Below are 144179 nucleotides of genomic sequence, written 5' to 3'. Positions count from 1 at the left end.
AGCCTGCACCGACACATATCCCACCCTATCCCCGTAACCCCACGTATTTAATCCCCCTAACACTAAGGGTCAATTTATCATAGCCAATCAACCTAAGCCAATCAATCGAAGAGTATATAGAGGGCGGTATATCGAAGATTATATAGAGAGCGTTATATCAGAGTATAAAGAGGGCGGTATTTCGAAGAGGATATAGAGAGCGGTATATCGAAGAGTATATAAAGAGCGGTATATCGAGGAGTATATAGAGAGCGGTGTATCGGAGTATATAGAGAGCGGTGTATCAGAGTAAAAAAGAGAGGTGTATCAGAGTATATAGAGAGCGGTTTATCAGAGTATATAGAGAGTGGTATATCAGAGTATATAGAGAGAGGTATATCGAAGAGTATATAGAGGGCGGTATATCGAAGAGTATATAGAGAGCGGTATATCAGAGTATATAGAGAGTGGTGTAGCGAAGAGTATATAAAGAGCGGTATATCGAAGAGTATATATAGAGCGGTATATCGAAGAGTATATAGAGAGCCATGTATCAGGGTATATAGAGAGCGGTATTTCAGAGTATATAGAGAGCAGTGTATCAGAGTATATAGAGAGCGGTATATCGAAGAGTATATATAGAGCGGTATATCGAAGAGTATATAGAGAGCGGTGTATCAGACTATATAGAGAGCGGTATATCAAAGAGTATATAGAGGGCGGTATATCAGAGTATATAGAGAGCGGTATATCGAAGAGTATATAGAGAGCGGTGTATCAGAGTATATAGAGGGCGGTATATCGAAGAGTATATAGAAGGCGGTATATCGAAGAGTATATAGAGGGCGGTATATCGAAGAGTATACAGAGAGCGGTGTATCGAAGAGTATATAGAGAGCGGTATATCCGATTATATAGAGGGTAGTATATCGAAGAGTATATAGAGGGCGGTATATCGAAGAGTATATAGAGAGCGGTATATCAGAATATATAGAGAGCGGTAAATCAGAGTATATAGAGGGCGGTATATCGAAGAGTATATAGAGAGCGGTGTAACAGGGTATATAGAGCGCGGTATTTCAGATTATATGGAGAACGGTGTATCAGAGTATATAGAGAGCGGTGTATCAGAGTATATAGAGAGCGGTATATCGAAGAGTATACAGAGAGCGGTATATCGAAGAGTATATAGAGAGCGGTATATCAGAGTATATAGAGAGCGGTATATCGAAGAGTATATAGAGAGCAGTATATCGAAGAGTATATAGAGAGCGGTATATCGAAGAGTATACAGAGAGCGGTATATCGAAGAGTATATAGAGAGCGATATATCAGAGTATATAGAGAGCGGTATATCAGAGTATATAGAGAGCGGTATATCAGAGTATATAGAGAGCGATATATCAGAGTATATAGAGAGCGGCATTTCAGTGTATATAGAGAGCGGTGTATCAGAGTATATAGAGAGCGGTATATCGAAGAGTATATAGAGAGCGGTATATCTAAGAGTATATAGAGAGCGGTGTATCAGACGATATAGAGAGCGGTATATCAAAGAGTATATAGAGGGCGGTATATCAGAGTATACAGAGAGCGGTATATCGAAGAGTATATAGAGAGCGGTATATCGAAGAGTATATAGAGAGCGGTATATCGACGAGTATATAGAGAGCAGTATATCGAAGAGTATATAGAGTGCGGTATATCAGAGTATATAGAGAGCGGTGTATCGAAGACTACATAGAGAGCGGTATATCAGAGTATATAGAGAGCGGTATATCGAAGAGTGTATAGAGAGCGGTATATCGAAGAGTATATAGAGAGCGGTATATCGAAGAGTATATAGAGAGCGGTATGTCAGAGTATATAGAGAGCGGTATATCAGAGTATATAGAGAGCGGTATATCGAAGAGTATATAGAGAGCGGTTAATCGAAGAGTATACAGAGAGCGGTATATCGAAGTGTATATAGAGAGCGGTATATCGAAGAGTGTATAGAGGGCGGTGTATCGAAGAGTATGTAGAGCGCGGTATATCAGAGTATAAAGAGGGCGGTATATCGAAGAGTATGTAGAGAGCGGTATATCGAAGAGAATATAGAGAGCGGTATATCGAAGAGTATATAGAGGGCGGTATATCGAAGATTATATAGAGAGCGTTTTATCAGAGTGTAAAGAGGGCGGTGTATCAGAGTAAAAAAGAGAGGTGTATCAGAGTATATAGAGAGCGGTATATCGAAGAGTATACAGAGAGCGGTATATCGAAGAGTATATAGAGAGCGGTACATCAGAGTATATAGAGAGCGGTTTATCAGAGTATATAGAGAGCGGTTTATCAGAGTATATAGAGAGCCGTGTATCAGGGTATATAGAGAGCGGTATTTCAGAGTATATAGAGAGCAGTGTATCAGAGTATATAGAGAGCGGTATATCAGAGTATATAGAGAGCGGTGTGTCGAAGAGTATATAGAGAGCGGTATATCGAAGAGTATATATAGAGCGGTATATCGAAGAGTATATAGAGAGCGGTATATCAGGGTATATAGAGAGCGGCATTTCAGAGTATATAGAGAGAGGTATATCGAAGAGTATATAGAGAGCGGTGTATCAGAGTATATAGAGGGCGGTATATCGAAGAGTATATAGAGGGCGGTATATCGAAGATTATATAGAGAGCGGTATATCGAAGATTATATAGAGAGCGGTATATCAGAGTATATAGAGAGCGGTGTATCGAAGAGTATGTAGAGAGCGGTGTATCGAAGAGTATATAGAGAGCGGTATATCCGATTATATAGAGGGTAGTATATCGAAGAGTATATAGAGGGCGTTATATCGAAGAGTATATAGAGAGCGGTATATCGAAGAGAATATAGAGAGCGGTATATCGAAGAGTATATAGAGGGCGGTATATCGAAGAGTATATAGACAGCGGTATATCGAAGAGTTTATAGAGAGCGGTATATCGAAGAGTATATAGAGAGCGGTATATCGAAGAGTATATAGAGAGCAGTATATCGAAGAGTATAGAGAGAGCGGTATATCGAAGAGTATATAGAGAGCGGTATATCAGGGTATATAGAGAGCAGTATATCATAGTATATAGAGAGCCGTATATTGAAGAGTATATAGAGAGCGGTGTATTAGAGTATATAGAGAGCGGTAAATCAGAGTATATAGAGAGCGGTATATCAAAGAGTATATAGAGGGCGGTATATCAGAGTATATAGAGAGCGGTATATCGAAGAGTATATAGAGAGTGGTATATCAAAGAGTATATAGAGAGCGGTGTATCAGAGTATATAGAGGGCGGTATATCGAAGAGTATATAGAAGGCGGTATATCGAAGAGTATATAGAGGGCGGTATATCGAAGATTATATAGAGAGCGGTATATCGAAGAGTATACAGAAAGCGGTATATCGAAGAGTCTATAGAGAGCGGTGTATCAGAGTATATAGAGAGCGGAATATCAAAGAGTATATAGAGGGCGGTATATCAGAGTATATAGAGAGCGGTATATCGAAGAGTATATAGAGAGCGGTATATCAAAGAGTATATAGAGAGCGGTGTATCAGAGTATATAGAGGGCGGTATATCGAAGAGTATATAGAAGGCGGTATATCGAAGAGTATATGGAGGGCGGTATATCGAAGATTATATAGAGAGCGGTATATCGAAGAGTATATAGAGAGCGGTATATCGAAGAGTATATAGAGAGCGGTGTATCGAAGAGTATATAGAGAGCGGTATATCCGATTATATAGAGGGTAGTATATCGAAGAGTATATAGAGGGCGGTATATCGAAGAGTATATAGAGAGCGGTATATCAGAGTATATAGAGAGCAGTATATCATAGTATATAGAGAGCGGTGCATCAGAGTATATAGAGAGCCGTATATTGAAGAGTATATAGAGAGCGGTGTATTAGAGTATATAGAGAGCGGTAAATCAGAGTATATAGAGAGCGGTATATCGAAGAGAATATAGAGAGCGGTATATCGAAGAGTATATAGACAGCGGTATATCGAAGAGTATATAGAGAGCGTTATATCGAAGAGTATATAGAGAGCGTTATATCAGAGTATAAAGAGGGCGGTATATCGAAGAGTATATAGAGAACGGTATATCGAAGAGAATAGAGAGAGCGGTATATCGAAGAGTATATAGAGAGCGGTATATCCAAGAGTATATAGAGAGCGGTACATCAGAGTATATAGAGAGCGGTATATTAGAGTATATAGAGAGCGGTATATCAGAGTATATAGAGAGCGGTATATCGAAGAGTATATAGAGGGCGGTATATCGAAGAGTATATAGAGAGCGGTATATCGAAGAGTATATACAGAGCGGTATATCCGAGTATATAGAGAGCGGTATATCAGAGTATATAGAGAGCGGTGTATCAGAGTATATAGAGAGCGGTATTTCAGAGTATATAGAGAGCGGTGTATCAGAGTATATAGAGAGCGGTATATCAGAGAATATAGAGAGCGGTATATCGAAGAGTATATAGAGAGCGTTATATCGAAGAGTATACAGAGGGCGGTATATCGAAGTGTATACAGAGGGCGGTATGTCGAAGAGTATATAGAGAGCGGTGTATCAGGGTATATAGAGAGCGGTATTTCAGAGTATATAGAGAGCGGTGTATCAGGGTATATAGAGAGCGGTATATCGAAGAGTATAGAGAGCGCGGTATATCAAAGAGTATATAGAGGGCGGTATATCGAAGAGTATAGAGAGCGCGGAAAATCAAAGAGTATAGAGAGCGCGGAATATCGAAGAGTATATAGGGTGCGGTATATCGAAGAGTATATAGAGAGCGGCGTATCAGAGTATATAGAGGGCGGTATATTGAAGAGTGTATAGAGAGCGGTATATCGAAGAGTATATAGAGAGCGGTATATCGAAGTGTATATAGAGAGCGGTATATCGAAGAGTATATAGAGAGCGGTATATCGAAGAGTATATAGAGAGCCGTGTATCAGGGTATATAGAGAGCGGTATTCAGAGTATATAGAGAGCAGTGTATCAGAGTATATAGAGAGCGGTGTATCAGACTATATAGAGAGCGGTATATCAAAGAGTATATAGAGTGCGGTATATCAGAGTATATAGAGAGCGGTATATCGAAGAGTATATAGAGAGCGGTGTATCAGAGTATAGAGGGCGGTATATCGAAGAGTGTATAGAAGGCGGTATATCGAAGAGTATATAGAGGGCGGTATATCGAAGATTATCTAGAGAGCGGTTTATCGAAGAGTATATAGAGAGCGGTATATCAGAGTATATAGAGAGCGGTGTATCGAAGAGTATATAGAGAGCGGTGTATCGAAGAGTATATAGAGAGCGGTATATCCTATTATATAGAGGGTAGTATATCGAAGAGTATATAGAGGGCGGTATATCAGAGTATATAGAGAGCCGTATATTGAAGAGTATATAGAGAGCGGTGTATTAGAGTATATAGAGAGCGGTAAATCAGAGTATATAGAGAGCGGTATATCGAAGAGTATATAGAGGGCGGTATATCGAAGAGTATATAGAGAGCGGTATATCCAAGAGTATATAGAGAGCGGTACGTCAGAGTATATAGAGAGCAGTATATCAGAGTATATAGAGAGCGGTATATCAGAGTATATAGAGAGCGGTGTATCGAAGAGTATATAAAGAGGGGTATATCGAAGAGTATATAGGGAGCGGTATTCGAAGAGTATATAGAGAGCGGTGTATCAGGGTATATAGAGCGTGGTATTTCAGAGTATATGGAGAGCGGTGTATCAGAGTATATAGAGAGCGATGTATCAGAGTATACAGAGAGCGGTATATCGAAGAGTATATAGAGAGCGGTATATCAGAGTATATAGAGAGCGGTATATCGAAGAGTATATAGAGAGCGGTATGTCAGAGTATATTGAGCGCGGTATATCGAAGAGTATATAGGGTGCGGAATATCGAAGAGTATATAGAGAGCGGCGTATCAGAGTATATAGAGGGCGGTATATTGAAGAGTATATAGAGGGCGGTATATCGAAGAGTATATAGAGGGCGGTATATCAAAGATTATATAGAGAGCGGTATATCTAAGAGTATATAGAGGGCGGAATATCAGAGTATATAGAGAGCGGTATATCGAAGAGTATATAGAGAGCGGTGTATCAGAGTATAGAGGGCGGTATATCGAAGAGTGTATAGAAGGCGGTATATCGAAGAGTATATAGAGGGCGGTATATCGAAGATTATCTAGAGAGCGGTTTATCGAAGAGTATATAGAGAGCGGTATATCAGAGTATATAGAGAGCGGTGTATCGAAGAGTATATAGAGAGCGGTGTATCGAAGAGTATATAGAGAGCGGTATATCCTATTATATAGAGGGTAGTATATCGAAGAGTATATAGAGGGCGGTATATCAGAGTATATAGAGAGCCGTATATTGAAGAGTATATAGAGAGCGGTGTATTAGAGTATATAGAGAGCGGTAAATCAGAGTATATAGAGAGCGGTATATCGAAGAGTATATAGAGGGCGGTATATCGAAGAGTATATAGAGAGCGGTATATCCAAGAGTATATAGAGAGCGGTACATCAGAGTATATAGAGAGCAGTATATCAGAGTATATAGAGAGCGGTATATCAGAGTATATAGAGAGCGGTGTATCGAAGAGTATATAAAGAGGGGTATATCGAAGAGTATATAGGGAGCGGTATTCGAAGAGTATATAGAGAGCGGTGTATCAGGGTATATAGAGCGTGGTATTTCAGAGTATATGGAGAGCGGTGTATCAGAGTATATAGAGAGCGATGTATCAGAGTATACAGAGAGCGGTATATCGAAGAGTATATAGAGAGCGGTATATCAGAGTATATAGAGAGCGGTATATCGAAGAGTATATAGAGAGCGGTATGTCAGAGTATATTGAGCGCGGTATATCGAAGAGTATATAGGGTGCGGTATATCGAAGAGTATATAGAGAGCGGCGTATCAGAGTATATAGAGGGCGGTATATTGAAGAGTATATAGAGGGCGGTATATCGAAGAGTATATAGAGGGCGGTATATCAAAGATTATATAGAGAGCGGTATATCTAAGAGTATATAGAGGGCGGTTTATCGGAGAATATAGAGAGGGCGGTATATCGAAGAGTGAAAAGAGAGCGGTATATCGAAGAGTATATAGAGAGCGGTATATCGAAGTGTATATAGAGAGCGGTATATCGAAGAGTATATAGAGAGCGGTATATCGAAGAGTATATTGAGAGCGGTATGTCAGAGTATATTGAGAGCGGTATATCAGAGTATATAGAGAGCGGTATATCGAAAAGTATACAGAGAGCGGTATATCGAAGTGTATATAGAGAGCGGTATATCGAAGAGTATATAGAGGGCGGTTTATCTAAGAATATAGAGAGGGCGGTATATCGAAGAGTATATAGAGGGCGGTATATCGAAGAGTATATAGAGCGCGGTATATCAAAGAGTATATAGCGAGCGGTATATCGAAGAGAATATAGAGAGCGGTATATCCGAGTATATAGAGAGCGGTATATCAGAGTATATAGAGAGCGGTGTATCAGAGTATATAGAGAGCGGTATTTCAGAGTATATAGAGAGCGGTGTATCAGAGTATATAGAGAGCGGTATATCAGAGAATATAGAGAGCGTTATATCGAAGAGTATATAGAGGGCGGTATATCGAAGTGTATATAGAGGGCGGTATGTCGAAGAGTATATAGAGAGCGGTATATCGGTGTATATAGAGAGCGGTGCAGCAGCGTATATAGAGAGCGGTGTATCAGAGTAAAAAAGAGAGGTGTATCAGAGTATATAGAGAGCAGTATATCGAAGAGTATATAGAGAGCGGTGTATCAGGGTATATAGAGAGCGGTATTTCAGAGTATATAGAGAGCGGTGTATCAGAGTATATAGAGAGCGGTGTATCAGGGTATATAGAGAGCGGTATATCGAAGATTATATAGAGAGCGTTATATCAGAGTATAAAGAGGGCGGTATATCGAAGAGTATGTAGAGAGCGGTATATCGAAGAGTATATAGAGAGCGGTATATCGAAGATTATACAAAGAGCGGTATATCAAGGAGTATATAGAGAGCGGTGTATCGGAGTATATAGAGAGCGGTGTATCAGAGTAAAAAACAGAGGTGTATCAGAGTATATAGAGAGCGGTATATCGAAGAGTATATAGAGGGCGATATATCGAAGAGTATATAGAGAGCGGCATATCAGAGTATATAGAGAGTGGTGTAGCGAAGAGTATATAAAGAGCGGTATATCGAAGAGTATATAGAGAGCGGTATATCGAAGAGTATATAGAGAGCCGTGTATCAGGGTATATAGAGAGCGGTATTCAGAGTATATAGAGAGCAGTGTATCAGAGTATATAGAGAGCGGTGTATCAGACTATATAGAGAGCGGTATATCAAAGAGTATATAGAGTGCGGAATATCAGAGTATATAGAGAGCGGTATATCGAAGAGTATATAGAGAGCGGTGTATCAGAGTATTTAGAGGGCGGTATATCGAAGAGTGTATAGAAGGCGGTATATCGAAGAGTATATAGAGGGCGGTATATCGAAGACTATCTAGAGAGCGGTGTATCGAAGAGTATATAGAGAGCGGTATATCCTATTATATAGAGGGTAGTATATCGAAGAGTATATAGAGGGCGGTATATCAGAGTATATAGAGAGCAGTATATCAGAGTATATAGAGAGCCGTATATTGAAGAGTATATAGAGAGCGGTGTATTAGAGTATATAGAGAGCGGTAAATCAGAGTATATAGAGAGCGGTATATCGAAGAGTATATAGAGGGCGGTATATCGAAGAGTATATAGAGAGCGGTATATCCAAGAGTATATAGAGAGCGGTACATCAGAGTATATAGAGAGCAGTATATCAGAGTATATAGAGAGCGGTATATCAGAGTATATAGAGAGCGGTGTATCGAAGAGTATATAAAGAGGGGTATATCGAAGAGTATATAGGGAGCGGTATTCGAAGAGGATATAGAGAGCGGTGTATCAGGGAATATAGAGCGTGGTATTTCAGAGTATATGGAGAGCGGTGTATCAGAGTATATAGAGAGCGATGTATCAGAGTATACAGAGAGCGGTATATCGAAGAGTATATAGAGAGTGGTATATCAGAGTATATAGAGAGCGGTATATCGAAGAGTATATAGAGAGCGGTATGTCAGAGTATATTGAGCGCGGTATATCGAAGAGTATATAGGGTGCGGTATATCGAAGAGTATATAGAGAGCGGCGTATCAGAGTATATAGAGGGCGGTATATTGAAGAGTATATAGAGGGCGGTATATCGAAGAGTATATAGAGGGCGGTATATCAAAGATTATATAGAGAGCGGTATATCTAAGAGTATATAGAGGGCGGTTTATCGGAGAATATAGAGAGGGCGGTATATCGAAGAGTGTATAGAGAGCGGTATATCGAAGAGTATATAGAGAGCGGTATATCGAAGTGTATATAGAGAGCGGTATATCGAAGAGTATATAGAGAGCGGTATATCGAAGAGTATATAGAGAGCGGTATATCGAAGTGTATATAGAGAGCGGTATATCGAAGAGTATACAGAGAGCGGTATATCGAAGTGTATATAGAGAGCGGTATATCAAAGAATATATAGCGAGCGGTATATCGAAGAGAATATAGAGAGCGGTATATCCGAGTATATAGAGAGCGGTATATCAGAGTATATAGAGAGCGGTGTATCAGAGTATATAGAGAGCGGTATTTCAGAGTATATAGAGAGCGGTGTATCAGAGTATATAGAGAGCGGTATATCAGAGAATATAGAGAGCGGTATATCGAAGAGTATATAGAGAGCGTTATATCGAAGAGTATATAGAGGGCGGTATATCGAAGTGTATATAGAGGGCGGTATGTCGAAGAGTATATAGAGAGCGGTATATCGGTGTATATAGAGAGCGGTGCAGCAGCGTATATAGAGAGCGGTGTATCAGAGTAAAAAAGAGAGGTGTATCAGAGTATATAGAGAGCAGTATATCGAAGAATATATAGAGAGCGGTGTATCAGGGTATATAGAGAGCGGTATTTCAGAGTATATAGAGAGCGGTGTATCAGGGTATATAGAGGGCGGTATATCGAAGAGTATAGAGAGCGCGGCATATCAAAGAGTATATAGCGAGCGGTATATCGAAGAGAATATAGAGAGCGGTATATCCGAGTATATAGAGAGCGGTATATCAGAGTATATAGAGAGCGGTGTATCAGAGTATATAGAGAGCGGTATTTCAGAGTATATAGAGAGCGGTGTATCAGAGTATATAGAGAGCGGTATATCAGAGAATATAGAGAGCGGTATATCGAAGAGTATATAGAGAGTGTTATATCGAAGAGTATGTAGAGGGCGGTATATCGAAGTGTATATAGAGGGCGGTATGTCGAAGAGTATATAGAGAGCGGTATATCGGTGTATATAGAGAGCGGTGCAGCAGCGTATATAGAGAGCGGTGTATCAGAGTAAAAAAGAGAGGTGTATCAGAGTATATAGAGAGCAGTATATCGAAGAGTATATAGAGAGCGGTGTATCAGGGTATATAGAGAGCGGTATTTCAGAGTATATAGAGAGCGGTGTATCAGGGTATATAGAGAGCGGTATATCGAAGATTATACAGAGAGCGATATATCGAAGAGTATATAGAGAGCGGTATATCGAAGATTATACAAAGAGCGGTATATCAAGGAGTATATAGAGAGCGGTGTATCGGAGTATATAGAGAGCGGTGTATCAGAGTAAAAAAGAGAGGTGTATCAGAGTATATAGAGAGCGGTATATCGAAGAGTATATAGAGGGCGATATATCGAAGAGTATATAGAGAGCGGCATATCAGAGTATATAGAGAGTGGTGTAGCGAAGAGTATATAAAGAGCGGTATATCGAAGAGTATATAGAGAGCGGTATATCGAAGAGTATATAGAGAGCCGTGTATCAGGGTATATAGAGAGTGGTATTCAGAGTATATAGAGAGCAGTGTATCAGAGTATATAGAGAGCGGTGTATCAGACTATATAGAGAGCGGTATATCAAAGAGTATATAGAGTGCACTATATCAGAGTATATAGAGAGCGGTATATCGAAGAGTATATAGAGAGCGGTGTATCAGAGTATATAGAGGGCGGTATATCGAAGAGTGTATAGAAGGCGGTATATCGAAGAGTATATAGAGGGCGGTATATCGAAGATTATCTAGAGAGCGGTTTATCGAAGAGTATATAGAGAGCGGTATATCAGAGTATATAGAGAGCGGTGTATCGAAGAGTTTATAGAGAGCGGTGTATCGAAGAGTATATAGAGAGCGGTATATCCTATTATATAGAGGGTAGTATATCGAAGAGTATATAGAGGGCGGTATATCAGAGTATATAGAGAGCAGTATATCAGAGTATATAGAGAGCCGTATATTGAAGAGTATATAGAGAGCGGTGTATTAGAGTATATAGAGAGCGGTAAATCAGAGTATATAGAGAGCGGTATATCGAAGAGTATATAGAGGGCGGTATATCGAAGAGTATATAGAGAGCGGTATATCCAAGAGTATATAGAGAGCGGTACATCAGAGTATATAGAGAGCAGTATATCAGAGTATATAGAGAGCGGTATATCAGAGTATATAGAGAGCGGTGTATCGAAGAGTATATAAAGAGGGGTATATCGAAGAGTATATAGGGAGCGGTATTCGAAGAGTATATAGAGAGCGGTGTATCAGGGTATATAGAGCGTGGTATTTCAGAGTATATGGAGAGCGGTGTATCAGAGTATATAGAGAGCGATGTATCAGAGTATACAGAGAGCGGTATATCGAAGAGTATATAGAGAGCGGTATATCAGAGTATATAGAGAGCGGTATATCGAAGAGTATATAGAGAGCGGTATGTCAGAGTATATTGAGCGCGGTATATCGAAGAGTATATAGGGTGCGGAATATCGAAGAGTATATAGAGAGCGGCGTATCAGAGTATATAGAGGGCGGTATATTGAAGAGTATATAGAGGGCGGTATATCGAAGAGTATATAGAGGGCGGTATATCAAAGATTATATAGAGAGCGGTATATCTAAGAGTATATAGAGGGCGGTTTATCGGAGAATATAGAGAGGGCGGTATATCGAAGAGTGAAAAGAGAGCGGTATATCGAAGTGTATATAGAGAGCGGTATATCGAAGAGTATATAGAGAGCGGTATATCGAAGAGTATATTGAGAGCGGTATGTCAGAGTATATTGAGAGCGGTATATCAGAGTATATAGAGAGCGGTATATCGAAGAGTATACAGAGAGCGGTATATCGAAGTGTATATAGAGAGCGGTATATCGAAGAGTATATAGAGGGCGGTTTATCTAAGAATATAGAGAGGGCGGTATATCGAAGAGTATATAGAGGGCGGTATATCGAAGAGTATATAGAGAGCGGTGTATCGAAGAGTATATAGAGAGCGGTATATCCGATTATATAGAGGGTAGTATATCGAAGAGTATATAGAGGGCGGTATATCGAAGAGTATATAGAGAGCGGTATATCAGAGTATATAGAGAGCAGTATATCATAGTATATAGAGAGCGGTGTATCAGAGTATATAGAGAGCGGTGTATTAGAGTATATAGAGAGCGGTAAATCAGAGTATATAGAGAGCGGTATATCGAAGAGAATATAGAGAGCGGTATATCGAAGAGTATATAGACAGCGGTATATCGAAGAGTATATAGAGAGCGTTATATCGAAGAGTATATAGAGAGCGTTATATCAGAGTATAAAGAGGGCGGTATATCGAAGAGTATATAGAGAACGGTATATCGAAGAGAATAGAGAGAGCGGTATATCGAAGAGTATATAGAGAGCGGTATATAGAGAGCGGTACATCAGAGTATATAGAGAGCGGTATATTAGAGTATATAGAGAGCGGTATATCAGAGTATATAGAGAGCGGTATATCGAAGAGTATATAGAGGGCGGTATATCGAAGAGTATATAGAGAGCGGTATATCGAAGAGTATATACAGAGCGGTATATCCGAGTATATAGAGAGCGGTATATCAGAGTATATAGAGAGCGGTGTATCAGAGTATATAGAGAGCGGTATTTCAGAGTATATAGAGAGCGGTGTATCAGAGTATATAGAGAGCGGTATATCAGAGAATATAGAGAGCGGTATATCGAAGAGTATATAGAGAGCGTTATATCGAAGAGTATACAGAGGGCGGTATATCGAAGTGTATATAGAGGGCGGTATGTCGAAGAGTATATAGAGAGCGGTGTATCAGGGTATATAGAGAGCGGTATTTCAGAGTATATAGAGAGCGGTGTATCAGGGTATATAGAGAGCGGTATATCGAAGAGTATAGAGAGCGCGGTATATCAAAGAGTATATAGAGGGCGGTATATCGAAGAGTATAGAGAGCGCGGAAAATCAAAGAGTATAGAGAGCGCGGTATATCGAAGAGTATATAGGGTGCGGTATATCGAAGAGTATATAGAGAGCGGCGTATCAGAGTATATAGAGTGCGGTATATTGAAGAGTGTATAGAGAGCGGTATATCGAAGAGTATATAGAGAGCGGTATATCGAAGTGTATATAGAGAGCGGTATATCGAAGAGTATATAGAGAGCGGTATATCGAAGAGTATATAGAGAGCCGTGTATCAGGGTATATAGAGAGCGGTATTCAGAGTATATAGAGAGCAGTGTATCAGAGTATATAGAGAGCGGTGTATCAGACTATATAGAGAGCGGTATATCAAAGAGTATATAGAGTGCGGTATATCAGAGTATATAGAGAGCGGTATATCGAAGAGTATATAGAGAGCGGTGTATCAGAGTATAGAGGGCGGTATATCGAAGAGTGTATAGAAGGCGGTATATCGAAGAGTATATAGAGGGCGGTATATCGAAGATTATCTAGAGAGCGGTTTATCGAAGAGTATATAGAGAGCGGTATATCAGAGTATATAGAGAGCGGTGTATCGAAGAGTATATAGAGAGCGGTATATCCTATTATATAGAGGGTAGTATATCGAAGATTATATAGAGGGCGGTATATCAGAGTATATAGAGAGCCGTATATTGAAGAGTATATAGAGAGCGGTGTATTAGAGTATATAGAGAGCGGTAAATCAGAGTATATAGAGAGCGGTATATCGAAGAGTATATAGAGGGCGGTATATCGAAGAGTATATAGAGAGCGGTATATCCAAGAGTATATAGAGAGCGGTACATCAGAGTATATAGAGAGCAGTATATCAGAGTATATAGAGAGCGGTATATCAGAGTATATAGAGAGCGGTGTATCGAAGAGTATATAAAGAGGGGTATATCGAAGAGTATATAGGGAGCGGTATTCGAAGAGTATATAGAGAGCGGTGTATCAGGGTATATAGAGCGTGGTATTTCAGAGTATATGGAGAGCGGTGTATCAGAGTATATAGAGAGCGATGTATCAGAGTATACAGAGAGCGGTATATCGAAGAGTATATAGAGAGCGGTATATCAGAGTATATAGAGAGCGGTATATCGAAGAGTATATAGAGAGCGGTATGTCAGAGTATATTGAGCGCGGTATATCGAAGAGTATATAGGGTGCGGAATATCGAAGAGTATATAGAGAGCGGCGTATCAGAGTATATAGAGGGCGGTATATTGAAGAGTATATAGAGGGCGGTATATCGAAGAGTATATTGAGAGCGGTATATCGAAGTGTATATAGAGAGCGGTATATCGAAGAGTATATAGAGAGCGGTATATCGAAGAGTATATTGAGAGCGGTATGTCAGAGTATATTGAGAGCGGTATATCAGAGTATATAGAGAGCGGTATATCGAAGAGTATACAGAGAGCGGTATATCGAAGTGTATATAGAGAGCGGTATATCGAAGAGTATATAGAGGGCGGTTTATCTAAGAATATAGAGAGGGCGGTATATCGAAGAGTATATAGAGGGCGGTATATCGAAGAGTATATAGAGCGCGGTATATCAAAGAGTATATAGCGAGCGGTATATCGAAGAGAATATAGAGAGCGGTATATCCGAGTATATAGAGAGCGGTATATCAGAGTATATAGAGAGCGGTGTATCAGAGTATATAGAGAGCGGTATATCAGAGAATATAGAGAGCGGTATATCGAAGAGTATATAGAGAGCGTTATATCGAAGAGTATATAGAGGGCGGTATATCGAAGTGTATATAGAGGGCGGTATGTCGAAGAGTATATAGAGAGCGGTATATCGGTGTATATAGAGAGCGGTGCAGCAGCGTATATAGAGAGCGGTGTATCAGAGTAAAAAAGAGAGGTGTATCAGAGTATATAGAGAGCAGTATATCGAAGAGTATATAGAGAGCGGTGTATCAGGGTATATAGAGAGCGGTATTTCAGAGTATATAGAGAGCGGTGTATCAGGGTATATAGAGAGCGGTATATCGAAGATTATATAGAGAGCGTTATATCAGAGTATAAAGAGGGCGGTATATCGAAGAGTATGTAGAGAGCGGTATATCGAAGAGTATATAGAGAGCGGTATATCGAAGATTATACAAAGAGCGGTATATCAAGGAGTATATAGAGAGCGGTGTATCGGAGTATATAGAGAGCGGTGTATCAGAGTAAAAAACAGAGGTGTATCAGAGTATATAGAGAGCGGTATATCGAAGAGTATATAGAGGGCGATATATCGAAGAGTATATAGAGAGCGGCATATCAGAGTATATAGAGAGTGGTGTAGCGAAGAGTATATAAAGAGCGGTATATCGAAGAGTATATAGAGAGCGGTATATCGAAGAGTATATAGAGAGTCGTGTATCAGGGTATATAGAGAGCGGTATTCAGAGTATATAGAGAGCAGTGTATCAGAGTATATAGAGAGCGGTGTATCAGACTATATAGAGAGCGGTATATCAAAGAGTATATAGAGTGCGGAATATCAGAGTATATAGAGAGCGGTATATCGAAGAGTATATAGAGAGCGGTGTATCAGAGTATTTAGAGGGCGGTATATCGAAGAGTGTATAGAAGGCGGTATATCGAAGAGTATATAGAGGGCGGTATATCGAAGACTATCTAGAGAGCGGTGTATCGAAGAGTATATAGAGAGCGGTATATCCTATTATATAGAGGGTAGTATATCGAAGAGTATATAGAGGGCGGTATATCAGAGTATATAGAGAGCAGTATATCAGAGTATATAGAGAGCCGTATATTGAAGAGTATATAGAGAGCGGTGTATTAGAGTATATAGAGAGCGGTAAATCAGAGTATATAGAGAGCGGTATATCGAAGAGTATATAGAGGGCGGTATATCGAAGAGTATATAGAGAGCGGTATATCCAAGAGTATATAGAGAGCGGTACATCAGAGTATATAGAGAGCAGTATATCAGAGTATATAGAGAGCGGTATATCAGAGTATATAGAGAGCGGTGTATCGAAGAGTGTATAAAGAGGGGTATATCGAAGAGTATATAGGGAGCGGTATTCGAAGAGGATATAGAGAGCGGTGTATCAGGGAATATAGAGCGTGGTATTTCAGAGTATATGGAGAGCGGTGTATCAGAGTATATAGAGAGCGATGTATCAGAGTATACAGAGAGCGGTATATCGAAGAGTATATAGAGAGCGGTATATCAGAGTATATAGAGAGCGGTATATCGAAGAGTATATAGAGAGCGGTATGTCAGAGTATATTGAGCGCGGTATATCGAAGAGTATATAGGGTGCGGTATATCGAAGAGTATATAGAGAGCGGCGTATCAGAGTATATAGAGGGCGGTATATTGAAGAGTATATAGAGGGCGGTATATCGAAGAGTATATAGAGGGCGGTATATCAAAGATTATATAGAGAGCGGTATATCTAAGAGTATATAGAGGGCGGTTTATCGGAGAATATAGAGAGGGCGGTATATCGAAGAGTGTATAGAGAGCGGTATATCGAAGAGTATATAGAGAGCGGTATATCGAAGTGTATATAGAGAGCGGTATATCGAAGAGTATATAGAGAGCGGTATATCGAAGAGTATATAGAGAGCGGTATATCGAAGTGTATATAGAGAGCGGTATATCGAAGAGTATACAGAGAGCGGTATATCGAAGTGTATATAGAGAGCGGTATATCGAAGAGTATATAGAGGGCGGTTTATCTAAGAATATACAGAGGGCGGTATATCGAAGAGTATATAGAGGGCGGTATATCGAAGAGTATATAGAGCGCGGTATATCAAAGAGTATATAGCGAGCGGTATATCGAAGAGAATATAGAGAGCGGTATATCCGAGTATATAGAGAGCGGTATATCAGAGTATATAGAGAGCGGTGTATCAGAGTATATAGAGAGCGGTATTTCAGAGTATATAGAGAGCGGTGTATCAGAGTATATAGAGAGCGGTATATCAGAGAATATAGAGAGCGGTATATCGAAGCGTATATCGAGAGCGTTATATCGAAGAGTATATAGAGGGCGGTATATCGAAGTGTATATAGAGGGCGGTATGTCGAAGAGTATATAGAGAGCGGTATATCGGTGTATATAGAGAGCGGTGCAGCAGCGTATATAGAGAGCGGTGTATCAGAGTAAAAAAGAGAGGTGTATCAGAGTATATAGAGAGCAGTATATCGAAGAGTATATAGAGAGCGGTGTATCAGGGTATATAGAAAGCGGTATTTCAGAGTATATAGAGAGCGGTGTATCAGGGTATATAGAGAGCGGTATATCGAAGATTATATAGAGAGCGTTATATCAGAGTATAAAGAGGGCGGTATATCGAGGAGTATGTAGAGAGCGGTATATCGAAGAGTATATAGCGAGCGGTATACCGAAGATTATACAAAGAGCGGTATATCAAGGAGTATATAGAGAGCGGTGTATCGGAGTATATAAAGAGCGGTGTATCAGAGTAAAAAAGAGAGGTGTATCAGAGTATATAGAGAGCGGTATATCGAAGAGTATATAGAGGGCGATATATCGAAGAGTATATAGAGAGCGGCATATCAGAGTATATAGAGAGTGGTGTAGCGAAGAGTATATAAAGAGCGGTATATCGAAGAGTATATAGAGAGCGGTATATCGAAGAGTATATAGAGAGCCGTGTATCAGGGTATATAGAGAGCGGTATTCAGAGTATATAGAGAGCAGTGTATCAGAGTATATAGAGAGCGGTATATCAAAGAGTATATAGAGTGCGGTATATCAGAGTATATAGGGAGCGGTATATCGAAGAGTATATAGAGAGCGGTGTATCAGAGTATATAGAGGGCGGTATATCGAAGAGTGTATAGAAGGCGGTATATCGAAGAGTATATAGAGGGCGGTATATCGAAGATTATCTAGAGAGCGGTTTATCGAAGAGTATATAGAGAGCGGTATTTCAGAGTATATAGAGAGCGGTGTATCGAAGAGTATATAGAGAGCGGTGTATCGAAGAGTATATAGAGAGCGGTATATCCTATTATATAGAGGGTAGTATATCGAAGAGTATATAGAGGGCGGTATATCAGAGTATATAGAGAGCCGTATATTGAAGAGTATATAGAGAGCGGTGTATTAGAGGATATAGAGAGCGGTAAATCAGAGTATATAGAGAGCGGTATATCGAAGAGTATATAGAGGGCGGTATATCGAAGAGTATATAGAGAGCGGTATATCCAAGAGTATATAGAGAGCGGTACATCAGAGTATATAGAGAGCAGTATATCAGAGTATATAGAGAGCGGTATATCAGAGTATATAGAGAGCGGTGTATCGAAGAGTATATAAAGAGGGGTATATCGAAGAGTATATAGGGAGCGGTGTATCAGGGTATATAGAGCGTGGTATTTCAGAGTATATGGAGAGCGGTGTATCAGAGTATATAGAGAGCGATGTATCAGAGTATACAGAGAGCGGTATATCGAAGAGTATATAGAGAGCGGTATATCAGAGTATATAGAGAGCGGTATATCGAAGAGTATATAGAGAGCGGTATATCGAAGAGTATATAGAGAGCGGTATATCGAAGAGTACATAGAGAGCGATATATCAGAGTATATAGAGAGCGGTATATCAGAGTATATAGAGAGCGGTGTATCAGAGTATATAGAGAGCGGTGTATCGATGAGTATATAGAGAGCAGTATATCAAAGAGTATATAGAGGGCGGTATATAGAGAGCGGTATATCGAAGAGTATATAGAGAGCGGTATTTCGAAGAGTATACAGAGAGCGGTATATCGAAGAGTATATTGAGAGCGGTACATCGAAGAGTATATAGAGAGCGGTATATCGAAGAGTATATAGAGAGCGGTATATCGAAGAGTACATAGAGAGCGGTATATCAGAGTATATAGAGAGCGGTATATCAGAGTATATAGAGAGCGATATATCAGAGTATATAGAGAGCGGCATTTCAGAGTATATAGAGAGCGGTGTATCAGAGTATATAGAGAGCGGTATATCGAAGAGTATATAGAGAGCGGTGTATCAGACTATATAGAGAGCGGTATATCAAAGAGTATATAGAGGGCGGTATATCAGAGTATATAGAGAGCGGTATATCGAAGAGTATATAGAGAGCGGTATATCAAAGAGTATACAGAGAGCGGTATATCGAAGAGTATATAGAGAGCGGTATATCGAAGAGTATATAGAGAGCGGTATATCGACGAGTATATAGAGAGCAGTATATCAGAGTATATAGAGAGCGGTATATCGAAGCGTATATAGAGAGCGGTATATCGAAGAGTATATAGAGTGCGGTATATCAGAGTATATAGAGAGCGGTATATCGAAGAGTATACAGAGAGCGGTGTATCGAAGAGTATATAGAGAGCGGTATATCGAAGAGTGTATAGAGAGCGGTATATCGAAGAGTATATAGAGAGCGGTATGTCGAAGAGTATATAGAGAGCGGTATGTCAGAGTATATAGAGAGCGGTATATCGAAGAGTATATAGAGAGCGGTTAATCGAAGAGTATACAGAGCGCGGTATATCAAAGAGTATCTAGCGAGCGGTATATCGAAGAGAATATAGAGAGCGGTATATCGAAGAGTATATCGAGAGCGGTATATCGAAGAGTATATAGAGAGCGGTATATCAGAGTATAAAGAGGGCGGTATATCGAAGAGTATGTAGAGAGCGGTATATCGAAGAGTATATAGAGAGCGGTATATCGAAGAGTATATAAAGAGCGGTATATCGAGGAGTATATAGAGAGCGGTGTATCGGAGTATATAGAGAGCGGTGTATCAGAGTAAAAAAGAGAGGTGTATCAGAGTATATAGAGAGCGGTATATCGAAGAGTATATAGAGAGCGGTATATCGAAGAGTATAGAGAGAGCGGTATATCAGAGTATATAGAGAGCGATATATCAGAGTATATAGAGAGCGGTGTATCAGAGTATATAGAGAGCGGTACATCAGAGTATATAGAGAGCGGTTTATCAGAGTATATAGAGAGTGGTATATCAGAGTATATAGAGAGCGGTATATCGAAGAGTATATAGAGGGCGGTATATCGAAGAGTATATAGAGAGCGGTATATCAGAGTACATAGAGAGTGGTGTAGCGAAGAGTATATAAAGAGCGGTATATCGAAGAGTATATAAAGAGCGGTATATCAAAGTGTATATAGAGAGCCGTGTACCAGGGTATATAGAGAGCGGTATTTCAGAGTATATAGAGAGCAGTGTATCAGAGTATATAGAGAGCGGTATATCAGAGTATATAGAGAGCGGTGTGTCGAAGAGTATATAGAGAGCGGTATATCGAAGAGTATATATAGAGCGGTATATCGAAGAGTATATAGAGAACGGTGTATCAGACTATATAGAGAGCGGTATATCAAAGAGTGTATAGAGGGCGGTATATCAGAGTATATAGAGAGCGGTATATCGAAGAGTATATAGAGAGCGGTGTATCAGAGTATATAGAGGGCGGTATATCGAAGAGTATATAGAAGGCGGTATATCGAAGAGTATATAGAGGGCGGTATATCGAAGATTATATAGAGAGCGGTATATCGAAGATTATATAGAGAGCGGTATATCGAAGAGTATATAGAGAGCGGTATGTCAGAGTATATAGAGAGCGGTGTATCGAAGAGTATGTAGAGAGCGGTGTATCGAAGAGTATATAGAGAGCGGTATATCCGATTATATAGAGGGTAGTATATCGAAGAGTATATAGAGAGCAGTGTATCAGAGTATATAGAGAGCCGTATATTGAAGAGTATATAGAGAGCGGTGTATTAGAGTATATAGAGAGCGGTATATCGAAGAGTATATAGAGGGCGGTATATCGAAGAGTATATAGAGAGCGTTATATCGAAGAGAATATAGAGAGCGGTATATCGAAGAGTATATAGAGAGCGTTATATCAGAGTATAAAGAGGGCGGTATATCGAAGAGTATATAGAGAGCGGTATATCGAAGAGTATATATAGAGCGGTATATCGAAGAGTATATAGAGAGCGGTATATCAGGGTATATAGAGAGCGGCATTTCAGAGTATATAGAGAGCGGTGTATCAGAGTATATAGAGAGCGGTATATCAGAGTATATAGAGAGTGGTATATCGAAGAGTATATAGAGAGCGGTATATCGAAGAGTATATAGAGAGCGGTGTATCAGAGTATATAGAGAGCGGTATATCAAAGAGTATATAGAGGGCGGTATATCAGAGTATATAGAGAGCGGTATATCGAAGAGTATATAGAGAGCGGTGTATCAGAGTATATAGAGGGCGGTATATCGAAGAGTATATAGAGAGCGGTATATCGAAGAGTATATAGAGAGCGGTGTATCGAAGAGTATATAGAGAGCGGTATATCCGATTATATAGAGGGTAGTATATAGAGGGCGGTATATCGAAGAGTATATAGAGAGCGGTATATCAGAGTATAGAGAGAGCAGTGTATCAGAGTATATAGAGAGCGGTGTATCAGAGTATATAGAGAGCCGTATATTGAAGAGTATATAGAGAGCGGTGTATTAGAGTATATAGAGAGCGGTAAATCAGAGTATATAGAGAGCGGTATATCGAAGACTATATAGAGGGCGGTATATCGAAGAGTATATAGAGAGCGGTATATCGAAGAGAATATAGAGAGCGGTATATCGAAGAGTATATAGAGAGCGGTATATCGAAGAGTATATTGAGGGCGGTATATCGAAGAGTATATAGACAGCGGTATATCGAAGAGTATATAGAGAGCGTTATATCAGAGTTTTAAGAGGGCGGTATATCGAAGAGTATATAGAGAGCGGTATATCGAAGAGTATAGAGAGAGCGGTATATCGAAGAGTATATAGAGAGCAGTATATCCAAGAGTATATAGAGAGCGGTACATCAGAGTATATAGAGAGCGGTATATCAGAGTATATAGAGAGCGGTATATCAGAGTATATAGAGAGCGGTATATCGAAGAGTATATAGAGGGCGGTATATCGAAGAGTATATAGAGAGCGGTATATCGAAGAGTATATACAGAGCAGTATATCCGAGTATATAGAGAGCGGTATATCAGAGTATATAGAGAGCGGTGTATCAGAGTATATAGAGAGCGGTATTTCAGAGTATATAGAGAGCGGTGTATCGAAGAGTATATAGAGAGCGTTATATCGAAGAGTATATAGAGGGCGGTATATCTAAGTGTATATAGAGGGCGGTATATCGAAGAGTATATAGAGAGCGGTATGTCGAAGAGTATATAGAGAGCGGTATATCGGTGTATATAGAGAGCGGTGCAGCAGAGTATATAGAGAGCGGTGTATCAGAGTAAAAAAGAGAGGTGTATCAGAGTATATAGAGAGCAGTATATCGAAGAGTATATAGAGAGCGGTGTATCAGGGTATATAGAGAGCGGTATTTCAGAGTATATAGAGAGCGGTGTATCAGGGTATATAGAGAGCGATATATCAAAGAGTATATAGAGAGCGGTATATCGACGAGTATATAGATAGCAGTATATCAGAGTATAGAGAGCGCGGTATATCGAAGAGTATATAGGGTGCGGTATATCGAAGAGTATATAGAGAGCGGTGTATCAGAGTATATAGAGGGCGGTATATTGAAGAGTATATAGAGGGCGGTATATCGAAGAATATATAGAGGGCGGTATATCAAAGATTATATAGAGAGCGGTATATCTAAGAGTATATAGAGGGCGGTTTATCGGAGAATATAGAGAGGGCGGTATATCGAAGATTGTATAGAGAGCGGTATATCGAAGAGTATATAGAGAGCGGTATATCGAAGAGTATATAGAGAGTGGTATATCGAAGAGTATATAGAGAGCCGTGTATCAGGGTATATAGAGAGTGGTATTTCAGAGTATATAGAGAGCAGTGTATCAGAGTATATAGAGAGCGGTATATCAGAGTATATAGAGAGCGGTGTATCGAAGAGTATATAGAGGGCGGTATATCGAAGAGTATATAAAGAGCGGTATATCGAAGAGTATATAGAGAGCGGTGTATCAGGGCATACAGAGAGCGGTATTTCATAGTATATTGAGAGCGGTGTATCAGAGTATATAGAGAGCGGTATATCGAAGAGTATACAGAGAGCGGTGTATCGAAGTGTATCTAGAGAGCGGTATATCGAAGAGTATATAGAGGGCGGTTTGTCTAAGAATATAGAGAGGGCGGTATATCGAAGAGTATATAGAGGGCGGTATATCGAAGAGTATGTAGAGAGCGGTATATCGAAGAGTATATAGAGAGCGGTATATCGAAGAGTATAGAGAGAGCGGTATATCGAAGAGTATATAGAGAGCAGTATATCGAAGAGTATATAGAGAGCGGTACATCAGAGTATATAGAGAGCGGTTTATCAGAGTATATAGAGAGTGGTATATCGAAGAGTATATAGAGAGCCGTGTATCAGGGTATATAGAGAGCGGTATTTCAGAGTATATAGAGAGCAGTGTATCAGAGTATATAGAGAGCGGTATATCAGAGTATATAGAGAGCGGTGTATCGAAGAGTATATAGAGAGCGGTATATCGAAGAGTATATATATAGAGCGGTATATCGAAGAGTATATAGAGAGCGGTATATCAGGGTATATAGAGAGCGGCATTTCAGAGTATATAGAGAGCGGTGTATCAGAGTATATAGAGAGCGGTATATCAGAGTATATAGAAAGCGGTGTATCGAAGAGTATATAGAGGACGGTATATCGAAGAGTATATAGAGAGCGGTGTATCAGAGTATATAGAGAGCCGTATATTGAAGAGTATATAGAGAGCGGTGTATTAGAGTATATAGAGAGCGTTAAATCAGAGTATATAGAGAGCGGTATCTCGAAGAGTATATAGAGAGCGGTGTATCAGACTATATAGAGAGCGGTATATCAAAGAGTATATAGAGGGCGGTATATCAGAGTATATAGAGAGCGGTATATCGAAGAGTATATAGAGAGCGGTGTATCAGAGTATATAGAGGGCGGTATATCGAAGAGTATATAGAAGGCGGTATATCGAAGAGTATATAGAGGGCGGTATATCGAAGATTATCTAGAAAGCGGTTTATCGAAGAGTATATAGAGAGCGGTGTATCGAAGAGTATATAGAGAGCGGTATATCCGATTATATAGAGGGTAGTATATCGAAGAGTATATAGAGGGCGGTATATCGAAGAGTATATAGAGAGCGGTATATCAGAGTATATAGAGAGCAGTATATCAGAGTATATAGAGAGCGGTGTATCAGAGTAAAAAAGAGAGGTGTATCAGAGTATATAGAGAGCAGTATATCGAAGAGTATATAGAGAGCGGTGTATCAGGGTATATAGAGAGCGGTATTTCAGAGTATATAGAGAGCGGTGTATCAGGGTATATAGAGAGCGATATATCAAAGAGTATATAGAGAGCGGTATATCGACGAGTATATAGATAGCAGTATATCAGAGTATAGAGAGCGCGGTATATCGAAGAGTATATAGGGTGCGGTATATCGAAGAGTATATAGAGAGCGGTGTATCAGAGTATATAGAGGGCGGTATATTGAAGAGTATATAGAGGGCGGTATATCGAAGAATATATAGAGGGCGGTATATCAAAGATTATATAGAGAGCGGTATATCTAAGAGTATATAGAGGGCGGTTTATCGGAGAATATAGAGAGGGCGGTATATCGAAGATTGTATAGAGAGCGGTATATCGAAGAGTATATAGAGAGCGGTATATCGAAGAGTATATAGAGAGTGGTATATCGAAGAGTATATAGAGAGCCGTGTATCAGGGTATATAGAGAGCGGTATTTCAGAGTATATAGAGAGCAGTGTATCAGAGTATATAGAGAGCGGTATATCAGAGTATATAGAGAGCGGTGTATCGAAGAGTATATAGAGGGCGGTATATCGAAGAGTATATAAAGAGCGGTATATCGAAGAGTATATAGAGAGCGGTGTATCAGGGTATACAGAGAGCGGTATTTCATAGTATATTGAGAGCGGTGTATCAGAGTATATAGAGAGCGGTATATCGAAGAGTATACAGAGAGCGGTGTATCGAAGTGTATCTAGAGAGCGGTATATCGAAGAGTATATAGAGGGCGGTTTGTCTAAGAATATAGAGAGGGCGGTATATCGAAGAGTATATAGAGGGCGGTATATCGAAGAGTATGTAGAGAGCGGTATATCGAAGAGTATATAGAGAGCGGTATATCGAAGAGTATAGAGAGAGCGGTATATCGAAGAGTATATAGAGAGCAGTATATCGAAGAGTATATAGAGAGCGGTACATCAGAGTATATAGAGAGCGGTTTATCAGAGTATATAGAGAGTGGTATATCGAAGAGTATATAGAGAGCCGTGTATCAGGGTATATAGAGAGCGGTATTTCAGAGTATATAGAGAGCAGTGTATCAGAGTATATAGAGAGCGGTATATCAGAGTATATAGAGAGCGGTGTATCGAAGAGTATATAGAGAGCGGTATATCGAAGAGTATATATATAGAGCGGTATATCGAAGAGTATATAGAGAGCGGTATATCAGGGTATATAGAGAGCGGCATTTCAGAGTATATAGAGAGCGGTGTATCAGAGTATATAGAGAGCGGTATATCAGAGTATATAGAAAGCGGTGTATCGAAGAGTATATAGAGGACGGTATATCGAAGAGTATATAGAGAGCGGTGTATCAGAGTATATAGAGAGCCGTATATTGAAGAGTATATAGAGAGCGGTGTATTAGAGTATATAGAGAGCGTTAAATCAGAGTATATAGAGAGCGGTATCTCGAAGAGTATATAGAGAGCGGTGTATCAGACTATATAGAGAGCGGTATATCAAAGAGTATATAGAGGGCGGTATATCAGAGTATATAGAGAGCGGTATATCGAAGAGTATATAGAGAGCGGTGTATCAGAGTATATAGAGAGCGGTGTATCAGAGTATATAGAGAGCCGTATATTGAAGAGTACATAGAGAGCGGTAAATCAGAGTATATAGAGAGCGGTATATCGAAGAGTATATAGAGGGCGGAATATCGAAGAGTATACAGAGAGCGGTATATCCAAGAGTATATAGAGAGCGGTACATCAGAGTATATAGAGAGCGGTATATCAGAGTATATAGAGAGCGGTAAATCAGAGTATATAGAGAGCGGTATATCGAAGAGTATATAGAGAGCGGTGTATCAGACTATATAGAGAGCGGTATATCAAAGAGTATATAGAGGGCGGTATATCAGAGTATATAGAGAGCGGTATATCGAAGAGTATATAGAGAGCGGTGTATCAGAGTATATAGAGGGCGGTATATCGAAGAGTATATAGAAGGCGGTATATCGAAGAGTATATAGAGGGCGGTATATCGAAGATTATCTAGAGAGCGGTTTATCGAAGAGTATATAGAGAGCGGTGTATCGAAGAGTATATAGAGAGCGGTATATCCGATTATATAGAGGGTAGTATATCGAAGAGTATATAGAGGGCGGTATATCGAAGAGTATACAGAGAGCGGTATATCCAAGAGTATATAGAGAGCGGTACATCAGAGTATATAGAGAGCAGTATATCAGAGTATATAGAGAGCGGTGTATCAGAGTATATAGAGAGCCGTATATTGAAGAGTACATAGAGAGCGGTAAATCAGAGTATATAGAGAGCGGTATATCGAAGAGTATATAGAGGGCGGTATATCGAAGAGTATACAGAGAGCGGTATATCCAAGAGTATATAGAGAGCGGTACATCATATTATAATGAGAGCGGTATATCGAAGAGTATATAGAGAGCGGTATATCGAAGAGTATATAGAGAGCGGTATATCGAAGAGTATATAGAGAGCGGTATATCAGAGTATATAGAGAGCAGTATATCAGAGTATATAGAGAGCGGCATTTCAGAGTATATAGAGAGCGGTGTATCAGAGTATATAGAGAGCGGTATATCGAAGAGTATATAGAGAGCGGTGTATCGAAGAGTATATAGACAGCGGTATATCAGAGTATATAGAGAGCGGTATATCGAAGAGTGTATAGAGAGCGGTATATCGAAGAGTATATAGAGAGCGGTATATCGAAGAGTATATAGAGAGCGGTATATCGAAGAGTATATAGAGAGCGGTATATCAGAGTATATAGAGAGCGGTATATCGAAGAGTATATAGAGAGCGGTTAATCGAAGAGTATACAGAGAGCGGTATATCGAAGTGTATATAGAGAGCGGTATATCGAAGAGTATATAGAGGGCGGTTTATCTAAGAATATAGAGAGGGCGGTATATCGAAGATTATATAGAGAGCGTTATATCAGAGTATAAAGAGGGCGGTATATTGAAGAGTATGTAGAGAGCGGTATATCGAAGAGTATATAGAGAGCGGTATTTCGAAGAGTATATAAAGAGCGGTATATCGAGGAGTATATAGAGAGCAGTGTATCGGAGTATATAGAGAGCGGTGTATCAGAGTAAAAAAGAGAGGTGTATCAGAGTATATAGAGAGCGGTATATCGAAGAGTATATAGAGAGCAGTATATCGAAGAGTATAGAGAGAGCGGTATATCAGAGTATATAGAGAGCGGTTTATCAGAGTATATAGAGAGTGGTATATCAGAGTATAGAGAGAGCGGTATATCGAAGAGTATATAGAGGGCGGTATATCGAAGAGTATATAGAGAGCGGTATATCAGAGTATATAGAGAGTGGTGTAGCGAAGAGTATATAAAGAGCGGTATATCGAAGAGAATATAGAAAGCGGTATATCGAAGAGTATATAGAGAGCCGTGTATCAGGGTATATAGAGAGCGGTATTTCAGAGTATATAGAGAGCAGTGTATCAGAGTATATAGAGCGCGGTATATCAGAGTACATAGAGGGCGGTATATCAGAGTATATAGAGAGCGGTATATCGAAGAGTATATAGAGAGCGGTGTGTCAGAGTATATAGAGGGCGGTATATCGAAGAGTATATAGAAGGCGGTATATCGAAGAGTAAATAGAGGGCGGTATATCGAAGATTATATAGAGAGCGGTATATCGAAGATTATATAGAGAGCGGTATATCGAAGAGTATATAGAGAGCGGTATATCAGAGTATATAGAGAGCGGTATATCCGATTATATAGAGGGTAGTATATCGAAGAGTATATAGAGGGCGGTATATCGAAGAGTATATAGAGAGCGGTATATCAGAGTATATAGAGAGCAGTATATCAGAGTATATAGAGAGCGGTATATCGAAGAGTATATAGAGAGCGGTATATCAGAGTATATAGAGAGCGGTATATCCGATTATATAGAGGGCGGTATATCGAAGATTATATAGAGAGCGGTATATCGAAGATTATATAGAGAGCGGTATATCGAAGAGTATATAGAGGGCGGTATATCGAAGAGTATATAGACAGCGGTATATCGAAGAGTATAAAGAGGGCGGTATATCGAAGAGTATATAGAGAGCGGTATATCGAAGAGTATATAGAGGGCGGTTTATCGAAGAGTATATAGAAGGCGGTATATCGAAGAGTATATAGAGGGCGGTATATCGAAGATTATATAGAGAGCGGTATATCGAAGAGTATATAGAGAGCGGTGTATCGAAGAGTATATAGAGAGCGGTATATCCGATTATATAGAGTGTAGTATATCGAAGAGTATATAGAGGGCGGTATATCGAAGAGTATATAGAGAGCGGTAAATCAGAGTATATAGAGAGCGGTATATCGAAGAGAATATAGAGAGCGGTATATCGAAGAGTATATAGAGAGCGGTATATCGAAGAGTATATAGAGGGCAGTATATCGAAGAGTATATAGACAGCGGTATATCGAAGAGTATATAGAGAGCGGTATATCGAAGAGTATATAGAGAGCGTTATATCGAAGAGTATATAGAGAGCGTTATATCAGAGTATAAAGAGGGCGGTATATCGAAGAGTATATAGAGAGCGGTATATCGAAGAGTATAGAGAGAGCGGTACATCGAAGAGTATATAGAGAGCGGTATATCCAAGAGTATATAGAGAGCGGTACATCAGAGTATATAGAGAGCGGTATATCAGAGTATATAGAGAGCGGTGTATTAGAGTAAAAAAGAGAGGTATCAGAGTTTATAGAGAGCGGTATATCAGAGTATATAGAGAGCGGTATATCGAAGAGTATATAGAGAGCGCTATATCGAAGAATATATAGAGAGAGGTATATCAGAGTATATAGAGAGCGGTATATCAAAGAGTATATAGAGAGCGGTGTATCAGAGTATATAGAGGGCCGTATATTGAAGAGTATATAGAGAGCGGTCTGTCGAAGAGTATATAGAGAGCGGTATATCGGTGTATATAGAGAGCGGTGCAGCAGAGTATATAGAGAGCGGTGTATCAGAGTAAAAAAGAGAGGTGTATCAGAGTATATAGAGAGCAGTATATCAGAGTATATAGAGAGCGGTGTATCAGAGTATATAGAGAGCCGTATATTGAAGAGTATACAGAGAGCGGTAAATCAGAGTATATAGAGAGCGGTATATCGAAGAGTATATAGAGAGCGGTAGATCGAAGAGAATATAGAGAGCGGTATATCGAAGAGTATATAGAGGGCGGTATATCGAAGAGTATATAGACAGCGGTATATCGAAGAGTATAAAGAGGGCGGTATATCGAAGAGTATATAGAGAGCGGTATATCGAAGAGTATAGAGAGAGCGGTATATCGAAGAGTATATAGAGAGCGGTATATCAGGGTATATAGAGAGCGGCATTTCAGAGTATATAGAGAGCGGTATATCAGAGTATATAGAGAGCGGTGTATCAGGGTATATAGAGAGCGGTATTTCAGAGTATATAGAGAGCGGTGTATCAGGGTATATAGAGGGCGGTATATCGAAGAGTATATAGAGGCCGGTATATCGAAGAGTATATAGAGAGCGGTATATCGACGAGTATAGAGAGAGCGGTATATCGAAGAGTATTTCGAGAGCAGTATATCGAAGAGTATTTCGAGAGCGGCATTTCAGAGTATATAGAGAGCGGTGTATCAGAGTATATAGAGAGCGGTATATCGAAGAGTATATAGAGAGCGGTATATCGAAGAGTATATAGAGTGCGGTATATCAGAGGATATAGAGAGCGGTATATCGAAGAGTATATAGAGAGCGGTGTATCGAAGAGTATATAGAGAGCGGTATATCAGAGTATATAGAGAGCGGTATATCGAAGAGTATATAGAGAGCGGTTAATCGAAGAGTATACAGAGAGCGGTATATCGAAGTGTATATAGAGAGCGGTATATCTAAGAATATAGAGAGGGCGGTATATCGAAGAGTATATAGAGGGCGGTATATCAAAGAGTATGTAGAGCGCGGTATATCAAAGAGTATATAGCGAGCGGTATATCGAAGAGAATATAGAGAGCGGTATATCGAAGAGTATATAAAGAGCGGTATATCGAGGAGTATATAGAGAGCGGTGTATCGGAGTATATAGAGAGCTGTGTATCAAAGTAAAAAAGAGAGGTGTATCAGAGTAGAAAGAGAGCGGTATATCGAAGTGTATATAGAGAGCGGTATATCTAAGAGTATAGAGAGAGCGGTATATCGAAGAGTATATAGAGAGCAGTATATCGAAGAGTATATAGAGAGCGGTACATCAGAGTATATAGAGAGCGGTATATCGAAGAGTATATAGAGGGCGGTATATCGAAGAGTACAGAGAGAGCGGTATATCGAAGAGAAAATAGAGAGCAGTATATCGAAGAGTATATAGAGAGTGGTATATCAGAGTATAGAGAGAGCGGTATATCGAAGAGTATATATAGGGCGGTATATCGAAGAGTATATAGAGAGCGGTATATCAGAGTATATAGAGAGTGGTGTAGCGAAGAGTATATAAAGAGCGGTATATCGAAGAGTATATAGAGAGCGGTATATCGAAGAGTATATAGAGAGCCGTGTATCAGGGTATATAGAGAGCGGTATTTCAGAGTATATAGAGAGCAGTGTATCAGAGTATATAGAGAGCGGTATATCAGAGAATATAGAGGGCGGTATATCAGAGTATATAGAGAGCGGTATATCGAAGAGTATATAGAGAGCGGTGTATCAGAGTATATAGAGGGCGGTATATCAGAGTATATAGAGGGCGGTATATCAGAGTATATAGAGGGCGGTATATCGAAGAGTATATAGAAGGCGGTATATCGAAGAGTATATAGAGGGCGGTATATCGAAGATTATATAGAGAGCGGTATATCGAAGATTATATAGAGAGCGGTATATCGAAGAGTATATAGAGAGCGGTATATCAGAGTATATAGAGAGCGGTATATCCGATTATATAGAGGGTAGTATATCGAAGAGTATATAGAGGGCGGTATATAGAAGAGTATATAGAGAGCGGTATATCAGAGTATATAGAGAGCAGTATATCAGAGTATATAGAGAGCGGTGTATCAGAGTATATAGAGAGCCGTATATTGAAGAGTATACAGAGAGCGGTAAATCAGAGTATATAGAGAGCGGTATATCGAAGAGTATATAGAGAGCGGTAGATCGAAGAGAATATAGAGAGCGGTATATCGAAGAGTATATAGAGGGCGGTATATCGAAGAGTATATAGACAGCGGTATATCGAAGAGTATAAAGAGGGCGGTATATCGAAGAGTATATAGAGAGCGGTATATCGAAGAGTATAGAGAGAGCGGTATATCGAAGAGTATATAGAGAGCGGTATATCAGGGTATATAGAGAGCGGCATTTCAGAGTATATAGAGAGCGGTATATCAGAGTATATAGAGAGCGGTATATCGAAGAGTATATAGAGAGCGGTATATCGAAGAGTATATAGAGAGCGGTGTATCAGAGTATATAGAGAGCGGTATATCAAAGAGTATATAGAGGGCGGTATATCAGAGTATATAGAGAGCGGTATATCAGAGTATATAGAGAGCGGTATATCGAAGAGTATATAGAGAGCGGTGTATCAGAGTATATGGAGGGCGGTATATCGAAGAGTATATAGAAGGCGGTATATCGAAGAGTATATAGAGGGCGGTATATCGAAGATTATCTAGAGAGCGGTTTATCGAAGAGTATATAGAGAGCGGTGTATCGAAGAGTATATAGAGAGTGGTATATCCGATTATATAGAGGGTAGTATATCGAAGAGTATATAGAGGGCGGTATATCGAAGAGTATTTCGAGAGCGGTATATCAGAGTATATAGAGAGCAGTATATCAGAGTATATAGAGAGCGGTGTATCAGAGTATATAGAGAGCGGTATATCGAAGAGTATATAGAGGGCGGTATATCGAAGAGTATACAGAGAGCGGTATATCAGGGTATATAGAGCGCGGTATTTCAGAGTATATAGAGAGCGGTGTATCAGAGTATATAGAGAGCGGTTTATCGAAGAGTATACAGAGAGCGGTATATCGAAGAGTATATAGAGAGCGGTATATCAGAGTATATAGAGAGCGGTATATCGAAGAGTATATAGAGAGCGGTATATCGAAGAGTATATAGAGAGCGGTATATCGAAGAGTATATAGAGAGCGGTATATCGAAGAGTATATAGAGAGCGATATATCAGAGTATATAGAGAGCGGTATATCAGAGTATATAGAGAGCGGTGTATCAGAGTATATAGAGAGCGGTGTATCGATGAGTATATAGAGAGCAGTATATCAAAGAGTATATAGAGGGCGGTATATCAGAGTATATAGAGAGCGGTATATCGAAGAGTATACAGAGAGCGGTATATCGAAGAGTATATAGAGAGCGGTATATCGAAGAGTATATAGAGAGCGGTATATCGAAGAGTATATAGAGAGCGGTATATCGAAGAGTATATAGAGAGCGGTATATCAGAGTATATAGAGAGCGGCATTTCAGAGTATATAGAGAGCGGTGTATCAGAGTATATAGAGAGCAGTATATCGAAGAGTATATAGAGAGCGGTATATCGAAGAGTATATAGAGTGCGGTATATCAGAGTATATAGAGAGCGGTATATCGAAGAGTATATAGAGAGCGGTGTATCGAAGAGTATATAGAGAGCGGTATATCAGAGTATATAGAGAGCGGTATATCGAAGAGTGTATAGAGAGCGGTATATCAGAGTATATAGAGAGCGGTATATCGAAGAGTATATAGAGAGCGGTTAATCGAAGAGTATACAGAGAGCGGTATATCGAAGTGTATATAGAGAGCGGTATATCGAAGAGTATATAGAGGGCGGTTTATCTCAGAATATAGAGAGGGCGGTATATCGAAGAGTATATAGAGGGCGGTATATCGAAGAATATGTAGAGCGCGGTATATCAAAGAGTATATAGCGAGCGCGATATCGAAGAGAATATAGAGAGCGGTATATCGAAGAGTATATAGAGGGCGGTATATCGAAGATTATATAGAGAGCGTTATATCAGAGTATAAAGAGGGCGGTATATCGAAGAGTATATAGAGAGCGGTATATCGAAGAGTATATAAAGAGCGGTATATCGAGGAGTATATAGAGAGCGGTGTATCGGAATATATAGAGAGCGGTGTATCAGAGTATATAGAGAGTGGTATATCAGAGTATATAGAGGGCGGTATATCAGAGTATATAGAGAGTCGTGTATCAGAGTATATAGAGAGTGGTATATCAGAGTATATAGAGGGCGGTATATCAGAGTATATAGAGAGTGGTGTAGCGAAGAGTATATAAAGAGCGGTATATCGAAGAGTATATAGAGAGCGGTATATCGAAGAGTATATAGAGAGCCGTGTATCAGGGTATATAGAGAGCGGTATTTCAGAGTATATAGAGAGCAGTGTATCAGAGTATATAGAGAGCGGTATATCAGAGTATATAGAGGGCGGTATATCAGAGTATATAGAGAGCGGTATATCGAAGAGTATAGAGAGAGCGGTGTATCAGAGTATATAGAGGGCGGTATATCGAAGAGTATATAGAAGGCGGTATATCGAAGAGTATATAGAGGGCGGTATATCGAAGAGTATATAGAGGGCGGTATATCGAAGATTATATAGAGAGCGGTATATCGAAGATTATATAGAGAGCGGTATATCGAAAGTATATAGAGGGCGGTATATAGAAGAGTATATAGAGAGCGGTATATCAGAGTATATAGAGAGCAGTATATCAGAGTATATAGAGAGCGGTGTATCAGAGTATATAGAGAGCCGTATATTGAAGAGTATATAGAGAGCGTTATATCAGAGTATAAAGAGGGCGGTATATCGAAGAGTATATAGAGAGCGGTATATCGAAGAGTATAGAGAGAGCGGTATATCGAAGAGTATATAGAGAGCGGTATATCGAAGAGTATATATAGAGCGGTATATCGAAGAGTATATAGAGAGCGGTGTATCAGAGTATATAGAGAGCGGTATATCAGAGTATATAGAGAGCGGTATATCGAAGAGTATATAGAGAGCGGTATATCGAAGAGTATATAGAGAGCGGTGTATCAGAGTATATAGAGAGCAGTATATCAAAGAGTATATAGAGGGCGGTATATCAGAGTATATAGAGAGCGGTATATCGAAGAGTATATAGAAGGCGGTATATCGAAGAGTATATAGAGGGCGGTATATCGAAGATTATATAGAGAGCGGTATATCGAAGAGTATATAGAGGGCGGTATATCGAAGAGCATATAGAGAGCGGTGTATCGAAGAGTATATAGAGAGCGGTATATCCGATTATATAGAGGGTAGTATATCGAAGAGTATATAGAGGGCGGTATATCGAAGAGTATATAGAGAGCGGTATATCAGAGTAGAAAGAGAGCAGTATATCAGAGTATATAGAGAGCGGTGTATCAGAGTATATAGAGAGCCGTATATTTAAGAGTATATAGAGAGCGGTGTATTAGAGTATATAGAGAGCGGTAAATCAGAGTATATAGAGAGCGGTATATCGAAGAGTATATAGAGAGCGGTATATCGAAGAGTATATAGAGAGCGGTATATCGAAGAGTATATAGAGGGCGGTATATCGAAGAGTATATAGACAGCGGTATATCGAAGAGTATATAGAGAGCGGTATATCGAAGAGTATATAGAGAGCGGTATATCAGAGTATATAGAGAGCGGTATATCAGAGTATATAGAGAGCGGTATATCGAAGAGTATATAGAGAGCGCTATATCGAAGAGTATATAGAGAGCGGTGTATCAGAGTATATAGAGGGCCGTATATTGAAGAGTATATAGAGAGCGGTGTATCAGAGTATATAGAGAGCGGTATGTCGAAGAGTATATAGAGAGCGGTATATCGGTGTATATAGAGAGCGGTGCAGCAGAGTATATAGAGAGCGGTGTATCAGAGTAAAAAAGAGAGGTGTATCAGAGTATATAGAGAGCAGTATATCGAAGAGTATATAGAGAGCGGTGTATCAGGGTATATAGAGAGCGGTATTTCAGAGTAGAAAGAGAGCGGTGTATCAGGGTATATAGAGGGCGGTATATCGAAGAGTATACAAAGGGCGGTATATCGAAGAGTATATAGAGAGCGGTATATCGACGAATATATAGAAAGCAGTATATCAGAGTATATAGAGAGCGGTATATCGAAGAGTATAGAGAGCGCGGTATATCGAAGAGTATATAGGGTGCGGTATATCAGAGTATATAGAGAGCGGTATATCGAAGAGTATATAGAGAGCGGTATATCGAAGAGTACATAGAGAGCGGTATATCGAAGAGAATATAGAGAGCGGTATATCGAAGAGTATATCGAGAGCGGTGCATCAGAGTATATAGAGAGCGGTGTATCAGAGTAAAAAAGAGAGGTGTCAGAGTATATAGAGAGCGGTATATCAGAGGATATAGAGAGTGGTATATCAGAGTATATAGAGAGCGGTATATCGAAGAGTATATGGAGAGCGGTATATCGAAGAGTATATAGAGAGCGGTATATCAGAGTATATAGAGAGCGGTGTATCAGAGTATATAGAGGGCGGTATATCGAAGAGTATACAGAGGGCGGTATATCGAAGAGTATATAGAGGGCGGTATATCGAAGATTATATAGAGAGCGGTATATCGAAGAGTATATAGCGAGCGGTATATCGAAGAGTATATAGAGAGCGGTATATCAGAGTATATAGAGAGCGGTGTATCGAAGCGTATATAGAGAGCAGTATATCAGAGTATATAGAGGGCAGTATATCGAAGAGTATATAGAGAGCGGTGCATCAGAGTATATAGAGAGCGGTATATCAGAGTATATAGAGAGCAGTGTATCGAAGAGTATATAGAGAGCGGTGTATCGAAGCGTATATAGAGAGCAGTATATCAGAGTATATAGAGGGCAGTATATCGAAGAGTATATAGAGAGCGGTGTATCGAAGCGTATATAGAGGGCAGTATATCGAAGAGTATATAGAGAGCGGTATATCAGAGTATATAGAGGGCGGTATATCGAAGAGTATATAGAGAGCGGTATATCGAAGAGTATATAGAGAGCGGTATATCGAAGAGTATATAGAGCGCGATATATCAGAGTATATAGAGAGCGGTATATCAGAGTATATAGAGAGCGGTGTATCAGAGTATATAGAGAGCGGTGTATCGATGAGTATATAGAGAGCAGTATATCAAAGAGTATATAGAGGGCGGTATATCAGAGTATATAGAGAGCGGTATATCGAAGAGTATACAGAGAGCGGTATATCGAAGAGTATATAGAGAGCGGTATATCAAAGAGTATATAGAGAGCGGTATATCGAAGAGTATATAGAGAGCGGTATATCGAAGAGTATATAGAGAGCGGTATATCAGAGTATATAGAGAGCGGCATTTCAGAGTATATAGAGAGCGATATATCAGAGTATATAGAGAGCGGTATATCAGAGTATATAGAGAGCGGTGTATCAGAGTATATAGAGAGCGGTGTATCGATGAGTATATAGAGAGCAGTATATCAAAGAGTATATAGAGGGCGGTATATCAGAATATATAGAGAGCGGTATATCGAAGAGTATACAGAGAGCGGTATATCGAAGAGTATATAGAGAGCGGTATATCGAAGAGTATATAGAGAGCGGTATATCGAAGAGTATATAGAGAGCGGTATATCGAAGAGTATATAGAGAGCGGTATATCATAGTATATAGAGAGCGGCATTTCAGAGTATATAGAGAGCGGTGTATCAGAGTATATAGAGAGCAGTATATCGAAGAGTATATAGAGAGCGGTATATCGAAGAGTATATAGAGTGCGGTATATCAGAGTATATAGAGAGCGGTATATCGAAGAGTATATAGAGAGCGGTGTATCGAAGAGTATATAGAGAGCGGTTTATCAGAGTATATAGAGAGCGGTATATCGAAGAGTGTATAGAGAGCGGTATATCAGAGTATATAGAGAGCGGTATATCGAAGAGTATATAGAGAGCGGTTAATCGAAGAGTATACAGAGAGCGGTATATCGAAGTGTATATAGAGAGCGGTATATCGAAGAGTATATAGAGGGCGGTTTATCTCAGAATATAGAGAGGGCGGTATATCGAAGAGTATATAGAGGGCGGTATATCGAAGAATATGTAGAGCGCGGTATATCAAAGAGTATATAGCGAGCGGGATATCGAAGAGAATATAGAGAGCGGTATATCGAAGAGTATATAGAGGGCGGTATATCGAAGATTATATAGAGAGCGTTATATCAGAGTATAAAGAGGGCGGTATATCGAAGAGTATATAGAGAGCGGTATATCGAAGAGTATATAAAGAGCGGTATATCGAGGAGTATATAGAGAGCGGTGTATCGGAATATATAGAGAGCGGTGTATCAGAGTATATAGAGAGTGGTATATCAGAGTATATAGAGGGCGGTATATCAGAGTATATAGAGAGTGGTGTATCAGAGTATATAGAGAGTGGTATATCAGAGTATATAGAGGGCGGTATATCAGAGTATATAGAGAGTGGTGTAGCGAAGAGTATATAAAGAGCGGTATATCGAAGAGTATATAGAGAGCGGTATATCGAAGAGTATATAGAGAGCCGTGTATCAGGGTATATAGAGAGCGGTATTTCAGAGTATATAGAGAGCAGTGTATCAGAGTATATAGAGAGCGGTATATCAGAGTATATAGAGGGCGGTATATCAGAGTATATAGAGAGCGGTATATCGAAGAGTATAGAGAGAGCGGTGTATCAGAGTATATAGAGGGCGGTATATCGAAGAGTATATAGAAGGCGGTATATCGAAGAGTATATAGAGGGCGGTATATCGAAGAGTATATAGAGGGCGGTATATCGAAGATTATATAGAGAGCGGTATATCGAAGATTATATAGAGAGCGGTATATCGAAGAGTATATAGAGGGCGGTATATAGAAGAGTATATAGAGAGCGGTATATCAGAGTATATAGAGAGCAGTATATCAGAGTATATAGAGAGCGGTGTATCAGAGTATATAGAGAGCCGTATATTGAAGAGTATATAGAGAGCGTTATATCAGAGTATAAAGAGGGCGGTATATCGAAGAGTATATAGAGAGCGGTATATCGAAGAGTATAGAGAGAGCGGTATATCGAAGAGTATATAGAGAGCGGTATATCGAAGAGTATATATAGAGCGGTATATCGAAGAGTATATAGAGAGCGGTGTATCAGAGTATATAGAGAGCGGTATATCAGAGTATATAGAGAGCGGTATATCGAAGAGTATATAGAGAGCGGTATATCGAAGAGTATATAGAGAGCGGTGTATCAGAGTATATAGAGAGCAGTATATCAAAGAGTATATAGAGGGCGGTATATCAGAGTATATAGAGAGCGGTATATCGAAGAGTATATAGAAGGCGGTATATCGAAGAGTATATAGAGGGCGGTATATCGAAGATTATATAGAGAGCGGTATATCGAAGAGTATATAGAGGGCGGTATATCGAAGAGCATATAGAGAGCGGTGTATCAGAGTATATAGAGGGCGGTATATCGAAGAGTATATAGAAGGCGGTATATCGAAGTGTATATAGAGAGCGGTGTATCGAAGAGTATATAGAGAGCGGTATATCCGATTATATAGAGGGTAGTATATCGAAGAGTATATAGAGGGCGGTATATCGAAGAGTATATAGAGAGCGGTATATCAGAGTAGAAAGAGAGCAGTATATCAGAGTATATAGAGAGCGGTGTATCAGAGTATATAGAGAGCCGTATATTTAAGAGTATATAGAGAGCGGTGTATTAGAGTATATAGAGAGCGGTAAATCAGAGTATATAGAGAGCGGTATATCGAAGAGTATATAGAGAGCGGTATATCGAAGAGTATATAGAGAGCGGTATATCGAAGAGTATATAGAGGGCGGTATATCGAAGAGTATATAGACAGCGGTATATCGAAGAGTATATAGAGAGCGGTATATCGAAGAGTATATAGAGAGCGGTATATCAGAGTATATAGACAGCGGTATATCAGAGTATATAGAGAGCGGTATATCGAAGAGTATATAGAGAGCGCTATATCGAAGAGTATATAGAGAGCGGTGTATCAGAGTATATAGAGGGCCGTATATTGAAGAGTATATAGAGAGCGGTGTATCAGAGTATATAGAGAGCGGTATGTCGAAGAGTATATAGAGAGCGGTATATCGGTGTATATAGAGAGCGGTGCAGCAGAGTATATAGAGAGCGGTGTATCAGAGTAAAAAAGAGAGGTGTATCAGAGTATATAGAGAGCAGTATATCGAAGAGTATATAGAGAGCGGTGTATCAGGGTATATAGAGAGCGGTATTTCAGAGTAGAAAGAGAGCGGTGTATCAGGGTATATAGAGGGCGGTATATCGAAGAGTATCCAAAGGGCGGTATATCGAAGAGTATATAGAGAGCGGTATATCGACGAATATATAGAAAGCAGTATATCAGAGTATATAGAGAGCGGTATATCGAAGAGTATAGAGAGCGCGGTATATCGAAGAGTATATAGGGTGCGGTATATCAGAGTATATAGAGAGCGGTATATCGAAGAGTATATAGAGAGCGGTATATCGAAGAGTACATAGAGAGCGGTATATCGAAGAGAATATAGAGAGCGGTATATCGAAGAGTATATCGAGAGCGGTGCATCAGAGTATATAGAGAGCGGTGTATCAGAGTAAAAAAGAGAGGTGTCAGAGTATATAGAGAGCGGTATATCAGAGGATATAGAGAGTGGTATATCAGAGTATATAGAGAGCGGTATATCGAAGAGTATATGGAGAGCGGTATATCGAAGAGTATATAGAGAGCGGTATATCAGAGTATATAGAGAGCGGTGTATCAGAGTATATAGAGGGCGGTATATCGAAGAGTATACAGAGGGCGGTATATCGAAGAGTATATAGAGGGCGGTATATCGAAGATTATATAGAGAGCGGTATATCGAAGAGTATATAGCGAGCGGTATATCGAAGAGTATATAGAGAGCGGTATATCAGAGTATATAGAGAGCGGTGTATCGAAGCGTATATAGAGAGCAGTATATCAGAGTATATAGAGGGCAGTATATCGAAGAGTATATAGAGAGCGGTGCATCAGAGTATATAGAGAGCGGTATATCAGAGTATATAGAGAGCAGTGTATCGAAGAGTATATAGAGAGCGGTGTATCGAAGCGTATATAGAGAGCAGTATATCAGAGTATATAGAGGGCAGTATATCGAAGAGTATATAGAGAGCGGTGTATCGAAGCGTATATAGAGGGCAGTATATCGAAGAGTATATAGAGAGCGGTATATCAGAGTATATAGAGGGCGGTATATCGAAGAGTATATAGAGAGCGGTATATCGAAGAGTATATAGAGAGCGGTATATCGAAGAGTATATAGAGCGCGATATATCAGAGTATATAGAGAGCGGTATATCAGAGTATATAGAGAGCGGTGTATCAGAGTATATAGAGAGCGGTGTATCGATGAGTATATAGAGAGCAGTATATCAAAGAGTATATAGAGGGCGGTATATCAGAGTATATAGAGAGCGGTATATCGAAGAGTATACAGAGAGCGGTATATCGAAGAGTATATAGAGAGCGGTATATCGAAGAGTATATAGAGAGCGGTATATCGAAGAGTATATAGAGAGCGGTATATCGAAGAGTATATAGAGAGCGGTATATCAGAGTATATAGAGAGCGGCATTTCAGAGTATATAGAGAGCGGTGTATCAGAGTATATCGAAGAGTATATAGAGAGCGGTATATCGAAGAGTATATAGAGAGCGGTATATCGAAGAGTATATAGAGAGCGGTGTATCGAAGAGTATATAGAGAGCGGTATATCAGAGTATATAGAGAGCGGTATATCGAAGAGTGTATAGAGAGCGGTATATCGAAGAGTATATAGAGAGCGGTATATCGAAGAGTATATAGAGAGCGGTATATCAGAGTATATAGAGAGCGGTATATCGAAGAGTATATAGAGGGCGGTTTATCTCAGAATATAGAGAGGGCGGTATATCGAAGAGTATATAGAGGGCGGTATATCGAAGAATATGTAGAGCGCGGTATATCAAAGAGTATATAGCGAGCGGGATATCGAAGAGAATATAGAGAGCGGTATATCGAAGAGTATATAGAGGGCGGTATATCGAAGATTATATAGAGAGCGTTATATCAGAGTATAAAGAGGGCGGTATATAGAGAGCGGTATATCGAAGAGTATATAAAGAGCGGTATATCGAAGAGTATATATAGAGCGGTGTATCGGAATATATAGAGAGCGGTGTATCAGAGTAAAAAAGAGAGGTGTATCAGAGTATACAGAGAGCAGTATATCGAAGAGTATATAGAGAGCGGTACATCAGAGTATATAGAGAGCGGTTTATCAGAGTATATAGAGAGTGGTATATCAGAGTATATAGAGGGCGGTATATCAGAGTATATAGAGAGTGGTGTAGCGAAGAGTATATAAAGAGCGGTATATCGAAGAGTATATAGAGAGCGGTATATAGAGAGCCGTGTATCAGGGTATATAGAGAGCGGTATTTCAGAGTATATAGAGAGCAGTGTATCAGAGTATATAGAGAGCGGTATATCAGAGTATATAGAGGGCGGTATATCAGAGTATATAGAGAGCGGTATATCGAAGAGTATAGAGAGAGCGGTGTATCAGAGTATATAGAGGGCGGTATATCGAAGAGTATATAGAAGGCGGTATATCGAAGAGTATATAGAGGGCGGTATATCGAAGAGTATATAGAGGGCGGTATATCGAAGATTATATAGAGAGCGGTATATCGAAGATTATATAGAGAGCGGTATATCGAAGAGTATATAGAGGGCGGTATATAGAAGAGTATATAGAGAGCGGTATATCAGAGTATATAGAGAGCAGTATATCAGAGTATATAGAGAGCGGTGTATCAGAGTATATAGAGAGCCGTATATTGAAGAGTATATAGAGAGCGTTATATCAGAGTATAAAGAGGGCGGTATATCGAAGAGTATATAGAGAGCGGTATATCGAAGAGTATAGAGAGAGCGGTATATCGAAGAGTATATAGAGAGCGGTATATCGAAGAGTATATATAGAGCGGTATATCGAAGAGTATATAGAGAGCGGTGTATCAGAGTATATAGAGAGCGGTATATCAGAGTATATAGAGAGCGGTATATCGAAGAGTATATAGAGAGCGGTATATCGAAGAGTATATAGAGAGCGGTGTATCAGAGTATATAGAGAGCGGTATATCAAAGAGTATATAGAGGGCGGTATATCAGAGTATATAGAGAGCGGTATATCGAAGAGTATATAGAAGGCGGTATATCGAAGAGTATATAGAGGGCGGTATATCGAAGATTATATAGAGAGCGGTATATCGAAGAGTATATAGAGGGCGGTATATCGAAGAGCATATAGAGAGCGGTGTATCAGAGTATATAGAGGGCGGTATATCGAAGAGTATATAGAAGGCGGTATATCGAAGTGTATATAGAGAGCGGTGTATCGAAGAGTATATAGAGAGCGGTATATCCGATTATATAGAGGGTAGTATATCGAAGAGTATATAGAGGGCGGTATATCGAAGAGTATATAGAGAGCGGTATATCAGAGTAGAAAGAGAGCAGTATATCAGAGTATATAGAGAGCGGTGTATTAGAGTATATAGAGAGCGGTAAATCAGAGTCTATAGAGAGCGGTATATCGAAGAGTATATAGAGGGCGGTATATCGAAGAGTATTTCGAGAGCGGTATATCGAAGAGAATATAGAGAGCGGTATATCGAAGAGTATATAGAGAGCGGTATATCGAAGAGTATATAGAGGGCGGTATATCGAAGAGTATATAGACAGCGGTATATCGAAGAGTATATAGAGAGCGGTATATCGAAGAGTATATAGAGAGCGGTATATCAGAGTATATAGAGAGCGGTGTATCAGAGTACATAGAGAGCGGTATATCAGAGTATATAGAGAGCGGTATATCGAAGAGTATATAGAGAGCGCTATATCGAAGAGTATATAGAGAGCGGTGTATCAGAGTATATAGAGGGCCGTATATTGAAGAGTATATAGAGAGCGGTGTATCAGAGTATATAGAGAGCGGTATGTCGAAGAGTATATAGAGAGCGGTATATCGGTGTATATAGAGAGCGGTGCAGCAGAGTATATAGAGAGCGGTGTATCAGAGTAAAAAAGAGAGGTGTATCAGAGTATATAGAGAGCAGTATATCGAAGAGTATATAGAGAGCGGTTTATCAGGGTATATAGAGAGCGGTATTTCAGAGTAGAAAGAGAGCGGTGTATCAGGGTATATAGAGGGCGGTATATCGAAGAGTATACAGAGGGCGGTATATCGAAGAGTATATAGAGAGCGGTATATCGACGAATATATAGAAAGCAGTATATCAGAGTATATAGAGAGCGGTATATCGAAGAGTATAGAGAGCGCGGTATATCGAAGAGTATATAGGGTGCGGTATATCAGAGTATATAGAGAGCGGTATATCGAAGAGTATATAGAGAGCGGTATATCGAAGAGTACATAGAGAGCGGTATATCGAAGAGAATATAGAGAGCGGTATATCGAAGAGTATATCGAGAGCGGTGCATCAGAGTATATAGAGAGCGGTGTATCAGAGTAAAAAAGAGAGGTGTCAGAGTATATAGAGAGCGGTATATCAGAGGATATAGAGAGTGGTATATCAGAGTATATAGAGAGCGGTATATCGAAGAGTATATGGAGAGCGGTATATCGAAGAGTATATAGAGAGCGGTATATCAGAGTATATAGAGAGCGGTGTATCAGAGTATATAGAGGGCGGTATATCGAAGAGTATACAGAGGGCGGTATATCGAAGAGTATATAGAGGGCGGTATATCGAAGATTATATAGAGAGCGGTATATCGAAGAGTATATAGCGAGCGGTATATCGAAGAGTATATAGAGAGCGGTATATCAGAGTATATAGAGAGCAGTGTATCGAAGAGTATATAGAGAGCGGTGTATCGAAGCGTATATAGAGAGCAGTATATCAGAGTATATAGAGGGCAGTATATCGAAGAGTATATAGAGAGCGGTGCATCAGAGTATATAGAGAGCGGTATATCAGAGTATATAGAGAGCAGTGTATCGAAGAGTATATAGAGAGCGGTGTATCGAAGCGTATATAGAGAGCAGTATATCAGAGTATATAGAGGGCAGTATATCGAAGAGTATATAGAGAGCGGTGTATCGAAGCGTATATAGAGGGCAGTATATCGAAGAGTATATAGAGAGCGGTATATCAGAGTATATAGAGAGCGGTATATCGAAGAGTATATAGAGGGCGGTATATCGAAGAGTATATAGAGAGCGGTATATCGAAGAGAATATAGAGAGCGGTATATCGAAGAGTATATAGAGGGCGGTATATCAGAGTATATAGAGAGCGGTAAATCGAAGAGTATATAGCGAGCGGTATATCGAAGAGTATATAGAGAGCGGTATATCAGAGTATATAGAGAGCGGTGTATCGAAGAGTATATAGAGAGCGGTATATCGAAGAGTATATAGAGAGCGGTATATCAGAGTATATAGAGGGCGGTATATCGAAGAGTATATAGAGAGCGGTATATCAGAGTATATAGAGGGCGGTATATCGAAGAGTATATAGAGAGCGGTATATCAAAGAGCATATAGAGAACGGTATGTCGAAGAGCATATAGAGAGCGGTATATCCAAGAGTATATAGAGAGCGGTATATCAGAGTATATAGAGAGCGGTATATCTAAGAGTATATAGAGAGCGGTATATCTAAGAGTATATAGAGAGCAGTATATCGAAGAGTATATAGAGAGCGGTATATCAGAGTATATAGAGAGCGGTATATCTAAGAGTATATAGAGAGCGGTATATCTAAGAGTATATAGAGAGCAGTATATCGAAGAGTATATAGAGAGCGGTATATCAGAGTATATAGAGGGCGGTATATCGAAGAGTATATAGAGAGCGGTATATCGAAGAGCATATAGAGAACGGTATATCGAAGAGTATATAGAGAGCGGTATATCAGAGTATATAGAGAGCGGTATATCTAAGAGTATATAGAGAGCAGTATATCGAAGAGTATATAGAGAGCGGTATATCAGAGTATATAGAGAGCGGTGTATCAGAGTATATAGAGAGCGGTATATCGAAGAGTATATTGAGAGCGCTGTATCGAAGTTTGCTGCTAATGCTACGTTGGGTGGCACAGTAAGCAGTGTAGATGGCAGCAGGAAGACTCACCTGTTGAGCTGCCCCAGGGGTCCACAGCTCGGCCAGAAGATCCAAGAGAGGGTGTGGGACTGATCTGACTGTAGTCCTGATGCCCACTGCACCTGGATCATGCCCGAGTTCAGGAAGGAAGGATCGAAACTCTCAGCCTTGTTCTTTGGTCAGTGGTTCATTACATAGAATTTACAGTACAGCAACAGGCCATTCAGCCCAACGGGTCTGGGCCGGTGTTTCTGCTCCACACCAGCCTCCTCCCAACTTACTTCATCTCACGCTATCAACAAATCCTTCTATTCCTTTCTCCCTCACCTACATATCCAGCTTCCCCTTTAATGCACCTCCACCATTCACCTCAACCACTCCCTGTGGTAGCGAGTTTCACAATTCTGAGTAAGGAAGTTGCTTCTGAATTCATTATTTGATTTATTTGTGACTATCTTATATTTATGGCCGCTAGTTTTGAACTACCCCACAAGTGGAAACATCCTCTCCCTGCTTGTTCAGTCTTTCCTGATAGGATCAAATACGCAAATCTTACACGACTCTGATTTGTTTGACCCAAGAACTTAACTTTTTTAAAATAACATTTATTCTTGGGATGTAGACGTCGCTGTCAAGGCCGGCATTTATTGCCCGTCCCCTAGTGCCCTTGAGAAGATGGTGGTGAGCATTCCAACAAATCCTCTCGAGTCATTGTACAGCTTATACCCCAGGGTTCTGGACAGTCACGGAGCGAACCTGAGGGGCAGCGGGATCAACGTGTCGTTCCCCCTTAAACAGGGTTTACAACAACACACAAGGCATCTGTCACCTGCATTTATTTACAATCATTCAGATGTGAACAAGTAAAAAAGTACTCAATATAAAAGAACATACCTACACACACACCCACACCCCTACAAGAGAGTATCTCCACACTGAGAGCCAACGTACTGGTTACCAATGAACAGAGAGGGAGAGCGCAACAGCTCACTGGCTCCATGGGGTTTCATCCTCTGATGCTCCCACTTCACAGGGGAGGTTGCAACAGGACCAGTGCTGTGTGCAGTGCATGAGGAACAGGCAGAGGCTGCACTGTCTGGGACCTGAGGGTGACGTGTCTCTCAAGTCACCAGCACAGAGATTCCTTCCGTTTGAGGCAGGGTCCAGGGCTTACTCCCCCAGTCCCAGCGAGAGCGACTCCCCCAGTCCCAGCGAGAGCGACTCCCCCAGTCCCAGCGAGAGCGGCTCCCCCAGTCCCAGTCAGTGAGAGCGACTCCCCCAGTCCCAGTCAGTGAGAGCGACTCCCCCAGTCCCAGTCAGTGAGAGCGACTCCCCCAGTCCCAGTCAGTGAGAGCGACTCCCCCAGTCCCAGTCAGTGAGAGCGACTCCCCCAGTCCCAGTCAGTGAGAGCGACTCCCCCAGTCCCAGTCAGTGAGAGCGACTCCCCCAGTCCCAGTCAGTGAGAGCGACTCCCCCAGTCCCAGTCAGTGAGAGCGACTCCCCCAGTCCCAGTCAGTGAGAGCGACTCCCCCAGTCCCAGTCAGTGAGAGCGACTCCCCCAGTCCCAGTCAGTGAGAGCGACTCCCCCAGTCCCAGTCAGTGAGAGCGACTCCCCCAGTCCCAGTCAGTGAGAGCGACTCCCCCAGTCCCAGTCAGTGAGAGCGACTCCCCCAGTCCCAGTCAGTGAGAGCGACTCCCCCAGTCCCAGTCAGTGAGAGCGACTCCCCCAGTCCCAGTCAGTGAGAGCGACTCCCCCAGTCCCAGTCAGTGAGAGCGACTCCCCCAGTCCCAGTGAGAGCGACTCCCCGAGTCCCACTGAGCGCGACTCCCCCAGTCCCAGTGAGAGCGACTCCCCCAGTCAGTGAGAGCGACTCCCCCAGTCAGTGAGAGCGACTCCCCCAGTCAGTGAGAGCGACTCCCCCAGTCCCAGTGAGAGCGACTCCCCCAGTCCCAGTGAGAGCGACTCCCCCAGTCCCAGTGAGAGCGACTCCCCCAGTCCCAGCGAGAGCGACTCCCCCAGTCCCAGCGAGAGCGACCCCCCGTCAGCGAGAGCGACTCCCCCAGTCAGCGAGAGCGACTCCCCCAGTCAGCGAGAGCGACCCCCCAAGTCCCAGTGAGAGCGACTCCCCCAGTCAGCGAGAGCGACTCCCCCAGTCAGCGAGAGCGACTCCCCCAGTCAGCGAGAGCGACCCCCCAAGTCCCAGTGAGAGCGACTCCCCCAGTCCCAGTGAGAGCGACTCCCCCAGTCCCAGTGAGAGCGACTCCCCCAGTCGGTGAGAGCGACTCCCCCACTATAGGACAATCTTCACGTTAATATCTTTCTTCATCAGTCTTGAAGATGGGCTCACTATCACAAATCTGAGAGTTTGGACTCAACACGGACCAAGTAAGCCCATCACAATGACACTGCAGACACTGCCCAGTATCGATCCCACAGGCATGCCCACTCCACTGGTGGAGACCTTGAAGGGGTAGAAGAAATCCAAGGGCAGCTTGCAGTCAGCGGTGGGCTGGGCTCTGGGCGGCGGGGGGTATATGGTGGTCTCGATGAAGGTGACAGAGGTTCTCAGAGACACGACGCCAGTTGAACACTGTGGGGCAACGACCAATGATTAGCCTCTCGGAGACAACAATTACAACAACAAGAACATAGTAAAACGTCCCAAGGCGCTTCACAGAAGTATTAAAAGACAAAAAATTTGACACCGAGCCACATAAGGATAAATTAGGGCAGGAGACCAAAAGCTTGGTCAGAGGTAGACTTAAAGAAGCATCTTAAAGGAGGAGAGAGAGGTAGCGAGGCGGAGAGGTTTAGGCAGGGAATTCCAGAGCTTAGGGCCCAGGCAAGAGAAGGCACGGCCACCAATGGTGGAGCGATTATAATCAGGGATGCTCAAGAGGGCAGAATTAGAGGAGCGCAGATATCTCGGTGGGGGGGGGGCGGGGGGTTGTGGGGCTGGAGGAGATTACAGAGATAGGGAGGGGCGAGGCCATGGAGGGCAGAGTAAAGCTCCCTCTACACTGCCCCATCAGACACTCCCAGGGCAGGTACAGCACGGGTTAGATACAGAGTAAAGCTCCCTCTACACTGTCCCATCAAACACTCCCAGGGCAGGTACAGCATGGGTTAGATACAGAGTAAAGCTCCCTCTACACTGTCCCATCAAACACTCCCAGGGCAGGTACAGCACGGGTTAGATACAGAGTAAAGCTCCCTCTACACTGTCCCATCAAACACTCCCAGGGCAGGTACAGCACGGGTTAGATACAGAGTAAAGCTCCCTCTACACTGCCCCATCAAACACTCCCAGGGCAGGTACAGCCTTTTTGTGTAATGCTACTCGTTAGTGCTTGTTACAAACATTAGGTCTGCCTTCAGGATTCAGGTCTGAGACCAATTCTGTTCACTGTGTATATCATAGGGACTGGTGTGGAAATTTGCAGATGATATCAAAATGGTAAGTGTAGTGAATTCGATAGAAGACCAAAGGAAACGGCAAAGGGATATTGATTGGAGGGGGAATGTGGCAGATGGAATTCAATGTCACCTGGCGTGCTCACAGTTCATTCCCCCCCACACCCCTTACCCCTACGCGCCCAGACCTGCCACTAACAGGTTCAGGGGCTGCTAACCATGGCTTTATAAAGTTTACAAGATAGAGAGGGAAAGCTTGCATTTCCAGACTTTGTACCAAGAATCATAAAACCATACGGCACAAATGGAGGCTGCTCAGCCCATGGTGCCAGTGCCGGCTCTTTGGGAGAGCTCGCCAATTAGTCCCACTCTCCTGCTCTTTCCCCACAGCTCTGGAAAATTTTCCCCTTCCAGTATTTATCCAATTCCCTTCTGAAAGTTACGATTGAATCTGCTTCCACCGCCCTTTCACAACAACTCGCTGCATATAAACATTCTCCTCATCTCCCCATTGGTTCTTTTGCCAATTACCTTAAATCTGTGTCCTCTGGTTACCGACCCTCCGGCCAGTGGAAACAGTTTCTCCTTATTTACTCTCTCAAAATCCTTCATGATTTTGAACACCTCTATTAAATCTCCCCTTAACCTTCTCTGCTCTAAGGAGAACAATCCCGGCTTCTCTAGTCTCTCCACATAACTGAAGTCCCTCATTCGTGGTACTATTCTGGTCAATCTTTTCTGCACCCTCACCAAGGCTTTGACATCCTTCGTAAAGTGCGGTGCCCACAATTTAACACAATACTCCAGCTGGGGCCTAACCATTGATTTATAAAGGTTTAACGTCACTTCCTTTGTTACTTCCGTACTTACCTGCACGTCCTGCCTCTGGTACTGGAAGCGGGCACCGAGTACTGCCGCCTGAGGGTTGGCGAGAGGGCCAGTGTTCGCCCACAGGATCTGAATCTCCAGCGCAAGGGTCAGGATGCAACTGGTCTCGCACAGCACGCTCTGCAAAGGGGAAACGGTGCATTTAGTACCTCACCGTTACAGTACTGCAAATGAGAGTGATTTCATGGGGACCTCGCGCTTGAGACCCCGAGTGGAGGGCAGCCTCGCCCTCAGCAGCCCCTTTAAATAGGGGGCCACCCTGCTAGGCCCCTTGACCCTCAGATCCCCCTGTTAAAGGGGCAGGCTGAAAATCAGGAGCACCTTAAAGGGACAGCCTCGCTGTCAGGTGCCTTTCAAAGGAGACATCCCACTATCAAGGACTTTGTTTTAAACTCCACCGCACCCACCCCCAATCACTCGCTCCCTTATTTCCCCGCGCCCCCCTCCCCCACAACAAGGAATGGCCCGACCCTTCTGCCCCATCCTTCCCCAGAGAATGGTGTTACCATTCTCCCCACTCCTCCCAGAATGGTCCAACCCTTCCCCCACCACGGGAATGGCACGACCCTTCTCCCACCCCCTCCCCCGGTAATGGTCCAACCCTTCTCCCACCCCCTCCCCCGGTAATGGTCCAACCCTTCTCCCACCCCCTCCCCCGGTAATGGTCCAAACCTTCTCCCACCCCCTCCCCCGGTAATGGTCCAACCCTTCTCCCACCCCCCTCCCCCGGGAATGGTCCAACCCTTCTCCCTCCCCCTCCCCCGGTAATGGTACAACCCTTCTCCCACCCCCTCCCCCGGTAATGGTCCAACCCTTCTCCCACCCCCTCCCCCGGTAATGGTCCAACCCTTCTCCCACCCCCTCCCCCGGTAATGGTCCAACCCTTCTCCCACCCCCTCCCCCGGTAATGGTCCAAACCTTCTCCCACCCCCTCCCCCGGTAATGGTCCAACCCTTCTCCCACCTCCCTCCCCCGGGAATGGTCCAACCCTTCTCCCTGCCCCACCCCGGGAATGGTACCACCCTTCCCCCCACCCCCCCCAGCGGCCTGGCCAACAGAGGAGCACCAGTGGGGGAGGGGGTGGTGCAAGAGTTTACCAGAGCCTCAGGCACGGGGTTGACGATCCGGGTCAGACCCTCTGTCTCGCTGCCGCTGGCGTTGCCCAGGATGCCGAGGGAGTCGGGGGGTCTGTCCCCCAGGAGGAGCAGGTTGATGTGCGTCTGGAGCTCGCTGCAGGTCTGTCCGGGGGCGAACCTCAAAATTGAGACAGAGACGGTTTGGCAACAGTTAATGATTCTTATTAATTCATTCTGGGGATGTCGGTGTTGTTGCCGGCAAGGCCACCATTTTTTGCCCATCCCTAGTTGCCCATTGAGAAGGTGGTGGTGAGCCTCCCTCTGGAGAGGGTGCTGGTGAGCCTCCCTCTGGAGAGGGTGGTGGTGAGCCTCCCTCTGGAGAGGGTGCTGGTGAGCCTGTCTGTGGAGAAGGTGGTGGTGAGCCTGTCTCTGGAGAGGGTGGTGGTGAGCCTGTCTCTGGAGAAGGTGCTGGTGAGCCTGTCTCTGGAGAAGGTGCTGGTGAGCCTGTCTCTGGAGAAGGTGCTGGTGAGCCTGTCTCTGGAGAAGGTGGTGGTGAGCCTGTCTCTGGATGAGGTGGTGGTGAGCCTGTCTCTGGAGAAGGTGCTGGTGAGCCTGTCTCTGGAGAGGGTGGTGGTGAGCCTGTCTCTGGAGGAGGTGGTGGTGAGCCTGTCTCTGGAGAAGGTGCTGGTGAGCCTGTCTCTGGAGGAGGTGGTGGTGAGCCTGTCTCTGGAGAGGGTGGTGGTGAGCCTGTCTCTGGAGAGGGTGGTGGTGAGCCTGTCTCTGGAGAAGGTGCTGGTGAGCCTGTCTCTGGAGGAGGTGGTGGTGAGCCTGTCTCTGGAGAGGGTGGTGGTGAGCCTGTCTCTGGAGAGGGTGGTGGTGAGCCTGTCTCTGGAGAGGGTGGTGGTGAGCCTGTCTCTGGAGAGGGTGGTGGTGAGCCTGTCTCTGGAGGAGGTGCTGGTGAGCCTGTCTCTGGAGAAGGTGGTGGTGAGCCTGTCTCTGGAGAAGGTGGTGGTGAGCCTGTCTCTGGAGGAGGTGGTGGTGAGCCTGTCTCTGGAGAAGGTGGTGGTGAGCCTGTCTCTGGAGAAGGTGCTGGTGAGCCTGTCTCTGGAGGAGGTGGTGGTGAGCCTGTCTCTGGAGAGGGTGGTGGTGAGCCTGTCTCTGGAGGAGGTGCTGGTGAGCCTGTCTCTGGAGAAGGTGGTGGTGAGCCTGTCTCTGGAGAAGGTGCTGGTGAGCCTGTCTCTGGAGAGGGTGGTGGTGAGCCTGTCTCTGGAGAGGGTGGTGGTGAGCCTGTCTCTGGAGAGGGTGGTGGTGAGCCTGTCTCTGGAGAGGGTGGTGGTGAGCCTGTCTCTGGAGAAGGTGCTGGTGAGCCTGTCTCTGGAGAGGGTGGTGGTGAGCCTGTCTCTGGAGAAGGTGCTGGTGAGCCTGTCTCTGGAGAAGGTGGTGGTGAGCCTGTCTCTGGAGAAGGTGGTGGTGAGCCTGTCTCTGGAGAAGGTGGTGGTGAGCCTGTCTCTGGAGAAGGTGGTGGTGAGCCTGTCTCTGGAGAGGGTGCTGGTGAGCCTGTCTCTGGAGAAGGTGGTGGTGAGCCTGTCTCTGGAGAAGGTGGTGGTGAGCCTGTCTCTGGAGAAGGTGCTGGTGAGCCTGTCTCTGGAGAAGGTGCTGGTGAGCCTGTCTCTGGAGAAGGTGCTGGTGAGCCTGTCTCTGGAGAGGGTGCTGGTGAGCCTGTCTCTGGAGAAGGTGCTGGTGAGCCTGTCTCTGGAGAAGGTGGTGGTGAGCCTGTCTCTGGAGAAGGTGGTGGTGAGCCTGTCTCTGGAGGGGGTGGTGGTGAGCCTGTCTCTGGAGAGGGTGGTGGTGAGCCTGTCTCTGGAGAGGGTGGTGGTGAGCCTGTCTCTGGAGGAGGTGGTGGTGAGCCTGTCTCTGGAGGAGGTGGTGGTGAGCCTGTCTCTGGAGAAGGTGGTGGTGAGCCTGTCTCTGGAGAAGGTGCTGGTGAGCCTGTCTCTGGAGAGGGTGCTGGTGAGCCTGTCTCTGGAGAAGGTGGTGGTGAGCCTGTCTCTGGAGAAGGTGCTGGTGAGCCTGTCTCTGGAGGGGGTGGTGGTGAGCCTGTCTCTGGAGAGGGTGGTGGTGAGCCTGTCTCTGGAGGAGGTGCTGGTGAGCCTGTCTCTGGAGAAGGTGGTGGTGAGCCTGTCTCTGGAGAAGGTGCTGGTGAGCCTGTCTCTGGAGAGGGTGGTGGTGAGCCTGTCTCTGGAGGAGGTGCTGGTGTGCCTGTCTCTGGAGAAGGTGGTGGTGAGCCTGTCTCTGGAGAGGGTGGTGGTGAGCCTGTCTCTGGAGGAGGTGCTGGTGAGCCTGTCTCTGGAGGAGGTGGTGGTGAGCCTGTCTCTGGAGAGGGTGGTGGTGAGCCTGTCTCTGGAGAGGGTGGTGGTGAGCCTGTCTCTGGAGAGGGTGGTGGTGAGCCTGTCTCTGGAGAGGGTGGTGGTGAGCCTGTCTCTGGAGAGGGTGGTGGTGAGCCTGTCTCTGGAGAAGGTGCTGGTGAGCCTGTCTCTGGAGAGGGTGGTGGTGAGTCTGTCTCTGGAGAAGGTGGTGGTGAGCCTGTCTCTGGAGAAGGTGCTGGTGAGCCTGTCTCTGGAGAAGGTGGTGGTGAGCCTGTCTCTGGAGAAGGTGCTGGTGAGCCTGTCTCTGGAGAGGGTGGTGGTGAGCCTCCCTCTTGGTTTGATACAATGGAGTGTGTCGCTGGGCCAGAGAGGCAGTCAAGGGTCAATCACGCGGGTGTGGGACTGGAGTTACATATAACATCAATGTAATATAAAGCTCAGGTCAGACCCCGTCTGGTGTAACTACATTCAGTTCTGGGCCGCGCACCTCAGGAACGATATATTCGCCTTGGAAGAGGGGCAGCACAGATTCACCAGAATGATACCGGGGCTGAAAGGGTGACATTATGAGAACAGATTGCACAGACTAGACTTGTATTCCCTCGAGTATTATGGGATGATCTAATTGAGGTGTTAAAACGATTAAAGGAGTTGATAGGGGAGATAGAAAGAAACTATTTCCTTTGGTGGGGGGTCCAGAACAAAGGGGCAGAACCTTAAAATCTAAACCGTTCAGGGTTGATGTCAGGAAGCACTTCTTTACACAAAGGGTAGTGGTAATCTGGAACACTCTCTCCCAAAAAGCTGTTGAGGCTGGGGGTCAATTGAACATTTCAAATCTAAGATTGATAGAAATTTGTTAGACAAGGGTATTGAGGGTTATGAAACCATGGCGGATCGATGGAGTTAAGATACAGATCAGCCACGATCTTATTGAAAGAGGGAACAGGCTCAAGGGGCTGAATGGACTACTACTGTTCCTATGTTCTTAACAACAAAAACCTGCATTTATATAGCACTTTTAATGCAGTAAAAAGTCCCAAGGCACTTCACAGAGGGTTATCAGACAAAAATTCACACCGAGCCACATAAGCAGATTTTAGGACAGGTGACCAAAAGCTTGGTCGAAGAGTTAGGTTTTAAGGAGCGTCTTAAAGGAGAGAGGCGGAGAGGCGAAGGGTGGCAATTCTAGAGCTCTCGGTCCAAACTGGGTAAGGACGGCAGGTTCCCTTCCCTAAAGGGCACTAGTGAAACATAAAAGATAGGAGCAGGAGTAGGCCATTCGGCCCCTCGAGTCTGCTCCGCCATTCAATGCAATCATGGCTGATCATCCAAATTTAGTACCTGTCCCTGCTTTCTCCCATTACCCCTTGATCCCTTTAGCCTTAAGAAATATATCCAACTCCTTCTTGAATATATTTAATGAATTGGCCTCTACTGCCTTCTGTGGCAGAGAATTCCACAGGTTCACCACTCTCTGGGTGAAGAAATTCCTCCTCATTTCTGTCCTAAATGGCTTACCCCTTATCTTTAGACTGTGACCCCTGGTTCTGGACTCCCCGACCATCGGGAACATCCTTCCTGCATCTACTCTGTCCAGTCCTGTCAGAATTTTATAAGTTTCAATGAGATCCCCTCTCATTCTTCTAAACTCCAGCGAGTATAAGCCTAATCGACACAATCTCTCCTCATATGTCATTCCTGCCATCCCAGGTATCAGCCTGGTGAATCTTCGCTGAACTCCTTCCATGGCAAGAACATCCTTCCTCAGGTAAGGCGACCAAAACTGCACACAATACTCAAGATGTGGTCTCACCAAGGCCCTGTACAACTGGAGCAAGACATCCTTGTTCCTGTACTCAAACCCTCTCGCTCCGAAGGCCAACATACCATTTGCCTTCTTAACCGCCTGCTGCACCTGCATGCTTACCTTCAGCGACTGGTGCACAAGGACGCTCAGGTCTCGTTGCACTTCCCCTTCTCCCAATCTATTGCCATTCAGATAATAATCTGCCTTCCTGTTTTTGCCACCAAAGTGGATAACCTCACATTTATCCACGTTATAGTGCATCTGCCGTGCTTCTGCCCAATCACCCAGCCTGTCCAAATCATTCTGGAGTTTCTCGGCATCCTCCTCACAGCACACACGACCACCCAGCTTTGTGTCGTCTGCAAATTTGGAGATAATGGCCCAGAAATTCGGGTCGGGGGCTTCCCGCGGGTGCAAGCCCCCGACCTACACTTACCTAGCGCGCCGGCAGTTCAGCTCTTGGCCTGCGTGGAATTCCTCTCCGAAGCCTGTCCCAGAGGCCGGCGCGCTGTGCTGGCGTGTCCCAGGGGTGTAGTTAATGCGATGCGTCCTCTGGGATCACGTGAGCAACAGGCAGCCAATCGGAGCAGGGAATGCTCCATTCATAAGTCTTGACAGAAAAGACCTGTCAAAACGTATAAATGCTGAGGCCCTAAAAAAGTACTTAACCTTCAAATAATTTTTTTTTTTTTTTTTTTAAATCACACTTTTTAAATAAACTATAAATTACATTAAATAACTATTTTAAACAATAATTTAAATTTTTGAAAAAAATAATTTTATAAAAAAACAGGGCTAAAAATAAACTTACCTTGCTTTAAAGTATTTAAAAGTAAAAAACCTGTGGAAATTTTTTTTTAATTAATTGACCACTTACCTTTTAAAATGAAGTCCTTACGCCTGGTTTTTACATTTCTAAAATGTAGAGACTTACCCGCACGTTAAAACCTGTAAAAAAAAAAGGAAGTTCAACGTGCACGCGCAGACTCCCGCGCGCACACGTTCGATCTCTGAACCCCTTCGTTCAGAGGATCGGAAGTGCCGGTTTCCCGTGCATGCAAGAAACCGGCACTTCCATCGGGTCCACGTGTGAGTACCCCGTGCGTACTCACGCATTGGGACCTGAATTTCTGGGCCATTACATCTAGTTCCCTTCTCTAGATCATTAATATATATTGTGAATAGCTGGGGTCCAAGGACCGATACCTGCGGTACCCCACTAGTCACTGCCTACCACTCGGAAAAAGACCTATTTATTCCAACTCTTTGCTTTCTGTCTGCCAACCAGTTCTCTATCCAAGTCAATACCTTGCCCCCAATCCCATGTGCCTTAACTTTACACGCTAATCTCTTATGCGGGACCTTATCGAAAGCCTTCTGAAAGTCCAAATACACATCCGCTGGTTCTCCCTTATCTATTTTACCAGTTAGATCCTCAAAAAATTCCAGTAGATTAGTCGAGCACGATTTACCTTTTGTAAATCTATTTTGACTTTGTCCGATCCTGTCACTGTTTTCCAATGGACTCTAGCATTTTCCCCACAACCGGTGTCAGGCTTACCGGTCTGTAATGCCCCGTTTTCTCTCTACCACCTTTCTTGAATAGTGGGGTAACATTAGCTACCCTCCAATCTATGGGTACTGTTCCAGATTCCATCGAATGTTGGAAGATGATCAGCAATGCATCTAGTATTTCTAGGGCCACTTCCTTAAGTACCCTAGGATGTAGATTATCAGGCCCTGGGGATTTATCGGCCTTCAATCCCATCAATTTCCCTAACACCATTTCCGTACAAATGCTGATTTCTTTCAGTTCCTCCCTTTCATCAGACCCCATGTTCCCTGACATCTCTGGGAGGTTATTTGTGTCCTCCTTTGTGAAGACAGAACCACAATATGTATTTAATTGGCCTGCCATTTCTTTGTTCCCCATTATAAATTCCCCTGATTCTGACTGCAAGGGACCTACGCTTGACTTCACCAATCTTTTTCTCTTCACATATCTATAAAAGCTTTTATAGTCAGTTTTTATGTTCCCTGCAAGCTTACTCTCATATTCTATTTTCCCCTTCTTAATTAATCACTTTGTCCTCCTTTGTTGAATCCTAAACTGCTCCCAATCCTCAGGTTTACTGCTTTTTCTGGCCAATTTATATGTCCTCTCCTTGGATCTTATGCTATCCCTAATTTCCCTTGTTAGCCACGGTTGAGTCACCTTTTTCGTTTTATTTTTATGCCAAACTGGGATGAACAAATTCTGTAGTTCATCCATGCGGTCTTTGAATGTTTGCCATTGCCTATCCATCATCAACCCTTTGAGTGCCATTCCCCAATCAATCCTACCCAACTCACGCCTCAGACCATCGTAGTTTCCTTTATTTAAATTCAGGACCCTAGTCTCTGAGCCAACTACTTCATTCTCCATCTTAATGAAGAATTCTATTATATTATGATCGCTCTGACCCAAGGGGCCTCGTACAACAAGATTGCTAATTAATCCTTTCTTGTTACATAATACCCAGTCCAAGATGGCCTGATCTCTGGTTGGTGGCTCAACATATTGGTCCAGGAAACCATCCCGTAAACACTCCAGGAATTCCTCCTCCACAGTATTGTTACTAATTTGATTAGCCCAATCTATATGTAGATTAAAGTCACCCATGATGACTGCTGTGCCCTTATTGCATGCTTCTCTAATTTCCCTTTTAATGCCATCCCCAACCTCCGCATTACTGTTTGGAGGTCTATATACCACTCCCACTAACGTTTTCTGCCTATTGGTATTTCTCAGTTGTACCCATACAGATTCCACATCATCAGAGCAAATATCCTTCCTTACAATTGTGTTAATCCCTTCTTTAACCAGCAATGCTACCCCACCTCCCTTTCCTTTTTGCCCATCTTTCCTGAATATTGAATACCCCTGGATGTTGAGTTCGCAGCCTTGGCCACCCTGGAGCCATGTTTCCATAATCCCAATCAAATCATATTCGTTTACCTCTATTTGTGCAGCTAATTCATCCACCTCATTACGAATGCTCCTCGCATTAAGACACAAAGCCTTCAGGCTTGTTTTTTTAATGCTCTTAGACCTATTCGAATTATTATTTACTGTGGCCATGTTTGATTTAAACCGTTGATTTCTCTGACTGCCACTTCTGTTTTTCTCCTTCCTATAAAGAAAATAAACCTGATGCATCAAACTCCACCTCAACTACCTTGCGCGGTGTCGCTCACAGTAAGTCACAAGACATGATCTTTGTCTTTTTGGAAGATCTGGTGAGGGGCATAGAAAGGGATTCGGGCGATCTCCTTCAGGTAGTTACCCACCAGGTTCTGAGGAACCACCATTATATTTAGCACACTAACAGGGCCAGTTACAGTTCGGAGTGGTGCAAACTAACCTGCAATGCGTTGTAACCGTTATCACATTGCTTGTTTCATCGATTTACATTTGGCCTCGTCTCCCTAAAGTGTTCATCAGTCCGCCTTTTGGAAGATCGGAGAAAGGCTCACGTGAAAGGATTACGGTATCCATATCATGTAACAAGGAGAACGCATTGCTATGGCCTCCTAGTAACGCCATTGTAGGGCGAGGTATCGGACACAGAATGCAAGTTCCTGATCGTAAGGGATGAGATCCGCTTTGAGGGAAACGTTAAACGTAGTGGGCAGAGTCGGAATTAGAGACCCGATAACATGATACCATCAGCAGCGCAACAGGAGCTCAGCCAGTATGAGCGGAGGCCCCCTTCAAACTCCCGACTGGAACTTGATCCCTCACCTGAATGAGCAGCCGGCCCTCATGTTGTGCCCGAACAGCACGCTGCTTCTACCCGACCGGGAACAGGATCCATCACCGGCGCTCTTCAGGACCGTCAGACTGGTGGGACAAGCGGTCAAGGAGCTCAACAAGCGTTCGAACCTACCATACGTCAAGACCCTCTGAGACCAGAGTCTGCCCCACCCCCCCACCCGTATAGAAGGACCTAGGTCACGTGACCGAACAGCTCTCTGATTCGCACCAGTCCGGCCTCCGCTATTTGAAACCAGCTCAGTGTCCATCTCCCCAGGGGATACAGGTGAATTCTTCAAGTGAGAACCAGACCAAATACAATAAGTTGAGGGGAAGTGAAGATGAAAATAAGATTGGCAAAGAGAGAATATGAGAGTAGAATGGCAGTTAACATAAAAGGGAACCCAAAAATCTTCTATCAGCATGTAAACAGGCGGGGTGGAGCCTATTAGGGACAAAGAAGGTGATATATGCTTAGAGGCGCAGGGCAAGGCTAGAATACTCAATGAGTACTTTGTATCGGTGTTTACTAAGGAGGTGGATGCTGACAAAATATCGGTAGAAGTGGGAAAGGTAGAAGCAATGGAAGGGGTGAAAATTGATAGACAGGATGTACTAGAAAGGCTGGGTATGCTTAGAGTGGATAAGTCGCCTGGGTTCAGATGGCTTGCATCCCAGGTTGCTAAGGGAATTGGGGGAGGAGATAGCGGAAGGGCTCGCCATAATTTTCCAATCTTCCCTAGATGCGGGAGAGGTGCCTGAGTATTGGAAAGTGGCAAATGTGATACCATTGTTCAAGAAAGGGTGTAAGGACAATCCTAGTAACTTCAGGCCGGTCAGTTTAACATCAGTGGTGGGTAAAGTTTTAGAAACAATAATCAAGGAAAAAATTAACAGGCACTTGGAGAGGTTAAAGCTAATTAAGGAGAACCAACACGGATTTGTAAAAGGCAGATCGTGTTTGACTAATCTAATTTAATTTTTTGATGAAGTAACAGGGAGGATTGATGAAGGGAATGCAATGGATGTTGTCTACATGGATTTTAGGAAGGTGTTTAACAAAGTACCACATAGAAGACTGGTTAATAAAATTGAGGTTCATGGAATAGGTGAGTCAGTGGCAGCTTGGATAAGGAATTGGCTTAAGGACAGAAAACAGCGAGTTGTGGTAAATGGCTGTTTTTCAGACTGGAGGATGGTAGACAGTGGTGTTCCCCAAGGGTCAGTGCTGGGGTCACTGCTTTTCTTGATATGACCTGGATATTGGAATAGAGTAGAATTTCTAAATTTGCCGATGACACCAAACTTGGGGGTGTGGCAAACAGTGAGGATGATACCAATCGACTGCAACAGGACATAGAAAGGCTAGCAGAATGGGCAGACAAGTGGCAGATGGAATTTAATACAGAGAATTGTGAAGTGATGCATTTTGGCAGAAGGAACAGGGAGAGGCAATATACACTTAATGGCACAGTTTTAAAGAGTGTGCAGGGACAGAGGGACCTGGGAGATAATGTGCATAGGTCCCTGAAGGTGGCAGGACATATTGAGAGAGTGGTTAGCAAAGCATATGGGATCTTGGGCTTCATAAATAGAGGTATTGAGTACAAAAGTAGAGAAGTTATGCTGAACCTTTCTAAAGCACTGGTTAGGCCACAACTGGAGTATTGCATCGAGTTCTGATCACCACACTTTAGGAAGGATGTGAAGGCCCTCGAGAGGGTGCAGAGGAGATTTACCAGAATGGTTCCGGGGATGGGGGATCTTAGCTACAAGGACAGGCTGGAGAAGCTGGATTTGTTTTCATTAGAGCAAAGGAGGTTGCGGGGTGATAGAGGTGTACAAGATTATGACGGGTTTGGATAGGCTAGATGGGGAAAGGCTGTTCCCACTAGTTGATGGTACAAGGACTAGGGGACACAGATTTAAGGTTTTGGGCAAGAGATACAGGGGGGATGCGAGGAAAAACTTTTTTTACACAGCGAGTGGTGATGACCTGGAACTCGCTGCCGACAGAAGTGGTGGAAGCGGAGATACTCAATGTTTTCAAGGAGAGTCTGGATAGGCACTTGAGGGAAATAAACTTGCAGGGCTACGGGAATAGAGCGGGGGAATGGGACTGACTGGATTGCTCTACAGAGAGCCGGCACGGACTCGATGGGCCGAATGGCCTCCTTCTGTGCCGTTATGACTCTATGAGATCCTCACCACTCGCTGCGTAAAAATGTTTCTCCTCCTGTCGCCTTTGGTTCTTCTGCCAATCACCTTAAATCCGTGTCCTCTGGTTCTCGACCCTTCCGCCAATGGGAACAGTTTCTCTCTATCTACTCTGTCCAGACCCCTCATGATTTTGAACACCTGAAATCTCCTCTGCTCTAAGGACAACCCCAGCTTCTCCAGTCTATCCACGTAAATGAAATCCCTCATCCATGGAATCATTCTTGTAAATCTTTTCTGCACCCTCTCGGAGGCCTTCACATCGTTCGGTGCCCAGAATTGGACCCAATACTCCAGTTGAGGCCGAACCGGTGTTTTATAAAGGTTCATCATAACTTCAACGCTTTTGTACTCTACTCCACTCCACTTTTCATGAAGCCCAGGATCCCGTAAGCTTTTTAAACTGTGTTCTCAACCTGCCCTGCCACCTTCAATGATTTGTGCCCACATACCCCCAGGTCTCTCTGTTCCTGCACCCCTTTCAGGATTGTACCCTTTAGTTTATACGTCCTCTGCTCATTCTTTCCATCAAAATGTATCACTTCGCACTTTTCGGTGTTAAATTTCATCTGCCTCATGTCTGCCCATTTCACCAGCCTGTCTATGTCTTCCTGAAGTCTATCACTCTCCTCCTCACTGTTCACTATACTTCCAAGTTTTGTGTCATCTGCAAATTTTGAAATTGTGCCCTGTACACCCACGCCCAAGTCATTAATATATATCAAGAAAAGCAGTGGTCCTAGTACCGACCCCTGAGGAACACCACTGTGTACCTTCCTCCAGTCCAATAAACAACCGCTCACCACTACTCTCTGTTTACTGTCACTTAGCCAATTTTGTATCCATGCTGCCACTGTCCCTTTCATTCCGTGGGCTTCAACTTTGCTGGCAAGCCTATTATGTGGCACTTTGTTGAACGCCTTTTGGAAATCCATGTACACCACGTCAACCCCATTACCCTCATCAACGCTCTCGGGTACCTCATCAAAAAACTCAATCAAGTTGGGTAAACACGATTTGCCCTTAACAAATCCGTGCTGGCTTTCCTTACTCAATCAACACTTGTCCAAGTGACTGTTAACTTTGTCCCTGATTATTGTTTCTAAAAGCTTCCCCACTACCGAGGTTAAACTGACTGGCGCGTAGGTGCTGGGTTTATCTTTACACCCTATTTTGTAATAACAACAGAAAGTGCTGGAAACACTCAGCAGGTTAGGCAGCGTCGAGGAGTGAGAAACAGAGTCAATGTTTCGTACGAACTCAGTTCTGACGAAGGGTTCGACCCGAACCGTTGACTCTGTTTCTCTCTCCTCGATGCTGCCTGGCCTGCTGAGTGTTTCCAGCACTTTCTGTTGTTATTTCAGATTTCCAGTATCCACAGTATTTTGCTATTGTATTAGTGCAACATTTGCAATGCTCCAGTCTGCCACCACCCCCGTTTCAAAGGATGATTGGAAGATTATGGCCAGTACCCCCACAATTTCTTCCTTTACTTCCCTCAGCGTCCTAGGATGCATCCCATCCAGTCCTGGAAATATAGTGGGGACTGACCCAGCCCAGTGTACAGCTGCCCAGGGCCAATATCAGGAGTCTTCCTTCCAGCACAGTTCAATCCAGATAACCGTCCCCCAGTGTAAAAGGATATGCAGCAGCCTGACCATTAAAGGCCAGGATGGGCTTCCCAGTCAGGTATCCAGGATTCCCGCTCCGTCGCTCTGCTGCGCTGTTCGCTGGGTTCTGAGGACAAATGGGAAAACACGGCCTTTCAGTCACTTGGCAAATCGCATCTGTCCTGGTCTGTCAAACACTACACAGGATTACACCGAACGGGCTTTTACAGCACATGTCTGTAACGCCCAAAGCACTGTACTGTAACAGCACGGGTCTGTAACACCCCCAGCACTGTACTGCAACAGCAGGGGTCTGTAATACTCCAGCACTGTACTGTAACAGCACGGGCCTGTAATACTCCAGCACTGTACTGTAACAGCATGGGTCTGTAATAATCCAGCACCGTACTGTAACAGCATGGGTCTGTAATACTCCAGCACTGTACACTAACAGCACGGGTTCTGTAATACTCCAGCACTGTACTGTAACAGCACGGGCCTGTAATAATCCAGCACCGTACTGTAACAGCACGGGTCTGTAACACCCCCAGCACTGTACTGCAACAGCAGGGGTCTGTAATAATCCAGCACCGTACTGTAACAGCATGGGTCTGTAATAATCCAGCACCGTACTGTAACAGCATGGGTCTGTAATACTCCAGCACTGTACACTAACAGCACGGGTTCTGTAATACTCCAGCACTGTACTGTAACAGCACGGGTCTGTAATACCCCAGCATTGTACTGTAACAGCACGGGTCTGTAATACTCCAGCACTGTACACTAACAGCACGGGTTCTGTAATACTCCAGCACTGTACTGTAACAGCACGGGTTTGTAACATCCCAGCACAGTAATGTATCAGTACGGGTCTGTAATACCCCAGTACAGGTCTGTAATAACCCAGCACTGTACTGTGACAGGAGGGTCTGTAATACACCAGCACTGTACAGTAACAGCATGTATCTGTAATACTCCAGCACGTGTCTGTAATACTCCAGCACTACTGTAACAGCACGGTTCTGTAATACCCCAGCACTGTACAGTAACGGGAGAGCCGTGCAGACTGTCCTGCACTGTACAGTAACGGGAGAGCCGTGCAGACTGTCCTGCACTGTCCTGTAACAGGAGAGCCGTGCAGACTGTCCTGCACTGTCCTGTAACGGGAGAGCCGTGCAGACTGTCCTGCACTGTCCTGTAACGGGAGAGCCGTGCAGACTGTCCTGCACTGTCCTGTAACGGGAGAGCCGTGCAGACTGTCCTGCACTGTCCTGTAACAGGAGAGCCGTGCAGACTGTCCTGCACTGTCCTGTAACGGGAGAGCCGTGCAGACTGTCCTGTAATGGGAGAGCCGTGCAGACTGTCCTGCACTGTCCTGAAACGGGAGAGCCGTGCAGACTGTCCTGCACTGTCCTGTAATGGGAGAGCCGTGCAGACTGTCCTGCACTGTCCTGTAACGGGAGAGCCGTGCAGACTGTCCTGCACTGTCCTGTAACAGGAGAGCCGTGCAGACTGTCCTGCACTGTCCTGTAACAGGAGAGCCGTGCAGACTGTCCTGCACTGTCCTGTAACAGGAGAGCCGTGCAGACTGTCCTGCACTGTCCTGTAACGGGAGAGCCGTGCAGACTGTCCTGCACTGTCCTGTAACGGGAGAGCCATGCAGACTGTCCTGCACTGTCCTGTAACGGGAGAGCCGTGCAGACTGTCCTGCACTGTCCTGTAACAGGAGAGCCGTGCAGACTGTCCTGCACTGTCCTGTAATGGGAGAGCCGTGCAGACTGTCCTGCACTGTCCTGTAACGGGAGAGCCGTGCAGACTGTCCTGCACTGTCCTGTAACGGGAGAGCCGTGCAGACTGTCCTGCACTGTCCTGTAACGGGAGAGCCGTGCAGACTGTCCTGCACTGTCCTGTAACGGGAGAGCCGTGCAGACTGTCCTGCACTGTCCTGTAACAGGAGAGCCGTGCAGACTGTCCTGCACTGTCCTGTAATGGGAGAGCCGTGCAGACTGTCCTGCACTGTCCTGTAACGGGAGAGCCGTGCAGACTGTCCTGCACTGTCCTGTAACAGGAGAGCCGTGCAGACTGTCCTGCACTGTCCTGTAATGGGAGAGCCGTGCAGACTGTCCTGCACTGTCCTGTAACGGGAGAGCCGTGCAGACTGTCCTGCACTGTCCTGTAACAGGAGAGCCGTGCAGACTGTCCTGTAATGGGAGAGCCATGCAGACTGTCCTGCACTGTCCTGTAACAGGAGAGCCGTGCAGACTGTCCTGCACTGTCCTGTAACGGGAGAGCCGTGCAGACTGTCCTGCACTGTCCTGTAACGGGAGAGCCGTGCAGACTGTCCTGTAATGGGAGAGCCATGCAGACTGTCCTGCACTGTCCTGTAACAGGAGAGCCGTGCAGACTGTCCTGCACTGTCCTGTAACGGGAGAGCCGTGCAGACTGTCCTGCACTGTCCTGTAACAGGAGAGCCGTGCAGACTGTCCTGCACTGTCCTGTAATGGGAGAGCCGTGCAGACTGTCCTGCACTGTCCTGTAACAGGAGAGCCGTGCAGACTGTCCTGCACTGTCCTGTAACGGGAGAGCCGTGCAGACTGTCCTGCACTGTCCTGTAACGGGAGAGCCGTGCAGACTGTCCTGCACTGTCCTGTAACGGGAGAGCCGTGCAGACTGTCCTGCACTGTCCTGTAACGGGAGAGCCGTGCAGACTGTCCTGCACTGTCCTGTAACGGGAGAGCCGTGCAGACTGTCCTGCACTGTCCTGTAACAGGAGAGCCGTGCAGACTGTCCTGCACTGTCCTGTAACGGGAGAGCCGTGCAGACTGTCCTGCACTGTCCTGTAACGGGAGAGCTGTGCAGACTGTCCTGCACTGTCCTGTAACGGGAGAGCCGTGCAGACTGTCCTGCACTGTCCTGTAACGGGAGAGCCGTGCAGACTGTCCTGTACCGTTCGTTGCTTTTCCTATCTGTCTCAGAGCGATCTGGGTCTTGAACTTACTGTCACAAAGAAAACGTGAAAGGTCTGCGAGATCTTGGTGGCGGACAACGAGACATTGGTGAAGGCAAAGGTGGCGCTGGCGCCGACTATCCCCTTGCCCCCCTTGTACTGGATCCAGTAGGTCACCTGAGAGAAAGAGCAGATTTCAGCAACTTGGGCTGTACTATCGCAACAACTACTTGCCTTGAACCTGGTAAAAACTTTCTAAGGCGCTTCACAGGAGCGTTATCACACAAAAATTGGCAATGGGTCACGTAAGATGTTAGGACAGGTGACCAAAAGCTTGGTCAACAGGGTAGGTTTTAAGGAGCATCTTAAAGGAGGGAGAGGTGGAGAGGGTTAGGGAGGGAATCACAGAGCTTAGGGTCTAGACAGATTTGAACAGATGTGAATTTTAAAATCGAGGCTTTTCCCAACTACGAGCACACGGGTGCAGGGTTAGAATATGGGCAATCGTTTTGGATAATCTCAAATGAGTTTAATGTATCCAAATTTGCTGACAATATAAAGCTAGGTTGGAAAGTAAGCTGTGAGGGGGACACAGAGTCTGAAAAGGGATATCGGCAGGTTAAGTGAGTGGGCAAGAAGGTGGCAGATGGAGTATAATGTGGGGCATAGTGTGAGTTTATTCACTTTGGTAGGAAGAATAGAAAACCAAAGTATTTTTTAAATGATGAGAAACTATTAAATGTTGGTGTTCAGAGATTTAGGTGTCCTAGTACTGGAAACACAAAAAGTTAACATGTAGGTGCAGCAAGCAAATAGGAAGGCAAGTGGTATGTCAGCCTTTATTGCAAAGGGATTGGAGTATAAGAGTAAGGAAGTCTTGCTGCAATTATACAAGGCTTTGGTGAGACCACACCTAGAGTACTGTGCACAGTTTCGGTCTCCGTACCTAAGGAAGGATATACTTGCCTTAAGTGCGATGAGAGGGCTGTCCTATGAGGAGAGATTGTGTAGAATGGGCCGATACTCTCTGGAGTTTAGAACAATGAGAGGTGATCGCATTGAAACACACAAGATTCTGAAGGGGATTGACAGGGTAGATGCTGAGAGGTTGTTTCTCCTTTCTCGAGAGTCCAGAACCAGGGGACACAGTCTCAGAATAAGGGATCGGCCATTTAAGACTGAGATGAGGAGGAATTTCTTCACTCAGAGGGTTGTGAAACTTTGGAATTCTCTGCCCCAGAGGGCTGTAAATGCTGAGTCATCGAGTATATTCAGTCTCGCACCCTGGTCTCTGCTCAGGTCGGGAGCGAGATGGGTGCAAAAATCATCCAGGGTGCGAGTGATTCTACCCGCTGGCCGACAGAGTCGGGCTTGGCCGCGATGCCGCATACAGTCCAACAGCCGGCTGGCATTCACTGGGCCAAGATTCCTTTCTTCCTGCTCCCACTCGACTGCGTACCCTTTACGGACCGGAGCAGGTGTCCCGTCATGTGGAATTCTGCATTTTCCCTTTCGCCACCCCACGACCGTTCCCTTACCTTGGACACCACGTTCTTGCACATGCCATTCATCACTGAGGGTGAGGTCAGAACTCCACCTTCAGGCACAATCTTCACCTGCAACACAGTAGTAATCACAGACTGAAGGACACGCCCTGGGATCCACTCATTCCCCCTGGGAGTGCTGATCAATCAGACACAACTCCAGGCAGAATGGGAACCGAGCACAGAATACAGCATGGGTTAGATACAGAGTAAAGCTCCCTCTACACTGTCCCATCAAACACTCCCAGGGCAGGTACAGCACGGGTTAGATACAGAGTAAAGCTCCCTCTACACTGTCCCATCAAACACTCCCAGGGCAGGTACAACACGGGTTAGATACAGAGTAAAGCTCCCTCTACACTGTCCCATCAAACCCTCCCAGGGCAGGTACAGTGCAGCGCGACAAAGGGGCGAGAGAGGGGGAAGGAAAAAAGGCAGAAAGACAGAGATACAGAAGAAGAGAGACAAGTAGAGAAGGGTAGAGAAAGGGAGGGAAAGCAAGAGAGGTGAATAAAATAGTCACATTTATGGGGGATGCTAGATAACTTTGAGGGCGAGAGCGAAAGAGCGGGGGTCAGGGAGCGGGGGTCAGGGAGAGGGGGTCAGGGAGAGGGGGTCAGGGAGAGGGGGTCAGAGAGAGGGAGTCCAAAAGCTCCCCGAGAGAGAGAGAGAGAGAGACAGAGACAGAGACAGAGACAGAGACACAGAGAGAGAGATGCATTTTCCAAGCCCTGAGGTGGGACAGCCGGTAAATTCGGAGAAATTGGGGGCGGATGGCAAACCCGCCCCCATCCTGCCTCCGTGCCCTTTTGCCAGGAGGCGGGAAGATGTGCAGCTTTGGGTCCCGTCTCCTGGAGGCGGGAAAGGCATTTAATTCTTTTAACTGCCTGCTAACAGGTAGTTAACAGGCAGCAAAAAGGATTAGTGCCATTTTACCTTCACAAGTGAAGGCTTCCCGACCTCGGAGAACCCCGCCGGGTTGGGGGAGACGTGGAGTAGGTCTGCGGTCGTCAGGGGCACCTGGAACTAAGGTGAGTGATGGGTGCAAGTGTGGAGTGGTAATTATGCAAGGTGTGTGATAAGTTTAAAAAAAGTGTTCACTTACGTTGTTTTCCTTCCACAGCCTTTAGCCGCGCTGGATGGGGAGAGTGGACATCCTCCTTGTCAATTTCAGGTAACGGCTGATGGACCCTCCGATCCATCAGACATCTGAAATTTACAATTTTCGCTCCCGACGATAGAATGCCCTACCACTATTGCTCTCCCGACTCTCGCGGACTGAGGCCTACCTGGACTCGGAGCCGCCTTTTAAAGCCTCCCGCTCGCGCCTCCCGCCAACTCTCGTGGTAAGAGCCCATGGGATCCAGGGTGCCTTGGCACATTGGATCCAAAACTGGCTTAGTGGCAGAAAGCAGAGGGTGATGGTCGAAGCTTGTTTTTGTGACTGGAAGCCTGTGTCCAGTGGGGTACCGCAGGGATCGGTGCTGGGTCCCTTGCTGTTTGTGGTCTACATTAATGATTTGGATGTGAATGTAAAAGGTATGATCAGTAAGTTCGCAGATGACACGAAAATTGGTGGGGTGGTAAATAGCGAGGAGGGTAGCCTCAGGCTACAGGACGATATAGATGGGTTGGTCAGATGGGCGGAACAGTGGCAAATGGAACTTAACCCTGAAAAGTGTGAGGTGATGCACTTTGGAGGGACTAACAAGGCAAGGGAATACACAATGAATGGTAACACCCTAGGAAAGACAGAGGATCAGAGGGACCTTGGTGTGCATGTACATAGATCCCTGAAGGCAGCAGAACAGGTGGATAAGGTGGTTAAAAAGGCATATGGCATAATTGCCTTCATTAGCCGAGGCATAGACTATAAGAGCAGGGAGGTTATGATGGAGCGGTACAAAACGCTGTTAAGGCCACAGCTGGAGTAGTGTGTGCAGTTCTGGTCGCCACACTATAGGAAGCATGTGATTGCTTTGGAGAGGGTGCAGAGGAGATTTACCGCGCGCGAGGGGGGGGGCGCGCGCGCGCGAGAGGGGGGGGGCGCGAGAGGGCGAGGGCGGGGGCCGCGAGAGGGCGGGGGCCGCGAGAGAGGGGGGCGAGAGAGATAGAGAGGGGCGATGGGGGGGCGAGAGAGGGGGGCGAGAGAGATAGAGAGAGGCGATGGGGGGGGCGAGAGAGATAGAGAGAAGTGATAGGCGAGAGAGGGGCGAGAGAGAGAGAGAGAGAGAGAGGGGCGAGAGAGAGAGAGGGGCGAGAGAGAGAGGCAAGAGAGAGAGAGAGAGAGGCGAGCGCGAGAGAGGGGCGAGAGAGCGAGAAAGAGAGTGACAGAGAGAGCGAGAGAGAAAGAGAGCCAGAGTCAGACAGAGAGAGTGTCAGAGAGCGAGCGAATCAGTGGGCGAGATACAGAGAGGGATCTGGAAAGATAGTCACATCAAGAAGGGCCCGGGGTTTTCCCCAGGTCACAATGTAAAGATAGGGATAGAAGTTGAATCCTTTTAACGACAGAACTGCCTTACCTTGTTCACATTGGTAAAATTTAGGATCTGCAAGACAAAAAAAATACCACACCAGGTTAAAACTCAGGGCCGGCAGTCAGCCCAACTCCAGCTCCCCTTGCAACATTCTGACATTATGTGAACTTTCACGTAAACTTAAGCTAATCCAAAACTCTGCTGCCCGTATCCTAACTCGCATCTAGTCCCGTTGACCCATCACCTCCTGTGCTCGCTGACATACACTGGCTCTCGGATGGGTTTTTAAATTCTTATCCTTGTTTCCAGGGCATCGCCCCTCCCGATCTCTGAAACCTCCTGCAGCCCTACAACCCTCCAAGATCTCTGCGCTCCTCCAATTCTGGCCTCTTGCGCATCCCCATTACCATTTGCCCCACCATAGGCGGCTGTCCCTTCAGCTGTCATAGAGTTATACAGCACAGAAAGAGGCCCTTCGGCCCATCGGGTCCGCGCCGGCCATCAAGCCCTGTCTATTCTAATCCCATTTTCCAGCACTTGGTCCGTAGCCTTGTATGCTATGGCGTTTCAAGTGCTGATCTAAATGCTTCTTGAATGTTGAGGGTTCCTGCCTCTACCACCCTTTCAGATTCCAGATTCCAACCACCCTTTGGGTGAAAAAGTTCTTCCTCAAATCCCCTCTAAACCTCCTGCCCCTTACCTTGAAACTATGCCCCCTGGTTATTGACCCCTCTACTAAGGGGAAAAGTTCCTTTCTATCTACCCTATCTATGCCCCTCATAATTTTGTACACCTCAATCAGGTCCCCCCTCAGCCTTCTCTGCTCTAAGGAACATAACCCAAGCCTGTCCAGTCTCTCTTCATAGCTGAAACGCTCCAGCCCAGGTAACATCCTGGTGAATCTCCTCTGCACCCTCTCTAATGCAATTACATCCTTCCTATAGTGTGGCGACCAGAACTGCACACAGTATTCCAGCTGTGGCCTAACTAGCGTTTTGTACAGCTCCATCATAACCTGCCTGCTCCTATATTCTATGCCTCGGCTAATGAAGGCAAGTATCCCATATGCCTTCTTAAGCCTGACATTGGTAGTGGGGAAAATGCTAGAGTCCATTATAAAAGATGTAATAGCAGAGCACTTGTAAAGCAGTGACAGGATCGGACAAAGTCAACAATCTACTGGAATTTTTTGAGTATGTAACTGGTAAAATAGATAAGGGAGAACCAGTGGATGTGGTGTATTTGGACTTTCAGAAGGCTTTCGATAAGGTCCTGCATCAGAGATTAGCATGCAAAATTAAGGCACATGGGATTGGGGGCAAGGTATTGACTTGGATAGAGAACTGGTTGGCGGACAGAAAGCAAAGAGTTGGAATAAACAGGTCGTTTTCCGAGTGGCAGGCAGTGACTAGTGGGGTACCGCAAGGATCGGTCTTAGGACCCCAGTTGTTCACAATATATATTAATGATCTGGACGAGGGAATTGGATGTAATACCTCCAAATTTGCAGACGACACAAAGCTGGGTGGGAGGGTATGCTGCGAGGAGGATGTCATGAAACTCCAGTACGATTTGGACAGGTTAAGTGATTGGGCAGAAACATGGCAAATGCACTATAATGTGGATAAATGTGAGGTTATCCACTTTGGTGGCAAAAACAGGAAGGCAAGATTATTATTTGAATGGCAATAGATTGGGGGAAGGGGAAGTGCAAAGAGACCTGGGTGTTCTTGTGCACCAGTCGCTGAAGGTAAGCATGCAGGTGCAGCAGACGGTTAAGAAGGCAAATGGAATGTTGGCCTTCGTAGCAAGAGGGTTCGAGTACAGGAACAAGGATGTCTTGCTACAGTTGTATAGGGCCTTGGTGAGACCGCACCTTGAGTATTGTGTGCAGTTTTGGTCGCCTTATCTGAGGAAGGACGCTCTTGCCATGGAAGGAGTGCAGCGAAGATTCACCAGGCTGATACCTGGGATGGCAGGAATGACGTATGAGGAGAGATTGTGTTGATTGGGCTTGTACTCACTGGAGTTTAGAAGATTGAGAGGGGATCTCATCGAAACCTATAAAATTCTGTCAGGCCTGGACAGACTAGATGCTGGAAGGATGTTCCCGATGGTCGGGGAGTCCAGAACCAGGGGTCATAGTCTAAGGATAAGGGGTAGGCCATTTAGGACTGAGGTGAGGAGTAATTTCTTCACCCAGAGTGGTGAACCTGTGGAATTCTCTGCCACAGAGGGCGGTGGAGGCCAGTTCATTACATATATTCAAGAAAGAGTTGGATATATTTCTTAAGGCTAAAGGGATCAAGGGATATGGGGAGAAGGCAGGGACAGGGTACTGAATTTGGATGATCAGCCATGATCGCATTGAATGGCAGAGCAGGCTCGAAGGGCCGAATCGCCTACTCCTGTTCCTATCTTCTATGTTTCTATGTAACCACCTTATCTACCTGTCCTGCTGCCTTCAGGAATCTATGTACATGCACACCAAGGTCCCTCTGATCCTCTGTCCTTCCTAGGGTACTACCATTCATTGTGTATTCCCTTGCCTTGTTAGTCCTCCCAAAATGCATCACCTCACACTTTTCAGGGTTAAATTCCATTTGCCACTGTTCTGCCCATCTGACCAACCCGTCTATATCGTCCTGTAGCCTGAGGCTTCCCTCCTCACTATTTACCACTACACCAATTTTCGTGTCATCTGTGAACTTACTGATCATACCTCCTACATTCATATCTAAATCATTAATGTACACTACAAACAGCAAAGGACCCAGCACCGATCCCTGCGGTACACCACCGGACACAGGCTTCCAGTCACAAAAACAACCGTCGACCATCACCCTCTGCCTCCTGCCACTAAGCCAATTTTGGATCCAATGTGCCAAATTGCCCTGGATCCCATGGGCTCTTACCTTCTTGACCAGTCTCCCAAGCGGAACTTTGTCAAAAGCCTTACTGAAGTCCATGTAGACTACATCAACTGCACTACCCTCATCCACACACCTAGTCACCCCCTCGAAAAATTCAATCAAATTGGTTAGACATGATCTCCCCCTGACAAAGCCATGCTGACTATCCTTGCCTCTCCAAGTGGAGACTAATTCTGTCCCTCAGAAATTTTTCCAATAATTTCCCTACCACTTATGTTAGGCTCACTGGCCTGTAATTCCCTATTTATCCCTACTACCCTTCTTGAATAATGGTACTACGTTAGCTGTCCTCCAGTCGTCTGGCACCTCCCCTGTGGCCAGAGAGGTTCTGAAAATTTGTGTCAGAGCCCCTGCAATCTCCTCCCTTGCCTCACGCAGCAACCTGGGATATATCTCGTCTGGGCCTGGGGATTTATTCACTTTTAAGCCTGCTAAAACTGCCAGTACCTCCTCCCTCTCGATGCTAATATGTTCAAGTATATCACAATGCCCCTGCCTGATTTCTATGCCTACATCGTCCTTCTCCACAGTGAACACAGATACAAAATATTCATTTAAAACCTCACCTACATCTTCGAGCTCTACACACAGATTGCCACTTTGGTCCCTAATGGGCCCTACTCTTTCCCTGAATATACTTATAAAATACCTTGGGATTTTCCTTTATTTTGCCCTAAGCTCTGGAATTGTCTCACCGCCTCTTATAGGAACAGGAGGAGGCCATTCAGCCCTTTGAGTCTGGTCCGCCATTCAATTAGATTATGGCTGATCTATATGTTAACTCCATTTACCCGCCATGGTTCTGTAACCCTTAATACCTTTACCTAACAAAGAGAGAGAGAGACAGAGAGGCAGAAAGAGAGAGAGAGACACACACACACACAGAGAGAGGGAGACAGAAGAGCAAAGATAGTCACATCAGGAAGGGCCCAGAGTTTCCCCCAGGTCACATGTAAAGACAGGGATTGGAGTTGAATCTTTTTAACAACAGAACTGCCTTACCTCGTTCACAGTGGTAAAATTTGGGCTCTGCAAGAGAAAAAGTAAGAGACCAGGTTAAAACTCCGGGCCGGGAGTCAGCCCAACTCCAGCTCCCCTTGCAACGTTCTGACGGTATGTGAACTTCCCCGTAAACTTAAGCTCATCCATAACTCGCACCAAGTCCCGTTCGCCCATCACCCACTGTGCTCGCTGACATGCATTGGCTCCCGACTGGATTTTAAATTTCTAATCCTTATTATCAAATCCCTCCAGTCTCACCCCTTCCCATCTCTGTAACCTTCTCCAGCCCTACAACCCCCGCCGAGATCTCTGCGCTTCTCTAATTCTGCCCTCTTGCACATCCCCGATTTCCATCGCTCCACCATTGGCGCCGTGCCTTCAGCTGCCTGGGCCCTAAGGTCTGGAATTCCCTCCCTAAACCTCTCTGCCTCTCTCTCCTCCTTTAAGACGCTCCTTAAAACCCACCTGTTTGCCCAAGCTTTTGGTCACCTGTCCCACTATCTACTCATGTGAATCGGTGTCAAATTTAAAGGCGTTATATGAATCAAGTTGTAGATATTGAATTAACCGCTGCCTCACCTGGAGTAACACAAAGTTCTCATAGTATGTGGCTGCATTCAGTGTGGGAAGGGTGCCGCAAGTGGCATTCAGATCTCCAACTCTTCGGGAGCATGTGGAGCTCTGACTCTGCAGGAAACCTGGAGACATTTAACCAGAAAGAAGTTTTAATCTCCCTCCACACTGTCCCGTCAGACACCCGCAGCACGGGTTAGATACAGAGTAAAGCTCCCTCTATACAATCCCATCAAACACTCCCAGGGCAGGTACAGCACGGGTTAGATACAGAGTAAAGCTCCCTCTATACAATCCCATCAAACACTCCCAGGGCAGGTACAGCACGGGTTAGATACAGAGTAAAGTTCCCTCTACAGTGTCCTATCAAACACTCCCAGGGCAGGTACAGCACGGGTTAGATACAGAGTAAAGCTTCCTCTACACTGTCCCATCAAACACTCCCAGGACAGGTACAGCACAGGTTTGATACAGAACAAAGCTCCCTCTACACTGTCCCATCAAACACTCCCAGGGCAGGTACAGCACGGGTTAGATACAGAGTAAAGCTCCCTCAACACTGTCCCATCAAACACTCCCAGGGCAGGTACAGCACGGGTTAGATACAGAGTAAAGCTCCCTCTGCACTGTCCCATCAAACACTCCCAGGGCAGGTACAGCACAGGGTTAGATACAGAGTAAAGCTCCCTCAACACTGTCCCATCAAACACTCCCAGGGCAGGTACAGCACGGGTTAGATACAGAGTAAAGCTCCCTCTGCACTGCCCCATCAAACACTCCCAGGACAGGTACAGCACGGGTTAGATACAGTAAAGCATATCCGGGAGCTGTGTGTGCGCATTCTGTGGTTTTCTGTGTGCTACCTTTAACGCACTGGTGTCCTTCCTTTTGTCATAAAGAGACGGTTTTACAGCTGCATGAAAGTATGACGTCAATCACAAAACACACGGTGATCATTTTGAACAGCGCAGGGGGGTGATGGTGGGGGCCAGTACCTGCCGGGTTCCTGTCGGTGCACTCTCCTCCCACCAGTGCCGTCGGCTGCATGAAGACCCCCAGCACAACGGCCTCCGGGAACAACGTGAAGATCCGGTCACCAAACTGGACAGGAAGGGGATTGGGGGAAAAGGGCAAGAAATGAGGGTTGCAAATCGGGCAGGTTCTCTAATCAACACCCCCCCAGGCCACCACCGAACCACGAGTCTGGCCGTGGCTCAGTGCCCGCACTTTCATCTCTTTATCAGAAGGTCATGGGTTCGAGACCCACCTGAAACCCGAGCTCCATAATCCAGGCCAACACTCCCCAGTGCCAGTACTGAGGGAGGGCTGCACTGTCAGAGGTAGATGTGTATACTCTAGGACTCGAGCTCCATAATCCAGGCCAACACTCCCCAGTGCCAGTACTGAGGGAGGGCTGCACTGTCGGAGGTAGATGTATATACTCTAGGACTCGAGCGCCATAATCCAGGCCAACACTCCCCAGTGCCAGCACTGAGGGAGGGCTGCACTGTCGGAGATGCAGTCTTTCAGGATGAGATGTTAAACTGAGGCTAGTTTGCCCTCTTGGTTGGATGTAAAAGATCCCACAGCCACTATTGGAAGAGGAGCAGGGGAGAGTTCTCCCCAGTGTCTTGAGCCAGTATTTATCCCTCAAACAACATCATTAAAAAAAAACAGATGATCTAGAATGGCGGTTAACATCACAGGTACCCAAAAATCTTCTACTGTCATGTAAACAGTAAGCAGGTAGTAAGAGGCAGGGTGGGCCCCATTAGGGATCAAGGTGGTGATATATGCTTAGAGGCGCAGGGCAAGGCTAGAATATTCAATGAGTACTTTGTATCGGTGTTTACTAAGGAGGTGGATGCTGACAAAATATCGGTAGAAGTGGAAAAGATAGAAGCAATGGAAGGGGTGAAAATTGATAGACAGGATGTACTAGAAAGGCTGGTATACTTAGAGTGGATAAGTCGCCTGGTCCAGATGGCTTGCATCCCAGGTTGCTAAGGAAATTGGGAATCGGGGAACTACAGACCTGTTAGCCTCACATCAGTAGTTGGGAAAATGCTGGAATCTATTGTAAAGGATGCAATAACTGGACACTAGAAACTAATAGTAAGATTGGGCAGAGTCAACATGGATTTATGAAAGGGAAGTCCTGTTTCACAAACCTATTGGAGTTCTTTGAGGATGTAACTAGTGGAGTAGACAAAGGGGAACCGGTAGATGTGGTGTATTTGGAGTTTCAGAAGGCCTTCGATAGGGTCCCACACAAGAGGTTGGTGAACAAAATTAGGGCACATGGAATTGGGGGTAATATAATAGCATGGATTGAGAATTGGTCAACAGACAGAAAACAAAGAGTAGGGATAAACGGATCTTTTTCAGGATGGCAGGCTGTGACTAGTGGGGTACCGCGAGGATTGGTGCTTGGGCCCCAGCTATTCACAATCTATATCAATGATTTGGATGAGGAGACTAAATGTTACATTTCCAAATTTGCTGATGACACAAAGCTAGGTGGCAGTGTCAGTTGTGAAGAGGCTTCGAGGGGATCTCGACAGGCTCAGTGAGTGGGTGAGAATGTGACACATGGATTATAATGTGGATAAATGTGAAGTTATCCACTTTGGTAGAAAAAACAGAAAGGCAGAGTGGTGAAATGGTGAAAGATTGGGGCATGCAGGTGCTCAAAGGGACCTGGGTGTCCTTGTACATGAGTCACAAAGTGAATGTGCAGGTGCAGCAAGCCATTAGGAAGGCAAATGGTATGCTGGCCTTCATTACAAGAGGATTTGAGTACAAGAATAAAGAAGTCTTACTCCAATTATATAGGGCCTTGGTGAGACCACATCTGGAGTACTGTGTACAATTTTGGTCTCCTTACCTAAGGAAGGATATACTTGCCATAGAGGGAGTGCAACGAAGGTTCACGAGATTGATTCCTGGGATGGCGGGACTGTCGTGTGAGAGGAGATTGAGTAAACTAGGCCTGTATTCTCTTGAATTCAGAAGAATGAGGGGATCTCATTGAAGTATACAAAATTATTACAGGGCTTGATAGGGTGCATGCTGGGGGAATGTTTCCCTTGGCTGGGGAGTCTCGAACCAGGGGCCACAGCCTCAGGATAAAGGGTAGGCCATTCAGGACTGAGATGAGAAGAAATTTCTTCACACAGAGGGTGGTGAATCTTTGGAATTCCCTACCCCAGGGGGCTGTGGAGGCTCAGTCATTGGGTATATTCAAAACAGAAGTCGATAGATTTCTGACTAGTAAGGGCATCAAGGGATATGGCTATAGGGCCGGTGAATGGAGTTGAGGCAGATGATCAGCCATGATCTCATTGAATGGCAGAGCAGGCTCGAAGGGCCGAATGGCCTACTCCTGCTCCTATTTCTTATGTTCTTATGATAGCAGAAGGGCTTGCCATAATTTTCCAATCTTCCCTAGATGTGGGGGAGGTTCCTGAGGATTGGAAAGTGGCAAATGTGACACCATTGTTCAAGAAAGGGTGTAAGGGCAATCCTAGTAAATACAGGCTGGTCAGTTTAACATCAGTGGTGGGTAATGTTTTAGAAACAATAATCAAGGAAAAAATTAACGGGCACTTGGAAAGGTTTAAGCTAATTAAGGAGAGCCAACACAGATTTGTAAAAGGCAGATCGTGTTTGACGAATCTAATTGAATTTTTTGATGAAGTAACCTGGAGGATTGATGAAGGGAATGCAATGGATGTTGTCTACATGGATTTTCAGAAGGCGTTTGACGAAGTACCACATAGAAGGCTGGTTAACAAAATTGAGGTTCATGGAATAGGTGGGTCAGTGGCAGCTTGGATACGGAATTGGCTTAAGGACAGAAAACAGTGAGTTGTTGTAAATGGCTGTTTTTCAGACTGGAGGATGGTAGACAGTGGTGTTCCCCAACGGTCAGTGCTGGGGTCACTGCTTTTTTTGATATATGAATGACCTGGATATTGGAATAAAGAGTAGAATTTCTAAATTTGCCAATGACACCAAACTTGGGGGTGTGGCAAACAGTGAGGATGATACCAGTCAACTGCAATAGGACATAGAAAGACTCGTAGAATAGGCAGACAAGTGGCAGATGGAATTTAATACAGTGTGAGGTGATACATTTTGGCAGAAGGAACACGGAGAGGAAATACACACTTAATGGCACAGTTTTAAAGAGTGTGCAGGGACAGAGGGACCTGGGAGTTAATGTGCATAGGTCCCTGAAGGTGGCGGGACATATTGAGAGAGTGGTTAACAACGCATATGGGATCTTGGGCTTCATAAATAGAGGTATTGAGTACAAAAGTAGAGAAGTTATGCTGAACCTTTATAAAGCGCTGGTTAGGCCACAACTGGAGTATTGCATCCAGTTCTGGTCACCACACTTTAGGAAGGATGTGAAGGCCCTTGAGAGGGTGCAGAGGAGATTTACCAGAATGGTTCCGGGGATGGGGGATCTTAGCTACAAGGACAGGTTGGAGAAGCTGGATTTGTTTTCATTAGAGCAAAGGAGGTTGAGGGGTGATTTGACAGAGGTGTACAAGAATATGACGGGTTTGGATAGGCTAGATGGTACAAGGACAAGGGGTCACAGATTGAAGGGTTTGGGCAAGAGATATAGGGAGGATGTGAGGGAAAACTTTTTTACGCAGCGAGTGGTGAGGACCTGGAACTCACTGTCGACGGAAGTGGTGGAAGCGGAGATGCTCAATGTTTTCAAGGGGAGACTGGATAGGCGCTTGAGGGAAATAAACTTGCAGGGCTACGGGGATAGAGCGGGGGAATGGGACTGACTGGATTGCTCTACAGAGAGCTGGCACGGACTCAATGGGCCGAATGGCCTCCCTCTCTGCTGTTATGACTCTATGGCCGGGATCTTACCTGAGGAGGTGCGTTGGGGGTGGGACTGCTGCCTTTCGGGTTCTAGTCCCGCTCCCAGTGACGTCTGACAACCTGATGAAATTTTCCCCTGATTGGCCATGTTAAGCCCGCCCTGCGAGCTTGCCGGCCAATTAAGAGAAAGCCGGTGTCAGTGCATGACACCGCAGGTAAAGGTGGCACAGGCAGGAAGGGAATGGGTGACCAACAGGCAGAGTAGTAGGCGCAGGCAGGTAGTGCAGGGGTCCCCTGTGGCCATCCCCCTCTCAAACAGGTACACCACTTTGGATACTGGTGGGGGGCATGACTTACCAGGGGAAGGCAGCAGCAGCCAACTTCCTGGCACCAGGGGTGGTTCTGCTGCACAGGACGGGAGGAAAAAGAGGGGTAGAGCTATAGTAATAGGGGATTCTATTGTTAGAGGAATGGATAAGCATTTCTGCGGCCGCAAACGAGACTCCAGGATGGTGTATTGCCTCCCTGGTGCAAGGGTCAAGGATGTCTCAGAGCGGCTGCAGAACATTTTGGAAGGGGAGGGTGAACAGCCAGTTGTCGTGGTGCATATAGGTACCAACGATATAGGTAAAAACCGGGATGAGGTCCTAAAAGCTGAATATAGGGAGTTAGGAGGTAAATTAAAAAAATAGGACCTCAAAGGTAGTAATCTCAGGATTGCTACCAGTGCCACGTGCTAGTCAGAGTAGAAATAGAAGGCTATTTCAGATGAATACGTGGCTAGAGGAATGGTGCAAGGGGAAGGGATTCAAATTCTTGGGACATTGGAACCGGTTCTGGGGGAGGTGGGACCAGTACAAAACAAACGGTTTGCACCTGGACAGGGCCGGGACCGATGTCCTAGGGGGAGTGTTTGCTAGTACTCTGGGGGAGGGTTTAAACTAAAATGGCAGGGGGTTGGGAACCTGAGCGGGGAGACAGGGGAAAGGGAAACAAGGATAAGAGCAAAAGACAGGAATGAGAAAAACAAAAGTGGCAGTCAGAGAAATCAAGGGTTGAAATCAAACATGGCCACAATAAATAATATTCTAAAAATCTAAGAGCATTAAAAAAACAAGCCTGAAGGCTTTGTGTCTTAATGCGAGGAGCATTCGTAATAAGATGGATGAATTAGCTGCGCAAATAGAGGTAAATGAATGTGATATGATTGGGATTACGGAAACATGGCTCAGGGTGGCCAAGGCTGGGAACTCCACATCCAGGGGTATTCAATATTCAGGTAAGATAGGCAAAAAGGAAAAGGAGGTGGGGTAGCATTGCTGGTTAAAGAAGGGATTAACACAATTGTAAGGAAGGATATTAGCTCTGAGTGCAAGTCATCAAAGAGTGCTGAGAGTTTGGGTAAGTGCGAGTTCTTTAATTGTTATTTCTTTTTAAATCATTCTTGATAAGATTACTTAAGCAGTTTAAGTAAAGGGGAAAAGTTAAATATTTGGGATTCTGTTGGTTTAAGAAGAGTAAAACAAGGTTACACGGCAGTAGGAGTAAATTGGCACAGCAGGCAGTGGAAACCAGTTTTCTAACCAATCAGCAGGGGTGACTCATTTGGCTGTAAACAAACAAACAGTATAAAAAGACCAGTCCTAGTGCGTGAGTGCGAGTCATCAAAGAGTGCTGTGAGTTTGGGTAAGTGTGAGTTAGGGTAAGTGGGGTGTTCGGTGCTCTTTTCAAACTTTAACTCTGTGGGTTGTAGTTAATAAGGCCTTTCTGGTGCAGAGTGACTGTTGGTAAACCATTTAACTGGTGCAACTAGAGGGATTGATTTAATTTCAATCCAATTAATTAAAGGGGATATTAGCATCTAAAATTAGGCAGAGGGTGTCCATAACTAACAATAAAAAATGTAATTAATTACATAGAATGGAGCAGGTGATGTGTTACTGTTGCGAGATGTGGGAGCCGGTGAACCCCATTGAGGCTCACGGTGATTACGTCTGTGACAAGTGTCTGCTGCTACAGGAACTCCAGCTCCGTGTTGATGAGCTGGAGTCTGAGCTTCAGACACTGCGACACATCAGGGAGGGGGAGAAGTACCTGGACTCTGTGTATCAGGAGGTGGTCACACCTATGAAGTTAATTAATTCAGATGTAGCCCATGGTCAGGGACAGGACGGTGTGACTACGAGTGAGGCAGGTACGGGGATCCAGGAGGTAGAGCTGGAGGAGCTGTAGCCCTTGCTCTTGTCCAACAGGTTCGAGGTTCTTACTCCCTGTGGGGACGGGAGCAGGGACTGCAGGGAGGATGAGCAACCTGGCCACAGCACCGTGGAATGGGGGGGCCATTCAAGAGGGGGGAGTAAATAGAAATGTTGTAGTGGTAGGGGATGGTACAAACAACGTAGATAGGACTAGGAAGCCGGTTCTGTTAAAGGAGTATGAGCAGCTAGGGGTCAAATGAAAAAACAGAACCTCAAGGGTAATAATCTCTGGATTATTACCTGAGCCACGAGCAAGTTTGGCTAGGACAAATAAAATTAGACAGTTAAATGCGTGGCTCAAAGACTGGTGTGGGAGAAATGGGTTTTGCTTCCTGGGACACTGGCACCAGTACTGGGGCAGGAGGGAGCTGTTCCGTTGGGACGGGCTTCACTTGGCCGGTGCTGGGACTAGAGTCCTGGTGGATCATATAACTAGGGCTGTAGAGAGGGCTTTAAACTAACTAGTGGGGAGGAGGTTCCTAGACAGCAAATAATAAAAATGACAACAGAGACGGTCATAGACTTGGGTAGCAGTGGGGAAATTAAAAACCAGAGTGTGTCAGGAAGGGGCAGAAGGTATGGAGTAAAAGGTAAAGTAATAAAAAGGGCAAAAGCAGGAACTAAGTGTATGTGTTGGTGTAGGGGTTACGGGGATCGGGTGGGATATGTGTCGGTGCAGGCTCGATGGGCCGAAATGGCCTCTATCTGCACTGTGGGGTTTCTGTGATTCTGTGAAAACATATTTGAAAGTTCTCTATCTGAATGCACGTAGCATTCGTAACAAAATAGACGAGTTAATGGCACAAATAACTACATATGGGTATGATCTTGTGGCCATTACAGAAACATGGCTGCAGGGTGACAATGCCTGGGAATTAAACATACCAGGTTATTTAACGATCAGGAAGGACAGGCAGGAGGGAAGGGGAAGTGGGGTGGCTATGTTAATAAAGGAAGGAATCACTGTAATACAGAGAAATGATATTGGGTCAAAAGATCAGGATAATGAAACAGTTTGGGTGGAGGTAAGGAATAATAAGGGGAAAAAACCACGAGTGGGCGTAGTCTATAGGCCTCCGAACAGTTGCAACTCTGTTGGACGAAGTATCAATCAGGAAATAGTTGAGGCTTGTAATAAGGGAACATCTATAATTATGGGGGATTTTAACTATCATATTAATTGGACAGATCAAATTGGGCAGGGCTGCCTTGAGGATGAGTTCATTGAGTGTATTAGGGATGGGTTTCTTGAGCAGTATGTAACTGAACCGACCAGGGGGCAAGCAACCTTAGATCTGGTCCTGTGTAACGAGACAGGATTAATTAAAAATGTCCGAGTAAAGGATCCCCTTGGAATGAGTGACCACAACATGGTTGAATTCCATATTCAATTAGAGGGTGAGAAGGTTGGATCTCAAACAAGCGTGCTAAGCTTGAATAAAGGAGACTATGAAGGTATGAGAGCGGAATTGAGTAGAGTGGATTGGGAAAATAGATTAAAGGGTAAGACGATACATGATCAGTGGTGTACATTTAAGGAGTTCTTTTACAACTTCCAAAAAAAATATATTCCACTGAGAAGAAAAGGGTGTAAAAGAAAAGACAGCCATCCGTGGCTAAGTAAAGAAATTAAGGATAGTATTCGACTAAAAACAAGAGCATATAAGGTAGCCAAATCTAGTGGGAGGATAGAGGATTGGGAAAACTTTAAAAGACAGCAAAAAATAACAAAAATATTGATTAAGAAAGGGAAGATAGATTATGAAAGTAAATTAGCAAAAAATATAAAAACAGATAGTAAGAGTTTTTATAGTTATATAAAAAGAAAAAGGGTGGCTAAAGTAAATGTTGGTCCCTTAGAGGATGAGACCGGGAAATTAATGGTGGGAAATATGGAGATGGCAAAAACACTGAATGAATATTTTGTATCAGTCTTTACAGTAGAAGACACTAAGAATATCCCAACACTGGACAAACAGGGGGCTATAGCGGGGGAGGAGCTAAACATGATCAAAATCACTAAGGAAGTGGTACTCGGTAAAATAATGGGACTCAAGGCGGATAAATCACCTGGACCTGATGGCTTACATCCTAGGGTCTTGAGGGAAGTGGCGGTAGGGATTGTGGATGCATTGGTAATAATTTTCCAAAACTCTCTGGACTCAGCAAAGGTCCCGGCAGACTGGAAAACTGCTAATGTAACACCCTTATTTAAAAAGGGCAGTAGACAGAAGGCTGGAAACTATAGACCGGTTAGCCTAACATCTGTGGTAGGTAAAATTTTGGAGTCCATTATTAAGGAGACAGTAACAGGACATTTGGATAATCATAATTTAATAGGACAAAGTCAGCATGGTTTTATGAAGGGGAAGTCATGTTTGACAAATTTGCTGGAGTTCTTTGAGGAAGTAACATAGGGTGGATAAAGGGGAACCAGTGGACGTAGTGTATTTAGACTTCCAAAAGGCATTTGACAAGGTGCCACACAAAAGATTATTGCTTAAGATAAAAAATCACGGGATTGGGGTAATATTCTGGCATGGATAGAGGATTGGCTATCTAACAGAAGGCAGAGAGTTGGGATAAATGGTTCATTCTCAGACTGGCAATCAGTAACTAGTGGTGTTCCGCAGGGGTCAGTGCTGGGTCCCCAACTCTTTACAATCTATATTAACGATTTGGAGGAGGTGACCGAGTGTAACATGTCAAAGTTTGCAGATGATACTAAGATGGGAGGGAAAGTAGTGAGTGAGGAGGACATAAAAAACCTGCAAGGGGACATCGACAGGCTAAGTAAGTGGGCAGAGATTTGGCAGATGGAATACAATACTGGAAAGTGTGAGGTTATGCACTTTGGCAGGAAAAATCGTAGAGCAAGTTATTATCTTAATGGCAAGAAACTGGAAAGTACTGAAGTACAAAGAGATCTGGGGGTCCTGGTGCACGAAACTCAAAAGGTTAGTATGCAGGTGCAGCAAGTGATTAAGAAGGCCAATGGAATGTTGGCTTTCATTGCTAGGGGGATAGAATATAAAAATAGGGAGGTATTGCTTCAGTTGTACAAGGTATTGGTGAGACCGCACCTGGAATACTGCATACAGTTTTGGTGTCCATACTTAAGAAAGGACATACTTGCTCTCGAGTCAGTACAAAGAAGGTTCACTCGGTTAATCCCGGGGATGAGGGGATGGACATATGAGGAGAGGTTGAGTAGATTGGGACTCTACTCATTGGAGTTCAGAAGAATGAGAGGCGATCTTATTGAAGCATTTAAGATTGTGAAGGGGTTGGATCGGGTGGATGCAGGGAGGATGTTCCCGGTGATGGGTGAAACTAGAACTAGGGGGCATAGTCTTAGAATAAGGGGCTGCTCTTTCAAAACTGAGATGAGGAGGAACTACTTCACTCAGAGGGTGATAGGTCCATGGAATATGCTGCCCCAAAAAGCTGTAGAAGCTACATCATTACATAAATTTAAAACAGAAATAGACAGTTTCCTAGAAGTAAAGGGAATTAAGGGTTACGGGGAACGGGCAGGAATTTGGACATGAGTCTAGGTTCGGATCGGACATGGCCCTGTGGGTAGCGGAGCGGGCCCAGGGGCCGTGTAGCCTGATCCTGCTCCTATTTCATGTGTCTAATTCTGTTAGATTCAGGAGATGGTTCTGTGATAGTAGATTGGCGGTTAGGATCAGATCAGCCATGATCTTATTGAATGGCGGAGCAGGCTCGAGGGGCCGATTGGCCAACTCCTGCTCCTATTTCTTATGTTCTTACGATGTGGAATCTGTATGGGTAGAACTGAGAAATACCAAGGGGCAGAAAACGTTAGTGGGAGTGGTATATAGACCTCCAAACAGTAATGCGGAGGTCGGGGATGGCATTAAACGGGAAATTAGAGAAGCATGCATTAAGGGCACAGCAGTTATCATGGGTGACTTTAATCTACATATAGATTGGGCTAACCAAATTAGTAACAATACTGTGGAGGAGGAATTCCTGGAGTGTATACAGGATGGTTTCCTGGACCAATACGTCGAGGAACCAACCAGAGATCAGGCCATCTTAGACTGGGTATTATGTAATGAGAAAGGATTAATTAGCAATCTTGTTTTGCGAGGCCCCTTGGGTCGGAGCGATAACAATATGATAGAATTCTTCATTAAGATGGAGAGTGAAGTAGTTGACTCAGAGACTAGGGTCCTGAATTTAAATATAGGAGACTACGATGGTATGAGGTGCGAGTTGGGTAGGATTGATTGGGGAATGTCACTCAAAGGGTTGACGGTGGATAGGCAATAGCAAACATTCAAAGATCGCATGGATGAACTACATAATTTGTTCATCCCAGTTTGGCATAAAAATAAACCAAAAAAGGTGACTCAACCGTGGCTAACAAAGGAAATTAAAGATCCAAGGAGAGGACATATAAATTGGCCAGAAAAAGCAGTAAACCTGAGGATTGGGAGCAGTTTAGGATTCAACAAAGGAGGACAAAGGGATTAACTAAGAGGGGGAAAATAGAGTATGAGAGTAAGCGTGCAGGGAACATAAAAACTGACTGTAAAAGCTTTTATAGATATGTGAAGAGAAAATTATTGGTGAAGTCAAGCGTAGGTTCCTTGCAGTCAGAATCAGGGGAATTTGTAATGGAGAACAAAGAAATGGCAGACCAATTAAATACATACTTTGGTTCTGTCTTCACAAAGGAGGACACAAATAACCTACCAAAGATGTCGGGGAACATAGGGTCTAATGAAAGGGAGGAACTGATAGAAATCAGTATTTGTAGGGAAACGGTGTTAGGGAAATTGATGGGATTGAAGGCCGATAAATCCCCAGGGCCTGATAATCTACATCCTAGGGTACTTAAGGAAGTGGCCCTAGAAATAGCAGATGCATTGCTGGTCATCTTCCAAAAGTCGATAGACTCTGGAACAGTACCCATGGATTGGCGGGTAGCTAATGTTACCCTACTATTCAAAAAAGGTGGTAGAGAGAAAACGGGGAATTACAGACCGGTAAGCCTGACATCGGTAGTGGGGAAAATGCTAGAGTCAATTATAAAGGAGGTAATAGCAGAGCACTTGGAAAAAAGTGACCGGATCAGACAAAGTCAACATGGATTTACAAAAGGTAAATCATGCTTGACTAATCTACTGGAATTTTTTGAGGATGTAACTGGTAAAATAAATAAGGGCGAACCAGTGGATGTGGTGTATTTGGACTTTCAAAAGGCTTTCGATAAGGTCCCGCATAATAGATTAGCATGTAAAGGCACATGGGATTGGAGGCAAGGTATTGACTTGGATAGAGAACTGGTTGGCAGACAGAAAGCAAAGAGTTGGAATAAACGGCTCTTTTTCTGACTGGCAGGAGTGACTAGTGGGGTACCGCAGGGATCAGTCCTTGGACCCCAGCTATTCACAATATATATTAATGATCTGGACGAGGGAACTAGATGTAATATCTCCAAGTTTGCAGACGACACAAAGCTGGGTGGGCGTGTGTGCTGTGAGGAGGATGCCGAGAAACTCCAGTATGATTTGGACAGGTTCAGTGATTGGGCAGAAGCAATATAACGTGGATAAATGAGAGGTTATCCACTTTGGTGTCAAAAACAGGAAGGCAGATTATTATCTGAATGGCAATAGATTGGGAGAAGGGGAAGTGCAACGAGACCTGGGCGTCCTTGTGCACCAGTCGCTGAAGGTAAGCATGCAGGTGCAGCAGGCAGTTAAGAAGGCAAATGGTATATTGGCCTTCGTAGCGAGTGGGTTTGAGTACAGGAACAAGGATGTCTTGCTGCAGTTGTACAGGGCCTTGGTGAGACCACATCTTGAGTATTGTGTGCAGTTTTGGTCACCTTAGAGGAAGGATGTACTTGCCATGGAAGGAGTGCAGCGAAGATTCACCAGGCTGATACCTGAGATGGCAGGAATGACGTATGAGGAGAGATTGGGTCGATTGGGCTTGTACTTGCTGGAGTTTAGAAGAATGAGAGTGGATCTCATTGAAACTTATAAAATTCTAACAGGACTAGATGCTGGAAGGATGTTCCCGATGGTCGGGGAGTCCAGAACCAGGGGTCACAGTCTAAGGATAAGGGGTAAGCCATTTAGGACAGAAATTAGGAGGAGTTTTTTCACCCAGAGAGTGGTGAACCTGTGGAATTCTCTGCCACAGAAGGCAGTGGAGGCCAATTCATTAAATATATTCAAGAAGGAGTTGGATATATTTCTTAAGGCTAAAGGGATCAAGGGATATGGGGAGAAAGCAGGAACAGGGTACTGAATTTGGATGATCAGCCATGATCTCATTGAATGGCGGAGCACGCTCGAGGGGCCGAATGGCCTACTCCTGCTTCTATCTTCTATGTTTCATGACACTACATCTGCTGGTTTTGTTAAAGTGACAGGCCCCATTACTTTTTGACAGATGAATTGTCAGTGTTTGACAGCATTGAGGTGCTGTCAAACACTGACAATCACTGTCCAAAGGTGAGCCCTTGCACCCAGACTCACCAATGACACTCTTCTTAGGAGAAAACAGATGGCAGCTGCATGTGAGATTGCAGAAGCCATCTGTGAATTCTGCCAATCGGATCAGGCTTCACAGAAACATCAAATCTTGTCACCAGCAGATACATATAAACAGAATAAAAATATTTCTCACTACATTTTCTCACCTGTCATATTTACCTGTGCACCATTGCACCCATCACACCACCTCTGCAGCTGTCATTTCCACACTTACCTGTTAACAGGCAGTTAATTGGCTCTAATCCCCTTCCCACCGCTCGGAGACGGGTCCCTGCGCGAGTCGGGGACCCGCCTCCCGGGAAGATGGTTCGGAGGCGGGTTGGGACCCGCTCCCAATTTTTCCCATTTTCCCAGCAGTCCTGCCTCCAAACCTGCTTCCTCTGGGCTGGGAAAATCCAGCCTTATGACTCTATGGTCATTATCACATTGCTGTTTGTGGGATCTCTCTGGGCACAAATTGGCTGCCGCATTTCCGACATTACAACAGACACCACATTTCAACAATACTTCATTATCTTTGACAAAAGCAACATACTGCGGATGCTGGAAATCTGAAATAAAAACAGAAAATGCTATAAATACTCAGCGGGTCGGGCAGCATCTGTAGAGAGAGAAACAGTTCACGTTTCAGGTTGATGACCCTTCGTCAGAACTGGAAAAAGTTAGAGATGTAACAGATTTTTAAGCAATGTGGGGGCAGGGAAAGGGGAAGGGGAAGAAAGAACTAAGGGAAGGTCTGTGATCGGGTGGAAGGCAGGAGAGATTAAACGACAAAAGGGATGATGGTGCGAGGCAAAAGGAGATGGTAATGGGGCAAGTTAAGAAACAAAAGATGACTCTAGATGAAGTGTAAATGACACTGGCAGAATCAGCGACAGCTGCCATGTGAGAAAAAAAAGGAAAAAGGGAAAAAAAAAGTGGCTGAGGTTATGGTCTGAAATTGTTGAACTCGATGTTGAGTCCAGAAGGCTGTAAAGTGCCCAATTGAAAGATGAGGTGCTGTTTCTCGAGCTTACGTTGAGCTTTGTTGGAACAGTGCAAGAGGCTGAGGACGGAGAGGTCAAAGTGGGAGTGGAGCGGAGAATTAAAGTGACAGGCGACCAGAAGCTCAGGGTCACGCTTACGGACTGAACGGAGGTGTTCCGCATAGCGGTCGCCCAATCTGTGTTTAGTCTCTCCAATGTAGAGACCACCGCATCGTGAGCAGCGAATACAGTATTCTAAATTGCAGGAAGTACAAGTAAATCGCTCTTTAACCTGGATGGAGTGTTCGGGGCCCTGAACAGTAGGAAGGGAGGAGAACATAAGAAATAGGAGCAGGAGTAGTCCACTCGGCCCCTCGAGCCTGCTCCGCCATTCAATAAGATCATGGCTGATCTGATTACTCTACATTCCCGCTTACCCCCGATTACCTTCCACCCCCTTGCTCATCAAGAATTTATCTACCTCTGCCTTAAAAATATTCAAAGATTGCTGCAACCGCCCTCTGAGGAAGAGAGTGCCAAAGACTCACGACCCTCTGAGAAAAAAATTCTCTTATTTTTAAACAATGACCCCTAATTCTAGATTCTCCCAGAAGAGGAAACATCCTCTCCACATCCACCCTGTCCAGACCCCTCAGGATCTTATATGTTTCAATCAAGTCACCGGAAACCAGCTGACCCACTACCAAGCCGCATCCATTTGCAAAATCGCAGCCAAAGTATTTGTTTAATTTCTCCGCCATTTCCTTATTCCCCATTATAATTTCTCCTGTCTCAGCCTATAAGGGACCCACATTTACTTTCGCTAATCTTTTCCTTTTTACATACCTATGGAAGCTTTTACAGTCTGTTTTTATGTCTCTCACTAGTTTACTCTCATATTCTATTTTCCCTTTCTTTATCAATTTCATGATCCTCCTTTGCTGAATTCTAAAATCCTCCTAATCCTTAGGCTTACTACTCTTTTTGGCAGCATTTTAAGCCTCTTCCTTTGATCTAGTGCTATCTTTAACTTGTTAGCCACGGTTGGACCACTTTTCCTGTGGGGCTTTTGTGCCTTAAAGGAATGTGTATTTGTTGTAAATTATGTTTAATTCTTTAAATGCTAGCCATTGCTCGTCCACTGTCATACCTTTTAATGTAGTTTCCCAATCTACCTTAGCCAACTCGCCCCTCATAACTACGGTTTGCTTTGTTTAGATTGAAGACCCTAGTTTCGGATTTAACTAAGTCACTTTCAAACTCAATATAAAATTCTATCATATTATGGTCACTCTTCCCTAAAGGCCCCTTTACTACAAGGTTATGAGTTAACCCTTTCTCGTTGCACAATACTAGATCTAAAATAGCCTGCTCCCTAGTTGCTTCCTCAACATACTGATCTCGAAACCTATCTTGCATACATTCCATGAATTCGTCTTCCACGCTATTGCTGCAAATTTGGTTTGCCCAGTCTGTATGTAGATTAAAGTCCCCCATGATTACTGTATTACCCTTGTTACAGGCGCCTCTAATTTCCTGATTTATACTTAGCCCTACATTACAACTACTGTTTGGGGGCCTATAAACAACTCCCACCAATGTTTTCTGCCCCTTGCTGTTTCTTAGCTCGATCCAAACTGATTCTACTTCTTGATTTTCAGAGCTAAGATCCTTTCTCTCTACTGTCTTTATCCCATCCTTTATTACCAGGGCTACCCCGCCTCCTTTTCCATTTTGCCTATCTCTTCTAAAAGTTAAGAGGGGAAAAATTTGGTTGCTTGGTGCTAATGGGGCACAAAGCAACTGGCGCCCGGGCGTGGTGCTGCCAGTGCCTCCCGCAAAATTCAGCGGGAGGTTAGTGGCGGCGGTAACCGTTAGTGCCCCATGGCGCTGCCCCGCCGGCGATGACGTCAATTGCCGTGCGCAGCGCCCCGGCCGCAATCTTCGGTGGCGCCCCCCAACTTATCGCCAGACGCTATGTCCGACGGGTTCAGGGGGGGCCGACCTGCGGCCGGGGCAGCGCTAGTTAAAGGGGAGGTGGCGGGCGGCCATTTTTGTTACTGGCCTCCTGCCCCCGCTGCTGTCCCTGGCACCTGTGAAGATCCCCCGCGGGGTGCCGGCTGCTCTCCGTGAGCTCTTCCAGTAGCGCCCTGCTTCCCTCTTGGAGTGCTACCGTTCAAAAAGTAGCGCCCCCACGTAGTTTGCGCCCCAAAGAGGGCGCGACTCAATTTTCCCCCCATGTATTCTGGAATATTTAGTTCCCAACCACGTCTCTGTTATGGCTATTAGATCAAACCTGTTAATTTCTATCTGCGCTATTAATTCATCTATTTTGTTGCGAATGCTTCGTGCATTCAGATATAGTGCCTTTACCTTTGACTTTTTTCTATTTTTCCCTGATGTCACCTCAAGTCACTGATGCCCTATGACCTTTGTTACTCTCTCTGTCCCTTCCTGACCCACTCTGCTTATTTTTACCCAAAACTCTACTCTGCTCGAGAGCCTTGACATTTCTCTCGCTGCTTTTAAATTAACTCTTACCTAAATCCTCCCGCCCCCCCCCCACCCCCTTCATTAGTTTAAAGCCCTGTCTACTGCCCTAGTTATTCAGTTCGCCAGGACACTGGTCCCAGCCTGGTTTAAGTGGAGCCCATCCCAACAGAACAGCTCCCAGTATTGGTGCCAGTGCCCCATGAACTGAAACCCCTTCCTCCCACACCACTCTTTGAGCCACGCAGTTAAACCTCTAATCTGTTTGTCCCTATGTCAATTTGCTCGTGGCTCAGGTAACAATCCAGAGATTATTACCTTTGAGGTTCGGCTTTTTAATTTGGATCCTAGCTCCTCAAACTCCCTCAGCAGAACTTCATTCTTAGTTCTACCTATGTCTTTGGTTCCTACGTGGACCACGACAACTGGATCCTCCCGCTCCCACTCCAAGTTCTTCTCCAGCTGCGAGATGTCTTTAACCTTCGGAACTCTCGGTCACGGCTGCAGAGAACAGTATCTACCCCCCTGACTATACTGTCTCCTACCACAACTACATTCCCTCTCACACACCCCCCTCCTTGAATGGTCTCCTGCACCATGGTGCCATGGTCAGTTTGCTCATCCATCATACAGGCTTTTCCCTCAGCCACACAGGCGGCAAGAACCTCATACCTGTTGGACAAGGGCAAAGGCTGAGGCTCCTCCAGCACTGCACCGGAGTTCCCCTTATCTGTCTGAGTTGCAGTCACACCCTCCTGTCCCTGACCACTAACCAGACCTGTACCAGTACCTAACCTAAGGAGGTAAAAAGGCAGGTATTGCATCTCTACGCTTGCACGGGAAGGTGCCGTGGGAAGGGGTATTGGGGGTGACAGAGGAGTGGACCAGGGTGTCGCAGAGGGAGCAGTCCCTTTGGAATGCTGAAAGGAGAGGTGAGGGGAAGATGTGTTCAGTGGTGGGATCATGCTGGAGGTGGCAGAAATGGCGGAGGATGATCCGTTGAATGTGGAGGCTGGTGGAGTGAAAGGTGAGGACAAGGGGAACTCTATCGTGGTTCCAGGAGGGAGAGGCAGGGGTGAGGGCAGAAGTGCGGGAGATAGAATGGACACGGTCGAGGGCCGTGTCAACCACAGTAGAGGGGAATCCTCAGTTGAGAAAAAAGGAAGACATGTTGGAAGCACTGGTGTGGAAGGTGGCATCGTCGGAGCAGATGTGGTGGAGACGGAGAAATTGGGAGAATGGAATAAAGTCCTTACAGGAAGTAGGGTGGGAGGAAGTGTAGTCCAGGTAGCTGTGTGAGTCAGTGGGCTTGTAGTGAATGTTGGTCAATAACCTATCCCCAGAAATGGAGACAGAGAAGTCGAGGAAGGGAAGGGAAGAGTCGGATCCGGATGGACCATGTGAAGGTGAGGGAAGGGTGGAAATTGGAGGCAAAGTGAATGAAATTGTCTAGTTCAGGACGAGAGCAGGAAACGGCACCGATAGTCATCAATGTACCGGAAAGAGGTGAGGTGGCACTACTCACTTCGTCCAAATTAAAGGCGTTGCTATGGGAACCCGCATGGGTCCTAGCTATGACTGCCTTTGTGGGATATGTGGAATATTCTTTGTTCCAGTCTTACTCAGGTCCCCTCCCTCACCTCTTTTTCCAGTACATTGATGACTGTTGATGATTCCGCCATTGCCATTTACGCCTCATCTTGTCATCTTATGTTTCTTAATTTGTCCCATTACCATCTCCTTTTGCCTCACACCATCATCCCTTTTGTCTTCTAATCTCTCCTGCCTTCTATCCGATCACAGACCTTCCCTTTTGTTCCTTCCTCCCCTCCCCACTCTCCCAGCCCCTACACCTGCTTAAAAATCTGTTACATTGCTAACATTTTCCAGTTCTGACAAAGGGTCATCGACCTGAAACATTAACTCTGTTTCTCTCTCCACAGATGCTGCCTGACCTGCTGAGCATTTCCAGAATTTTCTGTTGTTATTTCATTATCTTTGAATTGCTTTGGGACACCCTGTGGTGGTGAAAGGCTCTGTATGAATGGGATTCCGTCAAATGGGTCAGCGTGTTACCATGGTGATGGCACCACCCAAGTGGGCTTTGGGTGGCCCCCCCCCGCCAATGGTTTTGGGCAGCAAGTTGAGAGGACCCCACCACCAAGCTCACCATCTTTACACACCTGTGGGGGAGGAGGAGATGGGCAGAGGGAGGCAAGAAAACTACAGCGTTGATGAGACATCCAGACTCTTCACACGCACCTCCCGCCGCCAGCACCAACCGCAAACACTGGAGCTGGCTGGGTGTCCACCTCATCGCCCGCGGGACTTTGCCGCCCGCGGGACCACGCCGTGCCCCGATTGGCTGGCCCGCACCATGCCTGTGTTGTAGTAGCGGTCACACTTTAAAGGGAGAGTCATTGGCCGGTCGCAAAGGGCTTCGGGGCGTCCCAACCACGAGAAAGGCACTGGAGAAAGGAAGATCTATCGGTCGATCGCTTCTCTTCCCCCTCCCTCCTCTCGCCTCTACCTAGCTGGGCAGATGAGCAGGGAAGGGAGGCACTCTGATAGTCAGCCACTGCTATACAAAGCCCTGGTTAGACCACACCTGGAGCACAGTGAGCAGTTTTGGGCACCACACCTTAGGAAGGATCTATTGGCCTTGGAGGGAGTGCAGCGTAGATTTACCAGAATGATACCTGGACTCCAATGTTAAATTACGAGGAGAGATTACACAAACTACAGTTGTATTCGCTGGAATTTAGAATGTTAAGGGGTGATCTGATCGAAGTTTTCAAGATATGAAGGGGAACTGATGGGGTAAGATAGAGAGAAACCGTTTCCGCTGGTTGGGGAGTCTAGGACTAGGGGACATAGTCTCAAAATTAGAGTCAGGCCGTTCAGGAGTGAAGTTAGGAAACACTTCGACACACAAAGGGTGATAGAAGTTTGGAACTCTCTTCCGCAAACAGCAATTGATGCTGGGTAAATTGTTCATTTTAAATCTGAGATTGACAGATTTTTGTTAACCAAAGGTATTAAGGAATATTGGGCAAAGGCGGGTATATGGAGTTAGGTCACAGGTCAGCCATGATCTCATTGAATGGCAGAGCAGGCTCGAGGGGCTGAATGGCCTCCTCCTGTTCCAATGCCAAATGCCACCCTGACACCAGGGCTCAGAGGGTCAAATTATGAGGACTTCAAAATGATACGGCTGGACTAGTAGTAGCTGGACACACTTTAGGACAGATGTCAAGGCTTTGGAGAGGGTGCAGAGGAGATTTACCAGAATGGTACCAGGGATGAGGGACTTCAGCTACATGGAGAGACTGGAGAAGCTGGGGTTGTTCTCCTTGGAGCAGAGAAGGTTAAATGCAGATTTATTAGAGGTAGTTAAATGTATGAAGGGTTTTGATAAAGTCGATAGGGAAACACTGTTTCCACTGGCAGGAGGGTCAGTCACCAGAGGGCATAGGTTTAATATAATTGGCAAAAGAACTGGGGGAGGGGGGGTGATGAGGAGACATTTTTTTTACGCAGCGAGTTATGATCTGGAATACACTACCTAAAGGGTGTTGGAAGCAAATTCAGTAGTGACTTTCAAGAGGAAATTGGATAAATACTGGAAGACAACCTTTGCAGGGCTCTGGGGAAAGAGCAGGGGGAGTGGGACTAATTGGAGAGCTCGACCACAGAGCCGGCACAGGCACAATGGGCCAAATGGCCTCCTTCTGTGTTGTATATGATTATATAAGTATTCAACTGCACCGTAGCAGGACTTCATCTCGGAGTCTTAACGTCGGGAGTCTAGGAAGTATGGAGGAGCAGAGAGATTTGGGAGCCCACGTGCACAAATCACTAAAAGCTAGTGGACAGGTACAAAAAATAATAATAAAGCTAATGGAATATTAGCCTTCACCTGCAGGGCTGGAATACAAAGGGTGATTAGTACAGAGCTCTGGTTAGACCCCAATTAGAGAACTGCATATAGTTCCAGGCTCTGCACCTCAGGAAGGATATATTGGCCTTGGAAGGGGGGCAGCGCAGATTCACCAGAATGATACCAGGGCTAAAAGGGTTAAATTATGAGGACAGGTTGCATCAACTTGGGTTCCGACGCTAGTGAGCCGATCGCAAGTTTCCGATCTTACCCGGTAGACGTGTTTGGGCGCAGCCGTGATCTGTGTTGAGAGGACAGAAGAGAGCGTGATGATTATATACCGGTTCTGAGAAGCACCTATTAGCTCAAAAGGTCAGTGTGAACAATGGGGGAACAGGAGTCCTCAGTCTCTGCTGAGATCCTTGCACCCTCCATAAACATGAGCTCGTCCAAAACTCTGCTGCCCGTGTCCTAACTCACACCTCGTCCCATTTACCCATCACCCCGTGCTCGCTGACCCACATTGGCTCCCAGTCCCGCAACGCCTTAATTTTAAAATTTCACCTTTCTGTTCAAATCGTTCCATGGCCCTCGCCCTTCCCTATCTCTGTAACCTCATCTAGCCTAAAAACCCCCCAGCATCTCTGCGCTCACACACTGTCTGATTCTGCTAGGCGCTTCACAGAGGCAGAAAGGCAGAAAACATGCTGGGTGAAAGGTAGTTGATGTTAAACATGGTTACAGTCTTGCCTGAATGGTAGCACCCTCGCCTCTCAGTCAGAAGGTTGTGGGTTCAAGTCCCTCTCCAGAGACTTGAGCCCATAATCCAGACTGACAATCCTAGTGCAGTACTGAGGGAGGTGGACAGAAACGTTCCACCGGATACTATTGGAAGTAGAGCAGGGGAGTTCTCCCCGGTGTCCCGACCCATATTTATCCCTCAGCCCATATCACTAAAACATTGTCTGGTCATTATCAAGCTGCTTATGGGACCTTGCTGCGCGCTAATTGGAACAGTGACTAAAGGGCATGCGTGGTCCCTTTAACTGGCTGCGCAGCCCATTCATATTTTCACTCACGTGTGGCTTGTCCCGTGTAAAAACAGATGAGCTGCCTGCGCGGGACCTCCAGACTGCTGCACGACCATGTGGCTTAATGGGAACGTTGCCCCCCTCCCTTCTGGATCCCCCGCACCCTCTCCACCCACCCCCCCTTATAGCCCCTGCCCCTCCACCCACCCACTAACACCCCAGACACACATCCCCGACCCCACCACATAAACACCCCACAGAACCTACACCCACACTCCAGGACCTTCCACCCAACCCACGCCTCCTACCCCCTCAAACTCGCCGATCACCCGAGACACGCCGCGAATTTCGCCACGACGGGGGGTCCCGCCAGCATCAGCACCAAGGTTGTGCAGCGAAGGGGCCTGCTCTTACCCTGCCCCCGCCTTCGAAGAACACCCGCTGCGAAGGGACGACGAAGGAGCCTCTAGCGAACTGCGAGACCAGCGACGGGAAACTCTCCCTGGCGACAGGCTGGGGCGGCACCAAGTAATTTGTCTTCGCTGGAACAAGAGACAGAAGGTTTTAATCACCTTTTAATTTCTGCGCATGGTTACGATTCTCTCCCCTTTAGGGTTTGTGAACACCCTCTGCCCCCCACCCAGCCCCCATTCAAGGAAGGACACAAGCAATCCAGTCCCAGACAAAGGGAGGGAGGGTCTCCTCTCTCTGATGGAGGGTCAATGCTTTATTTAATCTTCAACCCTGCACTAAACCGAGGTCCCATGTCCTTGTGGACATGAAGAATCCCGGGTAGAAAAAAAAGACTTGCATTTCTCCAGCGCCTTTCACCACCTCCGGACGTCCCAAAGCACTTCACTGCCAATGAAGGACCTATTGAAGTGTGGTCACTGTTGTGATGTAGAAAACATGCCAGCCAGTTTACACACAAGCTCCCACAAACAGCAATGTGATGATAACCAGATAATCTGTTTTAATGATATTGATTGAGGGATAAATATGGGCCCAGGACACAGGGGAGAACTCCCCTGCTCTTCTTGGAAATAGCTGTGGGATCTTTTACATCCACCCGAGGGCCGACTCGGTTTAACGCCTCATCCGAAGGACGGAACCTCGGACAGTGCAGCGCTCCCTCAGTACTGCACCAGGAGTGTCAAGCCTAGGTTACATGTCCAAGTCTCTGGAGTGGGGACTTGACCCTTGTATGACTCAGAGGCGAGAGTGCTGCCCACTGAGCCACAGCTGATGCGAAGAGGAGCCCGGGACAAACGCCCAGCAAAACTAGAAACACATCTCTCGTCTTGTGGCTCTGTAAACCCTCCGTAAACTTGAGCTCATCCAAAATTCGGCTGCCTGCATCCTTACTGGCACCAAGTCGCTCTCACTGAAGAGCTCTGTGGGCGGAGAAGAATGTCAACCAGAGTCTGCTGGATCTACACCAACTCTCCACTGGGAGCGCCGACCCTCATCTGTGTGAATTCCTGGAGACCCACTATCTGGATGAACAAGTGAAGATGATCAAGAAGCTTGGAGATCACATCACCAACTTGAAGAGACTGGGACCCCTGCCTTGCAGGGAATGATGGCTTGTCACTTTGTGCAAAGAGCTGAGCCTGAGCTCTGTAATGTCATTAACTGTAAATAAAATGTTCAATTTTAAATTTAAAAAACCACCCCCTGTGCTCGCTGAAGTACAACGCCTCGATTTTAAATTCTCAACCTCCTGTTCAAATCCCTCCCTGGCCTCGCCCCTCCCAATCTCTGTAACCTCCTCCAGCCCTACAACCCTCCCTATCACTGTAACCTCCTCCAGCCCTACAACCCTCCCTATCTCTGTAACCTCCTCCAGCCCTACAACCCTCCCTATCTCTGTAACCTCCTCCAGCCCCTACAACCCTCCCTATCTCTGTAACCTCCTCCAGCCCCTACAACCCTCCCTATCTCTGTAACCTCCTCCAGCCCTACAACCCTCCCTATCTCTGTAACCTCCTCCAGCCCTACAACCCTCCCTATCTCTGTAACCTCCTCCAGCCCTACAACCCTCCCTATCTCTGTAACCTCCGCCAGCCCCTACAACCCTCCCTATCTCTGTAACCTCCTCCAGCCCTACAACCCTCCCTATCTCTGTAACCTCCTCCAGCCCTACAACCCTCCCTATCTCTGTAACCTCCGCCAGCCCCTACAACCCTCCCTATCTCTGTAACCTCCTCCAGCCCCTACAACCCTCCCTATTTCTGTAACCTCCTCCAGGCCCTACAGCGCTCCCTATCTCTGTAACCTCCTCCAGCGCTCCCCATCTCTGTAACCTCCTCCAGCCCCTACAGTACTCCCTATCTCTGTAACCTCCTCCAGCCCCTACAGCGCTCCCTATCTCTAACATCCTCCAGCCCCCTACAACCTCCCAATCTCTGTAACCTCCTCCAGCCCTATAACCCTCCGAGATCTCTGCGCTCCTCCAATTATTTATCCCCGATTTGCATCGCTCCGTCATTGGCAGCCGTGCCTTCAACTGCCTGGATCCAAAGCTCTGGAATTCCCTCCCTAAACCTCTCCGCCTCTCTCTCCTTATTTAAGATGCTCCTTAAAACCATCCTCTTTGACAAAATTTTGGTCACCTGTCCTAGTATCTCCTTCTGTGGCTCGGTGTCAAATTTTGCTTTATGACACTCCTGTGAAGCGCCTTGGGACGTTTTACTACAATAAATACGCTATATAAATGCAAGTTGTTGTTGTTGCTCTAGAAATCTGTCTTTTGTGTTACTTACGGTCGTTAACGATTACACAGAAGAGACTGTCCAAGTGGTCCTTGTGGATAACAGTTGGGAAAGGGCTGTTACTGGTGAAGATCACGGATTCCTCGATGCAAACCTGGCTAATAACCCTAGAGGTGATGGAAAAGAGCAACGGTTGGGGAAATTCTTGCATGACGAAGAAACAGGATTATCAGGAGTAGCGACGATCAGACAGCTCGCAGGCAACAAAGCACTGAGCTCCCAACGACTGCCCAATGCCATCCCCAAAACAGCTGGGAAGAACAATCCCCAGATCTGGAAACTGGAGGAGGCCGTTCAACGCATCGAGCCTGTTACATAGGAACAGGAGGAGGCCATTCAGCTCCTGCAGCCTGTTATATAGGAACAGGAGGAGGCCATTCAACTCCTGCAGCCTGTTATATAGTAACTGGAGGAGGCCATTCAACTCCTGCAGCCTGTTCTATAGTAACTGGAGGAGGCCATTCAACTCCTGCAGCCTGTTATATAGTAACTGGAGGAGGCCATTCAACTCCTGCAGCCTGTTATATAGTAACTGGAGGAGGCCATTCAATGCATCGAGCCTGTTATATAGTAACTGGAGGAGGCCATTCAACTCCTGCAGCCTGTTATATAGTAACTGGAGGAGGCCATTCAACTCCTGCAGTCTGTTATATAGTAACTGGAGGAGGCCATTCAGCTCCTGCAGCCTGTTATATAGTAACTGGAGGAGGCCATTCAGCTCCTGCAGCCTGTTATATAGTAACTGGAGGAGGCCATTCAACTCCTGCAGCCTGTTATATACTAACTGGAGGAGGCCATTCAACTCCTGCAGCCTGTTATATACTAACTGGAGGAGGCCATTCGACGCATCGAGCCTGTTATATAGCAACTGGAGGAGGGAATTCAACTCCTGCAGCCTGTTATATAGTAACTGGAGGAGGCCATTCAACTCCTGCAGCCTGTTATATAGTAACTGGAGGAGGCCATTCAGCTCCTGCAGCCTGTTATATAGTAACTGGAGGAGGCCATTCAGCTCCTGCAGCCTGTTATATAGTAACTGGAGGAGGCCATTCAACGCATCGAGCCTGTTATATAGCAACTGGAGGAGGGAATTCAACTCCTGCAGCCTGTTATATAGTAACTGGAGGAGGCCATTCAACTCCTGCAGCCTGTTATATACTAACTGGAGGAGGCCATTCAACTCCTGCAGCCTGTTATATAGTAACTGGAGGAGGCCATTCAGCTCCTGCAGCCTGTTATATAGTAACTGGAGGAGGCCATTCAACTCCTGCAGCCTGTTATATAGTAACTGGAGGAGGCCATTCAACTCCTGCAGCCTGTTATATAGTAACTGGAGGAGGCCATTCAGCTCCTGCAGCCTGTTATATAGTAACTGGAGGAGGCCATTCAACTCCTGCAGCCTGTTATATAGTAACTGGAGGAGGCCATTCAGCTCCTGCAGCCTGTTATATACTAACTGGAGGAGGCCATTCAACGCATCGAGCCTGTTATATAGCAACTGGAGGAGGGAATTCAACTCCTGCAGCCTGTTATATAGTAACTGGAGGAGGGAATTCAACTCCTGCAGCCTGTTATATAGTAACTGGAGGAGGCCATTCAACTCCTGCAGCCTGTTATATAGTAACTGCAGGAGGCCATTCAACTCCTGCAGCCTGTTATATAGTAACTGGAGGAGGCCATTCAATGCATCGAGCCTGTTATATAGTAACTGGAGGTGGCCATTCAGCTCCTGGGGGTTACCACTGATCAGAAACTGAACTGGACCAGCCATATAAATACTGTGGCTACAAGAGCAGGCCAGAGGCTGGGAATTCTGCGGCGAGTGTCTCACCTCCTGACTCCCCAAAGCCTTTCCACCATCTACAAGGCACAAGTCAGGAGTGTGATGGAATACTCTCCACTTGCCTGGATATGTGCAGCTCCAACTACACTCACGAAGCTCGACACCATTCAGGATAAAGCAGCCCGCTTGATTGGCACTCCCTCCACCACCGGCGCACTGTGGCTGCAGTGTGTACCATCTACAAAATGCACTGCAGCAACTCGCCAAAGCTCCTTCAACAGCACCTTCCAAACCCGCGACCTCTACCACTTAGAAGGACAAGGGCAGCAGACGCATGGGAACATCACCACCTACAAGTTCCCCTCCAAGCCACACACCATCCTGACTTGGACCTGTATCGCCGATCCTTCACTGTCGCTGGGCCAAAATCCTGGAACTCCCTCCCTAACAGCATTGTGGGTGTACCTACACCATATGGACTGCAGCGGTTCAAGAAGGCGACTCACCACCATCTTCTCAAGGGCAATTAGGGATGGGCACTAAATGCAGTCCTAGCCAGCCAGCGACGCCCACATCCCATCAATGAATAAAAAAATATATAGTAACTGGAGGAGGCCATTCAGCTCCTGCAGCCTGTTATATAGTAACTGGAGGAGGCCATTCAGCTCCTGCAGCCTGTTATATAGTAACTGGAGGAGGCCATTCAGCTCCTGCAGCCTGTTATATAGTAACTGGAGGAGGCCATTCAGCTCCTGCAGCCTGTTATATAGTAACTGGAGGAGGCCATTCAACTCCTGCAGCCTGTTATATACTAACTGGAGGAGGCCATTCAATGCATCGAGCCTGTTATATAGTAACTGGAGGAGGCCATTCAGCTCCTGCAGCCTGTTATATAGTAACTGGAGGAGGCCATTCAGCTCCTGCAGCCTGTTATATAGCAACTGGAGGAGGCCATTCAACGCATCGAGCCTGTTATATAGTAACTGGAGGAGGCCATTCAACTCCTGCAGCCTGTTATATAGTAACTGGAGGAGGCCATTCAGCTCCTGCAGCCTGTTATATAGTAACTGGAGGAGGCCATTCAGCTCCTGCAGCCTGTTATATAGCAACTGGAGGAGGCCATTCAATGCATCGAGCCTGTTATATAGTAACTGGAGGAGGCCATTCAGCCGCTCGAACATGTTATAAAGGAAGTGGAAGAGGCCATTCAGCCCCTCGAGCCTATTCCACCGTGTAGCCTGGTTCTGCTCCTACTGTGTTCTAATTCTGTGTTAGATTTCAGGAGATGGTTTTATTCCTGTTCCTGGCTGGGGTGGTAATCGCCTTTACAGAAGGTAAGTACTGTAGAAAATATAGGGACAGAGTGATCTCCTGGAAGAATTTCGATCGCCTAGATGGGTCGGAGAGTAATTTCCCAGATTTTTTTCTCCCAAATTGGCCATTGGGTCTTTATCTGGTTTTTCGCCTCTCCCGGGAGATCACATGGGTTCGGGTGGATGCACAGTGATAGAAGATTTGAGGTTAGGATCAGATCAGCCATGATCTTATTGAATGGTGGAGCAGGCTCGAGGGGCCGATTGGCCTACTCCTGCTCCTATTTCTTATGTTCTTATGGCTGATCTGTACCACAACTCCACCTGCCTGCCTTGGCTCCATATCCCTTGTTACCATTACCCAACAAAAGGGTACATTTTATTCCCTACAATCTTGGAATAAAATTAGAATTTGACCCTATTTGGTCACGAGAAACCAGGGACATAGACAGACTAAGTGAACAGGCAGACAGAGTTTAATGTGGGCAATTTGAGGTCATCCACTTTGGTTCCGAGAAAGATAGATCAGTGTATTTTCTTAATGAGAAGTTACTGAGATGAGCAGAGCGATTTGGGTGTCCATATAAAGCAGGAAAGAAAGAAGTAGAGGGGTTTAGGGAGGGAAATCCAGAGCTTAGGGCCTAGGCAGCTGAAGGCATGGCCGCCAGTGGTGGGACAGAGTGGAGGATGCACAAGAGGCCAGAATTGGAGGAACGCAGAGTTCTCAGGGGTTGTAGAGCTGCAGGAGGTCACAAAGATAGGAGGAGCGAAATCATGGAGGGATTTGAGCAAGAGGATGAGAATTGTAGGGCTGGAAGAGATTATGCAGATAGAGAGGGGCGAGGCCATGGAGGGATTTGAACAGGAGGATGAACATGTTAAAATTGAGGTGTTGCTGGACCGGGAGCCAATATCGTAACACACCAACAGACACTTACGATTCGCTGCCCGGCAGACAGGAAGAGAAGACATTGATGTCCGCGGAGGAGCAGTCAGGGTCACAGCAGCAGTCAAGTTCGCAGACTCCGCCAGCCAGGTCACAGGTACAAATGGGAACGGCTGGAACAAGGCACACAGAGAGATCTTACAACATAGCATGGACGGTCTCAAAGACCAGCTCCCTCCCTCGCCGGAATCCGCAATCGCCACCTTCTCCATCTCCCAAAATCAATCTGCAATCTTATCCTCCCACTGCTTTCTCCTTACCCAATTACAGCTTCTAGAGTTGCAGCTCAACCCTTCTAATTAAAAATAATAATGAAGTTATTTTGTGGTAGAATTATAAAGGAGCTGCAGGAACAGGGAGAGCTAGGGGTTCACACACACAAATCTTTGACGGTGGCAGGGCAAGTTGAGATGGTTGTTAGAAAAATCATATGGGACCCTTGTTGAGATACCGCGGCAAACGTGGGAGTCGAGACCAGAGCTATTGAAAACACAACTGCTTTATTCCAACCACATGACAAACAGGAACTAGAAAAGCCCGCGCATCCACTTAAATACTTCCCAGACAGGAAGTGCTCCCGGCAGCCTGTCCCTGCGGGAAACAAGTTGCTGGAGGAAAGGGCCCCCGGCTGGGGGCTTCTGCTTAGACTGTCTGTGCCACCGTGAGCGGATTATGTCCAGTGGTGGCGTGTCGCCACAGAGCTCCCCCCAGAATCCGCTTAGGAGGAGTGGACGAGTCGTGACGGTGGTCTAATGGTTCTGCCGCAGCGGCTCTGAGTGGTCGCCGGTCTGGTTGGTTGGGTCGGGCGGTTCGCCGCCGGCTGTGCTGGCTTGCCGGGGGGACGGCCTCTAGTTGGAGGCTGGGCCACGGGGACCTGTTCCCCTGGTTCTGTGTGTGCTGGTTTGAGCCGGTCGATGGAGACTGTCTCGACCCTGTCGCCGAGTCGCAGCTTGAAGACCTTGTCCCCGGTTTGTAGTACCTCGTACGGACCGTCGTACGGGGGTCGCAGGGGCCCGCGGTGCGCGTCGTGTCGCACGAAGACGAAGCACGCCTGCTGTAAATTTGGCGGGACGTGAGGTGCGAGTTCGCCGTGTCGGTTGACCGGAAGTGGGGCGAACTGCTGAGCGGAAGAGAAAGAGTCGAGCCGCTGCTGTTCGGCCGACCAAGGCTTGGTAGGCTCCGGAAGGAATTCGCCTGGGACGCGCAGCGGTTGTCCGTAGACTAACTCCGCTGCCGAGGACCGGAGGTCTTCCTTGACCGCGGTGCGTAGGCCGAGTAGCACCCACGGTAGGTGGTCAGTCCAGGTACTGTCCTGCAGGCCGGCGCGGAGTGAGGCCTTGAGTGACCTGTGGAAGCGTTCACAAAGTCCGTTGGCCTGCGGGTGGTACGCCGTGGTGCGGTGGAGCGTCACCCCGAGGTTGCGTGCTGTGGCCGTCCAGAGTTCGGAGGTGAACTGGGCGCCTCTGTCGGAGGTTATGTCGGCCGGTACGCCGAACCTCGCAACCCAGGTGTTAACGAACGCCCTGGCGATGTCGGCTGTGGTGGTGGAGGTCAGCGGCACTGCCTCAGGCCAGCGTGTGTAGCGGTCGACCATCGTGAGGAGATAAGTTTGGCCTTGCGATGGCGGCAGGGGACCGACGATGTCGACGTGTACGTGGTCGAAGCGGCAGCTGGGTACCTCGAAGTCTCCCAGGGGTGCTTTGGTGTGCAGCTGTACCTTAGCCCGTTGGCAGGCGAGGCAGGAGGTGGCCCAAGTCCGAACATCTCTGCTGAGGCCGCGCCAGACGAAGCGCTTGGAGAGGAGTTTGACGGATGCGCGGGAACCCGGGTGAGAGAGCCCGTGGAGCGCGTCGAAAACGCGGCGGCGCCAGGTCTCAGGGACGACCGGCCTGGGTTGGCCGAGTGAGACGTCGCACGTGACTGCCGTGGCTTCGGGCCCGTGCGCGACCTTGGCTAGGCGTAGCCCTGGCAGGCTGGTAGCCGCCGAGAGGAGGTCTGGGTCCGTGAGCTGGGCCGCTGCTAGTTGTGCGTAGTCGACCGCGAGGTGATTCGCACAGACGGCGGGACGGGAAAGGCAGTCGGCGACCACGTTGTCTCTACCGGAGACGTGCTGAATGTCCGTAGTAAACTCGGAGATGGCCGCGAGCTGGCGTTGCTGCCTGGCGGACCAGGGTTCGGTGTGCTTGGCCATCGCGTATGTGAGTGGCTTGTGGTCCACATACGCGGTGAAGGGGCGGCCTTCCAGGAGGAACCTGAAATGGCGGACCGACAGGTGGAGTGCGAGAAGCTCGCGGTCGAAAGTGGAGTATTTGACCTCCGGGGGGCGCAGTTGGCGGCTGTAGAAGGCAAGTGGCTGCCACGCGCCATTGACCCACTGCTCGAACACGGCCCCGACCGCGTGGTCGGAGGCGTCGGTGGTGAGCGCGACCCGGGCATCGGCCCTTGGGTGCGCGAGCAGAGTGGCGTCGGCGAGCGCGTTTTTGGTGGCGTCGAAGGCGGCTGCCGTGTCAGTGGTCCAGGCTACGTCCATCTTGCCGGATTTTCCTCGGAGGGAGTCGTATAGGGGCTTCATGAGGGCTGCGGCTCTGGGGATGAACCTGTTGTAGAAGTTCACCATCCCGAGGAACTCCTGGAGGCCCTTGATGGTTGTGGGGCGGGGGAATTGCTGGACGGCCTGCACCTTGTTGGGCAGGGGGACGGCACCAGCAGGGGTGATGTGGTGACCGAGAAAATCAATCTCGGTTAGGCCGAATTGGCACTTCGCCGGGCTGAGGATGAGCCCGTGTTGGGCTAGGCGCCCGAACAGGATGCGAAGGTGTTCGAGGTGTTCCTGTTTGGAGGAGCTGGCCACGAGAATGTCGTCTAGATAGACGAATAGGAAGTTCAGGTCCCGGAGGACTGAGTCCATAAGGCGCTGGAAAGCCTGTGCTGCATTCTTGAGGCCGAAGGGCATCCTCAGGAACTCGAACAGGCCGAATGGGGTGATGACGACCGTTTTGGGGATGTCCGTGGGGTGTACGGGGACTTGGTGGTAACCGCGCACCAGGTCGACTTTGGAAAAGACGGTTCGTCCGGCCAGTCGGGCCGAGAAGTCCTGGATGTGTGGCACCGGGTATCGATCGGGGGTGGTGGCGTCGTTGAGGCGGCGGTAGTCCCCGCAAGGGCGCCAGCCTCCGCCGGGCTTGGGGGCGATGTGGAGGGGCGAGGCCCAAGGGCTGCTGGAGCGGCGGATGATGCCGAGTTGTTCCATGGTGGTGAACTCGGCCCGCGCGATTTCCAGCTTGGCCGGGTTGAGTCTGCGGGCGTGGGCAGAAACTGGGGGGCCGGTGGTGGGGATATAGTGTTCCACACCGTGCTTGGCGGCTTTGGCCGAAAAGGTCGGGTTAGTGAGGGCGGGAAACTCAGCTAGGAGTGCCGAGTAGTCGTCCGTGGCTCTGGCGAGGCAGTAGGTCGTCAGGCCGGCCGAACGGGCCGGGGTAAAGGCGCCGGGGATGGGGGCCATAGTGTTGATGTCGACGAGGCGGTGCCTCGGAATGTCGACAAGGAGGCCGTGGGCGCGTAGGAAGTCGGCGCCGATGAGTGGGCAGAGGACCTTGGCTGTGAGGAACTCCCAGCGGTAGCGGCGGCCCGCGAGGTCGAGCGTGACCATGCGGGTGCCATATGTGCGGATTTCAGAGCCGTTGGCTGCAGCCAGTGTGATACCCCGTGTACCGCGTTGGATCTCGAGGGCGGAGGCGGGGGTGATGCTGTGCTGGGCCCCTGTGTCGCACAGAAATCGGCGGTTGGTTCTGTCGTCAGTGACGTACAGTAGGGGCTCCTTCTGCCCCGCGGCCATCGCGGGGGCCGGTGCGGGGGGGGGGGTTTGAAGGTACACGGTGGCGTGCAGCGTTGAGCCCTAGCGCCAAAACGGGTGTGGTAGTAGCAGTGACCCGGAGTGGTAGGGCGGTCGGGCCTAGCGGCCCGGGAAGACCACGTGGTCGTTGCCGTGAGGTCGGGCGCGACGTCGCGAGCGGCCTGTGCAGATAGCAGCCGGTCGGCCTTTTCGGCTATATCATTCAGGTCCGTGGAGTCAGACTCCACAATGAGTGGGCGGATGCTGGCGGGGAGCTGCCGAATGAAAAGCGTGCGAAAAAGGGCGCTGGGGTTTTTGTCGTCTGATAGGGACAGCATGTGGGAAAGCAGGTCTGATGGTGAAGCGTCACCAAGGCCGGGGAGGTCCAGGAGTTGGCAGTGGCGCTGGTAAGAGGACGTTTGAAATTTTTTAAGTAGCGCAGCCTTCAGATGTTCGTACTTGCCCTCTCTCTGTTGGTGGATTCTGCAGCGCTGCCCAAACCTTGGGGACTGTAGCGTAGGTGAGCGAGGCGACGAGGTAGTCGTACTTCGTGGCGTCGACTGTAATGCCTTTCAGCCGGAATCTGGACTCAGCTTGAACGAACCAGGCTTCGGCGAGGTTCTCCCAAAAGTCTGGTAATTTAACCGTGACTGCGTTTGTATCCGCCATGCTAGCTTAGGATTCGTCCTGAGCGTCGGGGTCACCAGTGTTGAGATACCGCGGCAAACGTGGGAGTCGAGACCAGAGCTATTGAAAACACAACTGCTTTATTCCAACCACATGACAAACAGGAACTAGAAAAGCCCGCGCATCCACTTAAATACTTCCCAGACAGGAAGTGCTCCCGGCAGCCTGTCCCTGCGGGAAACAAGTTGCTGGAGGAAAGGGCCCCCGGCTGGGGGCTTCTGCTTAGACTGTCTGTGCCGCCGTGAGCGGATTATGTCCAGTGGTGGCGTGTCGCCACACCCTTAGCTTTAAAAACAGAGGCATAGAGTATAAAATCAAGGACATTATACTAAACCTTTATAAATCACTGGTGAGGTCTCAGCTAGAGTATAATGTCCAAATCTGGGCACCACACTTCAGGAAGGATTTCAAGGCACTGGGGAGGGGATTTACCAGAATGTTATCAGGGATGAGGGACTTTGGTTATGTGGAGAGACTGAAGGGGTTGGGTTTATTCTCCTTATGTAGAGAAGGCTAAAGAAAGATTTAATAGAGGTGTTCAAAATGATGAAGGGTTTTGACAGTTAGGGAGAAACTGTTTCCACTGGCAGGAGGGTTAGTAACCAAAGGACACGGATATCAGGTCATTGGCAAAAGAACCAGAAGGGAGATGATGAGGTTTTCATTTTACACAGTGAGTTGTTGTGATCTGGAATGCGCTGCCTGAAAGGGCGGTGGAAGCAGATTCAACAGTAACTTTCAAATGGGAATGGGATAAAATTTGCAGGGCTGTGGGGATAGGGCAGGGGAGTGGGAATAATTGCAGAGCTCTTCCTAAGAACGGGCACAGACACAATGGGCTGAATGGCCTTTTTCTGTGCTGGATCATTCTAGGATTCGATGTAACGTTTAGGTTCCAACCCACGGCCTGTTGGACTGGGAGGCGGCAGAGTGACAACGACTGAGCTGAGCTGGCACAACGAGCGGTGCAAGGGTGGGTGGAAATTCACAGGGACCGCCAGAGGACCCATGTAACTCCCCGTCTCGTCCCGTCCTCCTCCAGCCGCCTGCTTTGATTGCGGTTTCTAGGATTTTGAGGAAATGATAAGGTAGATCGAGATAAACTTTTTCCGCTGGTGGGGGGAGTCTAGGACAAGGAGACATAACCTTTAAATTTCAGCCAGGCAAATCAGGAGAGAAGGTAGACAACACTTCTTCACGCAAAGGGTGGTAGAAGTGTGGAATTCTCCCACAAGACGCAGTAGCTGCAAGTCCAATTAATAATTTTAAATCCGAGATCGGTGTATTTTTGTTAGCCAAGGGTATTCAGGGATATGAAGCCAATACGGGTGGATTCAGTTAGGTCACAGATCAGCCGTGATCTCAATGAATAGCGGAACAGGCTCGAGGGTTGAGTGACCTGCTCCTGTGCCCGTGTTCTTGCCACCAGTGCTCACGTTACCTGACCCCAGGCTTTTGGCTGTTACATCGACCGGTGTTTGGGACACTGCCCCTCCACCCGGGGTCACGGCCCCATCGCCCGGGGTCATGGTCTGTCCCTCTGGGGTCAAGGTCCCTCCGCCCGGGGTCACGGTCTGTACTTCTGGGGTCACGGCCCCTCCGCCCAGGATCACGGTCTGTCCCTCTGGGGTCACGGCCTGTTCCTCTGGGGTCACGGCCCCTCCGCCCAGGGTCACGGTCTGTCCCTCTGGGGTCACGGTCTGTCCCTCTGGGGTCACAGCCCCTCCGCCCAGGGTCACGGTCTGTCCCTCTGGGGTCACGGCCCCATTGCTCGGAGTCACGGTCTGTTCCTCTGGGGTCAAGGTCCCTCCGCCCGGGGTCACGGCCCCATTGGCCGGGGTCACGGTCTGTCCCGCTGGGGTCACGGCCCCATTAGCCAGGCCGCTCCAGGTGCCCAGCCCTCCCTCCGCCACCCCAGGGCCGATCGCCACCCACAGCAGCGACCCCAGGGCCCAGCACAGCGCCCGCCGCCCGCTCCAGGCCATCTTCCGCCCGTCGCCAACGGCAACGCCGACCACAACGCGTCTACGCTGCAGTGACGTAAGCGCGCACTGGACGGGGGACGGCGACAAGCCTCACGTGACGGGGCAGCAGCACCGGGAGAGCGAGAGGGGGCGCTGTGTCTGTCAATCACAGCGAGTCAAAGATTGCAGGGATTTCCGCTCCCCCACTCTGTGCTCTCTCCCCCAGTCTGTGTTATTCTCTCTCTCCCCCCCAGTCTGTGTTGTTCTCTCTCCCCCAGTTTGTGTTGTTCTCGCTCTCTCTCTCCCCCCAGTCTGTGTTGTTCTCTCTCTCTCTCTCTCCCCCAGTTTGTGTTGTTCTCTCTCTCTCTCCCCCAGTTTGTGTTGTTCTCGCTCTCTCTCCCCCAGTCTGTGTTGTTCTCTCTCTCCCCCAGTCTGTGTTGTTCTCTCTCTCTCTCCCCCAGTCTGTGTTGTTCTCTCTCTCTCTCTCTCCCCCAGTTTGTGTTGTTCTCTCTCTCTCTCCCCCAGTCTGTGTTGTTCTCTCTCTCCCCCAGTCTGTGTTGTTCTCTCTCTCCCCCAGTTTGTGTTGTTCTATCTCTCTCTCTCCCCCAGTTTGTGTTGTTCTATCTCTCTCTCCCCAGTTTGTGTTGTTCTTTCTCTCTCTCTCCCCCAGTTTGTGTTCTCTCTCCCCCAGTTTGTGTTGTTCTCGCTCTCTCTCTCCCCCAGTTTGTGTTGTTCTCTCTCTCCCCCAGTTTGTGTTGTTCTCTCTCTCTCCCCCAGTTTGTGTTGTTCTATCTCTCTCTCCCCAGTTTGTGTTGTTCTTTCTCTCTCTCCCCCAGTTTGTGTTCTCTCTCCCCCAGTTTGTGTTGTTCTCTCTCTCTCTCTCCCCCAGTTTGTGTTGTTCTCTCTCTCTCTCTCTCTCCCCCAGTTTGAGTTGTTCTCTCTCTCTCTCTCCCCCAGTTTGTGTTGTTCTCTCTCTCTCTGCCCCAGTTTGTGTTGTTCTCTCTCTCTCCCCCAGTTTGTGTTGTTCTCTCTCTCCCCCAGTTTGTGTTGTTCTCTCTCTCTCCCCCAGTTTGTGTTCTCTCTCTCCCCCAGTTTGTGTTGTTCTCTCTCTCTCTCCCCCAGTTTGTGTTCTCTCTCTCCCCCAGTTTGTGTTGTTCTCTCTCTCTCTCCCCCAGTTTGTGTTCTCTCTCTCCCCCAGTTTGTGTTGTTCTCTCTCTCTCTCTCCCCCAGTTTGTGTTGTTCTCTCTCTCCCCCAGTTTGTGTTGTTCTCTCTCTCCCCCAGTTTGTGTTGTTCTCTCTCTCCCCCAGTCTGTGTTGTTCTCTCTCTCTCTCCCCCAGTTTGTGTTGTTCTCTCTCCCAGTTTGTGCTGTTCTCTCTCTCTCTCTCCCCCCCAGTTTGTGTTGTTCTCTCTCCCCCAGTTTGAGTTGTTCTCTCTCTCTCTCTCCCCCAGTTTGTGTTGTTCTCTTTCTCTCTCTCTCTCTCCCCCAGTTTGTGTTGTTCTCTCTCTCTCCCCCAGTTCGTGGTTGTTGTGTCGGTACCTTTCAACCTAGACACAATTTAGGACTCAGAACTCAGAGATTCAAACATGAAGTGCTTTATTGGAAGGAAAGGAAGTTCTGGAAAGTTCCGAACAAAGAGAGCTAAACTTAACAGAGAACACCCAACCATTTATCTCCTGTGACACTGCCACCACAGGTGGGAGGAGAACACACAATAGAACACACAATACATAACATTTCCTCCCCTCTTAAATGGAAGGTCCACATTATTCCTCAACAGGTAAGTTACTTTCAATGCACTCAACCAACCTAGGGTAGAGGTAGACTGCCTCAACCCCTGACTTTACCCTGGGGTTTATTCTGCCCCAGTCTTGTGGGTAAGTCACTAAGCCTACAGATCCAAGCGTCTTGGAGGCCGCCGCTCCCTGACAGGATACCGGCGGTCATCGCTGGCTTCCACAGCAGTAGGCATTGACACAGGCCTGGATGGAGAAGGTGCCTGTGTCATTCGAAAGTCAGTAGTTTGCACAGGTGGAACAGTCTCTTTGACTTCCTGTGTTGGAGAAGAGCACTGTTGCAAAGGATGCTGGTTTGCGGTATCATCCGGAAACAGTTCAGGCCAACCAGCCGTTGGAGCCTCTGTGGCTGTCTCTGCTCCTAGCAACAGTAGATCTGTGTGTCTTCTCCAGACGACGTCCTCAGCAGTCTCAACCGTGTAAGACACAGGGCCCGTCTGCGCGATCACCGTAGCAGGAACCCATTTCGGTCCAGTGTTGTAGTTTCGAGCTAGGACGTGCTCTCCAGGGTGAAACCGTCTCTCCTTGGCTCTTTTCTCTCTTTTCAACTTGAGCTTGTTGTTGACAATGGACAACCTGTTCTGCCCTTGGAGGTTTGAGTAAGTCAAAACTTGTCCGCAACTGTCTCTTCATCATGAGCGAAGCGGGGGAAGTTTTGGTTGTGGCATGCGGCTCGTTCCTGTAGGACAACAGGAAGCTGTTCAGACATTGGTGGATTGAGCCCTGACCTTGCGATGCCTTCAAGGCATGCTTCAAAGTTTGCACAAACCTTTCTGCCTGGCCGTTAGTAGAGGGATGATAGGGCGCAGACCTGATGTGTTGGACACCATTCACATGCAGGAAGGTTGCAAACTCCTGTGATACAAATTGTGGACGGTTGTCACTTATGAGTTGTTCCGGTGAGCCATAATGGCTGAACATCTCACCAAGTTTCTCAATTGTTTTCTCTGCCGTGGTAGACCTCATCACAGCGACCTCCGGCCACTTGCTACGAGCGTCCACAACCACCATAAACATCTTCTCTTCGAAAGGACCGGCGAAGTCCACATGTACTCGCTGCCACACTTCTGCAGGCCAATCCCAGGGCTGTAGGGTTGCCAGCTGTGGAACATTCCGGACCCTTTGACATGGGGAACATGTTTTGGCTTTCTCCTCAATATTCCCATCGAGACCTGGCCACCAGAAGTAGCTTCTTGCCATTTCATTCATCCGAACCATCCCACTGTGGCCTGTATGAAGTTGTTGCAGTATAGTTTCCCTCAGAGGTGGCGGAATGATGACACGGCGTCCCCAAAGAAGACAATCTGCCTGGACGGAGAGCTCATTTCTTTTTGAAACGTAAGGTTTCAAACTAGGAGAATCTCCTATAGCTCTCCCTCGAATGACATCGTCCATTACCTCAGACAGGACTGGATCGTTGCGGGTGTACCTTCGCACCTGAACTGCAGTGACAGGTGCTCCCTCCACTTGTCTAAAGTAGAAGATGTCTATCTGACGAGGCTCTGGGGGAGTAACAGGCAAGGGTAGCCTCGAGAGACCGTCTGCGTGCCGTGCAAGTCTGATTTGCGATATTTGATGTCGTATGTGTGTCCTGACAACAGTAAAGCCCACCTTTGCATCCTGCTTGCAGCGAGAGATGGAATTCCGGTGTGGGGCCCGAAGATTGAAGTTAATGGACGGTGGTCCGTCAGGAGTGTGAACCTTCTCCCAAACAGGTACTGATGAAATTTTCGAATTCCAAAAACGATTCCCAAGGCCTCGCGCTCGATCTGCGCATAGTTACTCTCGGCCTTGTTCAAGGTGCGTGATGCGAAGGCGATAGGTTTCTCTTCACCCGAAGGCATGATGTGGGATATGACTGCTCCCACACCATATGGTGATGCATCACATGCTAGCTGCATGGGTAGCTTTGGGTCGAAGTGTGTCAGGACCTCCGATTTCAGCAATGCTTTCTTTGCTTGGGCGAAAGCTTCGTTGCACAGTTCAGTCCATTTCCATGTTTTGCCTTGACATAGCAACTGATGTAACTGTTGTGTATGTACCTTTAAGGGAATAACTGGTCTTAGACTGCAGTACCGGCAGTGACCACCCCTGTATAAAAGGCCCTAGCAGGCTTGTGTAGTTTCAGTTTCAAGCTGCCTCTTGTTCAGTAAAGTACCTGTTAAACTGTTCTCCCGAAGTCCGTGTATTATTGAGGCGCAGACTTTACAGTGGCGACGAGTAAGTTCGAACTCACCTGCAGTGTGGCATCATCTCACGGGGATCTCGCCTGAAAGGAAGGTCCTGGAAGGTCGTAGTCTGAGCAACGGGCGTCGACCGAGGGCAACCGGCCAAAGAATCCATCGGTGTTTGGAGAATTGCAGGAGAAACTGTGGTGCCAGCGAATCGTGATGGTAGCAGGTAGCGCGCTGACCCTTCCGGACTGCGGCGGGCTCAAGCTCGATCGAGCGGCTCTACAAATCGGGCTGCGCAGCGTCGCCGGGAAAAGAAAACAAGAGAGAGAGGGTGGAGCGCACAGGGCGCGGTCGGTGCTCGAGAACAGGACAACGGAGAGAAACTAAACGGGGGGGAAGGAAAGCGAGACGTGCCGAAGCTGCGGGTCACCGCCATTACCCCGTAGAATGCAAGGAGCAGCATGGCAGTAAGGGGAAGAAGCAAAAGCGCGGGAGGCGCCATTTTATCCCATTGGGGAAGAAGCAAAAGCGCGGGAGGCGCCATTTTATTCCATTGGGGAAGAAGCAAAAGCGCGGGAGGCACCATTTTAAATCGCCCAAGATGCTGAAAAGTGGCCGTATCACTGCTTTCGACAACGAGGTAGAAGACTGGACCACGTATGTGTAAAGAATTGAAGTGTACTGCAAGGCAAATGAGGTGGCTGATGGAAAGAGGGTGTCGGTATTATTAAATCTGATGGGTGCGAGTACGTACGGCCTATTGCGGAAGTTAATTACCCCAGCTAAACCAATGGAGAAAAGTTTTGAGGAGATTGTTCATATCTTACAGGAACATCTAAGCCCTGCACCACTGCTGATAGCAGAAAGATTCAAGTTCCATAAAAGAAACCAGCACAAAGATGAGAGCAATGCTGACTATCTTACGGAACTATGCAAGTTATCGAAGCACTGCCAGTTCGGAGCAGGACTGGCAGACACCTTACAGGATAAGTTTGTCTGCGGGCTCCAGAGTGAAGGAACCCAGAAACGACTACTTTCAAAAAAGGACCTGATGCTAGAACAGGCTTTCAGCGTGGCAGTATCCTACGAAGCAGCAGCACGGGGAGCTGTGGAAATACAATAGAAATGGCGTATGGAGCCGAAAAGTGCTATCGCTGCGGCAGAACAACCCATGAGCAGAAGGACTGCTGGTTTAAAGATAAAATATGCAGGCAATGCGGGAAAATGGAACATATAGCAAGAGTCTGCAGGTCGGTAAAGAAGACCAACACGACAAGAACTATTAAGGAACAGTACACCAAAGTACAGAAACTGACAGATAGTAGTTCAGAAGATCAGGGCCTAGAAATTCAGTGCCCTTAGCACCGATTTTGCGGCGCTAGAGGGCCTAGCGCTGCAATTAGCGCCGGTTCCTAAATTGCCTGGGGCCCTTCCGCGGCGGTAGACCGGTAGCGCTGCGCCGGCACCGATGACGTCATCGGTGTGCGCAGCGTCCCGGTTGCCGTGGTAACCCGGCCCCAAGCCGAAATTCAGTTGCGCCCGCCTCGCCTGTGGCAGGCGCAACTAAGACTCTGGCAACAGAGTCTTCCCCCAGTGTGCGCCGGCGCATAAAGGTGGAGCGGCGGCCGGCCGCGTTCCCGGCGGCCGCCTGCCCGCACCTCCCTTCCCGGACTCCTGCATTCCCCCCCCGCGGCCCTGATCAGTGTCTCATGCGAGCCCGGCACTTCCCCGAGGTGCCGGGCTCAGATGTCGGGTCAATCCGCCGGACAGTTGTCGGCTGCAGGCAGCTCCTCCTTAACAGGAGGAGGAGGCCTGCAGTTCCCCCGCCTGCCGCACCGCATCGGGTGCCGCAGCGGGGGATTAGCGCCGGGAAACCCAAGTTGACGCCCGTTTTGAGGCGCTAAAGGAGGGTTTTAGCGCCCGCCGCCGTCTGGGCCCGGCGCACCCGAATTTTCGTCGGGCGCTGCCGCATTACCGCTGGCGCAAACTTTCTGGCGCTACAGCCCTGGCAAGGCCAGAACCCAATTTCTAGGCCCAGGAGAGTGAGAAGGACTCCGGGAGCAGGCGACTAAGTTGTTTAAAGTTACACAACGTGATCGCAAAAGAAGATCACCAAACCATTTGGGTCACCCTCATGATAGCAGGGTCCCCAGTGAAGATGGAATTGGACACAGGATCAGCCCTAACTGTCATGAATCGACGAGACTATGAGCGGCTATTCTCACACATACTCTTAAAGGACACGTCCATTGTATTGAAGACATACACGGGGCAAAAGGTGTACCCCAGAGGAAAAATAAGGATGCCAGTTGAATATAACGGAAAGGAAACACAGAAACTATACATGTATATACTACGAGATGGAGGACCACCATTATTGGGACGTGAATGGATCCGAAGACTACAATTGGATTGGCATTCCATTCTGGCACTAACTGTGACTGACAAAACAGATGATGGTGTCGCACCTGGACGTCTGTCACAAATTCTATCTGACGCGGAAGAGGTGTCCCAACAAGGACTTGGGACTCTAAAAGGAGTAAAGGCAACCATAAAGATTGAGGATAACGCAACCCCAAAATTTTTCAAGGCCAGACCGGTGCCATACACGATACGCCCAGCTGTGGAAGCTGAACTGGAGAATCTGGAGCATTCGGGGGTGCTGTCTAAGGTGGACTGGAGCGAGTGGGCCACACCCATCATTCCTGTATTGAAGAAAGCATTGAGCAGCACGCCTGGGGAGCCAAGGAAGGTTCGCATCTGTGGGGACTTCAAGGTGACTGTGAACCCAGTCCTGCACACAGTACAATATCCGCTTCCGCGGATAGAAGATATTTTCGCCTCACTGTCTGGAGGGAAACGTTTTATAAAGATTGACCTGGCTCAAGCATATCTACAAATGGAGGTGGAAGAAGCATCTGGGAAATACCTCACGATAAACACTCACAAAGGCCTTTACCAGTAAAATCAACTGGTATTTGGGGTAGCATCGGCCCTGGCTATGTGGCAGAGGGCAATGGAACAAGTCCTGCAAGGGATCCCGGGGACCCAATGTTATTTGGACGACATCCTGGTTACGGGCGAAAATGACAATGAGCACCTTGACAACCTGGAACAGGTGCTCACGAGATTGCGGGAATATGGGCTACGAGCCAACCATCCCAAATGCGAGTTCTTCAGGAGACAAATCTTTATTGTGGCCACATGATTGATGAGGAAGGGTTGCATAAGTCGCCGGACAAGATTGAGGCTGTAGTCAAGGCTCCAGCACCAGAAAATGTGTCGCAACTGAGGTCGTTCCTCGGGTTGGTGAACTACTACCATAAGTTCTTGCTGAATTTATCTGCAATTCTGCACCCACTGAACGCCCTCCTTCAAACTGGTGTAACATGGAAATGGAGTGATGAGTGTAAGCGTGCCTTTCAGGAATGTAAATGCCAAATCACTTCAAAAGAAGTATTGGCCCACTACAACCCAACACTACCGATTCGGTTGGCATGTGATGCGTCACCTTACGGCATTGGAGCGGTGCTGTCACACAAATTCCATGACGGTTCAGAGAGGCCAATAGCCTTTGCATCGTGCTCGCTAACCTCAGCCGAGCGTAACTACGCCCAGATTGACAGGGAGGCCCTCAGCCTGGTGTGGGGGGTGAAGAAGTTCAATCACTGTCTGCACGGGCAGAAATTCACCCTACTGACTGATCATCAACCCCTGGTCTCAATTTTTAACCCAAAGAAGGGCGTTCCAGTGATGACGGCGCAACGGCTGCAAAGATGGTCACTTTTTCTAGGGGCACATCAGTATGACATAGAGTACAAAGGTACGAAACAACATGGAAACGCTGATGGGCTGTCGCGCCTACCGTTGCCTACGGCGAAAGAAGCACCTGCAGTGGACCCTGTGGAGATATTCCATGCGACCATAGTCGAATGTTTGCCTGTTACAAATGCAAGTATTTAGAAGGAAACCCGAAATGACCCGACACTCTCTCGGATCTATGATTTGACGGTGAAGGGATGGCCAGCATATGGCGACTCACTGTTGCCAGCATTCTCGCCAAGGAGGGAACAGCTGTCAGTGTGCCGGGGAACCTTGATGTGTGGATCCCGAGTGGTAATTCCACCCAAGTTGAGAGATAGAGTGCTCAATGAGCTTCACGAGGGTCATCTGGGAGGGGTAAAAATGAAGAGCCTAGCCAGGGAGTTTGTGTGGTGGCCGGGAATCGATAAAGAAATAGAGGATATGACCAAGAGATGCACAGGATGCCAGAAGGTCCAAAACGCTCCACCACAGACCCCGCTACATCCATGGGAGTGGCCCTCATCTCCATGGCAACGGGTACACATTGATTTCGCTGGTCCATTTATGGACTCAATGTTTCTAATTGCTGTGGACGCCCATTTGAAATGGCCAGAGGTCATTAAAATGTCCTCCACCACCACGGAGAAAACTATTGCAGTCCTAAGGACCATCTTCGCCAGGAATGGGTTGCCAGAACAGATCTGTTCCGACAATGGCCCACAGTTTGTGTCTGAGGATTTCCGGAGGTTCCTGAAGAATAATGGGGTGAAACATTACACATCTGCCCCATATCATCCAGCCACAAATGGATTGGCTGAGAGGTTTGTTCAGACCTTTAAAAAGGCCATAAAGGCAATGTATAATGACGACATACCACTGCAACACAAGGTGGATAACTTCCTGTTTGCTTACCGGAATGCGACACATGCAGTAACCAACCAAACTCCAGCCGTACTGTTTTTCAACCGGAGACTAAGATGTCGTTTGGATTTGCTCAAACCAAACATAAGACGAGATGTTGAGGATAAGCAGTTCCAGCACATAAATGAGAAGCCAACCAGGAGCTTCAAGATAGGGCAACCAGTCTTGGCCCGTGACTACCGAACAGAAAAATGGCAGCCAGGCACGATATGCACACAGCAGGGACCACTAATGTACACAGTGGACGTTGGAGAGAGCATCGTGAGACACCATGCTGACCAGATTCTAGAGTCACAGGAACAAGCCAAACCTGTACCACAAGCATGTGCACCTGGTAATGAGCCCGAAGTACAGATTGCGTCTACCTCAGAAGCAGGGGTATTGGAAGCTGACGAACCAACCAATGACAATGAGCCAGAATTGACTCCACCGCCAGAACAGGATACTCGAGAAAGGCACTATCCAGTCCGGATCAGGAAGCCTCCTCAAAGACTGAACTTATAAATGACTATTTCAGTTGATGTATATATTACTGCGAAAATTGTAATTGTAATTAGTTATTATTTAGTTGTTAAATGAATGTTATGTACTATTTATCTAAAAGGGGAGGAATTGTTGTGTATGTACCTTTAAGGGAATAACTGGTCTTAGACTGCAGTACCGGCAGTGACCACCCCTGTATAAAAGGCCCTAGCAGGCTTGTGTAGTTTCAGTTTCAAGCTGCCTCTTGTTCAGTAAAGTACCTGTTAAACTGTTCTCCCAAAGTCTGTGTATTATTGAGGCGCGGACTTTACAGTAACGGCTTCAGCAATGTTGCTAAGTCTGGAATAAACTTCCCATAGTAGTTAAATAGCCCCAGAAATGAACGTAACTGGCTCACATTCTGGGGTGCTGGGGCCTCCACGATCGCCTTGACCTTTGACGGCGCCTTATGCAGGCCAGTAGCGTCAATCACATGCCCCAGGTACTCAACTGAAGACTGAAAGAATTCACATTTGTCTTTACGAACTCTGAGTCCGTACTCTTTCAGTCGTTGTAGTGTCGCATCCAAGTTCAGAAGATGATCCTCCTCATTTGTCCCAGTGACAAGGATGTCGTCCAGGTAGCACTGGCAGTCCACTCAAAATCTGATCCATTGCCCTTTGGAATAGAGCAGGGGCCGACGTAATTCCAAACGGAAGGCGACAGTACCTGTATAGCCCCTTGTGTGTCACAATTGTCAGCAGCTCCTTTGAATTGTCATCGACATGCATTTGTAGATAAGCCTGGCATAAGTCTATTTTGCTGAACTTTTGCCCTCCGGCCAGGCCCGTAAAAAGATCATCAATGAGGGGAAGAGGGTACTGTTCCGCAGACAGCACCGGGTTAATAGTCACTTTAAAATCCCCGCAGATTCGAACAGACCCATCCTTTTTCAGGACAGGAACAATGGGTGTGGCCCATTTACTCATGCTCACAGGCTCCAGGACTCCATTCTCGACTAAGGCCTCCAAGTTAGCCTCAACTTTTGGCCTAATTGCATAGGGTACAGGTCGGGCTTTGTGAAACTTCGGCTTGCTGTCAGGTTTAATGTCCAGTCTCACGCTGATCTTTTTCATGCTCCCAAGTTCCCCATTGAAGAGTTCTGCATGTTTGTTTAACACTGCAGTCAGACCTGACTCCCCTTTTGACATTATGCGGACTGCAGGCCAGTCCAGTGTGATTTTCTCTAGCCACGCACGTCCCAGTAGCGATGGGTAATTTCCCTTTACCACATATAGTGGCAGTTTTGCAGTCTGTCCATTCAATTTAACTGTCACCTCAATGATGCCTCTCATGGCCACAGGTTCGCCGGTATATGTCTTTAGCACAAGGCTTGTTGGCTGAAGGGTAAGATGCTTTAGCATTTTGTTGTAGACAGTGTCTGAAACAAGGGACACAGCCGTGCCTGTGTCCACCTCCATCCGCACTGATTGTCCCTCCACCAGTGGTGACACCCAGTAGCCATTTGAATCACCTGCAACCGTCAGTATGTGCACCTCTTCCTCCTCAGAGGTGTCGCTCCTCTCTGTTTTGCTTGTTCCATCATACTGCACTGAATGAACACTCTTTTTCCTCTCTTGTCCAAATACAGACATTTTGCTTCCATGCTTCCCAGCTCTGTCTGTTCTTTTTTTTTATCTCTACAGGCGCGTTCAATGTGACCCTTTTTGCCACAATTTCGGCATTCCAGCTCCATACACCAGCAGTCATTAGCGTGATGGCCCGTTTTCCCACAACGGTAACGTGCTGTTCCGCGCACCTTTAGGCTCCGACGACACCTTGTGAACTCTCCCTGTTGAATTCAACTGGTGAGCCTCCTTTTCCGCCATCTCCATGGAGACACTAACTTCAATGGCCTTTTCAAGAGTAAGGTTGTCCTCAGTAAGAAGGCGCTTCTGTGTGGCTGCATTTTGCAGACCACACACAAGTCTATCTCTAATGGTGTCATTCAGCACCTTGAACTGGCAGTGTTCCGACAACCTTTTTAAAGCAGCAATAAACATCGTCACTGATTCCCCCTCCTCTTGATTCTGTTTGTGAAATCTAAATCTCTCAGCAATAACCAGAGGTTTTGGTGAAAAATGTGCTCCAAGAATTTCCACTAGTTGCTTATATGTTTTAGTTTTAGTTCCTGGCTTATCTGGCTGCACGAGGCTGCAAAGTAAATTGAATGTCTTCGGCCCGATTGCATTCAAAAAGGTAGGCACGACCTTTTCATTTGCCACCGCATTCGCCAATACAAAATAGTCAAAACGTTCCGTATATGCGCTCCATTGCTCCACATTTTCATCAAAATCACCGATGTTTCCTAATATAGTAGCCATCTCACGTTTCAAATTAAATTTTCTGTTTACTCACTACACCCGTAACGTACGCAGATTCATCCGCTCCTCGTTGCCACTTGTTGTGTCGGTACCTTTCTACCTAGACACAATTTAGGATTCAGAACTCAGAGATTCAAACATGAAGTGCTTTATTGGAAGGAAAGGAAGTTCTAGAAAGTTCCGAACAAAGAGAGCTAAACTTAACAGAGAACACCCAACCATTTATCTCCTGTGACAGCGCCACCACAGGTGGGAGGATAACACACAATAGAACACACAATACATAACAGTGTTGTTCTCTCTCTCTCCCCCCCAGTTTGTGTTTTTCTCTCTCTCTCCCCCAGTTTGTGTTGTTCTCTCCTCTCTCTCTCCCCAGTCTGTGTTGTTCTCTCTCTCTCTCCCCCAGTTTGTGTTGTTCTCTCTCTCTCCCCCAGTTTGTGTTCTCTCTCTCCCCCGTTTGTGTTTTTCTCTTTCTCTCTCCCCCAGTTTGTGTTCTCTCTCTCTCTCTCCCCTCCAGTTTGTGTTGTTCTCTCTCTCTCTCTCCCAGTTTGTGTTGTTCTCTCTCTCTCTCCCTCAGTTTGTGTTGTTCTTATTGCATCTTGGCCGAACATTAATGAATAGAGGAGACGGAATGAACCTTTTACTATTTATTGAGTAAGTGGGTGGACATTACAGCACATTGTCTGCATGGCAGAACCCGAAACTGAAAGTGAAAGACAAAGTAAAACCGAGCCCCCCAGCACCCCCTTCAGGTAACACCCGGGTACTGGGACAAACTTCACTGAAGCAAAACTCAAAACACAACACTCCTTTCCCCCAGATAAAACCCCTTAGTCCTCCAGGCATCTGGGACGGAATCTAACCCGACTTGATCGCCACTGGACAGGCATAGTCGGGGTGCCACTGCTAGCCGCAGGAAAACCATCCTCCGTGGCTGATGACTCCGTGACACCTTCTGTCGATGTGGCTTCCATCGTTGTTGCAGGAAGCAGGCCGTCACTGCCTGGCAGAGGTGGCGGAGACAATGGCCTAGCCTGTGATGTCTCTGTTACTCTCACTGGAGTACGACCCCGTAGCTGGTTTACGTGGCGTCTGTGTAGCTGGCCATCAGGTGTACGGACGCTGTACGACAGGGGACCCGTGGCCTGCTCCACCACGGCAGGCATCCATTTGTGTCCTCCTGCATAGCAACGGGCAAACACAGTTTCTGACGGCTCGAACTGCCTGGCGGTGCCCTGGTGTTTCTTAGCCAGTTCCTCTTGCTTTGTGTGCATCTCATCCCTGTAGTCCGGGTGTAGCCGGTCCAGTGCAGTCGCCAGCCAGTGACCCATCAGCATCTCGGCAGGACTCTTCCCCGTTGCTGAGTTTGGTGTGGTATGCTGTGATAACAGGAACCTGGCCAATCTGGTTTGCCAGTCCCCCACCGATATCCTCACCAGTGCCTCTTTTGTGGTTTGCACCATCCTCTCTGCCTGCCCGTTAGAGGAGGGGTGATAGGGCGCTGTGGTCACGTGGCGGATCCAGTTTCTGCCTGCAAAAGCCTTGAACTCCGCTGACGTGAAGGCTGCTCCATTGTCCGAAACCAGCACGTCGGGGACCCCATGTGTGGCAAACAGCAAACGCAACGCGTTGATCACTGCACTGGATGTCATGGAGTTTATGATAGCCACCTCCAGCCATTTCGAATGAGAATCCACCACTATCAAAAAGACCTTCCCCTGAAATGGCCCTGCAAAGTCAATGTGGAGTCTTGACCATTTACGAGTGGTCCACTCCCAGGGGTGAAGGGGAGCCTTGGATGGGCTATGGCGAGTCAGCTGACATGTCTCACAGCTCTTTACCACCTCCTCCACATCTCGGTCCAACCCCGGCCACCAGACGTAGCTTCTCACCAACGCTTTCATGTGCACAATCCCAGGGTGAGTCATGCAGCATTTTCAGCACCTCCTCTCTTGCGGCAGCAGGAACCACCACACGGCTTCTCCAGAGCACGCAGTTCTTGTGTGCAGACATTTCATGGCGCCTCTGAACAAAGGGCCTGAAATGCTCCTCCTGGACCTCGGAGGGCCAGCCATGCAGCAGCCAGCGTAGCACCCGTGATAAGACTGGATCTTTCTGTGTGAGGCTGCCAATCCGCTGGGCATGGAGTGGGGCCTCCGGAACCTCCTCCAGTAGCAGCACCTCCAGGGGCGGTGGCGTCTCAGCCATCGGCCGGTTCAAAGGCAAGCGACTCAGAGCATCAGCATTAGCCAGCATCTTCCCAGGCCTGTAGCAAAGTTCATAACTGTAGGCCCTCAACATCAGACTCCACCGAAGCATATGTGGTGATATGATCTGGGGCATGGGCTTGGAGTGATGCAGGAGCCCCAAGAGTGGCTTGTGGTCTGTGTAGATGACGAACTGTCTCCCTAACAGGTACTGGCTGAACTTCTTTACCCCAAATATGATGGCTAGGGCCTCCTTGTCAATCTGGGCGTAATTACGTTCTGTTGTTGAGAGTGTTCTTGAGGCAAAACTGATAGGCGCTTCCCGGCCATCTGGCTCTATGTGACCCAACAGAGCTCCCAGCCCGTATGGTGAGGCATCACACACCAACACCAATAGCTTGTTTTCATCATAGTGTGCCAGAACCTTATCTGCTTGTAACAGTTCCTTTGCCTGTCTGTAGGCTGTTTCATGAGCTGAGGTCCAGTTCCACACTGTTGCTTGGTCTAACAGCCTGTGCAGTGGCTCTAAGATTGTGGCTTTGCCCTTGAGAAAACAACTGTAGAAGTTTAACAGTCCGAGGAATGCCTGCAGTTCGGTCTTGTTCTTGGGGGTGGGAGCGCTCCTGATAGCCTCCACCTTCTCCGTAGTCGGATGCACACCGTCTTTGTCCACTCGGAATCCCAAGAACTCCACCCCATTGGCAGCGAACACACATTTCTCCTTCTGAAGGCGTAGTCCTACCTCAGCCGCTCATCATGGGCTTCCTGTGTCTTGCTGTAATCAGTATGTCATCCAAGTAAGGCTGAACTTCCGGAACACCAGCCAACAGGGTGTCCATGAACCTCTGAAAGATTGCCACAGCCGTAGACACCCCAAACTGCAGCCTTGTGGCTCGGAAAAGTCCTCTGTGGGTGTTGATTGTCAACAGCTCGGCTGACTCTTCATCCAGGGCCAGTTGCTGGTATGCTTGCTTGAGATCCAGCTTGGTGAACAGAGTGCCTCCAGCCAGTGTTGAAAACAGCTCTGTAACTGTTGGTAAGGGATACACATCTGGTAACACAGCAGTATTAACTGTACATCTGTAATCTCCACAGATTCGCAGGCCCCCATCCTTCTTTGCAATGGGCACGATAGGGGTGGCCCAACGGGAGTTCTTCACTGGCAAGAGAACCCCTTGGTTCACCAGCTTATCCAGGGCCTCATCCACCTTCTTGCGCAACGCAAAAGGAACTGGTCGCGCCTTGAAGAACTTAGGCGCTACCCCTGGGTCCACTTCGATTGAGACTGGCGGTCCCCGACAGGCCCCAAACTCGCCAAAACCCTCTTCATAGTTCTCCAACATAGGCATTATGGGCTGTTGCTGTACCGTGTGTACTCCTGTCACTTCAATACCGAGGGGCTCAAACCAATCTCTGCCCAGCAGGCTTGTGCCCTGCCCCGCCACCACATAAAGTGGAAGTGTGTCCTTGACTGCCTGATACTTAACTTCCACATGAATCATACCCAGCACCTGGAGTTGAGCTTGGGACCACTGCCGTAGCACGCCACTGACCTGAGCCATCGCCGGGGGTTCACTTGGCCACAGCCTATTGTAAGTCTCTTCACTTATCAACGAACATGCTGAGCCTGAATCCACCTCCATGCAGAGTGGTGCCCCATTCATGATCACATTTGCCGTGTATCCCCACCGTCCGTGGGGTAGCTGCTCAGCTTCCGTGGTATACACTGTGTACTCATCGTTGTCCTCCAGTGTCAGGGTGTGTGTCTGCGATGCTTGTGTTGGCTCTGCTGCAGCAGCCTGAGCTTTCTTCATGCAGACACGAGCTATGTGTCCTCTTTTCTCACAGAAATGACATACCGCTGACACAAATTTGCATGTAGTGGAACCATGGAGAGCCCCACAGCGGAAACATTTTCTTCCTGTCTCTTTAGTTGCCTCCATGTCTCTCGCAGCAGCAGCTGCGTGTGTGGTCTTGTGCACCTCCTCGGCGGCCTGAGATGGTGCTGCCTCTGTACGGAGCATACGTGTGTTCATCGATGCAGCCTCTGCTGCTAAAGCCTTCTCCTCGGCCAGTCAGAACGTCAGGGCCTTCTCCGCTAACAGCTGTCTCTGCAATGCCAAGTCCAGCACTCCACACACAATCCGATCACGGAGCATATTGTCTAACTGGTCACCAAAATTACAATGTAATGAGCGTTTCCTCAACTCAGCAATGTAACTTGAAATAGATTGTCCAGGCTGTTGTTTATAATTGTGAAAATGGAAACGCTGCACGATTGGCTGAGGGTTTTGGGTTCAAATGTTTCTGCAGCTTCTCAATCAAATCAGCACCTCACTAGGTTTATGAGGAGCCACCAATGAACGCAGGATGGGGTAAGTAGCAGCTTCACATACACTTAGCAACACTGAGCGCTTCTTCTCTTCTTTGTCAATATTATTGGCCTCAAAGAAACACCCCAGTCTTTCTGCGTATTCCTCCCATGAACTGTCCTCATCCCCAGGGAACTCTTCAATACGTCCCAAGATCATCATAGTTTTAATGTGCACTGCCCCTTTAAGATCCACGGACTTTTTTCTTTTTTTTAAAAATTCTTTTTCTCCTCCGGCCAGAGTTATGGTAGCTACACTCATGGTAGTTGCCTGGCCCGCACAATACTCTGTCCGCCATCTACGTCGCAGCTAGCCAACTATCAAAATGCCGTTGATGTTGCTAGCTGAGTGGCCCGCTCGCCACAATTTCCAATATCACGGCTGTAGGTTCGCATGTCTATCCAATTCCAATTCCAATTCAAATGCTTTATTGGCATGAAAGTTTACAGAGAACCATATTGCCAAAGCTTACATAGCAAAAAGGTACAGTTTTCCAACATTCTGTAGGTGTCAATCGATTTGACATTTGTTGGTTACATACAATATTACTTTTAAACAATATTAATTTTAAACAGTCTTTGTACTTCATTTGGTACGTTCAATATTAATTTTAAACAGTCTTAATTTTAAACAGTCCTCAGGTTGTGACATGTTGTTACATATTTGGCCCCAAGGTATGGTCTGTCTCCTTCTCCTAGGACTAATCTCAATTTTGACAGGTCATCCAATTCCTTGAAATCTGGGGTTGTTTGGCTTAGCTTGTTGAATAATATGTTTCTTGATGTGTTGAATTTTTCGCATTTTAGGAGGAAATGCATCTCTGTTTCAACCTCGCCGGCCAGACATTGATCGCATATTCTATTCTCTCTAGGCTGCCAGGATTTCTTGTATCTGCCTTTTTCAATTTCCAGTTGGTGGTCGCTTAGTCTGTACCTGGTGAGGGTCTGTCTCTGTTTTGTGTCTCTGATGGTCGTGAGGTAGTCTGCCAGTTTATATTCTCTTTTTAGGGCCCGGTAACATTCTAATCTGCTTTGGCTTTCAGTTATTTTGTTCCAATGTTCCAGGTAGGTTTCTTTGCATTGTTTAATGATTTGGTTCACTCGGATTGGTGTTTGGACGGCTGTGTTGGTCTGGGGCTGGTCAGGGTCCGGCTGAGTACTTAGTTTCAGTAGCAGCTGACTCAGGGGACTCTTTTCTGGGTTTAGCTCTTGGGTCTGAAAGGCTTTGAAATGAAGGGTGTCTGGGGAGCTAGATTTGAGGTGATTTAGGAAGTTTAGTGCTCGTTTTTGGATGTTTATTATCAGTGGGTATCTGCCTAGTTCGGCTCTGCATGCATTTGTTGGCGTTTTTCTTTGGGTGCGAAGGATGCTTCGGCAGAATTCTGCATGTAGGGCTTCTATTGTGTGTTTTTCCCATTTAGTGTAGCTTTGGTGATTTAGCGGGCCCCATACTTCACTACCGTACAGTGCAATGGGCAGGATTATGCTGTCAAATATTTTGAGCCAGATTTTGATTGGGATTTGGATGTTGTAGAATTTTCTTTTTATTGCATATAGGGCTCTTCGGGCTTTTTCTTTTAGTGCATTCACTGCTATGCTGAAGCTCCCTGATGCTGTAATAGTTAGACCAAGGTAGGTGTAGCTCATAGTGTGTCCTATAGTGGTATCACTGAGGGTAAACTGGTATTTGTTTTCCTGATATCTGGGCCTTTTTTGAAAAATCATGATGTTGGTTTTCTTTAGATTTACTGTTAGAGCCCAATTTTGGCAGTATTTGTCGAGTAGGTCTAGTTGTTGCTGTAATCCCTGTTCTGTGGGAGACAGCAGAACCAGGTCGTCCGCATAGAACAGGGATTTCACTTCTCCATCCAGGAGACGGAGACCTGGTGACTCGCTTTGCTCCAGCATGTCTGCTAATTCATTTATGTATATGTTGAACAGGGTCGGGCTCAAATTGCAGCCCTGCCGGACGCCTCTTCTCTGGGTGAAGAAATCGGTGCGTTTGTCTCCAATTTTGACCCCGCATTTGTTTTTCAGATACATTGATTTAATAAGGTCATAGACTTTGCCCCCTATTCCACACTGAAGAAGTTTATAATAGAGCCCTTCGTGCCATATAGAGTCAAAGGCTTTCTTGAAGTCGATGAAACAGGCGAATATTTTCCCATTTTTTGTTTGGTGTATATGTTTTTCAATGAGGGTGTGAAGGGTATAGATATGGTCGGCGGTGCGGTGTTTTGGAAGAAAGCCTATTTGGTTTTTTCTGAGGATATTATGTTTGTTAAGAAAATCAAGTAATCTACTATTTAGAATACTGCAGAATAACTTCCCTAGACAACTGTTGACACAGATGCCGCGGTAGTTATTTGGGTCTGATTTGTTTCCACTTTTATATATGGGGGAGATTAGTCCTTGGCACCAGATATCGGGAAAACAGCCTGAACGTAATATGATGTTGAATAATTTGAGTACCGCACCCTGCATCTCCATATTGCTGAACTTGAGCATTTCATTTTTGATGTTGTCTGGGCCACAGGCTTTCTTTAGGTGGAGAGATTTTGTTTTTGTGGCCAGTTCTTTCCATGTGATTGGGGAGTCTAGAGGGTTTTGGTTGTCTTTAATTGTTGCTTCTAATGTGTGGAGTTTTTCTGTGACCTGATGTTGACTTGGGTTTGTTTCGTTTATTGGGATGTCTTTGTAGAGGTTTTCAAAATGTGTTCTCCAGATGTCGCCATCTTGGATTGGTAATGCTTGCAATTGTGTTGTACTCAGGTTATTCCACATTTCCCAGAATTGTTTTCGATTGGTGGAGTTTTCAATTTCTTCGAGTATTTTGTGGGTATAGTTTTGTGTTTTGTTCCTAATGGTGTGTTTATATCTTTTGAGGGTTTCATTGTATCTAGTACGTAGGTCCGGATTGTTTGGTTGGCGATGCTTTTGGTTTGATATTTTTCTCAGGTCTTTTCTGGCATTTTTGCATTCGTGGTCAAACCATTTCTTATTTTTATTTTGTCTTTTGTGACGCTTCCTCTTCTGTTTCACAAGGTCGGCTTTTACAGCTGCCTCATGGAAGATCATATTTATATCCTCTATGGCCATGTTTACACCATCTCTGGTGATCTCGTATGGGTTTTCTTTAAATTTTGATATTTTACTTGTGAGATCAGGTGACTTTAGTGCTGTGATGAATTTATCTCCACTGTCTGGGGCCCATCTGTATGTCTGGTTTATTTTATGTAGCTTACTGGGTTCCTTTTTTGTGTCTGTAGTTTGGGCAGAAAGTTTAAGGTACACATTTATTTGGTTATGGTCTGAGAGGGGGGATTGCTGCCTGACAGTGAATGAGTTGATATCGCAGGGGTCCAGGTCAGTGATTGTATAGTCCACCACACTAGACCCAAGAGTTGAGGAGTATGTGAGTCTCCCTAGGGAGTCCCCTCTGAACCTACCGTTAACTATGTACAGGCCTAAGGCTCGGCAGAGTTGCACTACCTCCCTACCGCTTTTATTTATTTCACGATCAAGGTTGTTCCGATTTGCGATGGCTGGTGTGACATCTAAAGGGGTCTGGCCAAACACATGGTTGTTTCCCTGTGGGTCTATGAAGTCAGGTTCACAACCGGTCCTTGCATTTAGGTCCCCACATATTATCACCTTTCCTTGGGCCTGGAAATGGCTGATTTCCATGTGGAGAGTATCAAATAACTCCTCTTCGAAATATGGCGAATCTATTGGAGGTATGTAGATCGCACATAAGTAAACATCTTTTTTTGCTATTCCTATATTTTTATCTAGTTTTAGCCATACGTGTGATTTTCCCTGTTTTACCGGTGAGATGTGTTTGTCCAGTTCTCCCTTATACCACACCAATATTCCCCCGGAGGTTCTGCCCTTGCGTGTTTTAGTGTTCTTTACTGAGGGCACAATGATTTCATGGTACATTGGAGGACAGTGGGTCGGCACGTCCTTTTGGCACCATGTTTCTGTTAACACAATTATATCAATGTCTTTTATAGCTTTTAGGAATTCAGGGTCTGTACTCTTCATCCCAAAAGTTGAGGAGCGGAGGCCTTGGATATTCCAGCAGCTTATGTGGAAAGAACGCATTTATATAGTTCAATAAAACGAAATAAAATGGACCTATTTTGTGGGATGAGTGTGGAAACACTATTTTCTATAATGCTAAATGATGATTTAGTATAAATTTCATGAGGCATGCACATATATCTATCTAATAATAGTAATAATACTGATAAGATAACAATAATGATAATGATAAATAACAATATTAATAATTTCTCCGGCTTTCTATCAGGCTGTTCAGCATCGTCATGATCTTTCTCAGTTCTTGGTCTACAGTCTGTGGTCTAGAGGGGGGTCTTGGGTCAGGTATAAAAGCACGGTTCTGTTGTTGGTTTTGTAAAGGGGGGTGGGGGACATTGGTGGTCCTGTTTGGGCTCCCAATGGTAGAGGGGGTGGGAGGGCTGCGTCTTTTGGCAGTGTTTATGAGGTTTCTTGCGAAGACCCACATCCGCTGTTTGAGTAGATGTATTTCGTCATAGAGGTCCCTTGTGTTGATGTTTGGATGATGGGCCAGGGAGACGTTGGGGAGGACAGAACATCTCGTGTCGATCTCCCTGTTGGTGTTGTGGATTATATAGGCTGGGGTGTCCTTTCTGGGCAGTAGTGTGGAGATCACGATCCGCGCCTCGGGGAATTCCCTGCTGGCCTTTTCCGCCATCCTGCTCACCGCCCTAGCAGTGCCTTCCTGTAGGGTGCGTAGGTCGTTCGTGCCTGTGTGGATCACAATCCATTTGGGGCTTCCAAGGGATTCTTTGTTCAGGATCTTCATTGCTTGGTCTGTGTTGCTGCACCATTTTTTCAGGACTTGATGGTCTGGGAACAGCCTCTGGGGGTCCAGAAACTTTCCGTTGGAGTCGGTCAGCAGGACCGCCTGAGGGGCTGGTTTTTCAGACTGGGTAACAGTAGTCTGGGTAGGACTCGCCTGGTGGCTGGTTGTTGGCTGGGTTTCTGGGATATGTTGTGTGGCAGGAGCGGGGTTTGGGGCTTTCGGTGTGTCATCGTTTGGGGGGGTATCTGTCGGTTTTTGTGTTCCTGTGTGTGAGGACTGGGTAGCAGTAGTCTGGGCATGACTCGACTGAGGGCTGGTTGGAGCGGGGTTTGTGGCTTTCGGTGTGTCTTCGTGTGGGGTGGCATCCGGCGGGTTCTGTGTCCTTGTGTGTGTTTTTGTGTCCTCAGGTTTTTGGACCTTAAGAGGTTTGTGTTGCCTGCTGAGCCTTTCTACGGTCTCCTTCGTTTTGTTTTGTTGAGTACGGAGTTCTTTGATCTCATTTCTTTGCTCCTCTATGGTCTTTCTCAGTTTGTGGATGGTGGACTCGTGTTCCGTTTTTAGCTGTTTGAATTCCTCCTTCAAATTCTTGGCCAGTGTTTCTCTGTATTCGTTGAAATCAAGTTCTAGTTTGGCCAGATTCTCTTTCATCATTTTGTTTTCGTTGAGAGGTGTGGGGGGGGTGGAGATGGACAGGGTGTTTTCCTCTGCTGGTCTCTCTTCTTCTTCCTCCACTTGGCTCTCATCATCCTCTGTTCGACTCTCTTTTGTTTCCTGTCCATTGGTCCTCTTTGTGTCTGCCTTAGTTTTCAACTGGGGGAATTCCTTTTCGAAGGAGTCCAGATTTTCCACATTCCCCTGTATCATGATCTTTCTATTTTTGTTGTAGTAGCTTATGGTTAGCAGGGGGTCATCTTTATCTAGGTTTCCATCTTTACATATTTTCAGTCTGCCTCCACTGCCAATACCTTCACTGGAGACGTATGTGTAGTGTTTTTGTAAAGTCTCCTTCCAGGAGGTGACGTATTCGGTGTAGAATATGAGGTTGTTCTTCAGCTTAGTCCCTTTGTGTGTGGTATAGTCAACGTAGAGGATCTCTGGGTTATTTTTTAGTGTTGTGTACTTGTATTTTTCCTTTGCTTTATTTTTTGTGCATTGCTCAGGATATATCATTTCCCTGCTCATTGTAGTCGTTTGTTTTTTGTCTCAGATAGATAACTTTTTTTTCTCTTTTTTGTGTCGTGTTCCACCTTAGCCCACTTTTAGGTCCAAAATTGGGAGTTTTTCAGGGGTTCATCTTTGATATAGCTGCTCTTAAAGGTTTATCTTTCTCTTTCTCTCACAGGCTCTTGGTTCGGGTAGTTTATCGTTTCTCTCGGGTTTCTATTCCTTTTCCTCGCGGGTTTGTTGTTCTTTTTTCAGGTTTTTTTCGAACTAAATTTAAATAAAATTAAACTTTTTCCGAACTAACTTTAACTAAAATGAAACTTAGGTAGAATTAGGTAAAACTTATTTCTCCGGCTTTATTTATTTATTTATTTATTTATTTATTTATTTCCTCTTCCGACTCTCTCACTCGCTCTCTGGGTCTCGGACTCGCTCTCTCTCTCCGTGTTCCAAACTCGTCCACTCTCCGTGCCCCGGACTCATTCGCTTTCCGCGCTCTGGGCGGATCTCTTCGCGTCGTCGTGTCGGTCTCAGGCCCCCGGGTTTTTTGACTCACCAGGCTGTTTTCTGCCCTGGTCTCCCGGTCTCCGTTCCCGCGGTCTCTGGGCCTCGCGGTCTCGGGTTCACCCTCCCCAGGTCTCTTACTCGTTTTCCCGGTTCGGGCCGCTCCTCCCGTTCTCCGACCTTGCGGTCTCGGGTTCACCCTCCCCAGGCCTCTTACTCGTTTTCCCGGTTCGGGCCGCTCCTCCCGGTCTCCGATCCCGCGGTCTCTGGGCCTCGCGTTCTCGGGTTCACCCTCCCCAGGCCTCTTATTTACTGTCCTGGTTCGGGCTGCTCCTCCCGGTCTCCGGTCTCGCGGTTCAGGCCTCTGTCTCAGTGTGTATCTGTGATTCTCTCAGCGCTCTCTCTCGCTGTTTCTCTCTCGCTATTTCTCGCTGTTTCTCTCTCTCGCTGTTTCTCTCGCTGTTTCTCTCTCCCGAGTTACTCGGAGCAGCCGCGAACTCTGCCCAAGTTGGGAGTTGCCGTTCCCGGGACTTGTTGCTGATTTTCGGCTCTCTCCTGCTCTCCGCTCGGGGTTTCTCTCTCGGGGTTTCTCTCTACCTCGGGGTTTCTCTCTCAGGATTTTTTCTCACAGTATCTCTTCACGCAGCCGCGCTGCTGATTCTCTCCCAATCTCTCTCTCACGCTCTCTCGCTCCGTCTCTCTCTCTCTAGGTGCAGTTACCTCTCTTTGCTCCTTTTCTCCTTTCAGCCGTTTCCCTTCATTCAAATTTCGCGCTCTCAGCTCTCAGCTCCCAACGCTCTCTCCGGGCTGAGTTCTCTCTCTCTCGTGCTGAGTTCTCTGTCTGTCTGTTCGAGAGAGTTCAACAGCCGCCTCATCGCCAGTATTCCATCTTGACCGAACAGTAATGAATAGAGGAGACGGAATCAACCTTTTACTATTTACTGAGTAAGTGGGTGGACATTACAGCACATTGTCTGCATGGCAGAACCCGAAACTGAAAGTGAAGGACAAAGTAAAACCGAGCCCCGCAGCACACCGTTCAGGTAACACCCGGGAACTGGGACAAACTTCATTGAAGCAAAACTCAAAACACAACAGTGTTGTTCTCTCTCTCCCCCAGTTTGTGTTGTTCTCTCTTTCTCTGCCCCAGTTTGTGTTGTTCTCATTCTCTCTTCCCCAGTTTGTGTTGTTCTGTCTCTCTCCCAGTTTGTGTTTCTCTGTCTCTCCCCCAGTCTGTGTTTTTCTCTTTCTCTCCCCAAGTTTGTGTTGTTCTCTCTCTCTCTCTCTCCCCCAGTCTGTGTTGTTCTCTCTCTCTCTCTCCCAGTTTGTGTTGTTCTCTCTCTCCCCCAGTTGGTGTTGTTCCCTCTCTCTCTCCCCCAGTTTGTGATGTTCTCTCTCTCTCTCCCCCAGTTTGTGTTGTTCTCTCTCCCTCTCCCAGTTTGTGTTGTTCTCTCTCTCTCCCCCAGCCTGTGTTGTTCTCTCTCTCTCCCCCAGTCTGTGATGTTCTCTCTCTCTCTCCCCCAGTTTGTGTTCTCTCTCTCTCTCCCCCAGTTTGTGTTGTTCTCTCTCTCCCCCAGTAGGTGTTGTTCTCTCTCTCTCTCTCCCCCAGTCTGTGTTGTTCTCTCTCTCTCCCCCAGTCTGTGATGTTCTCTCTCTCTTTCCCCCAGTTTGTGTTTTCTCTCTCTCCCCCAGTTTGTGTTGTTCTCTCTCTCTCTCCCCCAGTTTGTGTTGTTCTCTCTCTCTCTCTCCCCCAGTATGTGTTGATCTCTCTCTCTCTCCCACAGTCTGAGTTGTTCTCTCTCTCTCTCCCCCAGTTTGTGTTTTCTCTCTCTCCCTCAGTTTGTGTTGTTCTCTCTCTCCCCCAGTTTGTGTTGTTCTCTCTCTCTCTCCCCCAGTTTGTGTTGTTCTCTCTCTCTCTCCCCCAGTTTGTGTTGTTCTCTCTTTCTCTGCCCCAGTTTGTGTTGTTCTCTCTCTCTCCCCCAGTTTGTGTTGTTCTCTCTCTCTCTCTCTCCCCCAGTCTGTGTTGTTCTCTCTCTCTCTCCCCCAGTTTGTGTTGTTCTCTCTCTCCCCAGTTGGTGTTGTTCTCTCTCTCTCCCCCAGTTTGTGTTGTTCTCTCTCTCTCTCCCCCAGTTTGTGTTGTTCTCTCTCCCTCTCCCAGTTTGTGTTGTTCTCTCTCTCTCCCCCAGTCTGTGTTGTTCTCTCTCTCTCCCCCAGTTTGTGTTGTTCTCTCTCTCTCTCCCCCAGTATGTGTTGTTCTCTCTCTCTCTCTCCCCCAGTTTGTGTTGTTCTCTCTCTCTCCCCCAGTATGTGTTGTTCTCTCTCTCTCCCCCAGTTTGTGTTGTTCTCTCTCCCTCTCCCAGTTTGTGTTGTTCTCTCTCTCTCCCCCAGTCTGTGTTGTTCTCTCTCTCTCCCCCAGTTTGTGTTGTTCTCTCTCTCTCTCTCCCCCAGTATGTGTTGTTCTCTCTCTCTCTCCCCCAGTATGTGTTGTTCTCTCTCTCTCTCCCCCAGTTTGTGTTGTTCTCTCTCTCTCCCCCAGTCTGCGTTGTTCTCGCTCTCTCTCTCTCCCACAGTCTGTGTTGTTCTCTCTCTCTCCCCCAGTTTGTGTTTTCTCTCTCTCCCTCCCCCAGTTTGTGTTGTTCTCTCTCGCTCTCTCCCCAGTATGTGTTGTTCTCTCTCTCTCTCCCCCAGTTTGTGTTGTTCTCTCTCTCTCCCCCAGTTTGTGTTGTTCTCTCTCTCGCCCCCAGTTTGTGTTGTTCTCTCTCTCTCTCTCTCTCCCAATTTGTGTTTCTCTCTCTCTCTCCCCCAGTTTGTGTTTCTCTCTCTCTCTCCCCCAGTTTGTGTTGTTCTCTCTCTCTCTCCCCCAGTTTGTGTTGTTCTCTCTCTCTCTCCCCCAGTTTGTGTTGTTCTCTCTCTCTCCCCCCCAGTTTGTGTTGTTCTCTCTCTCTCCCCCAGTTTGTGTTGTTCTCTCTCTCTCTCTCCCTCAGTTTGTGTTCTCTCTCTCTGCCCCAGTCTGTGTTATTCTCTCTCTCCCCCAGTTTGTGTTTTTGTCTCTCTCTCTCCCCCAGTCTGTGTTGCTCTCTCTCTCTCTCTCTCCCCCAGTTTGTGTTTCTCTCTCTCTCTCTCCCCCAGTTTGTGTTTCTCTCTCTCTCTCCCCCAGTTTGTGTTGCTCTCTCTCCCCCAGTTTGTGTTGTTCTCTCTCTCCCTCCCCCAGTTTGTGTTGTTCTGTCTCTCCCTCCCCCAGTTTGTGTTTTTCTCTCTCTCTCTCCCCCAGTCTGTATTGTTCTCTCTCTCTCTCCCCCAGTTTGTGTTGTTCTCTCTCTGACGTGCCTCAATAACTCCAAGACTCGAAGTTAGCAGAATAAAACAAAGGCTTTTATTAGCAAAGAATAGATGCCGGTGGCTGCACCTAGCTTCACCTGGCGTGCTGCTGTTCTACTGCAGGACAAGCCTGGACTTGTCTTAAGTAGGGCCAGGTATGGGCGGAGCCGACACACAAAGGGGGCGGTGCCCTATACACAATACAAGGTACAAACACCGGAGCAGGCAATACAATATATATAGTTAACTACAGAGTCTGTTGAATGACATATTTCATCACATTCACCCCTTCTACAGATTTAGTCTGCCCAGGAAGAGACCAGGAAGCTCCAGAGCGATTTGGACAGACTGGGCGATTGGGCGGATAAATGGCAGATGCACTATAATGTGGACAAGTGCGAAGTTATCCACCTTGGGTGCAGGAACGGGAGGGCAAATTATTATTTAAATGGCAATAGATTGGGAGAGGGGGAAGTACAGAGAGACCTGGGTGTTCTTGTACACCAGTCACTGAAGGCGAGCATGCAGGTGCAACAGGCGGTCAAGAAGGCAAACGGTATGCTGGCCTTCATAGCAAAAGGGTTAGAATACAGGAACAGGGATACCTTGCTGCAGCTGTACAGGGCACTGGTGAGACCACACCTCGAGTACTGTGTACAGTTTTGGTCGCCTCATCTGAGGAAGGATGTTCTTGCCATGGAGGGGGTGCAGCGGCGATTCACCAGGCTGATACCAGGAATGGCGGGAATGACCTATGAGGAGAGACTATGTAGTTTAGGGATGTACACACTGGAGTTTAGAAGATTGAGAGGGGACCTCATAGAAGTGTATAAAATTCTGACAGGTCTAGACGGACTGGATGCAGAAGGAATGTTTCCCTTGGCGGGTGAGAACAGAACTAGAGGACATAATTTAAGGATAAGGGCTAAACCATTTAGGACAGAGATGAGGGGGAATTTCTTCACTCAGAGAGTGGTGAACCTGTGGAACTCATTGCCACAGAGGGCAGTGTATGCCAGCTCATTAAATATATTTAAGAGGGAATTAGATATATTTCTACGGGCAAAAGGGGTTAAGGGTTACGGAGAGAAGGCGGGGACGGGATACTGAATTAAAGGATCAGCCATGATCTCATTAAATGGCGGAGCAGGCACGAAGGGCCGAATGGCCTACTCCTGCTCCTATCTTCTATGTATCTATGTATCTATGTATAGTCCTCTATGAACGACGTAACGGTTGCGGTGCCGCGGGTGCCGGCTGGGTGTCCCGGGTGGTCTCCTGGGTCTCTGCCGGGGGCGCCACCGGGGTTGTTGACGGAGTAGGTGGTGGGGGAGTAGGCGGTGGGTGTACCGTTGGCTGGTGTTCTTCCGGGGGTGATGAAAAATTAGTGGGTGGGTAATAGTTGTTGTGGTTGTTGTTGTTGTTGTTGTAGTCGTTGTCATTGTTGCTGTTGTTACCAGCTGGGGCGAGGTCTTTTATGGACACAGTGTCCTCCCGTCCATCGGCGTGCCGGACATACGCATATTGTGGGTTGGCGTGGAGCAGGTGCACTGGCTCCACGAGGGGGTCCGTCTTGTGGCCCCTCACATGCTTCCGCAGAAGTACCGGACCTGGGGTGGAGAGCCATGACGGTATGGATACGCCTGAGGTGGATTTCCGGGGAAACACAAACATTAGCTCATGAGGCGTGGCATTAGTGGAGGTACACAATAGTGACCGTATTGAGTGGAGCACATCTGGGAGGACTTCCTGCCAGCAGGAGATAGGGAGGCCCTTGGTCCTTAGAGTTAGGGTGACTGCCCTCCATACTGTCCCGTTCTCTCGCTCCACCTGACCGTTACCCCGGGGGTTGTAGCTGGTGGTACGGCTCGTGGCAAACCCTTGGACAGCATGCACTGGTGTAGCTCTTCACTCATGAAGGCCACCCTATCCGTGTGGATATAGCTTGGCATACCGAACAGGCAGAACAGGCTGTTGAGGCATTTAATGACCGTGGCGCTGGTCATGTCAGGGCAGGGGAAGGCGAATGGGAAACGGGAGTATTCGTCCACAGTGTTCAGGAAGTAAACATTGCGGTCGACGGACGGGAGGGGGCCCTTGAAAGCTAAGCTAAGCTGCTCAAAGGGCCGTGTAGCTTTGATTAGGTGGGCTCTATCAGGGTGGTAGAACCGAGGCTTGCACTCAGTGCAAATGCGGCAGTTCCTGGTCAGAGACCGAACTTCCTCAATCGAGTAGGGTAATTTGCGGGACTTTATGAAGTGGAACAGCCGTGTGACCCCTGGGTGGCAGAGGTCGTTGTGGAGGGTCTGTAGCCGATCCCCGGTGGCGTTGGCACACATCCCTCGTGAGAGGGCGTCGGGGGATTCGTTAAGGGCCCCTGGCCGGTATATGATGTCGTACTCGAAGGTGGAGAGCTCGATCCGCCACCTAAGAATCTTATCATTTTTAATCTTCCCCCTCTGTTTATTATTGAACATAAACGCTACCGACCGCTGGTCGGTAAGTAGGGTGAAGCGTTTGCCGGCTAGATAGTGCCGCCAGTGGCGCACTGCCTCCACGATGGCTTGGGCCTCCTTTTCCACGGGCCGCCCTGCCTGGTTGAGGGTGGCCGCCAAGGCAAAGTCAGACGCATCACTTTCCACTTGAAAGGGAGTGTTCTCGTCCACTGCCTGTAGCGTGGCCCGCTCAATATCCTGCTTAATGCTTTTGAAGGCAGCATGGGCCTCAGCAGAGAGCGGGAAAGAGGATGCTTTCAAGAGGGGACGGGCTTTATCGGAGTAGTTAGGGACCCATTGGGCATAATACGAGAATAACCCCAGGCACCTTTTCAGGGCTTTGGGAGTGTTGGGCAGGGGCAGCTCCCATAGGGGGCGCAATCGGTCGGGGTCTGGTCCGATTTCCCCATTCTCCACCACGCTGCCTAATATGCAAAGGTACGTGGTGTTGAAAACGCACTTGTCCTCGTTGTAGGTGAGGTTGAGTTTTTGTGCGGTTTTCAGAAACCTCGCGAGGTTTGAGTCGTGGTCCTGTTGGTTGTGGCCGCAGATGGTGACGTTGTCGAGATAGGGGAAGGTTGCCTGCAAGTGATGGTCATCGACCATGCGGTCCATCTCCCTCTGAAAGACCGAGACCCCATTCGTCACCCCAAAGGGGACTCTGAGGAACTGGTAGAGGCGTCCGTTTGCCTCGAAGGCGGTGTACGAACGGTCCTCTGGTCTAATTGGGAGCTGGTGGAACGCTGACTTGAGGTCGATGGTGGAGAACACCCGGTATTGGGCGATTTGGTTCACCATCTCGGATATGCGGGGTAGCGGGTAGGCATCTCGTTGGGTATAGATGTTGACTGTTTGACTATAGTCAATCACCATCCGCTTCTTCTCGCTACCCCTCACCACCACCACTTGGGCGCGCCACGGGCAGTTGCTGCGATCAATAATGTGCTCCTTCAGGAGCCTGTCTACCTCGGTTGCGATAAACCGCCTGTCCTCCCAGCTGTACCTCCTGCTTTTGGTCGCTATTGGCCGGCAGTTAAGGGTAAGGTTCGCGAATAGCGAAGGCGGCTTTACCTTCAGGGTAGCCAGACCGCACACTGTGAGGGGCGGCTGGGTCCCACCGAAATTGAGCGTGATGCTTTGGTGGTGGCACTGAAAATCCAGGCCCAAGATCACGCTCACACATAAGTCTTTCATAATTAACAGTTTAAAATTATTATATACAGTGTCTTTAACGGACAGGGTAAAGGCAGGAAGGTAGTGCAGGAGTCACCTGTGGTCATCTCCCTCCAAAACAGGTTTACCGTTTTGGGTACTGTTGGGGGAGATGACTTATCAGGGGAAGGCACCAGCAGCCAGGTTCAGGGCACCATGACTGGCTCTGCTGCACAGAAGGGCGGGAAAAAGAGGGATAGGGCTATAGTGATAGGGGATTCAATTGTAAGGGGGATAGATAGGAGTTTCTGTGGCCGAGACCGAGACTCCAAGATGGTATGTTGCCTCCCTGGTGCAAGGGTCAAGGATGTCTCGGAGCGGGTGCAGAGCATTCTGAAGGGGGAGGGGGATCAGCCAGTTGTCGTGGTACATGTAGGTACCAACGATGTAGGTAAAAAGAGGGAGGAGGTCCTACAAGCTGAATTTAGGGAGTTAGGAGCTAAATTGAAAAGTAGGACCTCAAAGGTAGTAATCTCTGGATTGCTACCAGTGCCACGAGCTAATAAGTTTAGAGAGAGTAAGATAGATAAGCTAAATACGTGGCTTGAGCAGTGGTGCAAGGGAGAGGGATTTAAATTCTTGAGGCATTGGAACCAGTTCTTGGGGAGGAGTGACCTGTACCAAGGGGACGGTCTACACCTGAACTGTGAGGGAGCCGATGTCCTCGGGGTAATATTTTCTAGGGCGGTTCGGGAGGATTTAAACTAATTTGGCAGGGGGATGGGAACCTAGGTAGTGGAAAAGAGGGAAGTCATATGAAGTTAGAAATAGATGGTAGAAAGGTGAGAAGCAATAAGCAAAGGAGAGAAACACAAAGGGCCAAACTAATTCATAATGAGAGTGTGAAAAAAGCAAGCCTGAAGGCTTTGTATCTTAATGCTAGAAGCATTAGGAACAAGGTGGATGAATTAGTTGTGGAAATAGAGGTAAACAAGTATGATTTGATTGGGATTACAGAAACGTGGCTGCAGGGTGGGCAAGGCTGGGAACTTAACATCCAGGGATATACAATATTTAGGAAGGATCGGCAAAAAGGTAGGGGAGGTGGGGTAGCATTGCTGGTAAAGGAGGGGATTAATGCAATGGAAAGGAAGGATATTAACTCGGATGAAACGGAATCTGTATGGGTAGAAATGAGAAATAGCAAGGGGAGGAAAACGTTAGTGGGTGTGATATATAGGCCTCCAAATAGTAATATGGAGGTGAGGGAAGGCATAAAAAGGGAAATTAGAGAAGCGTGCGATAAGAGCACAGCTGTCATCATGGGTGACTTTAATTTACATATTGATTGGACTACCCAAATTAGTAAAAATTCTGAGGAGGAGGAATTCCTGGAATGTTTTCGGGACGGTTATCTGGACCAATATGTCGAGGAGCCGACTCGAGATCAGGCCATTTTAGACTGGGTATTGTGCAATGAGAAGGGACTTATCAGCAATCTTCTTGTACGAGGCCCCTTGGGTCAGAGCGATCATAATATGATCGAGCTCTCAGTCGAGATGGAGAGTGAGGAAATTGAATCAGAGACTAAGGTCCAGAACTTAAATAAAGGGAATTACGAGGGTATGAGACGGGAATTGGGTAAGATTGATTGGGTGGTGTTTCTGGGGGGATTGACAGTGGACAGACAATGGCAAGCATTCAAAGATAGAATGGAAGAATTCCACCTAAAAAGGTGACTCAACCGTGGATAACGAGGGAAATTAGGGACAGCATAAAATCAAAAAAAAGGGCATATCAACTGGCAAAAAAAAGCACCAGACCGGAAGATTGGGGGCAGTGCAGGATACAGCAAAAGAGGACAAAGGGATTAATCAGGAAGGGGAAAATAGAATACGAAAGTAAACTTGCAGCAAACATAAAGACAGACTGCAAAAGCTTTTATCGGTATATCAGGAGGAAAAGACTGGTAAAATCCCAAGTCGGTCCCTTGCAGTCCGATTCGGGAGAATATATAATGGAGAATAAGGAAATGGCAGACCAATTAAACTCATACTTTGGTTCTGTATTCACAAAGGAGGACACAAATAACCTCCCAGGAATATCGACAAACATAGGGACTAATGAGAGGGAGGAGCTGACAGAAATTAGTATCTCTAGGGATATGGTGTTGGGTAAGTTGAGGGGACTGAAGGCCGACAAATCCCCGGGGCCTGATAAACTACATCCTAGGGTACTTAAGGAGGTGGCCCTGGAGATAGCAGATGCTCTAAGGATCATCTTCCGGAACTCCATTGACTCGGGAACAGTACCCGTGGATTGGAGGGTAGCTAATGTTACCCCAATATTTAAAAAGGGGGGTAGAGAGAAAGCAGGGAATTATAGACCAGTAAGCCTTACATCGGTTGTGGGCAAAATGCTAGAGTCCATTATTAAGGATAAAATAGCGGAGCACTTGACAAATGGGAAAGGATCGGACAGAGTCAACATGGATTTACAAAGGGTAAATCGTGTTTGACTAATCTGCTGGAATTTTTTGAGAAGTAACTGGTAAAATAGATGGTGGAGAGCCAGTGGATGTGGTGTACCTTGACTTCCAGAAAGCCTTCGATAAGGTTCCACACAAAAGATTATCATGCAAAATTAAGGCTCATGGGATTGGGGGCAAAGTATTAACGTGGATAGAGAACTGGCTGGCGGATAGAAAACAGAGAGTTGGAATAAACGGCTCGTTTTCGGAGTGGCAGGCAGTGACCAGCGGGGTGCCGCAAGGATCTGTCCTGGGACCCCAGCTGTTCACAATATATATATAAATGATCTGGATCAGGGAATTGGATGCAATATTTCCAAATTCGCTGACGACACTAAACTAGGAGGAGGGGTGGGCTCTGATGAGGATGTCAGGAGGCTACAGTGCGATTTGGACAGGTTGGGGGAATGGGCGGATACGTGGCAGATGCACTATAATGTGGATAAATGCGAGGTTATCCACTTTGGGGGTAAAAACAGGAGGGTGGATTATTATCTAAATGGCAATAGATTGGGAGATGGGGAAGTGCAGAGGGACCTGGGTGTTCTTGTGCACCAGTCACTGAAGGAGAGCATGCAGGTGCAACAGGCGATTAAGAAGGCAAATGGTATGTTGGCCTTCATATCAAGGGGGTTCGAGTATAGGAATAGGGATACCTTACTACAGCTTACAAGGTGCTGGTGAGACCGCATCTGGAGTATTGTGTACAGTTTTGGTCGCCCCATCTGCGGAAGGATGTTCTTGCCATGGAAAGAGTGCAGCGGCGATTCACCAGGCTGATACCTGGAATGGCGGGAATGACCTACGAGGAGAGATTGAATAGTTTGGGCTTGTACTCACTGGAGTTTAGAAGATTGAGAGGGGATCTCATCGAAACATATAAAATTATGGCAGGCCTGGACAGGTTGAATTCAGAGAGAATGTTTCCAATGGCAGGGGAGCACAGAACCAGGGGCCACAGTCTAAAAATAGCGGGCAAATCATTTAAAACAGAGATGAGGAAGAATTTCTTCACTCAAAGAGTGGTGAGCCTGTGGAATTCCCTGCCACAGAGGGCTGTGAAGGCTAATTCAATAAATATTTTCAAGAGAGAATTGGATATATTTCTGAAGGCTAAGGGGATTAAGGGTTACGGAGAAAAGGCGGGGACGGGGTACTGAACTGGTAAGATCAGCTATGATCTCAGACGAAGATCAGCCATGATCTCATTGAATGGCGGAGCAGGCTCGAAGGGCCGAATGGCCTACTCCTGTTCCTATCTCTATGTTTCTATGTACCGCGCAGTAACCCGCAATAGTCGATATCTGGGTTTTGTCGGCCATAGAGATCCTGCCCTGAGTAGGGACTATAGTTAGAGAGAGTAGTTGTACCAGATCAGGGTGAATGAAGCTCTCTGTGCTCCCGCTGTCAATTAAACATTTAACCTTGCACCCGTTTACCTCAATGTCCACCATCGATTTGGATAATGGGTGCGGTCTGGACTGGTCCACTGTGATCGACGCCACTGTAGGGCCCTGATCGGGACAAGATGGTGGGCCACATGAGGCCGGGTAAGATGGCGTCCACGCTGTCTGCTCGCGAGATGGCGGACCCCACGAGGTCGGACAAGATGGCGTCCAAGATGGCCGCTCCCACGGCGCGCACGCGGCGGTGGCGGTTTTGCCTGCGGGGTTCCCTCTGCACACCTTCCCAAAGTGCCCCTTCTTACCGCACTTAAAGCAGGTGGTGCCTTTCGCCGGGCACAGGTTCCTGGTGTGCTTCGGCTGCCCGCAGAAGTAGCATTTGGGGCCCCAATGCGTCGCGGCGGTCGTAGGGCTTCTGGGGGGAGAGCAGGGCCCCGACGGTGTTGGGCTACCGGGCGGGGAAGCAGAGGCGGCGTGGGCCGCGCGGCCTGACGAGTAGGAGTCAGAGTTCTTCTGAGCCACATCCAGCGATCGCGCTGTGTCCACAGCCTGTGTCAGATCTAGGCC

The 144179-nt window shown here is 46.6% G+C and overlaps 1 protein-coding gene across 2 annotated transcripts; it reads right to left on the bottom strand.

Annotated features, from left to right (window-relative positions):
* Positions 1–46925: 46925 nt before the first annotated feature.
* LOC147101518 (tectonic-3-like) lies at positions 46926–110127 on the bottom strand. Of its 2 annotated transcripts, XM_085966685.1 has the most exons (16): positions 109554–110127; positions 103586–103706; positions 99543–99658; positions 97192–97319; positions 96018–96047; positions 75756–75861; positions 74767–74885; positions 74188–74214; positions 70298–70324; positions 67770–67847; positions 66283–66408; positions 63321–63411; positions 59446–59548; positions 51507–51663; positions 50392–50529; positions 46926–48697 (listed from the first exon to the last, which is right to left on the bottom strand). In XM_085966685.1, the coding sequence occupies exons 1-16, from the start codon at positions 110095–110097 to the stop codon at positions 48479–48481; spliced, it is 2130 nt and encodes a 709-aa protein (XP_085822811.1). In that variant the 5' UTR covers positions 110098–110127; the 3' UTR covers positions 46926–48478. The 2 variants fall into 2 exon arrangements, with proteins under 2 accessions (XP_085822811.1, XP_085822812.1); XM_085966686.1 differs by lacking the exon at positions 74188–74214.
* Between the last annotated feature and the right edge of the window lie 34052 nt (positions 110128–144179).

Source organism: Somniosus microcephalus, chromosome 24, assembly GCF_052327205.1.
Source record: "Somniosus microcephalus isolate GS21.2 chromosome 24, FLI_Smic_1.0, whole genome shotgun sequence".
Taxonomy (NCBI): Eukaryota; Metazoa; Chordata; class Chondrichthyes; order Squaliformes; family Somniosidae; genus Somniosus; species Somniosus microcephalus.
This window is presented reverse-complemented; position numbering and strand designations above follow the sequence as displayed.

Bases quoted from the DNA above. Each gene is read 5' to 3' on its own strand.
- LOC147101518 (XM_085966685.1), bottom strand. From the start codon at position 110,097: ATGGCCTGGAGCGGGCGGCGGGCGCTGTGCTGGGCCCTGGGGTCGCTG. The intron at 103,707-109,553 runs GTAACGTGAGCA...GCCTTGTTCCAG, and splicing joins AGCCAAAAGCCTGGGGTCAG to CCGTTCCCATTTGTACCTGT. The intron at 51,664-59,445 runs GTGAGGGATCAA...CTCAATTTTGAG, and splicing joins AGGGCCGGCTGCTCATTCAG to GTTCGCCCCCGGACAGACCT.